General features: G+C 40.1%; 1 protein-coding gene across 1 annotated transcript; it reads right to left on the bottom strand.

Moving 5' to 3' along the window:
* Positions 1-4,643: 4,643 nt before the first annotated feature.
* Positions 4,644-63,183, bottom strand: VWC2 (von Willebrand factor C domain containing 2). Its single transcript, XM_051610013.1, has 4 exons — positions 63,150-63,183; positions 61,780-62,561; positions 52,882-53,011; positions 4,644-5,131 (listed from the first exon to the last, which is right to left on the bottom strand). The coding sequence occupies exons 2-4, from the start codon at positions 62,491-62,493 to the stop codon at positions 4,980-4,982; spliced, it is 996 nt and encodes a 331-aa protein (XP_051465973.1). The 5' UTR covers positions 62,494-62,561; positions 63,150-63,183; the 3' UTR covers positions 4,644-4,979.
* Positions 63,184-126,193: the final 63,010 nt, after the last annotated feature.

The following is a 126,193-nucleotide window of genomic DNA, read 5'->3' as shown; positions in this document are numbered from 1 at the left end:
GTAAGACTGTTGAAAATTACGGATTGGCTCAGTGCATTCCTTGTCATTCATAAAAAGCCTTATTCAAGTTGGTATCCAGTAGCAGAATCCTGTTTAAAATCCTATTTGTTTTGTATTTGCAGATCATGCCCTGTGCAAATTGCAAAGTTTTTCATAAATATTACTGAGTTTATACTCTTTCCCCCCTTAGCTCTTTTTCCTATTTAGTTCACATATCAAAATGAGCCAGATGTGAAGACTATTTTTAGCTCTTTGTTGTATCTGGAAAATGGGGTTTGTAGGTGTTTGTTTTTTCAACCACACGTATGGACTAAAGGTTTAAATATGTATGTCTTTGGGAACTGTATTCTGAAAAAAAAGAATAAAAAATACTGTGCTACATCTAAGAAGTAATTTTGCAGTATATTATCTCAAGATACTATACTATAAGCATCCTACTAATATATTGTTTATGTGACAGAGCGTGAAGCTTCAAATGCATTATATTTTCATGTGAAGGACACAAAAAATGAAAACAGTACATTTGAAAGTAACTAGTAAGACTATGATTTGCCTTTCTGGTTTGAAGGAACTACAGTAGCTTTTATAAGCATTATTAGGATTCTAGAGAGTGGCACTGTTTATTGCTCAAACACTAGTATAAACAGCATAACTAGCAGAATTTGTAGAATAGCTCTTTTTATCAAATGCTGTTTGGAAAAAATAGCTGGGAAAGAGCATGTTTTAGCAGTTAAGAAATTATATCTAACTGTAATCCATACAATGACTAAAGGCTACCTATTCCTTATTTTCATCTGGCAATTAGACATGAACAGACTAATGAGTTGTTACGTTAGGCTGAAGTACTGCACATCCATATGTAATCTCTATAATTTCCCACTCAAAACTGCACTAAATTAGTTAGCATTAGGTTGAGTTATTAAGGGCTAAAGAGTAGTATCCAGTATTCTTTGTGAAGCTACAGACTTTGTTACTTCCCCCCCCAGTACCAAGTTATGTCAGCACACGGAACTTCCTTTAGCATAGATCTTTAGCATAGCTAGCAAAATAACTGGAGAATTACCTTCTGAAATGAATGCATCTTTTTAAGCCAACAGCAATATAGATTAAGCAGCATTTTTACTTTTTTTTTTAGATTTACCTTCCTGTTGCACATCAGAACCAGTTCTGGTTGACAGACCATTTCATCAATTAAAGGCTTTCTTAGAATTGTATCAAGACTTTGAGGGAGAATAATAAAACTGATGTAGTTTTCACTGAGATATGATATACACTAGAATATTGACTTCCTTTACCATGCATGCATTTATGGATTTTAACAAAAAAATGTACAGATAGGTGAAATGCACTTAAACTCATAAAGTTTGCACACTCTTTAAGACCTACTGGAAAAAGCAGAGTAAGTGATTATAAAACTTTGTCTTTAATTCTGCTGACTGTGAACAAAAGCATTTTACAGGTGTTTTTGTGAAAGATCTTTCCCATTCAGTGGTTGCAGTCAAGTCAGATGCTTCATTCTAGGTGCAATCTGTGGAAGAAATCCTGATGTCAGTTAACAGTATTAACCTGGGCTTCTGAATTACCCTTGGTTTATGCTGGCTTAACCAAGCAATGCATACATGCTGTATATATATCCAAATATACGTCTCTTGTTTCTAAGCTACTTTAGATTTATTCTCATGTATGGTTGGAGCCAGAAGAAATAAATTTCTTTGCATATAAAACCAGGGAAAAAAGTTTTCCTTCTTTATTCCCCAAAATAATGACATGTTAATCTTGTTTTCATTTCCTTATGTTACATCTCCTATGTTTTTTACTGTTTTTCCACATTGTGAGAAATGAGAATTGCATTCCTATTTCCACCATTTTTTATAAATTCACCTCTTCACCATGAGGTAAAATCTGTGCACACAGAAACACTCAGCACACTCCACATTTACAGATGGTCCTGCAGTTTGTTCAAAATCCTCAGCACTGCTCTATATCCTGCTGGAACTGGAGTGCTTATTGGTTTATGTGATATTTTTCCCTTTTTGTCAGAGAAACATGAAACATGGTAACTTCTTGATTTCTGCTAAATTGACAAGATTACTGATGAAGGTGAGTGCCAAACTCAACACAGATGATACATACTGAACAAGACTAACTTGCTTTTCCATTCTTATATATTCTGCCTATTGTTTTCAATAATAGCTTTAACTACGCTGCATATTTCTTAAAAGCAGTGATCTTTTTAAAAGCAGGAAACTGTTTAGTGTTACTGAAATAACACTATTAGCTAACAGGCCCAAGTGAACCTAACATGAACAACATAACAAATATGTCTTGTAAGTTGAGAGCTGATAGTTTTTAAACATCAACTTTTGTGCTGCTAATTGTGTCAGTGTTTTCCTATTACTAATTCATTAATATTCCATATCAGAATTTCCATACAGCCTCAAGAGGTAAACAGTAACAACCTTTGGCTTCTCTGTAACTGCTTAATTGACATACGAGTTTGGAGTTTTCCTGTATTTGTCTTAAAAGCATATAAAATGAATGAGGCACTTATTACATATGGGCAATTGGAAAACCACTCTGGGTTGTGTTTATTTTTGCTCTGATATGGGAGTTGTTTAATGTGACATTACAAAGGACTGAAAATTTACATTTTTCAGTGTGGTTGAACATAAGCATTTTTTAAGAGGAAAGGGGATTCTGGGAAGGAGCGTGTGTCTTCCCAAAGCTGAGTAAGTTATAAACTTTCTGAAGTAGTACTTACTTTTATAAAAAAGTGATAAAAAATGTGTATTCTTGGACAGCCAGAAAATTAGTTTGTGATATTTAGTTCAATGGTGTCTCTTAAGTTTCTGTTTTGTTTTCAATGCAGCAGGAATAGAGGGCAGAAGCTGCATTTTTGCAGACAGAAAACACATGGTAACACAGGCTGTGAAGAAATTTCCTTGCCTGATAAGGGGAATAAATGGAGCATTCAGTTGGATTGCTTTAGATTCTTAAATAATATGTGCCTTTCAAAGCCTCCTATGTATTATGATCATCATAGTTTAAAGTTACCATCTAAAGTAACATAAAATACTTTACAATCATGACAGAATATATTACACCTTAAAAGAACAAAAGAGATTGTTTTCCAAAGAGAGGGAACCTTTCATCCTAGATTTTTCTTTCCTATCTGTATTAAAAACTAATCCAATGTAATTTAAAACTGGCTTTCAGTTTTACACCTCTGAAGATCTAGTCCAATACCTTGCTAAATGAAGGTTCAGTGACAGCAGGCTGCTCAGCACCATGTCCAGTTGGATTTTGACCATCCTGAAGGATTGAGACTTTATACCATCTCTGCACAACATCCTCCAGTATTCAATCACTGTTATTGTATGGGTGTTTTTTTTGTTTCTGGTTTTTTTTTAATCTTCAACTAGAAATTCCTGTACTTGAGTTTGTGCCCAGATACATTTCTCATTTACTTTTCATACACTATTCTTTGAAAATGTCCCTATGAAATACCCATATGACATTCTAGCTATGTCTTTCTTTTTTTGAACATTCTTACTGTAACTCTCAGCTCCTCTGTCTCGTATCTCATATTATGCCTTTTTCTCCTCTTCCTTTTTAAATCTCCTGTAAATATTTAAGTGAATACCAGCACTTCCAACTGCATTCCATAATGGCTATTTTTTAACTTCAGATTTTTAATTTCCACATTTGCGTTTTCCACTCCTATAAAGAGAAAGGAAGGTTTCTGTTTTAAGCCGCTGTCTGTGTGAAGTGACATCATCCAGCAGGTGGTAAATATCGGCTCCTCGACTCCATTGTGGAAGTTGGTAACCAAGTTACAGCATGGGAGTAAGTAGCAAAGGGTAGGTAGAAATGTAATCAGTAGTCTTCTGATTTTAGATACTGATTCATTATGTCTTCCCTCTAGCAAAAGCTTAAGGGTAAGCTAACGTTTAAGCATCTTCTTGAGCTGTTGCCTCAGGTGGTATTCAAAGCAGATGTAGTGTAGGAGTCAGTTGGTGATAAACTAAACCAAACCCAAAATGCCTTTAAGCAAGGGCTGTTGGTGGCTGAAAGCAGGGAGATGTGATTCACCACACACAGTCAGGGTCAGCTTCTGTCCTTTGATGGATTCAAAGAGCTTTCTCCTCAACACTGAGTGTCACAGACCCCTTACAGACTGCCAGAAAGAACCAGTATTAGAACGGAATATTAGGAACTGATTTTGTATGATTAAATTTTTATAACAACAGCTGTAAGAGACCAGTTTGGTACTACCCACTGCTCCAAGTTATCTCGAGTGTTGAGCAGTAGATATGCACCAGCAGAACCCAGAGAAGGAGCTGACCCAACTCTACACTGCCGCAATATTCATAAACCAGCACAGCTTCTCTGAAAGCGTATTTTACTCCATTTCTTTCAAAAGGAAGAATATAAAAGTTTTGTCACATCTTGAAATATTTTGTCTGTCCTGGCCCACTGAAGTGAAAATAAGAAAAAAAAAGAAGGAACAAGAACAGAAAAAATACAAAACCAGGAAAACAACCCAACCCCAAAATGCCTAAGAAAACTCTTATATGATGAAACTAGAACAGAAATGTAATGTTTTAGCCATAGTGCATGTACAAAATGGGACAGGCAATGACAGAGTAGTTTAATCTGTACTGTCTATATAAAACATTTATTTTAAGCTCTATAATGGTATTATAGAAATACATAGAATATTTTATAGAGTGTATTTTAGTGTACTCACTGTGAAAATAACACATTTATTAAGACAGGTATTTGTATGTCCAAATGTTTTAAATATATGCACTTCTCTGCCTTGCATTACCACGTTACTTTGAAAAACAAAATACCAATATTTTATTCTTTGCTCCTCACCAAATCTTCTCATTCAGATTTCCCTGGGTCATCTATGGTGCTCACTGCTGTGAGATATTTTATAAAAAACACGAAAAGTACTTTGATTTGTAGATTTCCTATATTTGTTTGCATTCATGTCTAGTGCACATAGCTTGCCGTTCAATTCTCCAAGTGCCTTCTTCGTAAGTACAGTGACATATAGTGCATTCATCAGTTTTCACCTCCCGGCCTGCTGGGATGACAGTCGTTTCTGCAAAGCAGTTTGGGCCTGAAAAAAAAAAAAAGAAAAGGTTGGTTATGTGATACCCACAGCACTCTGTCATTTGGCACAGCTCAGTGTTAGTCTCAAGGATGGAAAACCTAACGCGAAGTGAGCAAGCACCGGGCACATGAACCAAACGTGAGCATGGTGCACGAGGCACAGAAGCAGCCAAGAGAGCAAGGACCCTGCCCTCTGATGTGGCTGGCTGTTTCCAGTGCGGGCTGTCCTGCTTTCCACAGGGGAAGGCACAATAAATCCTTTCTGCAAAACATGGAACTGTGACGATGCAGATGAGTACAGGTTTAAGCTAGAGAGAAAGCTGGCTATTGACAGTGCAAAAGTGCAACTCTAAGCTACTGGAGAGACGATTATAAATGTTATTACTTTTTCTTCATTAGAAACAGACATTGCATATGGTGTAGTAATCAAAGTATCAGATTAGTTGATTTTCCTTTTAATGGAAAAATATTTCTTTTCCAGTAGAACAGAATAGCTCAAGCCTCTTCTAAATGAAGACGCTTTTTGTGGATAAAATGAAATATTCCATCTTAAGAAAGTCAGCAAGTCTACAATCACCCCTTTCATAGTACACTGAAATAACTCCATTTCCAAGAATGAGGCAGGAGAATGACCCTCCAGCACGATATTCACAAGACAAATCCAGTTCTTTCAAAAGGTGGTACCATTTCGTCTCTCTGCTGCAGAGGGCTGAGTGCTGTATTACCCACAGTTCTGGTAAAGAAGAAATATATTTCTATCTTGAAAATCCCCACACACTTCTACAGCAGCACTAAACCCTACCAATCATCTCCCATCTATGCACTGTCATGTCCTCACAGAACCTTTCCCTGCCATTCACTGAGCACACACAACAGCTGCTCAGGCAGAGCCTGAACGCTCAGCCACTATCCATCGGGGTAAAATGTGCAGCATATATTGAGCTGATACAGCTGAAACTCTTGAAGGAATATGGGTGGGCAACAAGGTTATCAACTGCCAACCTGTTGGCCATGCAAGTAAATAAATCACAGGTGAGATTCAGTCTTACATTTCCAGGCATCTACTGTAACACGTAAGGAAGCAGTATGGCTGCTTCTTTTAAGGCAACAAATTATTTTTTTTTCAGTGCACTGTCTGAAAACCAAAGGTGGGTGCAAGGTGCACATTTTAAAACATAAACCAAATAGTTTACAAATCACTTTAAATAGTTATCTATTCGGATCAGGTTATGTGTCTGTGTACTGACACAGAAGTCTGAGAATTAGTTGCTAAATTGACAATAATAAAGGCCTATCCACATAAAAAAGGAATGAAGAGGACTGGAATACTTGCAGAAATTTGCTTCACCGTATCATACCCATTTATTCTCTGAATATTTAAGCCAGTATGTTTTTTTAGAACTGTTGACAAAGATCTCTAACGTGGCTTTTTCCTCTGTTCTGGGTGGCTTCTGGCCCATTCAAGGCTTTGGACACAGAATGAATATCAAAATCCAACATATATCATGAAGTTACCTGCTTTAGTAAGTTAACGCTGTTGTGCATTTGTGTCCACAGCCCCCCTTCAGTCTGTCCATGCAAAATACCCACAGGGTTAGGAGACACAGGAAGGAGGACTTCAGGGTAGAAGGCATGCTTCTGGGCCCCACCATACACTGGGATGTAGCCCAGCTTTTAGCCAAGATAAAAACCTGTTATTAACTATGCAGTCCATGGCAGAACTTCAGAAGATTTCAACTCTGATACACATAATTCTAATTACGTTTTGGTTAAGTACAGTATTCTTCTTGCACCTAACAAACTTTCATTGCAAGATGGGTTCACCCACGAATTAGATAGAAATACCTGAGTGTTTTGCATGTACAGTATAAAGAGTTAAAATATTAAAAGCAGAATCTACTTTCCATGGAGAATTTGCATGAAACCTACAAGACCACTTGAAATTTAAACACTACATAAAAGGCATAAAAGGAACATAAGTGATGTCAATCCCCTGTGCAGGATTTATTTCATTCTGGGAAAGAAAGTATTACAGGCTATACTTGGTTATGAAAACCATCCAGGGAATGAAGTAAAAACAGAGCAACATACATAATACAATTCACTAGGCTTCAGAACGTAAATACCTCCATTCACAATTAGCATCACCTTAATGCCAGGCATGACGCCTCTTTCTTACATCAGAAAGTTACTAAACATTATGTTTAATAAAACATAATAAAACAAGTTAGCCTTACATTGTTAAACTATTTAATATGGGGGAAAGTCATTGCTTTGGTAAATCTACAAAAAAGCAATAACCATCTACTTGAGAAAGGAACCCTACAAAAATAAATGACAGCAACAAAGTACATTATTGAGCAAACTAGATTTTTTTTAGTATTATGTTATTTTTCTATAGAAAATGGCCTGTTTTCTGGTTCTGCATTTGCCCCCATCATCATTACTGTAACTGTAAATCCTATATAGTACTTAGACTTGCAATAGTCAACTGGCATCCATGCCTCATCTTTTTCTTTGCAATATTGCATGTGCACAATATTGTGGTTAATGATACAGACAAGGCTGAACTGACTGTATTACTGCAACACCTTGCACATGTCAGTATAATATAGTGTCCAAACACAGGAAAATAATTACACTTTTACATTTTCTCCAAACCCTCAAACTTCTTCTAGGGAAAAAAGTACCCTGAGCTCCACCCCAAACCTCATTCAATTCAGAAGCTGTATGAGCTAGTCCTGGCTCTTGATGTCCTGTGGCTCCCTTCCCACCAAGCAGGCAATGCTCACAAAGGCTGGTGTTAAAGACTCAAGAGTGCCATTTTCTCACTCTCCCTTACCAGAGGGAGGCAGAAGCACGTATCTCCTACACATTCAGAGTGGATAAGCTGTCCTGAAGGCATGGCATTTACTGAAACTACTGCTTTACTTAAAGCTAGGCAGTTTATATTGGCTTAGCAAGATTTTCAGCTTCCCATCACAAAGGGTGAGACGTTTTTGAGTTTTTAAGAAATCTGAAAAATTACCTGACTTAGCACACAAAAACAATTTCAGAGTAAATCAGGGCTGTTCCAACTCCAAAGTGGTGAGCTTTCTGACTAGATGTGGCTGTACCAGGAACAGTGAATCTCTTCTTGGTCTTCATAGCAGGCTGCCTACTTTCTGACCTCTCACTCTAACACCACCACTCTGCCAACTTCAGCACACAGTACTCATTCAGCACAGCAGTGGCTTGTTTGAGCTAATATGATCTGTGGTATAAACCCCCTGGGCCCCATCCCCAACTGTATACACTTGTAGAGCTCTAAGGAAGCCATCAGTGCTGCACATCTTCACAGTAGATGAAGATCTTGGAATATCACTCTTAAACCTGGTAGAAAATTCAATATGACATATTGTACTAATTCTGAGTGCAGCCTGAAATCTACCATGACATCATTTGTTTTCCTAAAGTATATATGAGCACTGTCAGACTCCGCCTGAGCCACACCCTGCAGGAATCAGCAGAGATTTCTCTTCTAGGGCTAAGGCACAGTTGCTGCCATCTCAGTGATGTCTTGAAGCAACGAGTTCAGTGCAAATGCTCATTTCTCACACTGAGCACCAGATTGGAATGCAGAGCTTGGCTTCCCCGTATCCAAAAGAGTGAATCCTATCTTCCAAAAGCAACATTTACACTGGGATCTAAGGAACTAGGAAATAATATTTGTTGGTTAATTCATTGAGTTTGTAATGGGATCCTTGTCTCTCAAGTGCTTAAAAACTAAAAAAAAAAATAAAAAATATTACTGGGACAAATGCTGCTATTGTGATTTTTTTCAAAGTCCTCATGCTGTTGTGAGAAGCTGTCTTACTTCCATGTTATACTTCAGTGTCGACAAATGCAACCATCTAATTAAAATGCAAATTTTGTTCTCTCCGAAGAAAACAGCTGATACCAATTATCAGCAGAGAATGGCCAAGCCACTCACCTACAGAAGCAAAAGCACCTGTAAGCTTGACAGCCTCTCAGAGGCTCTCTGAAGCTTCTCCTCCTCCTCCTCTTCTTCCACAAAACCACGGCTGTAAACTACAGAGTTGTGCCCATTTCCTCTGCAGCTTGTCCCTGCTTTTCCATGGGCATGTGTTCTGATCAGTTAAATAAACAAGACACAGCAGTTTGGCAAATCATGTTTTAATCAACTGTTTTCATCATGTGTTAAACCAATTTATGGTCAAAGAAATGTGTTCAACTGCTAGTTAACGTGTTTGCCTGGAGATTAAGTCATGGCAAATTCTGACCAGTTAGAACTCCAGTGACAACCTCTGTCAAATAACGCTTTGACATAAGACTGCTTTGGGCTCTGGTTTGTACTGAACTCCCTAATAGCTGCCCTTTTAATAGCTCCTTGCAGCAGTCTAACAGGTCACTTCCAAGGTAGCTGATGGCAGTCCCATCTACAGCGGCAGTTTTATGGCATTCATCAGTGTGATATTAGAGCACTTTATAAATTACATAAACTCAACATTTAGCTTAGCCACTGACCCCCTCCCCCCTTTTTTTAATTTACTTTTTTTTTTTCCCCCTTCCAAATTTCATGGAGAAATTCCCAACAGTTAAAACATGAAAAGACAGATCCTGCACTTTATTCTGGAAGTCTTAAGAGATGCGACATTGCACAAGAAATAGTTGTGCTGGGTGGGATCAGAGGTCCACTTGCAACTGCAGCAGTCAAAAGGAGATGCATGGGAAGTATATGGGGGACAGAGCAAGGACATGCACCCAGATTCTAGAACTTTCTGAATCGGAGACTTTGCAAATGGCTCCTGTGTTATGAGTTAACAAATGGAGTTAACAGATTTTTTTATGGTTAAGATCTCCAACGTTCTGCCGAACCCATATAAACAGCATTTGGTGACAAGGTGGGATGCAGGGTAGAACAGTTTTCTGCGGTTGTCTGATGCTTTCCACCTGCTACTTAGACTTGGTATCCCCAAATCCTCATTGTGGAAGAGGCAGTAACAACCACCCCCCTCTGCTCTGTCATTCATGAGCCTACAGACCTGTATCATGCTTCCTTTTCCTCCCATCACCTCACCTGCAGCCTGAGGAGGCTGGTTCTGCACCTCCATTGTCCCTGCTAACCTCCCCAGACCTCTCCCAGTTCTGCTACCTCCTTTCTGGGCTGTGGGCTGTGAGGACCAGGCCTGCACACAATATGTAAGTTGTAGAAGCACCATGGACTTGAACAGTAGCAGACTGATATATTCCCTGCTGTGTTTCCAATCTCCCTCCTGCTTCCTGACATTTGCCTTTCCATTGTGACCACTGATGAAAAAGTTTAGATGACATTTTCATGACACTCTGAATTTTATAACAGATAAAAATCTTCTAGAAACATGTTTCATTGCACTCAACTCATATCTGCTGCTGCCTTTCTGCATTACAGAAAAGTTTCACTTTCCAGCAAAGCTACTGGACAGTCTTCAATGCAAAGTAATTTCAGGAACATGCCAGGGAAAGTGAAGCCTCCTCTCACACCTTCCTCATTTTTCTTCTTTATGACATTTCGGTATTTCCTCCAGGATCCATCGCAGATGCCAGAGAGACTCATGAAACACTGAGCTGGAAGAAGAGATGCTGGCACCCTCCATGCCTGCATTTCAAGCTGTCTGCTGCTGCAGATGACTTGGGATGCCACAGCACAAAACCAAGTACTGTTCTCCACCCCAGCTGGAAGGTACGTGGAAGCTAGGACAGCCAAGGACCAAACCACTGATCAGGGGTGGCTGTGCCTGCCTGCCAGCATGCTGGGATGCGAAGTCCCTTATGTGCCTGCTGGGATATTTGAGATGGGTTTGAAACATGCTAACACAGTATGGTGAGACAAAATAAGGCTGCTCTGCCCCTTAGCACCACAACAGCAGGCAAGACTTTTGAGATGCAGGCATTAGCTCCCTCATCCCGCTCAAATCTAATCGCTTCCTCCAGAGACAGTATCGGTACCTACTTTGTGCCCTTCCAATCTCTGATCTCTTCTAAAGGGTCTGTATCTCCCTGAAGATTTTGTTTCCCTCTCATGCGGATATATATATAATATATCTATCTCCTGTGAAACGTCAACTCGGAAGATAAAGCACAAAAAGCAGCTGGCAAAAGTGGTCTGTGACTAGGATGACAGCAGACTCATATTCTCCTAAAAAAGAAAGTTCATCACCCCTGCTGCTGTCACGATTCTGACTGCTCCCAGTCCACTTCTACTCGCCTCAGTACCCTTGGATGCTACTGAACCAAGGAGTTTTCAATTACAGAAGAAGGATTCAGGTACACCCAATTTTAAGAGCAATTTGGGACCCTGAAGAACCATGTGCTCTTTCTGTGGTTTATCAATGCCTTAAGATATTTGCAGCCAGAGAACCATGTCAAATATTCTATCAGACTTCCAGTAAATGTGTATATATATATATATGACAGGGAGAAGAGAAATAAAACTATTTATCCATTTTTTTATTTTACCTTGCTGCTAGAAGTAAAAAAAAAGGCAGCAGGTGCAATGTGCTGCCTTTCATGAAAGAAGTGTTTTCTTCATGCTAGATAGACCTGGGTGCTTTTAAGAATAATAAACCCTCTCCTTCTGTTAGGGTCATGTTTTGTTAGATGCACAGGGAATGGACAGATGGGAATAAAATCTCCCAAGGGCAAAACAATTAAAAATAACATTTTCCCACCTAATTTAGAAGGATGGGTATAGCAGCATCTGCTGTGAGTCGACAGACAGAAGAAAGCTCCATGGAGTTCTGTAACTAAATGGGATGATCACTACTGTGACAAAGTGGGTATCAAAGCTCTGGCAGTTACTGCAGTCTAAGTGTGCCTGTGTGTATGCATGTGTGTGTGCATGTGCTTTAATCTGGGTGATAAAACATGCTATAATCTTGGATTTTAATAATCTGCTTATGAGACTCACAAGCTCTGTTTATGATTACGTTCTGGCGCTTTGCTTTTTAATTTACCACGTATGACAGCACTATTGAGTAATGTTTAGTTTCAGAAATTGGACAAGTGTGCAAAAATCCCACAGAACAGAAAGCCAATGTGGCCACTGGACTGATTCTTTTCACCATCGCTTCTTGCCAATTCTGATTCTCCATCACTTTGCACTTTGTGGTGGCATTTGCATCCCTGGAATGACAATGTCAAATGCCATGGAAACCATGGCTGCACAGTTACTTTTGCACAGATAGAAATTGCTTGCAGGAAGGGAACAGTCCATAATCGTGATGCTGCTCCCTTGGATTTTCATGTGTATTCAGAAAGCAGAATTTCAGATACCTGCTTTTTGTGTACCGAACAAAACAAAGCAAAGGAACATCGAACACTACACAATCCAATACCACACGAACCAAACAGAAAGCCTCGGAGCATAAAAGGGCCCAATTAAATAGGAGGCTTGAGTGTCATAAAAATAAACTACATCAAACAAATTCCTTTATCAGAGAAAATACAGAAAGACTTGAATACACTATTTAAAATGAATTTCAAAAGTCCTATGACTTGTAAAGGGATAATGTGTTCCACCCAGAAGCGGCACCAATTAGACATGAGCTGAACATTGTGTGCATCTTACAGAAAATTGTATAAACACTTAGAAGCCAGCAAGCCGTGCATCACTTTTGTGCTCAGCTTTCTTGCAGCTCAGTCACCACCCAGATGATTTAGAAATCAGAGACACCGGGCTTGAACACATAGGGAAAATTCACATCAGAGGCCTCAGGCAACAGAAGGGCCCAGGGGCTGGTGCTGCCCACCTGCAGCCCAGCTCACCACCTGCCCTGCCTGCTGGCACCAGGCCTGTGTTCTCCCCAGATCCCTGGTTCCCCCCTTGCACCACCGAGGCCAGACAAGGGAGCCAGCCTGGGCTAAAGCTGGCCTGGAACAGAGGAGGGAGGGTTCAGTGTGGGAGGTGCCCTGTGGTGCTGCATCCCGCGTGGAATTGGGGTCACACAGCAAACACATCAGTTAGTTGCTCAGAAACTACTTCTGAAGCCCAGAGAGGGTGGTCACGACTAAGAAAACAAACTGATGCTTTGTTAAACTTCCCCTTGGTTACAGAAACTGCAGAAGCACTGGCAGGCACTGAGGGGACAGAGAGACTGACACAGTGGTGGGACGCTGTGTGGGCTGCAGTGGGTGACCTGCTGCCTGCACCAGCACTCACAGCATGGTGGCTTAAAAGCTCTGCTGCTGAGGTTAACAGGGATAATCTTTCCCTTTCTAAAGTTGTCTGTTCATCCCACTGACCCTGCCAGACTTGGTGGGGTTACTGGGGGCTTGGTGAAGGGCCTGCTAGGCACTAACTCATCTTCTTTGCACTGGGAAATGTCAGCTTACTCTTCAGACTAAGCAAGCCGTGCAAAATGCCTTTGCTGAAAGATCTTCAATAAGTTATCCTAAAAACTATTATGCAAATATAAATAGACCCACATTTTCAAAAGCATGCACTAGGAGCTGGTAATTTAACGCATCAGAGACCTGCTGCCAACAGTGGAACTAAAAGCACACTTTAATTAGCCAAAACATCCCAGGACTGGTGGGCTGTAGAATCTATCAGGCAGGTTAGTTAGGTCACTGGTAACTAAGGCAGTAATGCACGGGACTGTGTATCTCCTGAAACACATACTAAATGCAGGATGCTAACGAAGGAAGAGATTGTGAGAATTATGGAAAAATCCCTAAAGACTTCAACTAAATTGAAAGCTAAATTGGTACCAAAGTATGGTATAATGCTGCTCTGGCAATGAAGCGGAATCTACATCAGTTTATTTTTCCAATCACTATAAAACATTGGGTAGTGAGAACACAGTATGCAAGGACGGTCAGTGGCTACTTACTGCTGTAAAGAAATAATCAATCAAACAAACAAAAGATTATCAATCAAGCATCAGCCATTTTTTCACCCCATTTTAGAAAAAATACGCTGAATACTGTTAAATCAGGGGTTATCTTCCTTACTGAGAATGATTTACATCAAAGTACTGAATTCAATTCAATTCCAGAAAGACTGTTACAGCAGACAGTGACAAGTCTCCCAATTAAATAATCCCCTTACAAAATCAGGTATTTTAGAAGGGCTCAGTTTGGCTTTTTCATTGTTATTTTGGGCTTTGTCATCATAATCAAGGCTTTGGGGTGGGGTTTTTTTGCTTTTAGTTATGACCTTCAGGGCTAGCCTATGCAGACAAGACTTTTAGGCCCTCATCCAAATTCACTGGAGATGGTTTGCTCTGGTTGTAGTTGTATGGATGTACCTAATAGGTCTCTCTCCAGGTAATCTGCTGCTGAAGTGATACACACTATCCTAGAAAAAGGCATCTTCACCAGAGGAGCAGTGGTTTGAGGTCTCAGAAACCCATGTAACCCTCTCATACAGACAAGCTGTGAGCAACATTGTCAGCTGCAGAAAAGCTGAACTGTTCTGCAGAAATAGAAGTGGTCCGTCACATCTGAACTGCTCAGCTTCACACTGGGAGACCAGTCCTGCAGCAGTTTCTGGACTGTGTCTGCGATGCTGTGCTTAATTTATCATTTTTTTTGAATTACATGACAAAAAGTAAGAACCAAGACAAGACCAATCCCAGTGCAATTGTTATTTAAAACATAGAAGTTCCACAAAGGACTTTCTTTAATATATACTGATGGTTGAACACTTTCTCTCCCCGTCCTACCTTGCTTTTAGAATGTTTTCCAAAATCTGTCTCCGAAAAATAGATAAAAACTCTTTATTACAAGGATAGAAGTGACAGGGATCTGTGATGAAAAATGCATTATAGTTGTTGGAACGTCATATATCACTACAAAATATAATGAATTCTACCAATATCCTTTGCTGTGCATTCTTAGCTTCATTGACTGAAATAGAGCTGTACTTCTAAAAAGCAGGTGTAGTGCATGGAATGGAAACTGAAGAACCTGTTTACTAGCCAGTCCTAATTAATGACTACTATCTTTAGGTGTCCAAATTTATGAAATACACTGTTGTAATTGCTGGTTATTTTAACATGATACTAATGGTACGTGAATATACCTGTGAATAGCAGAGATGTTAAATTTTCCTAAGAAAAAATTCTTTATCAACTTTAAGATGCACCTAAGTTACTTTGCAACTGAGAAAAATCACAGTATTTTTATGAGGAAAAGAAAGCTTATGCTTTGCTCTCCATGCTGCTGAATCAATAATTCTACCTTTTCTTCCCCTTTAATGATTTTCCCCTGGTGGTCATGAAACACAGCACTGAGACATCTTGTTTTGGAAAGACTGTATTTTGTACTCGTTCAGCAAGCCAAAGGAAAAATACCAGAAAAATGCTTCTGTGAGGGCACACTCTTCCTGCCCCTGGTACCTTTGAGCAGCTCTGCTCCCACAGCTGGCCAGAATACCACCTGGGGTAATTCTGGCTTTGCTCCCTTCTCCAGCACACTCCTCCCAGATAGTCCCCAGTAAATCACTTGGCACCCACTTTTGCTACCTAAATGTGAACCATCTGGTCCAAGCCAGCCATCTGCAGCCCCCATGTATGGGGGAGAAGGAAGAGGCGCCTCCAGGGGCCAAGCCATGGCACCTCCTTCAGCCAGGTCCTGCCACAACAGTTCCCAAGACTGGTCTGCACATTGGCCCTTCACCTGCAAGCAGATGCCCTCCCTGTGTTCCAGCCCAATTTTTCACATGGGCTCAAAACACTTTCTTACCTTAGTGGTGTCCTGCACACAATAAAGAATAAGATCCTAAAATAGCATAGCAATTTGGACCATAGAAATACCTAGGATAGGAAGGGGGCACTAAATAATATTTATTATTCTGTTGATCAGAAGCAGTAAACAGCTCAGAGCTACAAATTTAACATTCCAGTCCTTACGAGATCTCACATACTCAAATTAGGACCATATCTAAAGACAGCTGTTTAGAAATGCAATAGCTACTAATTAAATCTAAATATAAGTTGCAACATGGAAATAGACCACTGACTACCAGAAGTTTTGTTTGTTTGATTGATTATTTCTTTACAGCAGTAAGCAGCTACTCTCGCTGCCTTTTGCATCACTCTTAAACAACTCATGAATCAACAAATGGCTAAAGAGATGTTCTGAGGTAGGAAGAGTGGGGAACCAGAAAACAGAAGGGTGATTCATTGCACAGGCAAAAGAGTAGGAAGCCACTGGTGTTGGAAGAAAGCAAATCAGTGGGATTGCAAGCACAAAGGAAAAAGGCAGGAAAGCAGGCAAAGTGACTGGTAAAATTATTTTAAGGGATCATCTCCTTGTGGAGCTGGAAAAATACATGATTTGTAGTGAGAGACATGAATTATGAAAGACATAGGATCCAGTTTTGTTAAATGCAAAGATTGTCTCTGTGAGTTATACAAACCCTTTCATCTCAAAGAAGTGCAGCAGCACAGAAATTAAATTGCATGTCACTCAGAGAGGCAGACATAAAATGATATGCACTACTCAAAAGAAATCTTCCACACAGTATCACTCAACTTCTTAATTTCTGGTGTCTCAATCCAGCGCTTATTTTCCCTTTTTTTGCAAAGTTAAGACCACTGCAGATATTGCAGCACTCTTCTCCTGTGCTGTTATGGTGCACTCTCCTTCTTTCCATTACACAGGTGTTTGAACTTGGAAAGATCACAGCAAAGGAGTCAATCTCCTTAGAGTATCCAGGTTTGTATGTTCATGACTATACTGGGTGTACTGGGTTTGCAGGGGTGGCTTCTGTGAGATATAAGAAGCTCCCTCCACGTCTGATAGAGCCAATGCCAGCTGGCTCCAAGATGGACCTGCTGCTGGTCAAGGCCAAGCCCCTCACCAACGGTGGTAGTGCCTCTGGGATAATGTATTTAAGAAGGGGAAAAAGAACCTGAGCAACAATCTACAGCTGGAAAGAGGAGTGAGAATATGTGAGAGAAACAACTCTGCAGATATCAAGGTCAGCACAGAAGGAAGGGGAAGAGATGTTCCAGGTACCAGAGCAGAGATTTCCTTGCAGCCCATGCTGAAGACCATGGTGAGGCAGAATGTCCCCCTGCAGCTCATGGAGGTCCACAGTGAAGCAGCTATCTACCTGCAGCTTGTGGTGGACCCCACACCAGAGCAGATGGTTGCCCAAAGAAGGCTGTGACCCGTGTACCTTATCTCAACCCATGAGCATTTAGATATATTATCTCTTCCCTGTCCAGCTGAGGAGGGGAGTGTTAGAGTGGCTTTGGGGGGTACCTGAAGTCCATCCAGGGTCAACCCACCACAATATGTCAATTGGGTCAACCTCTAGTGAAAGAAACCTAGGGTGACGACGATAAACTGAATGTTTCCTTCTACTTTCTCACTGCATCTTTTTAAGAGGTAACCATGGATCTAGTTTGCCTATTTAGCTATCAACTGTAACATCAGAGGGCGGACTGTTTTGGGTAGGAAGATGCAACAGTTCATCCCAGTCAGACAGCTGGACCCAGACACACCTTCAAAAGACATCAGAGCTCATTTAGAACCTGCTGGTTTTAGCCAGCACAAGATCACAATCTAAGCAGCCAAACTTCATATAATGGAGGTTGCAAAGATGTCTCCTTGTCTAAGAAGACACAAGACATTCCCAGTCAGCAGCTGAACTACTGAAGCTCCTGTTCACAGGAGTAGCCATCAAGCTGCAGCAAAGATGCTCTGGGAAAAGTAAGAAATCAGATCAGGCCTTTTATTAAAGTAACAGTCCAGAAAACTCTGTCCTGGCAAAAAAACCTCAAATTGGCTTCCAGGCAATGGCTCCCAAGATGGCACTGGGAAGCTAGGCTGCTTTCTAGATATTTCCTTTTTTATTTTTTTTTCCCCAACACATCCGGCTCAGGAACAGTTACTGAGGCATGAAAGCTCATCTTTGTACTTACAGTAATAGAATTATTGTAAACCTATTCTTAAATATTTCCACACATTACATGTTTCTTCTTGCAAAATTATCTCCAAAGGCAAGTATTATGGTAATAAAAATTCTGGGAGAAAAACAGCTGGTGCTTTTATGCTTATCTAAAAGCTATGTTTGTTTTCTCCTAGGCAAAACCAGAGCCTTAGGAAAATGCAAATGATTCTCACGACACTCTGAACTGATTTTCATAAAACTCAGATTAGTGCACTAGAAAAAGAGTAGTAAATAAAACAAAGGTGGTAAAACTAAAATTTACATTTTACTTCTCTAATGAAGTTATTACTCCAAAATGTCCTACAAACAACAATTAAGCACTTGATTTATTATTACAATGTTACCTACTCCATTTCTCTTTGGGGTGTTCTTCTACTCTATTGCAATAAAACTGATCACTGCTCACCTGCAGCACACATTGCATAAGGATAAGGAAGACCCGGGAAGCTGATGCGGAATAGAAGTTACTAGTTTACAAAAACCCTCTGCAAGACAAAACTGAATTAAAAGGAGAAGCTCTTAATTACAGAGTGGATCCAAGTGTTGTAAAGTAAGCGGGATTCAGAGACACGGAAAGGGAACGTTTCCTGAAGAAGTAACTTTGTCCTAGCGAAGGAGGAATATCAGCCCAAGAGACAGAATCAGCCAGCTCCTCTGGCTTGTTCCCTTTTGCAACATGTGGCTTATTCCTGTCTTGCTGAGGGGCATAACTTGGAAATATCCCCTTTGCACTTGGAAGCACAGTATGTACTTGTAAAGTCTAGAACCACTAATGGTTTAATAATTTCTTTTGTTATTATTTTTTTCCAGTATGTGTGTAATTTATGCATCTTACTTTGAAATACATTTATGAATGTGCATAAGAAATGAGTTCTGTAAGGAATTCTTGTGGAACGAAAGCTTTGGATATGTTTTCAGGAAATGATGGAGAAGTGGTTAGGAGAGAAGGAGTTTTAAGAGGAGTCTCATTTCCACTAGAGACTGCATGATGACTGGAGGACAGAAGATCCAGTCTGCACAGCAAACAGCTGAAGAGTTATATGATATCTAAACTGTTTTCCTGCCCTTCTTATTTGTACCTTTTCTTGCTTCTTGAATTTGAAACTCTTCTGGGCCAAGGCTGTTTCTTGCAAATTTTTGGCCTGAGACCTTGCAAGTTAGAGCCCCAGTCCTCATTTGGAAATTAGTTGCAGTAAGTATGATCAACGTTTTTCTTTCTAAAGGACCATTTAGGGCTTTGCCTAACCAATCTCATTGAATAGTGAGGAAAAGTTAAAATGTAAATGGACTGGAATGTGTTAGAGATGAAGAAAACAAAGAACGGCCATGGTCAGAAAAATTTTCAGAATTCTAACATTAATAACACATACACACCCACACATGGTAACACCCAAAAATTAGCAAGATGGTTCGGCAGTGACTGGAGTTGCACACGTATCTATATCCACCTAACACCACAAAGCCACTCACTGTAGTGCTGTGGGGCTGGCAAATATTTCACCTTCTCCACTCTATAAACCTTGCTCATGTCCCCTTCTCTGTCATCTTTCCAAAAGTAGGAGTGGCAGCCTTTTCAATCTCATTTGCCAGCCCCATTGCCTCCAGCATGTTAGCTGCTTGTCCCTGTACCTTCTTCACATCTGTGACAGCCTTCTTCAGGAGCAGAGACCTGAACGGTGGGCAGGCCTCACATGTGGGTGCAGCAGTGGGGGAAAATAGCACCCTCTCTTATTCCCATTAGCCTTCTTGATTATAGACAGTACTTCTGAGTATGGCCAATATTTTGTTGGCTTTTTTGCCTGCCACCTCACATCGAGATGGTGATTTCAGAGGCCTTTCAGTGACTACTCCTGAGCCACAACCACCACTTCCCAGTCTAGCACTGAGGTACCGTCCAGATTATTTTCCCAAACACTCAACCTTGTGCATCATCTTTTTACCAGCTCCATTTTACCAGCTACTTTTGGAGATGTTTGCCACTGGCACAGCATTCGACTACCCAAAAGAGCTTTGTACCATCCAGAACTGTGGATACCAACTGCACGCTCCCTGTCACCAGTTTACTGATGAAAATGTTTATTCCCCCAGGAATCAACACAAGAGCACCTTGGTCCCCATGCTCCTTGCTTTTTGCTTTATTGGACTTTGTTTCCATGAATGTATCTACACATCATTCAAATCCACACCAGCTCCTGACAGCCCGGGGAACCCACAGCAATGACTTTCAGAGATGCACTCTGCCTTGTATGGAAAAGCACCTATGTCCCTTGGCTTGCTTTGAGCTCTCACCTAACAATTTATTTGAGACAGACTAGTTACTTCAATGAGAGAGACAGCAGAGGTATTACTCAGAGGATGAACAGCTGACGTTCTCCATAATATGGATTTTATCCTTTCCAATGTCTTCCAGCCAAGGCGTTCAAACCATATCATGGGACTTACATGCTGTATGATTAGCCAGAGGTATATGAATTTGTATTTTCAGGATCTGTTCACCTTTTAATGCAGAAGAATAGTAATGATTTTTTATACATTTTCCCCCTTGGATTTTGGGAAAGGAAAAATCACCTAAATCCTTCAGATGAAAGGGACAGCTTTTCTTAAAATTGCACTAATTTCTAACAACCACCAAATACATTCTTGCTATCTAAAGTGTATGTAGAAATAATGTTTCCAGTATTATTATTTTACAGGCTAACAAAGGATCGTTTTATTTCTAAATTGCAATCACAACACAGAATAATTTTTAAGGGAAGCCTTCACCATAATGCTGTGAATAAGACCACTTAAATGATTTAAAATAGACTAAAGCACTTTGGAATGGAAACTTTTATATAGAATTTGTATCATTCTGGGTAAATTACATAAAGGAATAAAATATATGAAAGAGTCTTTTCCCTCAAGCATGAGTGTCAGTTGATTTCTACTGTATTAGGAACACTGCTTCAGGTAAAAACATCCCAGAAGCAAGGCAAAATAATTCAGTTGCAAAGATGAGATTCTCTGAGGGAATCATATGTGAACAGAAGCTACAGCTCTTAAAAATGCCTGCAATAAAAAATACAGTTAAACACATCTCCATTTTTGGCTGGTGCTGCAAACACCAGAACTCTCAAAGGGTACTGGGGCTGAGTGAAAAATACCCTAATCATAGTTAAATAACCAGATCAATAAATTTACATTTCAAATTTTTAAGCTTTATTGGCATGCTATTTCCCTTGGGCACAAAAGTCTTAGCAAATATAACAACTCTACACCTGTAATTACAAGACTTATATTTTAGCTAATTATGCCATATTTATTCATGTTAAATAAACCTGTATTGACAAGTAATGACAGAATGCAGATAATGACAAGCAGAAAGGAGTAAGCTCTTAAAATAGGATAAAAATGTGAGATATAATGAAAAGCAGAAAGAAAAATTTTGCTTTTAATCCCTTCGGCACTTCTCCTCAGCCTTCACTTCTTCTCAAAGTGGAGCTTTCAAAAGCCCCACTCAGTCACGTATTTTTCCCAATAACTAATCTATCACAAGTTCTTCCTACACATGAAATTGCTTTTAAAAGACTATTTCTAACACAGGCTTCTGGTCAAAAGCCTGATTCCACTTCCAGGCTGTTAAAAAGTGAGAAAAAACACTGAAGGAGAAGGCTAGACTGCCTAGTCATGTTTGACCACATTCAACTCCGATTACAGACAGACTTCCTATGGCTCAATTCCTTATTTGTTTGCTTTCTATTAAAACACTTTAAGAAAAGCTTCCACCCCCACCAGATTTATTTTTGCCCTTAAGATGCTCCTCTGCCCTGTGTTCAGTTTTCAGATATGAGTTTTGTGAAAAGATTGCAGGAAGCTTGTGCAGGGTATTCATCTGTACAGACGTAGGAGAACAGAGAATCCTGGCCACATGGCAAAAGAGGAGGAATGGGGATGGTGAAAGAAACTGTGGAGAAATAAGAGTGAGGAAAGCAAGCAAGGGTCCCATGCACAAGTGTGCGAGCCTTGTGCATGGGACACCAGGGTCAAGGCATTGGAAAGATTTCAAAAGAGCTCATGTAATATAAACCACACTTAAGAGCATCCTTTTTTCCTCCAGCTATCAGGGCATGAGCAATTCACATCTAAACGAGTTTTCTCAAATCTGCCTCATTGCTAAGTCTACCTAAATTGAGGTCCCCACCAGCACCCTGGGCAAATTATTTTTCTTAGTACCTAATTCTCCTGCCTTCCACGTATACACAATAAATAACATCTTGTATGCAATTTCCCTATCTTTTAATACCTGTATTTTGCAAAATAAAATTGCTATAATAAAAAACCTCACATTGTTGTCCCATCCGTCTTTTGGTCTTCACCTCAAGCCCTTCTGTCTACTCCTACTCCACACAGATTTTCCTGAATTTTCCTTCTTGCCCTTAACCCCTCCTGACTTCTGAAACAGCTGTAGGGCCCTGTCTGTTGTGCAGTAACACACCCTCATGCTGCCTGTTCAAGTACAGACAGTAGACCTGACCAGAAAGGTCCACCATATCACTTCTTACATTGATTTCAGGAACACCACATCCTGGCAAGGGATTTGTGTTCTCAACGTGGATGCTGCAATTTTTATTAGAGGACTGATTCATTTGCATGAATTCACTTGCACATCTCCTGAAATCCTGCAGAACAGTGATAAACAGGCTAGTCCTGATGTCTTGCCTGCAACTAACATACCCAGCTATATTTAAGATAGACTTGAAAATACCACTGCCACTTAGGTACTTTCCAATGGCAACATGTAAGCATTAAAGTTTGTTGTTTTTTTTTCTTTCAGCACAAACCAAAGAGTCATATTAACATCTAACTTAAATCCAGGAAAAAAAAAATAATAGTATATGTTGTCTATTGTTTTTTCATGGAAGCTTTGGGTTCTTGGAATTTCCATGTTCCTAATACCGGCTAGACATTTGATAGGACTAGGGTAATACAGAGTTTCTTCACAGCATTTCTTCTTTTAATCATCAACATGGTTTTTTTTTAAGTCTTACCCAATACATGGAATATTGAATACCTAAAAAAAGTTGTTTTTTTTTCCCCCCATCCAATATGCTGTGTCACTTCACAGTTGCTGGTGCCCAGGCCCCTGTCTTTGAATTTTTGCCCTGTTGGTATTACAGTTTTTGAGAATGAATTGCTGTTTTAGGCACTAAAAGTTTGGTGACCATCCACATATTTGGTCATGTTTTTTGCTATCTTTGGATAGACTTTTCTGAACCATCCAAAGCCTGAAGATTCCCCACAGGTTTGTTAAAACCACACATGCAACTTCTAAACAAAAAAAAAGTCCGTGTTACCTTGCTGAAAACTGCTGTATTCATGCGCCTGTGCATACACTCATATAAACTAAAATATTAACTCAAAAAATGTTCAGCCAACTGAGGAGGCCTCCAATCTTCTCTCCCAGAAAGAACAACAGCAAGGAAACACAGTGAATAATTAGGAACATTTGGGCACTCTTAATCTATGATTTTAGTGTATTAAAAATATATTTATTTGGATGTTTCCTAATTCATGCTTGCAAAGTAACAGTACTTGCTATTAGACCAAGCGGACTGTAAAGCATCTCTCAGAGCAGTTTTGCATGAATTGCAGCCTGTGAACTTTTAAGGAGATGAATAGATACCTTCCATTTTTTAATAGAAACCCCTCACGTTTATTTTGGCATAGATTTAATGCATGTAAGGAAGGAGACTGTAGGATCTGTCAGAACACAAAGAACATTGGAGGATGAATTCAAGTAAGCACCAAGTTCACTCATCCAAATTTGGATGGAAAACCATCCTTCTATATGAAGGATCTTTCCTACGTGGAGCTGCAGGACAGAGCTGGGACTCGCTCTTTCCTTCCAGTATAACCAGGGGATGGGAAGGTTAATTCTTCTGATAATGGAACTAACTCCCTTTGATTATATTCCAAACTGCCATATACCACAGAGGTATTACAGAACTGCTGCAGAACTACCTAAAAGTGCGATAAGGATTGCTCCTGGGTGCAGGAATACATCAGAACATGGGTCGTGAGTTCTTAGGGCAGAGGAGCCTGGTTTCCTTCCCTGGTTTTGATTTGTAAAAGCTTTACAGAGCTGTTGTAGGATTCAGAAGTTTTTTTAACCAAAAAAAGACCAGGTTTTCAGGAAACTTCTATTTCAGAGTTTAAAGGAAGGTTTGCATAGCCAAATTTGCCCAAAGTAGCCAAACTTTTGCTTTTATTGTAGAAAGCAAGGCTGTGCAATCAGAGGAGCTAGGTATGTCAGCAAAATGCATTCACTTCCCTCCCCATTGGCTTTTATGGCCCATATGCTGGGCCAGGGACATCAGTTTCATGCCTCCAGTCTGCAAAACAGGAATGACCACTGTGGGTTGGAAGGGGCAGACTCAACCTAACTGTGTCCAGCCTGAGGGAGATAAACCTGCTAGATGCAAAGATGCCAACTGGTACAGGGGATATGTATTTCTGAACAGACACAGACACACAGCAAGGGACAGCAGGAAATGGTCCGATGTGGAGATCCTTGCTTTGTGTTATAAGGTAACTGAAGGAGAGCATTTGGATCAGACTTTGAAATGGATTTCAAAACACTTTGAAAACACTGTTGGAACATCTGAAATGGACTCACACAAGAGCCTGCACCTGACCCAGCTGAAAGCTCTTCAGAGACCCACTTGTGCCAAGGACATCCTCCAGTCTGTCCCCAGTGATCAGTGCCTGTGGAAGGGAAGAGCCAGACTGGGGCTTATGGCAGGCACCTTGCCAAGCACAGATAGAGGACTCTGAACTAAAAAATGGAAATGTGCGGGGCCCCCAGAAAACTCCCCCAGGGCAAAAGGGTAGCTGATGACAGAGAGACTAAACACAGACCAGCTTCTGCATCTCTCATATATTTCTGCATCTCTCATGTCTTTCTGCATGGCCCAGAAGAACAGCACAGAACAAGCGCTGGGCACCACTAGCCTGCAAAGCTGTCCTAGGCTCAGGATAAAGCTTTCAGATCCTTTGGATTATCCACAGAAACCAGAGAGGCTTGCAGGCTGACTAACCTCAGCTCTGCCCACAGCAGCTGCAGAGAAGATTTGCTAGGAATTCTTCTAGCATCTGCAGCTGACAGTTTTTATCTTGTATAGATCTGGGAAGTTCATCTCACTAATACCTATATATTTCAAGTTGGTACACTGCTGAAGCCTTGGTTTTAGCATTAGAATGATTTCCAGCAAAAACATGTAATTTTTTTTTTTTTTTTAATAACTTTGTGAAAAAATCTCTTCACTTCCCTCTCCCCATCAGAGCTTTACACTGCCTGTAGAAATTACATTAACTATCACTACCTTCTACAAACACAGACAGGAGCTCAGGAGTTAAGTAGTAATCACTCAGGATCTCATCACTGAACATGCTGGACTAGACTTGCATTTTTCTCAGTTTCTGCTCCCTTAGTAGGTGATGCAAATAGGCACAGGTACCAAATAATTCTAGCAGCTGACTCAAAAAAAAAAAAAAAAGGCTTTTGAAAAGATGTCTGTTTGAAGGATTAAAAGAGAAAGATTGTTTGAAAGATTAGAAGACAAACAGTAGGCGAGTCTGAAATAGTGTAATATCATTTAAACTGCTTAAGTCCAGGTATGGGCCGAGGACTTCTAAAACTTGAGGCAAGTTTTACTCAGCTAGAGGTGAATTAAACATTGCTTGAGATCATATTTAAAAAGTGCCTCAAGGACTGCTCTTGGCCACGAGAGTTTTTTTCTATCTTGCTCAAAACATGGAACTTGTCCAAAGGCTTTCAGGAAAATGCAGCCAGCGATCAGTTTGCTCCTCACACCGAGCAGGTACTCATGAGTTTACTCCTCAGTGTGACAGCTTGTGACTTCCCAAATCGCTGCTCTGTGCTGGATCATGCGCTCTGAACATAAATGCACAAAGAAGTTCACTGTGGCGGAAAAAAAAACTTCTACTGAAAGCCAGTGTCTCTCAGCCTCATACTCTTCTCCTGATGCCTGGGTACATGTCCTGCTACCACTGCACAAACTGATGAGAAACCAGAGAAAAGAAGAATCTGCCTGTGTCTGTGGCAAAAGACTCTCCTTACTGAACAGACTTTTCAGAGGGCAACAGATTCTTGTAACAAAAGCCTATAAAAGATACCTCATGTGAGAATGCAGTCCATCAGTTAGAAACCCTATTCTCTCATTTACTGGATAAAAAATCACTCTTCCTGGATGTGTTACTTTTGCAAAATCAGGTACTACTGGTTCGTTCATTAAGGGGCAATTCTGAATTCAATACTAGGAGCAAATTCCAGAAAAAAAAAATAAAAATACAGCAATAAGATACAGGGTTTGGTTCTGAACCACCAAAATCATTGGGAGCTATGACCAACTCACAGTCACAGTGGCAACAGTATTTAAAATACAGTATCAGGGGTACAGAAATCAACTGCAAACCATTTGTGCTACATGATGACAACCCTACACTTTCTGTGTGATAGCCACACACTTATTTCATGTCCTCACCTATCAGTCATGGAGAACGGAACAGTTATGGTCTGAGATGGAAAATCTAATTTGGGCAAGTTTCAGTAATCCAGCATAATTTTCTTTCTATCCAAGACTGACTGGCCACAAGGCTACCTTTTCAAGATGTTTGCCAAGAGAAAAGTCGAATGCCGTAGTGTCAATTTTGTCTGTACTTCTGTTATTACCAGTCCACAGTTTCTGTGCCATTTAAAACAAAAATATGCTTGAAATGAATCACATATTTATTCAGCAGCTACATTACCAACCATTTTTTCCAAACATGCAGGACGGTACAAGGCACACTATGGAAGACACAAGTTTCAGCTGGTGTCACCACAGGATGCATTTTCATGGAATATTCTTCACTAAGTTGCCAGATTTGCATGAAAAGTGCAATTCCAGCTCCTGGCAAAACCTTGAATTAAGGTGAAATACTACTGAATAAAGAAGCTGGTATCATCTTGGGAATTTACTCAGATATACCACATTTTTTTGGCTGTCAAAGCATTTGTTGAAGATTGCTGAGGGACGTGTTGTAACTGAACAATCCCAAAGGCAAGATGCAAACTGGGCAGATACTTGTATCTGGAAAGATCACTCAGGTACTGAGGCCTTTTTCTTGCAGTCCTTAAGCACTTTGGAAAAAATCCAACAAATGCTGCTCGAGGAGGTCCTGTTCAACTGTTGATTTATCTGTCAACTCTACCAGATGTTGCTGGTGATATGCTGACTACACAGAGTAGAAAAGCAAATATTCAGTAATTTCAAAAAGAGTGTCCCTGATAGCTATTTTCCTTTTCTTCAATCAATTAGTGCACTTGAAGACAAAGAAAACTGGATTATCTAAATATCTGGACAACTTCTTTGTGAGGAATGTACTACTTTTCATCTGTGTGAATGCACATAGTGTTTTCACTGTTTGCTTGCAAGAAATTTCAGGAATTCATATGCCATCTCTACATCCCTAAAAACACAATGACTGTGATCAACTAACAACACGGCTAGAAACTCTCTCTTGCCAAAACAAAACCCGATCCACTCTGTATTCACTCAGCATATAGAAGAAGGAAAGTATCAGCTGGAGGATAGCACCTGCAAAGCAAGCTTCTCCTACCAGGACCAAGATGTTATGAATGGATAGCTAATACTAAAAGGAAGACTGGAAATTCAGTGAATCCCAAAGTAGCCTGGAGCTTCTGAAAGAAGTTTGTACCCTTTCTTGCCAAATCAGTCACAGAATTATTTATTCCCCTCTGGTATTGCTGTCAGCCAGCCATATCTTTTTACATTTCAATAAAAATGTCTCCAGGTACATATTGATCATACACAAGAATGGTTTGATCACTCCTAGGCTACCAATGAGAGGTAGTCATCAAGGCCAAACCAGAACCTATGAACAGATAAAACCCAAAAAACAATCCAAAAGTTTGTCACTTCAAGCTTTAACAACAGTAGAAATCTCTGATTTCAGCTCAATGACTAAAACAGACGGGTGGATGATGCCTACCTGTTTAGAAGCATGGTCTGAAATGTTTTTACCATGGCAATCTTTCAGCATAATTTTCTGCTCAGGAAAGCTGAGAGAGAAAGCAATTAGTGCAATTACAGAGTATGTACCAGCGGATGTTACTAATGGGACTAAACTACAATCCTACCATTAGCTTGTTATAAGTAGATTATTTTATACAAAACTTACACCCTGTCCTTGTCAATGAGGTACTGAAATTACACCAAAACTCACTGCAGGATTGGGGGCTTCAAAATTAAGAATATGTGTATGCACACATATAACTGTATACTATGTGCATTGTATAGTACATTCTGATAGAATGTATTGTACATGTAATTATATATTATCCTATAAGTCTACATTTCAGAAAATGTAAAGAGAAAGACAACATTCTACTTAATATTCTAAATCAGTGCTAAAATAGATGCATATGATTTTAAAATTAAAATATAATAGGAAATAGAAGACTGCAAATGAAAATAACTTATTCTACATACTTGCCAAGCTCTGGGTTTGGCATACCATGCTTCTTTAGAAACAACTGAAATAGTTTCTAACACTAAAGCAGTGTACAAATTGTGGGGATACACACATGCTCTAGCTGCCCGCTAACCAGCCTGAGAACAAGATGACCACAGTCCACAGGAAGGATGTTCAGGCCACAAGCTCTGCATGGTTCTTCACTTTAGAGCCATTATTGCCAGAGAGCTGAGCTCTGTCAGCGTTCACCTGTCCATGAAACACACTGAGTACTTGGTCCTGGTAGCAGACAGCCCTGGTTCACCTGGCATGAAAACTCAGAGCAAAGGAAAGCAGAAGACTGACAAAGTCTTTGTGCTGCAAAATTAAATTTCAAGTTATAGGCTTCATCATGACTGGTTTGGTTTGTTTGCTTGTTCGTTTGGGGTTGTTTTTTTTTGTTTGGTTGGTTTGGTTGTTTTGTTTGGTTGTTTTTGGTTTGGGTTTTTTTTGTGTGTGGTTTGGGTTCGTTTGTTTTTTAGTTTTTGTTTTTCTTTTTGGTTTTTATTAGAAAATATTATGCTATGCTAAAAACATCAAGCAAGAGCTCAGCTTCCCTTACAAAATAAAATGAATGAGTGCACAAGCACCAACTTCTTTTTCCACGTAGCTAGCACAATCCTGTCTCACTCATACCGTGTCAGGTACCTCTGTTTAAACAGTGTTGTACTGGAGCAAAAACAAGTGCATGAGAAAACAACATTGGGATAATTTAGATTAACCAGTTCTTAGTTCTGGAGCCCTTTCTCTTGAACATTTGCCTAAAAGAGAAGCTGCAACTGTTTCAAGGAGCTGCAAGTCTACCTGGTTCAAAGCAGTTTCTTACAGATCTGACCGATGCTCAGGACTTTCTTGGGCTGTCAGGCAGCTCTGAGCAGCACTGGAGTTTGCTCCTTGCAATGAACAGAGCTGCTTTCTCATCAAAACTCAGAGACAAACTACTTCAGAGTATTATTACTCTTGGGCATGTGTGTATGGACAATTATTACAGAAAAGGTAACGATATACGTCATATCACCTGTCCAGAATCACAACCATCCCCGTAACACTGCTAACAAAGTCTGTGGTCATTTTACACTAATTATAAAACATATTATTTAATCCCCTCATCCCCTTCTAAGGAAGTAACCAGAAACTTTAATAATCAAATTAAAGAAAATAAAGCATGGTGCAACTGTGACAGCATCCCATACAGGAAAATACCAGTTTGTGGTTCCTTGCCTCTGAAAGATTGAAAACTATCCACTGACATTTAAATCACCTTAACCACAACCTTCATGCAGGATTTGAACGTAATAATGTCATTCAAAGAAAACTGCAAGAAATAATTACTTATGGGCTTCCAACTGTAATTAATGCTTCCTGTTGTAACAAGAATAGAGTATGATTAAAGTGTGCCTGGCTAATGGAGTTTCATATGGCTGCTTATTTCTTACAGTTACTTTTGCAAGTTGTAAAACAGAAATAATTAATTCAAATGCTTAAAAGATCGACATGATATGTTTACTACCAAGTCTTAAAAATAATTGGGTCATTATCATTAAAGCTCCATAACTGACTCCAACTTGAAAGTTCTTGTGATGATGGACATATGATGTATAAAATGAACATGTTTTTCATCATGTTTTTAATGCTATGTGATCTAAAACCAAGACATCAAAGACTGCACAATTTCTAACAGGATTTTTCAGTTTAATGACATCCAGTTTCCCATTGCACTTTCCCCTTTGTCCCACATCCTTCAACCTTCCCATTTATTATAAATTACATTCAACCTACAACAAAGACAGACATGCAATCCTAAAGCTACAGCTGGGGGCACGACTCATGCAGAGGCAGCCCCAATTCAGAGCAACCAGCACCACCTTGCTCAGAGGTCACTTCATTTTCTTTTCAAATAATCATTAGCTTCAAGGCAAAGGCAACTAAGTCAACATACTCTCTAATTACCAGTAATCCAAAGATAACTTCCAGAGACAACTAACAACTCCAGCAACACCAACTCTCTGCTGCCAGGTTTGTCCTGATTTCTATCGAGCTAAACAAAGTTGTCATCATCTGGTCTGACAGGACACCTGAGTACCACACTGACAAATACTGATATACAGGTGGTTTATAGATGATTCACTTCTACCCACACTGTGTGACGCTGGCTTCCTGGTCCCTGCAGCCACTCCTCGATTGGCACTGCTGGCCAGCTTGGCTACCCCTGGCACAGCACCAGCTCACACCTTCAGCTCCAGCCATACGTGCAAACATCCTCTGCAGTCTGGTGAGATTCCTCTTGGGTGTTAGTTTCTCTATTGCCAGTTCTTTCATGCTACATAAGCTGCTAGCTGTTTTGCTAGCCAGGACACCTGGAAGCCAGAAGAGGAGGTAACAGCAATACTTACGTGAAGAGCTGAAGTTGAGGCAGCTCCTGCCCTTGAAACCCACATCTTCATGAGTGAGCAGAAGCTTGAAAAGTGCGGAATCCTACAGACTAAAGATAAGTAATGAAGAGGCTTGAACGTCTTGGCGAACACTAGGCAGCACTGCAGGGAACCTGAAGCTTTGCTTGAAGGAAGGGTGCAGGGACATCTCTTCAGTTAAACCTTTCCAAGCTATCCATGTCATCTCAGCTTGGGAGACAGGATGCTGCCATCTCTCAAGGTGTAACACACTCCAGGTCTGCTGTTGACATGTAGCACAACAGCTTGGTAGACAGTTAAAACTCACAGGTGGCAGAGGTGAAAAAAAGACCTTCCAAATGGCTCAATATCTTGAACACCTTTAACATTAAGAAGTACTGAGTTACAGAGCAACTTCACACACAAGATGTTATGTGCCAGACTCAATGTCACCCTCTTCCTTCCCTCATTCTCCTTATGCTTGGACAATTATTTATTTAAGGCACAAGTTCTTCAGAGCAGGGGTTGTCTGCTTTTCCACTTCACAGAGGTCTTTCCATTATCCATAAACACAAAATAAAACAAAATAACACTTTTCGGTGAGTGTAATATATACAATACTCCAGGTAATTTCCTATTTTTTTTCTATGGTGAAAAGCAACTGTTGATGATTACTATGCGTAGAAACAGAGAACCTTGTCCTACATCAGAATCCTGCTGTAGTGCTGTTTTATTCTCTTGGTGTTTTCTCCTTTGTTTCTTTGTTGGTTTTGGGTTTGTTGGGTGGTTTTCAGTGTTTGTTTTTTTTGTTGTTGTTTTGTTTTGTTTTGTTTTTTTTCCCAGAGGTAAGTTTAAATAAAAAAATATTTAGAAAGCAGTCTATCCTCGTTTCATTCTGTTATCACTGCATGACCACAAACCATGCAACACAGCCAAATCAGTCTTGGTAACTCAAAGCTCTATTGTTGTATCTACACGTTTATATACAGGACAAAGAACTCCTTCCCTGCACGTGTGCTAAAAGAAATCTGCAAGACTGTTAAAATGGCAGTATGACTTCTCCCATACTGTACAACTGTAAACAGAAGAAGCTCGCAAGAAACATTTTTAAGTGTACACAAAACTCAACACCTGCACTATTTTGAAAACACTATAAATAGGGAATGACCCAAATCTAGCCTGGCTACAGTCCAAACCACTGAGTCAGAGGGCTGGGAATTAAAATTATACTAAATAAGAAAACAACCTGAGAGACACTTCACCTTCATTTGGATGTAAATCCTTATCTAAGAATACCTCTTATATTTATTTTTTTTTCAAGTAAACCAGGCAGCAATGTAATATTGGTGGCACTAATACACGATTGACTGACTACACATATTCTTAATAAACAGATTGGACAAAGTAGAAAGTTCCTGATTTACTTAAACATTTACACTTTCTTTGACACTTCATGAGAGCAATTAAAGAAAATGAAGTCATTATTTTTAATAAGCAAGCTTAATAAACTGTAATAAGCATGTTAATTAATAATAATTACTTTTAAAGGTGTCCTGAAGGTTCCTTGTTTCATACACTGACTAAGCTTGCAGATTAATGACTGGAACTATTCTCTAATTTTTTAGTACTTTCAAACTTCATTTTTGCACAGGATTATCAATATCCTGTACTGAGTTGTCCCATTCCTGAGTAATCATACTGATCAGATTTTTTCCCCTCCATACTGACATGCACTCTTCAGTGCTACCCAAATCCCCTGTTTTGGGTCTATCAAAGGTGGTGTGTTAGGGTGAGAAAACCATGTGTACATGATAGGCAAGTGATGATTTAGCAATTGACAGCTTGAAGGCACTGAGAACTGCATTTAGGAAAATAACAATGTACTTACAATAAATATGCAGTTAGACTTGTAAAGTTGTTAAAGCAGGGATTTACTTTTTACTCTTCATATAGTACTTACTACCCAATCTAGTCCTAGTTCCTGGACTTAGGGTCTTCAATGCTGTTGCCAACATAAAAAAAAACAACCATAGACCTAGCAAAAGCTGCTCTGAGACTGAAGTCTCTCTAAGCAAGAGACTTTTTTGACCACGTGGTTTGACAAAAGAGGCATTGAGAAGTCATGATACATTGTTTGATCTGGTGAAGAAATCTATGCTACAAATCTCTTTGAGATACTTATGCAAGCGAACATAAAACCATGCAAAGGCAGCTGGGAGGGAGTAACGTTATCCAAGCAGTGAATCCACTATTACTGCCAAAAACTTCACATGAGCTACAGGTGTCATCAGACAGATCAGAAATGCTCATTACATCACTTCCTATTTGAAACAGACATCATCTCCTTAAAATGAAAGAGGAATAAAAAGCAAATCATTCCCTAAACCTCAAATACTTTTTTTCCAGCCAACAACCACCTCTGATGATGTCAAACAGAACTGGGCATCATGGTCTTCCCTCAAACAACAGGCTGTAGAAATGCCATGGACTCATACTGGATGAGATGTCCTTGGGTCCCCATTCTCTGGGTTTCTCACGCTCGGGATGATTGCACTAGACACTGAAAATCTGAGAGTCCACAAAACACACCACACAGAATTTGGGTATGATGTTGAACTTAAAGGATACTTTACAAGTAGGGCTGGATCTTGCAGCTTCTCCTCTTTCCTCCACTCTTCTAAAGAAAACAAACACATTTCCCTGTGATTTTTGTGCTTGCAAGAGACAAAATGGTATTTTTACAACCAGCAGACCTGAAACCTTTTGCCAACAGCGAAAAACATCGTGTCTTTTTACCCAGGAAAAACAACTCAGAAGTTAAATCATCCAATCTTTCCCGAAGTTCCTCTGCTATTCACAATTAGTTCCAAGGTCATGAAAAATCTATTATGTCTAAAGGCAATAACAAATTAAAAAACAAACAAGCAACCCTATGAATTTTCAGCTAGTAGTTCTATTTCTTTAATACCCCAGTCACTCTACTGACTACAGATCTCTACCATTTTCCCTTTTTTCTTAACAAACATTTAGCTGTGCCAAGCCCCTGCTTTGTTTCATACATTTTGGATAAAATTCTTCTGCCAAAGCAACAGGACTGTGCTGTGATGAAAGTCACCGTAAAACACATATAAAATCTCACTAAGCTCATCAATAAAATGGCTGCTTAGCTCCTATCCTAGGAAGAAAGTTTTAAGATGCTGATGGATGACTTTGTTGAGGGTGATTAAAACAATCAAATAAATCTGGTGCTTGCAGGAGTGTAGAATGGATTCAGGGAAGACAGAGACACACACACACTGTGTGGTTTGCTACTGTGTGCCTTGCAGGGTTATAGCCAGTCAAGCAGACGCAGGCTCTGTGCAGAATATACAGCCACTACAGCTCTGCTTTCCATGCCTCACGGTCTCTAATTCTTCTCTTCCAAACCTTTTGACTTGACCCTTCAGCTAGATATATTCTTCTCCCCCAAACACAGACAAGATGAATATACATTCAACTGCAAGAAAGAGCACCCGTTGCCTACATGACTATGGGTACCTTTTCAGCATGCTATGGTCTAATTCTCCCTCTCCAATCTTCTTTGACTCCTTCTCCATCCTTTCTTTCTCTTCATTCCTCCTTCTCATTTTTTCCTCATTCCCATACCTTCCATCTCCTTTCCTTAAATTACTTAAGCGCTATTTGAACTAAGATGTTGGCAGAATTACAGGTCAGTTTAGATGATCGAGAAATATCTGCAATTATAATTGCTTACTGGACCAGGGTACCAGCTTGAATTTATCAGGCATCCAAAGGAGACCCATGAGGATGGTGAAGGGTCTGGAAGGGAAGACTTATGAGGAGCCGCTGAGGTCACTTGGATTATTCAGCTTGGAGGAGGCTGAGGGATGACCTCATTGCAGTCTATAGCTTCCTCACAAGAGGAAGAGATGGGGCAGATACTGATCTCTAATCCAACTAATGGATTAATTTGATAATCCACTATCCATCATATTTGAGAAGCAGTGGCAGTCCTGTGAAGATCTCACTGACTGGAAAAGAGGAAAGATAACCCCCATTTTCAAAAAGGGAATTAAAAAAGACCCAGGGAACTACAGTCCAGTCAGTCTCACTCCTGTGCCTGGCAAGATCATGGAGCAGATCCTCCTGAAGGCTTGCTAAGGAATGTGGAAAATGTGGAAATGTTTGGTGGCAACCAACATGGCTTCACCAAGGGGAAATCATGCCTAAATAATTAGGTGGCCTTTTACAATGAGGTCAGAGCATCAGTGGACAAGGGAAGAGCAACTGACATCATCTACCTGGACCTGTGCAAAGTATTTGACACTGACCTGCATGACATCCTAGCCTCAAAACTGGAAGGATATGGATTCAATTGATTGATCACTCAGTGTGTAAGGAATTGGCTGGATGGTGACACTAAGAAAGCAGTGATCAATGGCTCTCTGTCCAGATGGAGACCAGTGATGACTGACATTCCTCAAGAGTCAGTATTGGGACCAGTTCCACTTAACATCTTTGTCAGTGACATGGACAGTGGGATTGAGCGCACCCTCAGCAAGTTTGCTGACAACACCCAGCTATGTGGTGTGGTTGACATGCTGGAGGGAAGGGATGCCATCCAGAGGCACCGTGACAGCCTTGAGAGGTGGGCCCATGACAACCTCATGAAGTTGAACAAGGCCAAGTGCAAGGTCTTGCGCATGGGTTGGGGCAACCCCAAGCACAAATACAGGTTGGGTGGAGAATGGATTGAGAACAGCCTTGAGGAGGACCTGGGAGTGCTGGTCAATGAAAACCTCAACATGAGCCAGCAATGTGCACTCACAGCCCAGAAATCCAACTGTATCCTGGGCTGCATCAAAAGAAGCGTGGCCAACACGTCAAGGGAGGTGATCCTGCCACTCTAATTCACACTTGTGAGACCCCATCTGGAATCCCCTGTCCAGTTCTGAAGCCCTCAACACAGGAAGGACATAGAGCTCTTGGAGGAAGTCCAGAGGAGGGCCACAAAGATGATCCAAGGGCTGTAGCACCTCTCCTATGAAGACAGGCTGGGAGAGTTGGGGCTGTTCAGCCTGGAGAAGAGGAGGCTCCAAGGAGACCTTACAGTGGCTTTCCAGTATCTGAAGGGCCTACAGGAAAGATGGGGAGGGACTTTTTACTAGCATGTGTAATGATAGGATGAGAGGTAATGTTTTTAAACTGGAACAGGGTAGATTTAGGTTAGACATTAGAAGAAATTCTTTACTATGACGGTGGTGAGAGAGTGGAACATGTTGCCCAGGGAAGCTGTGGCTGAACCCCCCTTGAGGTGGTCAAGGCCAGGCTGGTTGGTGCTTTGAGCAACCTGGTCCAGTAGGAGGTGTCCGTGTCCATGCAGTGAGGCTGGAACTAGATGATCTTCAAGGTCCCTTCCAACACAAACCATTTTAGGATTCTATGATAATTGTTCTAGTGCATATAATATTTATCAGCGTTTGGCACGGCTCTGCACTGTGCCTCCACTAATAGGAAGTTGATACCAGTAGGAAAATGGCCAGTGACAGCATTCAAGTTGCAAACCTGATAGCTCACAGATCTACTTCAATCTTATCAGTGGTCTCAAAGCTCACAGAGAAAATACACGGACTGCACACTTGTTTCCAGTTACACAAAGAAAACTGGATTTTTATCAGTTTGACTGTCAACTTCTACAAAGCACTGTTTTATCAAGAGCCACTAATGAAAGGGCTTAGCAGCACATAAAGGAAATATATCTCTGACTGAATTCACAGATTTATCTAAAACATTTTCCAGCAAGAATTATATTACCTTCTTTTCAGAGCTGAAATAGGATTACAAAGCACTGAAACAGATGTTTTAAAATATATATCTGTGTTATTGCACGTGATCGAGCAGCTTCATTAATAATGATGTCTCTGAAGTTTTCAGTTTTGCACATAGTGTTGGTGACAGTTTGAATATACTGACTGTCTGTAATCTATATTAATTTTGGCTGGCATTTTGAATGGGTGCCCTAGGAAAGAATGGAAGGTTTTAACCCAAGAGTTAATACGTTCAATTCATTTTTGGTCTATGTCTTCTGTGTGCATGACCATGGATATGGTACCTGCTCCATCAGCTTTCTTCTCCAACATTCCTCCTGCACATTACAGAGGCACCACATGTGGCTGAACTGTGCTGGAGATGGTTGGGCTGACTACATACTGTGCTTATTGAGGTCTGTATAAAGACTTACAACAGACAATGCTAGCTGCATGATGCTGCAGCTTGAAGACCTAGAAGTCTTTCTGAAAAGTCCACCTAACATTTCAGTGGTAGCAGAAGAATGGAAGAAGCTTCTGAAAAATTGAAAAGAAGTGATGAATCACAGCTTTTAACTTTCCTCTGAGACCATTCAAAGCATGAGTCAAAATGCAGCAGAGCAGTAGAGGAAGCTCTCTCCATACTGTCAAAGATGAAAACTCGGGTCCTTTCCCAGAGCCACATCTAAGGCCAGTCTGGGCAATGCAGCAGCCAGCAGATACCTTTCCTTTCAGCTGAGGAGTCAGAGCTGAATAAATAACAGGCTAACCACATCATTTTTTGTGCACATGAACTGTAGGAAACTTGTGTGCCTCAAGCACAGTCACCAGATGGGATAATTAGGCTTAGACAGATCACTGACCTTCCTAACAAAAATACCCCAGAAATGGAAGCTGACTGAATAAATCTGTGTCATGTTATCAAACTCCCAAGCAATCCACAGAAATTCATCTATACTGACTTATCCAGCATCCTGTGCGTGCACCTCGTGAGGACTGAAATAACTGGGTTTTGGGTATTCTTAAGTATTTCTTAAATTTTCTTTATGGTAAACAGGCACTGAGGGTTCACTGCTGGGAACTGCTCAGCTGTCTTTCTATGAAAATTATGAAAGCACAACTATATAAATTTATGCTAAGCTAGTCTCTTTCTAATTATCACTGAGGCTGGTTTGTCACACTTAATTCAATTTTGGGGAAGTCAAGGCTTTGAGACAGCATTAAATGCAAATGTCAATTCACTTCCCATAAATGGAAGCCATGACACCCATTTAAAGAACACTAGTTTACCTGGTATTACAAAGGTAAATGTAATCAAATAATCTTATGTTTGAAAATAAGTCCATTATTGGAGACTTACAACGGCCACATGAAATATCGTGCTCTCACTGACATCAGGGAGGTTTCCTTCCTGTCCCCTTTCTCCTTCTTCAACATGTATCACAATGTTCAAACCCATAGTGATGAATAATCACAATCACATGAGGCTACTCTGTGATTTTCCAGGCATTGTCATGTCATAGAATTCTATTCCATGCCAATAAGCCCTAAACCAGAAAGGATTAGACACAGTGCTAATTATGGCTAAGTGCAACCTGCTATGAACAAAGCACACATGGCCACCGCAAAGACAAGCGACTCTGCAAGTTCACAGGCAGAAGATATTAGCAAATCCTCAAGATTCCTATCACTCCCATGGAGATTAGGACTGGCTCAGTGAGCTGCAGTGACTGGCAGCATCTATTTTATGTACTGCTGTGGCCTGGCATTCTCAGGCAGCCAAAAATTTAGCTTATCTAGTAGCTTTCTATGAGCACATACACAAACATTACATGAAACAACACAGACATGCAGCTCCACTTGGCTATGCAATGAATGTTCTTGCATGAACAGATCCATCCTGCTTTTTGAGACTTAAATCTATATATGTAATTTCCACAAGGAAGAATCTGGCATCAAAACCTAGTCCTTATTTTAACAAAACATACACATTCCAAAAATAAAAATAACATTAAACTCTCAGCAAGATCTGCCTTTTTCATACAGTTCTTCTTTGCCTGGGACATTCAAAGGTGATTGAAAGGTCCTACATGAAAGTTATTGGCAGGGCTTTGGTGAGGAACTTTTATGTCCCCAACTCCACACAGGATGCACTTATACACAAGGACACTATCTCCTATATATCCAGCTGCTAGGATGCAAAAAGCAGTAAATAACAACAGAACCATAACAGTATCTGTGTATCTAACTCTGCTCACAACCCCTGGCTGAAAATTGTTTCACAGCACTTCAACTGGAACTCTGCTAATGAACTAACCCACAAATTTAAAAAGGAACACAGATTTTTAATTATGAAACAGGCAAGCAAGCAGGGAGAGAAAACAATAGAAAACAGATCAAGTCATCTTGTCATTTATCTGGAGGTAAATGAGCAGTCACTCCATCAAGACGTGAGGGGTTACAAGAACACATGAAACAACCCAACTATATAAGCTCAGTATTTTACCCATTTCATGTAAGTCCCACCTGTGCCACAACCACCCACAGCCTGAATTTACAGACAATTCACTTCATGGTAAGGAGAGGTCTGGCCTTCAAATTACTTTAACTAGAGACAATAAGTGGGAATTTACCTTTTTATGGGGCTGCCCAGTTGGGAATGCATCTTCAGGTCACTCTTAATTACAGAGTTTGCTCTTGCATCTCCAATCCATAGCTACTCCAAACACAAGGAGCATGCAGCCAAGGAGGGACCTCCAACTCGTGTGTATTAGTTACAGTCAAGGATGAACTATGGGTGATGTACCAAGAACTGGACAAATTCTATTCTTGAATCCAAACTTCTGTTTTCACTTATTAAAAAGAGGAAAAGGCAACCAAAAGATGAGATATAAACACTACATTTTGCGCTTTGTAACTGTAACAAATGTATTACAGCATAGGCTAGACACAACTGCCTGCCTCTTCAGGAAGTTGACCAAAATGTCATCTTTCATCTCAGGGACTAAATACCAAGACAACCTCTTCTCCCCCAGTGCTCTCTAGCAAAAGTAGCCTTCCAGCTCTGGGTACAGTACTCCCACAGCTTTCCCTGAAAAATGAGGGTATGATGGTCTGTGCACCCAGAGGAGCAGGCCTTTCAACCGTGCATCCATTGCAATACAGTCCAGAGGGAAGGATCAGAATGTTGCAGCAAGTTGCTAACCACCTTGTCTCAAGAAAGTGGTAAGGAAGCTGCTACTCCTGTACACAGCCCGCCCTACTGTCTTTGCACGTAGAATCAGGGAATCTTAAAATGGTTTGGGTTGGAAGGGACCTGTAAAGATAATCTAATCCAAACCCCCTGCAGTGAGCAGGGACATCTTCAACTAGATCAGGTTGCTCAGTGCGACATCCAGCCTGACCTTGAATGTTTCCAGGGATGGGGCATCTACCACCTCTCTGGGCAACCTGTGCCAGTGTTTCACCAATCTCATTATAAAAAAGGTCTTCCTTATATCTAGTCTAAACCTGCCATCTTTTAGTTTAAAACCATTACCGCTTGTCCTATTGCAACAGGCCCTGCCATGGCCCACTGCAATGAAGCATTTTGAGAGTGAGTTTTAAGAGTGGGAAGTGCTTTCACTAATCATGGTGTCTGACAACCTCTGTAGCATGTGTACAAGTACCTATGTGTAGATACACACACAGGCATAAAGAATAGGCTGAGCCAGGAGGCTAGAAATCTGCCAGCTGGATCTCAAAGGGTGAGAACCACCTTTGGAGCTGATCTCAGCTTCGGGTAAATATGAATGGGTTTTATGTCATCTGAATCTACAAAGTTTTCTGCATTATCCAGATGTTGTAATCTGTGCATTTAATTTACACTAACATGCCTCGGGTCAGGGCAGATTTTCACTTTCTGCCAACTATTCATCTTGAATATTTGTCTCTGGTAGCAGTCCTCAAAACCAGAATTCTGAAAACTTCTGCTCTCCCCAAAATGTGCTTCAAGGACTGCAAAGGTTTCCAGACTGCTCCTCCACTTAGCTGCTACCACAGGGATTTTCATGGAAGCATCCTCTGGTGCACAGCTGCAGCCAGGTGACTGCACAGCCAGCAGCACAGCCAAGGGCCCCGAGGGAGTGTGCACCATAACAGACCTCAGAGCCAAAGCCTAATCAGTCATACCTAGGCACAAACACAAACCCACATATTTCAAGATAACTGACTTGACTCTCCAGTCATTTTGACTGGAAAGAATCAGCTGTCAGAACAAACTTAACTAAGAAAGTTGAAGATTAAACACTCAACTGATGTGAAATGAAGAAGTTCTCTCATCCTGACAAATACATCACCTGCCTGTAATGAAAACTGCACAACGGATAAAACTTCTCTGGTGAATGAGCTGCCAGCCAGAAAAACTGGGGAAGTGGTTATTTTTCAGCACCTCAGGCATATAAATGGTGCACTCATTGAACGTCTGCTTGCCAGCAAGTCAGGCAGCTTTTGGCGACACACCTGGATCTTGCTTCCCCCAGTGCTTGGATCTGACCCTTCTTTCATTTTGTAGCAGCTTACCCAATCACAGCCAAACACAACAGCCATGGGATAAGGTAAACATACCTTATATAAGCGCACTGAAATCAAAACCCAACCTGCATGTTTAATGTTTAGGCTACAAACTAGGTAATGAGACTTTCTCACATATTCCAGCTGTTACGTATGAGTGCTTAGGCATGTGCATGTATAATTAGATTTAAATATTTATGGAAAAAGAGAGAGAGAGACACTAAATAATAGATGTAGAATTGCCCCTAAGTTATCATAATCATTACCTGGCTTGGACTTCAGCATAAGCATGAATTGGTCTTACAATCAGTCACTCACGCTGGTGGCTGCCAAATCTCCATCTAATCCCTTCATTAGCAATATATCAGGTTAGCAAACTGCCATGGCAGGAAAAAATTATCTTTCCATTCTCTATCGCATTGACATAAAAAATAATTCCACAGACTGCTAGAATTTATTTGCTTCTGAGCCTTTTTTTTTTTTCTCAATTGGCCCTGCAGTAGATTGTATTAAACACACATGAACTACTGAGAGTCCTTTGATCTATCTCAAAGGTCTTAGCAGGGATAGCTATTACACAAGCCATTTTCAAATTACCCACCTTAAGGTCACATTTAAGTAAAGCTTGGTAGAATAGCTGAAAGCAGACCATAACAAAAAGCATCTTCATTGGGTCTCTTCTCCAGCATCTGCATGTACTAAGTAATATGCTGTTGTGCCCCAGCACACACCCCAATGATTATGCAATGGTTGTGTGAAAAAAGGATTGCTGCTGCTGCTTTAAAGATCTCTTAAGTAGGTCTGTCTTCTTGCCTTAACAAGAATGTACTTCCAGGATGGGTTTGGCTGGGCTAAAGTTAAGATAGCCTTACCATTTTTCTGCAAAGTGCTTTAAAAAGAGGCAGTTCAAAAAGGAAATTCTGAAGTGTGGATTGTAGGAAACATTACATTTCTGCTTATGTGAAAATAAACTCCTATAAGCAGGTTTCTGCTAGGCTCTATGTCATATCACCCCAAGCAGTTTCACCATAGCTAGGTTAAGGCATTTTATTCCTTTTATCAAAGATATGACATTTATTTTAATCCTAGGAAACTGTATAAGCACTGTCTTCTGCAATGTGTTCATGGGTTAATTACATGGTGCATTAAATACTTTATTATGCACAATGCCTTTTGATTTTCTTGCTTCTCCCCTGACTTTGTATTTTGAGTACAGAGAAGATTTGCATTGGCACTACTCCTCTCCTCCAGTACCACAATTTATCATGTGATTTTTAACTCGTGCTATTATTACTTGAGACCTGATCTATTCTCATGAGGGAATATTCAGCTTTCTTGCTGCCCTTCTCTGTACTTCTGCAACCTCTTCTTACCGAGCACTCAGTAAACAGAAAAGGTTACACAAATCAGGTGGGAGGAACCAGTCTTTAAATAATATTATACTTCTAATAAATGCAAGCTTTTTCTAATGAGGCCTGACAAATGTCTACATACAGCATTTCACATTGATATTTAACTAAAACCAGTAGGCAGAAATCTGAACAAGAGGTCATCACAATATCCAAGCAATTTCTTTCACTACCTGACATACGGGTTTGCTGAATTTCATTTACCATTGTGCTGTCTTGTTAATCAGCTTCAGAAGATATCATTAACAGCGACTATTCCTTCCTTCTCTTCTAGGTTTAATAGGACTCACTAACTGATGATACCCTTCTCTTTTCCAAGGGTGATAAACAGTGTGTGACTTGCTGCTTGCAAGTACTTCAAAGAAAGGTAGTCAGTAACCAGCATAAAACAGCAATGTGTTGCAATGTGAGAAGAAATGATGCAGCAGAAAAACACTCATCACCTGCAAGACTGTAAGATACGTTGGATTTATGTATGCAACTTCTTAATAGGTTCCTCATGCAAGGGCTGCTGGAAATAAGCAAACAGAGCTGAAGATTCAGCAAAAGAACTGGGCACTTAGATGAAAATAATGTTTTCCAGTAGGAAGTCATTCCTCTAATGAAAATACATCTAGCACCAGTGAAGGCAATAATAATAATAATAATAATAATAAAAAAAGGCATTCCACACATTTGAGGGTTCTCCTAAATGAAAATAGCAAGGTTGCCTATCAGCTTTGGAATGCTAATCATTATGGTAACTGAGCTGGTGAAGGTAAGGAATTACTTCAAAACTGTTATGTTCCTTTTTTTTTTAATCACTGCTGTACAGCTGAACATGCTCAAGGAAGCAAGATGGCATGGATAATTACCCCCATGGAAGCAATCCAAAGGTTCACCAAGTAAAAGCTGTTTCCAACTTAAAGACTGAGGCTTTAAATGAGGAAACTACTTTAGTCTCCAGCTGTTTAAGATGTTTGACCTGCTGGGCAAAGGTAATCATAAGGGACTTCATTCAGGATTCACATAGGACATGGAGTAGGGGAATTCCCCAGTGCCGTAGTTTGAAACAGTAAGACAGTACTTAGAGCAACATGAAAAACAGGCACTGCAGTTTTACAAATACTAATAAAAAATACCAGAGGCTTTTAGCCTCTCCCCTAAGAACCCATCTCTCTTCCTTCAGAACTCTTCGAGCACATGCAGAGGCCTGTAAGTCAGTCCCTGGTCAACCTGATGTTGGGAAAGGAAGCGAGTTCCCTGTTCAGCAGATCTGTGCTTCAAAAATGAGATCAAACAGGACTAGAAGGAAACTTCTGAGATTGCTGTCATGCTCTGGTAAGACCTAAGACACATCCCAAAGAATGAGGAGTTACAAGGAGTGAAGGTAGACCTCACGTTAGCAATCCTACACTGTGTTGAAAATTCAGCAAAGCACAAACCACAGAAGAGCAAAGTGTTAAGAAATGAAGTTTAATGAAAGCACCCAGTTCCCAGCTTCCATCAATCAGTAAGTCACCTGGATCAATTCACATCTTCCCTAATGCCTAAACCTTAACTTTCTGTGAAAAATAAGCAGAGAAAATGCCACTGCACTTAGAAGTAAAAGGAGATTTTGAATGTATCATTTATCATCAGAGGGGTTCACTGCCAATATACTAACATACTACAACATTTTAATATAAGCCTCCACCTCCCCTCAAAGCCAAGAAAACTCCTGGATGCCTCATGCAACATAATGAAATAGCAATGAAAAAAACCCCCAAACAAAACCCAAAAGGATATAAAGCAAACCACACAAGATATGTACCTTTCTTCATTGCTCCCTGTAATCACACTGAAAAACACTAATCAGTATGTAGTCCTATTACTGTAGCACTTTGCTAGTAAATAGTTCCTGTTTACAAACAGGATTATCTTCAAAGAACACAACTGAAAGCTCACATGGACAGTGGCAGTGGCTTATCTAACATCATGTAATGCGTCAACCTATGGCAACCCAATCTGGAGCAAGACTTTCAGAATCTAAGAGCTTGTAATTTAATCAAATAGTACCGTGTTCTACTGATAGGGAATATTATTTCAAGGATAGAGCATACAGTGAGATGCACACGAGTGTTTGAGGCCTTGGAATTGTACATGCACCCTACATCTTTGCCACAATTTCAATAAGTGATGTGTTAAAAATTAAAATAGACATCCATCAGCAGAATGGGGGGAAAAAATTGTTAATAATTTGGGAATATTTTCTCTAATGAACAGCATAAAGAGCAAGACTGGACATAGGAAAAAAACTTCCAACTCTCTTGAAGTTATTTGTTTAAACTTTCTTTGAACAGCAAACAAATGGAGGGGACAAACAAATGTGTGGAGGAGGAAGGGGGCACAATGTGATCTACAGGTTTTGGTTTATTTTTAATATCTTACCTATCTCCAAATATATGTGCAAATAAAACTGCAATATAAACTCAGAAAATTCTTATATGAAGAAATTCAAATACAAATCAACCAACCAAATACCCAAAGCAACCGGTGACTTCACTTCGAGGAGCACAGGTTAGCTGTTTCACTTGAAAACAAGCAAATCCCCAAATGCGTCTATGTAAAAGAGAAGCTGTCAGGGAAGACAAATCAAGCAACAGCGTATGTTTACTCCAACATCCTGGTGGATATTAGTACAAAGGCACTTTCCTGTCTGAACCAGAACCAGCATCCAGGACTACAGAGGATGGCAGATAGGTGAAACTGCCATGGTGAGCAGTGTAAGGTACATCAGACCTCTCTTTTTTCTTTTGTTGTTCCTTTTGTTTATTTTGGCTTTTGTTTTTGTGGTGTTTTTTTGTTGGGTTGTTTGGGTGTTGTTTGGGGGTTTTTGTCGTTTGTTTATTTTGTTTGTTTGGTGGTTGTTTTTTGTTTTGTTTTTTTTTAAACAAAACAAAACAAACAAAACCAACACATTAAAGTTGCCAGGAAAGTTGTTATTCTCTCTCCCTCCAAGGATTTCATAGTTTCTTTTTTTCTATCAGCACAAAGAGCATTTTCATCTTTTTGCTCCTGGACCTGAAGGAAAACAACTTTTAAGAACCCAAGAGCCACAACACGCTGGAGTTCTGACTCCACCACAAGAAGCTGGCAGCCTGGTTTTCACACTTCTCTGGGACTGTCACTGCTAAGCTACTGTTTAGGGCACATCATCATCAACTTTTGCTTCAACCCACAACAAAGTGACAAACCCTGCAAGCAGTTGCCATGAAAGTGACTGATACAGCAGAATTTAGCTGTGATATGAGTTAAACCTGCAGTATCAGCTCAGAGGAGAAAAACTGACTGCTGAAGAAATGCTTCTTAGGCTTGCTGTACCAGCCTGTAATGAGAAAATATTGCAAAGTGAGCTCTGCAAAGCTTATAGGTTACACTGCTTTTATGTTTTAATAGGCTCTTTTACATGCTCCTACTTAAGTACTACTTTAAATACTGAACACTAGTGTAACTTCTGATTTTCTCTGTGTCTGAGCAAAATGACTGGATGATAAACACCCAGGGACACACTTATAGCTGTCTTTTGACAGAAGAACCCCCAGCTGAAAGCACTGTGGCTTCTTGGAGAAAAATTTAAAAAATACATACACACAGTTTGTATATGCAAGAAATACATAAACACAATGTAAATAGATTTGTCCTGGCAACCGATTAAGGCCCAGCGTAACTGGATACTTTTGCCATATCTTCAGACAGATCCTTCTCATCCTCTGACAGCTTTCTACCATCAGGAAAAAACAATCATATACCCTGGAAGTTAGCATAACTTGCACACTAAATAAATACCCTTAGAGGAAATAACAACACCTATCACTACTTAGCCAGCTCAACATGAAAATACCAAGTCGACACTGGATCCCATGTACATCTACATGCATGTAGATGTATGTGAATTGCAAGCTGAAAGGTCCATGTGGTTTTGCCACAAGTTTTTGCTCAGCCCTGTTTGCAGTGGCAATCTATGCATATTTAAACAGGTTCTGATCTAAGTGAAAAAAAAAGGTTCAAGAAGAAAACCCTGTGATTTCTGCACAGGAGGCATATGTAGCTTGTGTAGCCATCAACATTCACAGAGTAGACAGGGAAAATGAGAGAGGTGAGCAGTGAGATGAAATGGGGTTAAAGGAACTCCCTAAATTAATATGACACTGAGTGAGCTTCCTCTCAACTTCATCAACAGCAGAATCCAACAAAATTACTGCAACTAGTTTACTGATGTCACCTTCCAGATTTGGAAGCCAAAAAGCAGCAAGTCTGCTGTTTCTTTGTTTTCAATAAACAGCTCCCAAAATGTCTGCTACAGTTTTTCAACCTACCTGCATATTCAATGGGCAATTTTGATGATATACAGCTGTTCATGCAACTTTAATGGTGTTTTTCCCCCTGAAACATTAATTCACCCTGAAACATTAATATTTCCTGGTTAAAAGTCCCATTATTATAAATAATTCTGTGAAATACAGTCTATAAAACAGGAAAATTGTGCAGAAGCACAAAAAGTGAGAAGCAACTCATGCACACAGAAACATGGAACAAATACCACCCTGCATACACAGGCATTCAAATGCCTGCACTAAACACATCAAAAGGGAACAAATCACATTGGCATGTAGAGTATGGATGAAACTGGGAGTAGTCTGAAATTACTTAATGTTCATTAGGTTATTCTTTTTTAATAAATTCCTTTTTAATATAAATTAAATACAGTCTCGATCTTCTAAACTAGACTTTACAATTATTTCATTATTCCTATATTCTACATCTAGAAGAGACCACAATGACCACCTGATTTGATACCTTTCAGAGAAGGGCCACGAAGATGACCCGAGGGCTGGAGCACCTCTCCTATGAGGGCAGACTGAGAGAGCTAGGGCTGTTTAGCCTGGAGAAGAGAAGGCTGCAGGGAGACGTTATAGCGGCCTTCCAGTATCTGAAGGAGCCTACAAGAAAGCTGGGGAGGGTCTTCATACAAGGGCATGTAGTGATAGGATGAGGGGGAATGGCTTTAAGATGAAAGAAGATAGATTTAGTTTAAGACATTAGGAAGAAATTCTTCACTTTGAGGGTGGTGAGACATTGGAACAATTTGCCCAGGGAAGTTGTGGAAGCCCCATCCCTGGAAGTGTTCAAGACCAGGCTGGACAGGGTTTTGAGCATCATAGTCTAGTGGAAGGTGTCCCTGCCCATGCAGTGGATTTGGAACTAGATGATCTTTAAGGTCCCTTCCATCTCAAACCAGTCTATGATGATTCTATGATTCTTATGTGGACTGAAAAACCAGCCTTGGGCTTTAAAACTTCTGGGTTTTCTTTGCTACATATAAGTTAGCTGCCAAAGCATGACTTAAAAACTTATTTAAAATTAAAACAGAAAGAGGGAGAAAGGACAATTAAACATACTGTTTATTTTAAATTTCACAGCAAGTAAATTCCTGATGTTTGCAGTAGTTCTAGCTTGACCTCTACCTGGACTTTCTTCATCTCTGAGATTGAGGCATACACAGTTGAAGGAATATCATATTTTATTTAAACACACCACAGAAGGACATGAAACTTTACAGGTCAAATTCTCCATGGTACTTGAGCAAAGCTGGGACTGTAGGGAAAAGCAAACAGCCAGCTTGCTGCCAAGGTGCAGCTTCCCTCTGTCCACCCAGAATAAACACTCTCAGCCTTGTTATGGCCAGACAGGTCCCTCAACCCAACAAACCTTCACTCTACCTGGATTTTAGAGGGATGACAGCTCACACAGGCTATGGTACTGCCTCGACCAGCACCATTTTTTAATAGATTCGAATCTGGGGATGAGACAAAGTCTCATTGTACCAACAGTTGCAGAAGGGGACAGCAGGTCTGTCAGCCTTTCTCAGGTTTTTGCCCCACTTAAGAGCTCCTTCACAGAGACGGAGGTCCCCACCTGCCATTTAGAGGCACTCTCAAGTCATCCCATGCCTAAACATTTTAATTGCACATAAAGGTACTAAAGCAAGTTTCAGTGAGTCAGCCTCACAGGATGGATATACAAAACTATCACCATTTACCCTCTTTGGCCACATCATGTTACACCTGCACTAGTGGCAACCATTTCAACCATATGATGCATATATTTCAGCCGTAACTACGAACTCAAACATGAAATGAGGTCCTTACTCATCCCACCTGAGACATCTGAAATCTACATCCACAGTAAAGTCTCCCTATTGCATGGCCAGTGAGCACAGACAAGACATGTCCTGTGGATGTTACAGCCCTGAGGACGCATATGATTCTCTGGGCATCAGCACTTTGTATTTTTGACTGTGCAGCTACGATCCTTCGTCGACACAAGTTCAGCTCTCCCTGCTGCAGACACAGAAGCAACACTGACGCACAGACAGATAAATATCAGAAAGGCACCAGGATCAGCTTCATCTTATCTGGGGCAATCTTTCAGCCATATAATGAAATAAAATTCTCTCAGGGACCTCGGAACAAAATGGTTTTTTGGTCTAGCAACCACGCCTCTTCCTGGAGACACCAGCAGGAGCAGGGCCACCCTGAACTCTGTCGACTGCTTCACAGCTGCAAGCTTCAGGCAAAGCAGCATTCAGCTGTGTACGCCTATTAGGGCTATAATACTAGAAAAAGAAGTGGAACAGACAACCAAGGTAATTTAATCTAGCAAGATAATTCACTTACAGTACTACCCACCACCCCCTCCTGCTGCCCCAAATGAATCAGAGACAAGTGCCCAGCTTTTTCCTAATGGAAAGGAAATTGTATGCCTATTATCTTTATCCTTCACTCCACAAACTGTAGAAATGTTTGTACCCGATTCTGTGCACACAGACAGCTTCCTCAGAAGGAGCTACGTTGCTAGTACTGTGAAGTAGGATGGAGAGCTGAATTGGGCACCTATTACTTAAGGCAACTCTCTCAAGTCAGATTTAACTTTCTGGATGTTTTTTCTTGTTGTTGCATTGGTTATCAGAAGCATGAAGCTCAACATGTCAAGCCACACAAGAAGAAAGACACTCCTCTATTGCCCTCTGTCCCCACCCTGGGGGCATGTATATAGGAGAAACACAAAACAGCTCCTTTCCCTGCAGTGACTTTAGACAAAAAGCAGGAAAATTCCCTCTACCCTGAGATTTTCCCAGTGAGATGTCACCTTTTATCCCTTCTGCAGACTACTTTTCAGAGCAAGTATTTAAAGTAGTCGCAGTCCCAGTCCACAAAGAAGAAAATAATATCTGAAGCTATGGAAGTACCTAGGCTCCTTGAAAGTCAGGACGTGATACAGATTATTAAAACCTACATACAAGATTGTTCTTCACTCTGCAGGTTTTCCATTCACTACTTCTTATATTCAAAGTAAGCCTGTACCTATATAAGTGTGCATTTGTGTAAGCCTGATGGACAGCAACCTACCCATTCCTCACCTGAAGGGTTGCCAGCACTTTTGTGGAATTGGGTTGGGAATGTCAGCTACACTCCCTCCTTCCCACAAGGGATAATGCACAGTGTCTCACACCTGCCAAGAGACTGAATTAATAATTCCTAATAATGGCAGGCTTGCACTAGATCTCCTCCATAATTCTTAATCTGACATTTGTATGAAATCTTATCAGTGATGGATGTAGTTGCTTAGCCCTGACCCTGCTGGCGCATCACCAGCAATCTGCAGGTGATTTCCCAGGCAAGCTAGGAAAGTGGTTGTCTGTTATGAAGTGCCAGGGAAGGGAGGGAAATCTGAGTTGGATTTTATGCATTTTTAGCACACAACTGTCAGTGAATGTAGAGAACTCAAACTTCTCCTCTGACCCCTTTCTTGCTTTAGCAAGGATGGGCTGCAGAGCATGACTGAATGCCTTTCAGAGCTCTCACTTTCTTGTCACTCAGGTCATCTGTCTGAGCTCCCTGCACATCACCTGAGCTGTTTTGAGCCACTAACAAGATATCATTGATGTTGTCACTAGAACAATCACCCCTGAAGCACAATATGACGATTGTTTCCCCAACTCACATTCACAGCACATTTGTTCCAGTTGGCTTGAAAATGAGAAGATGAGACAGACTAGGTTTTCCTGCTCAGTAGGTTTTTGCTCCAATCTAATTAAAACCATAAAGCAATTCACTCAAGTTCCTTGCAAACTGCACATGTCCCATGCTTTAAAATAAGCTCTGAAAGAAAACAGCCTGTTTTTTGTTGGTGGTGGTGCTTTGTTTTGCTTTGTTTTGTTTTGTTTTTTTTAAATACACTTCCGAGATGGATAAATTTCTTTGTGATACTATACCAAAACTGTTAAATCAGAAAGCTGAGCTTCTTCTGATCTGTCTTGGTTTTATTGTTATTGTTAAGGAATTTTTTTCATTGTCTAAGAGCTAACAAGGAAAGCCACTCTTGGCGCTCTGACATGCAGAGAAGTGACAGTACAGCTCACTGGAAACAGGCAGCTCTGGTCACCTTGGTCTAAAACTGGGTCAGGGACGCCAGCTTACAGTTATACCCAAGAAATATGCAGGGAACATTGGGAATTCAAATGCTGATGACAAGACCACTGCTTTCCTGCAGGCAGAATTCAGGTAGTTAAGCTCTAATGTTCTGAGAGAAGGCAGCCTCCTCACAACTAAGGCATTTTTTTATGCACAACTTTTTAAAAAGGCCCCAGTTCTGGGAAATGTCAGGGGATCTATGCAAACAGCCAAGCCATGCCCCACACTGCTGTACCACCTTAATCCAAACGCAAGTCACCGCTGGGAGATGGCAACTGCTGTGCATTATGGTGATGCTCGTGGCAGAACATGCCCGACGGAGAGTTGATCCAGATCCAAAAACTACACAGACACAACACTTTGTGCTTGTAAGTGTATCCCTGATACTGAAAACAGACCTTTTGCCTGCCAGAGTCACTCCAACCTCAGGAACTGCAGCTGAGCATGGTGTACACCAAAAGGTTGTGAGCACATTAGGAAGGCTCTTGCCATCAAACAGTTGCTGATGGATCCTCTGGACTGTCTAGGTATGAGACCATCAGCTCCTAAATTCAGCCTTTCTCAGGAACTATTCCTAAATGCCTGTCGTCATCTCCAAAAGCAGAGTGCCCTTAAGCTGTACAGCTGAGAAGAAACTCCTTCAGGGTTGTAACAACCAATTAAGGGATGTGAAGCAATTACTTTTATACCCACACAAATGAAACTCCTCCAATGCAATTAACTATCCCTTATCATCTACTGTTGAATTTACGGAAAGCATATGCTGTACACTCTTTCCTCCTCTAGCTTCTCCACAATTTTAATCAGTTTGTTTCAGCTAATGTAATGGAACCTACCTATTCTAGAGAAATAATACATGGCTGCAAATGACCTGAATATTTTTAAAAGTCTTTTTTTCTTTTAAAATGTAATTTCATTTGAGATTTTGCAGCTTTCATTTCTATTAATAAATTATCATTTCTTCTTTATAAGTGATGAGCTAGTGTATCATGTAATTTTTTCCTCTAAATAGACCAAGACTTTGATCTAATGCAAGCCCTTCCTGGGAGTAGAGAGACTTTCTGTCTAATTTAGTTATGAAAAATATTCAATTAAACTTGGGAGTTTAATTCATTTAGTTATGAAAATTAAATGAGCTCAATAAGGTACATTTGACTTGCCTCAGGAAAAAAAAAAATAAAAATCTCTTAAAGGGGAACAAATAAGAAGGGAGAACAAAAGTAAGTTTTACTGCTCATATTGAAAGGTGCATAACATAAAAAGCCTGAGTTCCGTTTTGTGTGCCTACATAAAACATATTCACAATGAATTCATGTGATATTTATATTTAGAAGCCACACAAATATCTGGTATTAACACCCTAACTGTCTTCTGCGTAACAAAATCCCTCTAGGTCATGGTTGAGTCCATCCCAGTCAGGGGAAGATCTGATTCCTTACACCAGGAAGACACCACCCACACACATATCTTCTCCATCTCTGCTTCGGGAAAAAGAAGATATCGGAATTCTGTTTCAAGACTGGAACAGAGTGACATGGATCTCTCCAACAGAGGCTCCCTCCTAGTTTTGCAGCCACCACTTACCATTTTTGCAGATTGGACAGCACTGGTCGGGCTCATACACCGGATCCACACACTCCGTCTGCGGACACGCCGAGACCGTGCACAGCACTTCACCATTGGCTTCACAGCGACACTTCTCGCAGGGAGAAACCTGGGAACACAAATCCAGTCATCTTTTAACTCTTTCACTCAATGCTCTGCTCAAGTGTACCATGCCTGCCTTCCCATCCACACTGTTCTTTCTTCCATTTTATTTCCTCCTCCCTTTAAAAAATGCTTTTTGTGGGCTGAACAATGCAGAGAGAAGCTGGGCTCCTGAAAAACTACAGAACTGCAGCAGAAATAAACACAGGTTCTGGTCTGAGCCTGCACACTAAATGGGAAAGTCAAAGGGATCTTGGGAACAAGAACATTTTAGACATTTAACTCAATTAAAGCAAAAATTTCCTTACCACATTTCTAATGAAATTCCAGCAAATTAAGTTAATAATTCAGATGAAATCTAGTTTTATTCTATTAGAGGTTCAAAATGTTATATAGCAAAAAACCATTGTATTTAATGAAGAAATTTTTTTCTAAATTAAATATGAAACTTCTTTTAATGGAAATCCTTCTAGCGATTTTTCAAGGTTTGAAAGCTTAGTAGTAGCAGGCAGTTACATTTTATTGCAAGTATTATTTTCAAAGTCAGAAAAAAAACCACCTTTGAATTCAGGTATTTCCCACAGGTTAATTGTATTCGGACCATTCTTGTAATACTTGTAACTTGCCAAAAAGAATTTGGAATTCAAAGAAAGGGGTGAAGCAAGATACAGGGCATCCTTTTTACTTACTGAAACGTTACTGGTTTGGAAAAAACTCTACAGAATAGGAGCACCATGAGATAATTACTTGAATGATCTACTTCAATGAAGTTAATTCCAAACAAAACACCATCAAGGCCCTGCTTAAGAAAAAACATACTTTCAAATGTCTGCATTTGCCAAATGCACAATTCCAGCTGTTCTCTTCAGCATTCCTGACCAGATGCTGAACCTGCATTGCTGACATCCTCTTACATAAGCAGCCAGAGATAAAGGGAAGCAAGGGTGGTAAAGAGCAATAAAGGGTATCCTATAAATTTCACTGCTGTACTGCAACAAACCACACTGGTATATCCATGCTCAGAGCACCTGATGATCATCAGCAACCTGATCTACTACGAGGTGTCCCTGCCCATGCAGGGGGGTGGAACTAGATGATCTTTAAGCTCCTTCCAATGCAAACCACTCTGTGAGCCTATGTAGGTATGTATCAGGCTACTGAGCAACTGACATCATCTACCTGGACCTGTGCAAAGTATTTGACACTGACCTGCATGACATCCTAGCCTCAAAACTGGAAGGATATGGATTCAATTGATTGATCACTCAGTGTGTAAGGAATTGGCTGGATGGTGACACTAAGAAAGCAGTCATCAATGGCTCTCTGTCCAGATGGAGACCAGTGATGACTGACATTCCTCAAGAGTCAGTATTGGGACCAGTTCCACTTAACATCTTTGTCAGTGACATGGACAGTGGGATTGAGCGCACCCTCAGCAAGTTTGCTGACAACACCCAGCTGTGTGGTGTGGTTGACATGCTGGAGGGAAGGGATGCCATCCAGAGGCACCGTGACAGCCTTGAGAGGTGGGCCCATGACAACCTCATGAAGTTGAACAAGGCCAAGTGCAAGGTCTTGCGCATGGGTTGGGGCAACCCCAAGCACAAATACAGGTTGGGTGGAGAATGGATTGAGAACAGCCTTGAGGAGGACCTGGGAGTGCTGGTCAATGAAAACCTCAACATGAACCAGCAATGTGCACCTGCGGCCCAGAAATCCAACCATATCCTGGGCTGCATCAAAAGAAGTGTGGCCAGCAGGTCAAGGGAGATGATTTTCCCCCTTGGAGTACTGTGTCCAGTTCTGAAGCCCTCAATGCAGGGAGGATGTGGACCTGTTGGAGCATGTCCAAAGTGCCACAAAGATGAAGACAGGCTGAGAGAGTTGGGGCTGTTCAGCCTGGAGAAGAGAAGCTCCAGAGAGACCTTACAGCCACCTTCAAGTACCTGAAGGGGGCCTACAGGAAAGCTGGGGAGGGGCTTTTTACCAGGGTGTGTAGTGATAGGACAAGGAATAATGGTTTTAAGCTGGAACAGGGTAGATTTAGGTTAGACGTTAGAAGAAATTCTTTACTGTAAGAGTGGTGAGACACTGGAACAGGTTGCCCAGGGAGACTGTGGATGCCCTTTCTTTCAAAGTGTTCAAGGCCAGGTTGGACAGGGATTTGAGCAACCTGGTCTAGTAGGAGGTGTCTGTGTCCATGCAAGGGGGTTGGAACTAAATGATTTTCAAGGTCCCTTCCAACCCAGACCATTCTAGGATTCTATGATTCTATGATCAGCAATCCTTCAAAGCTATCTGTGCAGACTCTAGGTCTAGTTAAGGATCAATTTTTATTGACCCTTTTTCATTCCAGATTGCAGTTCATGTGAAACAACCATGTGCTGCACTTCTCCAATGAAAGCAGAATAAACTCAAATCTAAAACAAATTATTCTTTGAGAAGAATCATCCAGACATCTAACTTGCACATCATCTGATTTCTTCTCCCCATTTCTTAGGCAGCTCATCACATTTTTCCTCAAATCCATTCTCTGCTTGCTTTTCTCTTTCACATCCTTCTCACCTCTAAGTTCAAACATGCTAATGCTTGCCCAGCACCATCTCCAACTAAATGCTCACCCATGCTTTGCTACCTCTTTTTCCCACCTGCCAGGGCTGTTATTTGCTTATGCACTCACATATCTTCTCTCCCCATCCCTGCTGCTTAGAAAGCCTTAATAGGGTCTCTTTCTGTGTTGCTTTCTGCTTTTATTGCTATTACTTCTTTCAGGCTTCCTTTGCCGGCTACTCACTTCTAGTTTTCTTCTTGCTTTACACTCTATACAGGATAACACCACACCATACATTTATAAAATGCTACAAGGAGGCTGATGGCCAAGTACTGCAGATTTTTATTACAAGATTTGGGACAAGAACTTTGTTCTTTAATTGTTTATTAAGTGCCAAGTCCACTTGCAACTCTAGAGTTATATCCAGAAACAATACTTACTAGGTTATGAAAACTTGCTTTTTATGGATAACTGATTATCTTTTTTAATTAGTCTTACTTGATGAATGCTACTAGAACACCATTCCAAGGATCACACTCAACAAGGCAAACCTTTAGCTTTCAATTGGTTTCAACATTTTTTGCCATCTCTTGATGTACTGGGTTTGCATGGCAAGGTTTTGGTAGCAAGGGGCTACAGGGGTGGTTTCTGTGAGAAAATGTTAGAAGCTTTCCCTATGTCCGACAGAGCCAATGCCACCTGGCTCAAAGACAGACCCACTGTTGGCTAAGGTAATGTCCATTAGCGATGGTGGTAGCACCTCTGGAATAACATAGCTAATGAGGGGGAAAAAAACTGCACACAACCTGCAGCTGGAGAGAGGAGTGAGAATACGTTAGAGGAATAACTCTGCAGACACCAAGACCAGTGCAGAAGAAGTGGCAGGAAATGCTCCAGGTGCCAGAGCAGAGATTCCCCTGCAGCCCCTGTTGAAGACCACGGTGAGGCAGGCTGTACCACTGCAGCCCATTCATGGAGGAGCAGATATCCACCTGCAGCCTGTGGAGAACCCCACAACAGAGCAGATGGATGCCCAAAGAAGGCTGCGACACCATGGGAAGCCCATGCTTGAGCAGGTTCCTGGCAGGACCTATAACCCTGTGTAGAGAGGGCCCACACTGGAGCAGCTTTGCTGGCAGGATTTGTGACCCTGCAAGGGACCCACGCTGGAGGAATCTGTTCCTAAAGGACTGTGCCCCATGGAAAGGACACATGCTGGAACAGTTTGTGAAGAACTGCAGCCAGTGGGAAGGATTAATGTTGGAGATGTTCATAAAGGACTGTCTCCCATGGGAAGAACCCCATGCTGGAGCAAGAGAAGGGTGTAAGGAGTCCTCCCCCTGAGGAGGAAGGAGCAGCAGAAACACTGTGTGATGAACTGACCACAAACGGTATTCCCCATCCCTTGTACTGCTGGTGGGGAGGAGGTAGAGAAATTGGGGGTGAAGTTAAGCTGGGGAAAAAAGCAGGGGTGAGGGAAAGGTGGTTTTAAGATTTGGTTTTACATCTCATTATCCAACTTTGATTTATCGGTAATAAATTAAACCTTCCCTGAATCAAGTCTGTTTTGCCCATGACAGAAATTGCTGCGTGATCTCTCGCTCTCCTTAATTCATGAGCCTTTCATTACATTTTCTCTCCCCTGTCCAGCTTAGGAGGGGAGTGATGGAGTGGCTTTGGGGGTACCTGTCATCCCGCTAGGTCAACCCACCACACTTGAAAAAGATGCAAATTTGCCAGTGATCACAGTTCAACAAGACCAGTAACTACAACAACATGTATTCCCCCTCCCAGGACTCCACTTAGTAGCTGTGCCATTCAGTATTAGAAGTGATGAAAAACTAGAGTATCTGATGATAATCAGGAACAAGACAGCACACAGATGGTATTCTTAAAATCTCTCATCTCTAAAATTTAAATACATTCTAATTAAGTAGGTTGTTTACTAGAATTTCAGATTTGACAGAAGCCTAAAATCTCTAGAACAAGTAGCCATTTAATAAAGCATTGAAAATACTATTGAATGAGCAACAAAACTGATCTAGTCTTTATCTAATAATGATGTTTCAGAATAATGCATTTCCATTCTATACAGTACATACACTTGAAGACGACATCTTTCATAAACACAGTATACTGTTAATGTGATACTGCAGTCACAAATACCCTTCCTGTGTAACTAAAGAACATGGGATTTCAGGGGAATAACTATACTACACCTCTAAGAAGTATTACTGTCGATACAACCCACCAACATGAGTAATGGTGGCAGAGTTAAGGAAGGTCTCCATGTGCTTATTTCTACAAAGTTCTTTTCAGGCACTTACATGAACCTCTGTCACCACAGTGGCTGCTGAAATGATATTAGTGTCAACCTTTAGCTGTTATCTTTGGACTAAACAGTACCGTATTGCTTTTTATCTGTCATCAGGATGCAGCAAGAACTGCAGAAAAACCCCATTTCTTTCTACATCTTAAGAGCAGCTTAATACTTGGAGACATTATTATCACTAGAGACACAATAACACAGTGCATATATGTAACAACAGCTAAAAATTCAGAATGAAAAAGACACATTTGGTCCTTCATTTCCTCTCTTCTATAACGCAAGTGCATTCCGGGCAGTGCAGTTCCTTGTGGCAGCAAATGCAATGAGCATCCCACATGTTCATGTGGGAAAAGACCTGCCCAGCAGCAGTCATGCTTCATGCATCTGACATAACCAGGATGGACTGGAAATAATACAACCTATCTACCTCTCTCTGAAGACTAAAGATACCATGCCTCTGTGGTCTGCGGATGAAGCCAGTAAGTCTACAGCAGCCATAGTTCTGCCTATGCAAAAACTGTGGGAAGACAACAAGAGGAACAGAAGTCTTAAGTATTCATCAGGCAGCCATAAAACCTGTAGATAATAAGAGTACAGATGGCAAAAATCCCCACCTTGTTTAGAATTGTTTAAAGGGAAGTTTATGAGCAGATGTATAAATGGATTTGCAGACCTAAAAACCACACCACTGTGTAAACAGGTAGATTTCCCACTATTGGGGCATGAAGAAAACTGTAGCGTAGTAAACACAGGAGGTGTATCCAGCAACTTAATGTAAATTGTCGTAATTAAGAAGGGACAAAACATTTGCATGCATTGAAGTTCCAGTCCAAAATAACTCAAGCCTTCCTCCTTTCCACATGCCAAACTTTAATTAAACATGAAACAACCCAAAACCAAACCAAAAACAGACCAACAAAAAATCTGTACTAAAAAACCATATAATCTACATTTGGTTCCTTCAGCCTTGACAACACTTAAGTTAAAATACAAATCTTAATCCCAAACTGATCTGATATTGTGCTGGAATCTTTATTAATATTTCCTTGCCACTTGCACAGCTCAGGAGAACATGAATGGGGTCAGATTGAGAAGAATACACATATCTGTTTTGTTTTTACTTATCTATGTCTTCAAAATACCACAGATGTTTAAAAAAACATTTGGGTTTGTTGACTTTCAGATTTCCAAGCTATTCAAAAATAAACATAAATTTTGGTAGGATAGAAATCCAAACAAAACATGCAAAGCAGTAACTTTCAAAAAATGTAGGTCTTTACTAAATCATATTACACTCCTGAAGAGAATGCACGGTCCTTGTAAGGCTTCACATTGTTGTATTACTTTACTGTATATTTACTGTATTACTTTATAAGTCAGCCTGTATTTTCAAATCTTGCTGTAAGACTGAAAAACACCTAGTGGAGCTCAGCAACTTCCAGTTCCAGTGCAGGATTTTATCCTCGTTGCATTTCACCAACTAAGACTTCTGCTCCCAGTTACACTTGAATGGATGCTGTGATCCCTCTGCCATCCTGCCTCATGATACCCTCAGGACAGTAGAGTGGTGTTGCTGGAAACAGAAACAGCTTTATGAGACCTCATCCTGTGTTCATTTTTGTGTAGACATCCATGTCTTTTGAAAACAGAAGAACACATGCATATATAAACATAGGTGAAGCCCGCAGGAAGGACTGTGAATCGAAGAAGAAATGCATCAAACCTCCCATTCCCTGACACACTCAGCTTCTGAGTTAGCACTGGCTCTGGTCAGGGCAATTTTTTGTCATACCAAGCCATTTATTAATTTCATATAAGCAAACTGCCAAACTTGCATGCATATTTACACATCTATGTATAAACGTTTGTACAGATAATGTCACTTAAAAGTTAGATATGAGGTCACCTTTTTCTTCCACTGGTAGTCTTTGCCACAAATAGTAGGTGCAGACACAGAGAAAAAACATATCACTATCCATTTATAACTCCTTCCCTAACCCTAAGCAAGAGATAGCATATTAGTAACCTCTCTAAGACCATCAACTTTAAACTTGAAAAATGACCTTTGAAATCATGTGCAATGACTTGCATTTGCAATTGCTTTCACTGAGTAGCAGCAATCTGACTATCTGTACCACTCCTTGATGGACATCTCCACTGACTGCAGTGGCACGGGCAAACAGCTGCATTTACACCTTTCTGCTCACAATATTGGAACCAACATTGAAACTCTAATGAAAATGAATAAACACGTTGCAGTTCCACTGCCTAACTTGGTAACTTTCCTTGCCCACCTGGAGCAGGCTTCCCTTCTCACTCATGTTTCCAAAGCTGTCTAACACAAAGCAGGAAAGGAACTGATGTTTCACAAGAGGAAAGTTTCAGCACAAGGGCTAACGGCTCAATGGGGTTAAAAAGAAAGCTGAAAGTCAAAGTCTTTTCAAAACATTTCTGTAAATGTCACCATTCCGAATTCTCTTTTTACCAAGACTGTCAGCCACGTTCCAATGTAACCAGGGGCCCTATGCTTTCATCCTCTTCTTACCACACTAAGGTACTTCAGGCTTGCTTTACAGTCATCAATACACCACCAATATATAAAAACACAGAAATGCAACTCATCAAAAGAGCGTGGGGGAACAAGCCTTTTAAACTTCGATACAGAGACCTACAGAGACTCTGTGCAGAAGCATCTGTTTTGGCCAGCCCTCAGAATGAACTTCTCTGAAAAAGGAAGATCTTGAGGGTGACATGGAAACAGGGAGAATGATATGATGCTTCCTGCCACACTATGAAAATCACTAGTGATTTACACATTACTGCCTGAAAGAGAGCAAGAGGAAACACTCTGATTTACTCCAGAGAGAGTAACTCTGCTTCTTACTTTATTTGTCTATTTTTCATTAAGTTGAAGAATGTGAAAATACATTATGCACTAAGTTATATTTCCAAGAAGACACAAATACCATAGACAACCAATGTGGCAACTGATTTACAGCCTTCACAAATACATTTTTTTTTTCTTCATCTTGAGAGGAGCACCAGCTGTCAGCATCCTGAACTGGACTTGTACTCCCTCAAGACATTCAACTCAAAAATCTCAAGTGTGTTCAGAAATGGGTTTTGAATCAGTTCTATACCTAAGAGTCATTTGCAAGCAAATTCTTAGAGCCTACTCACAGATCTCAGCCACAATAAAATCTACAGAGAAAAAGGCAAGGTAAGCAACCAGGGAATTGGTGTTAACTCCAAAACTGTTCAGTGCACTGTAGTAAGTTGCATTTTCAATGATAATGACCTTGCACAGTGGTACTAAAAATGCTCTCCTCTAAAATGATTTCCCTAAACCTAAAGCTTTTCAAGTCCATTGTTTAGGTATCACTGTAATTCAGACTGCAAACCATGCTATTATTAACAGAAAGGCCCACAGTCATTCTCAGAAAGCAAACATTATGCAACCGTGGCAGCACAGTTTAAACAGAAAAAGGTATCATCACAGACTGGTTACTAGAAATAGAAGTCAGCCCACAAAACCCTGCTGGATCCCTGCAAGGTGTAAGTTTCACAGTTAACAGTTAACTAAGGAAGTAAATATAAGTCTGGAAATTCTCATAAAGTCCGTATCACCACCCAAGTAGCATCCCTTCAAATAACATTTTTTACTGTAAATACCAAAGGAATTAGTGAAGATCAGTCCCCTCATTTGAAAATGTTATAGTATCATAGAGCAAGAAAGGTCATGTTTAAGGGGAATATTTTACAATTAAAGTATTAACGCAGAAATGAAAAGGGGAGGGGGAGACCCAGAACGCCCTATGAGAAAGCACTTGAGGAATATAACACCCCTTTAGATGACAGGAGGTCTCACAAAATTACTTTTGGCTTCAGCCCTTACCATGAACTCCTCTAGGGTCTGGTAGGTTTTCCCTCGAAACTCACAGTAGTTCTTCCTCTCCTTGCACTGCGGGCAGCACTGCGTGGTGTCCACATGGACGCAGCGAGGGTGGAGCCTGGGGCACTCGGGCTGGATGCAGAGCGGGCCCTCCTCGGTGCAGAGGCAGGGGCAGGCAGAGGGGCCCGGCGCAAACTTCTCCCCGATGGCATAGACGAAGCCGCTCTCGTCCACGCAGCCTTTCCCACGGTAATCCGGGTAGGCGTACTCCTCTGGAGGCTCGGGAGTGACGCTCGGAACAGCTTCTGGAAGATCCAGATCTTCAGCCACCTGAGGTTCCTCGGGAGCGGCATCCCTTTGCTCTTGGACTTGGATGCTCCCAGATTTACTGCTCGTCCCCTGGCTGTTCCAAGCCTGCTTTTGCTTAGTCCAAGACTCCTTGTTTGAGTAGTTCCTGTTACCTTTGCTCTTCCAGTCCCTGCTGCCCTCCTCCCTCCCGCTCCTGCCGATCTCACTCATTTTCCCTGGGCTTGTCTGGCTATCCCTTGTAGATGTGTGATCCCTCTTTTCCTGGCTTGCTTTTATCTCCTGTTTGTCTTGAGCCTTGGCCAGTTTTTGTACAGGTATGGTAGAGCTACAGAGGGCAACCATGAGGCAGCAGGTTACGAGAAGAGAACTAGAGAGAGCTCCAATTGCCATTGCAGTAGAACTGGGCATCACCTACTGCATCCCACAGGGGACACTGCGCTCACATCGGAGGGAAGCGTTTCACAGATCCACAGTCCCTAGGAAGAGAAGGATTAGGAACACTTCAGCTTCTGCACTTCTTCCCCCCCCCCCCCCCTCCCCCACCGATCCAACATCTCAAACAATATGCAACCTGTCTGGGCAGTTCATGCAAAAGGCAAACAACAGCCTGGTGCTGCATCCCTCCTCCTCCCCCGCTCTGCCAGGTCTTATAAATAGCAGGGCTCTGGACACGGACCGGGCACCTCTGGCTCCCCGAGAGCACCACACAGAACTCGGGGGAGCTGGGATTTACGAAGGCAGGTGCACGAAGAAAACAGAACACTTGGTTATTTCTCCTGTCAAATGACAACACGTGAAGGGGACGGACGCATGCCGAATTACACGGAGCTGCCCTAAACACAGCAGACCCAAGAACAGCAATCAGCCAATTGAGTCCTATCCGCTGACTGCATGCACAGTGATTTCATTAACCTCTTCTTCAGTCTGAAGAGTGCCGTCGTTTCGATATTTTGGTTCGTTTGCTAATACCTACCAGTGAGCACATTTCTGCTAACAACAAGCACATTTCAGCAAGCAGAGCCAAACTACCTGTCTTGCGAACTACCTAAGCAAGCACACATCACCTCTTTCTCCCCGTGCTTTAAAGGCAGAGTCGCTAAGTTTCCGCAGCAGAGGCTCATTTAACCCGCATGCTCCAGGAGTTCGGCAACACTCCCGGCTCCCGTCCTCAAAACATTGCACGCGAAATCGGAAAAAAAAACCCAAGCCACAATACGTACACGACTCCGGCCGCGACAAGCCCAGGCGCTCCAGCCTCCCGGCACGGCCCCACCTCCGCGGTACCGCTCCTCAAAGCCATTTAAAAGCCTCCCCCCTCGGCCCGCCCGCCTCCCCCGGCCCTCACCGGCGGCGGCCCCGCAGGGCAGCGCGCTCCGCCCGGCCGCCGCAGGGGAGCCCGGCCGCCCCCTGCCCAAAGTTTCCGGCGGCCCGGGCAGCGCCGGTGGGGTGGGTGGGAAGGAGAGAAAGCGGCACCAGCTCCCCAGCCCGGCAGCCTCCGCCGTGCCCGGCCCAGCGCTCCCTACCTGCCCTGGCGCCGGGCTCAGCCCCGCCGCCGGTGAGGGGCGGCGAGCCTCGCCCCCCGCCCGGCTCCCATGGCGGGGCCGCGGGCGGGCGGCCGGCGTCGGCTTGTTGCTGCCCGCTCGCCGCCACCTCCGCCGACCCGCAAAGCCTGCAGCGCAGCGGCCAGCCGGTCCGGCCCCACCGATCCGGCCCCTTCGCCGCGGGGACGGGCTCCGCCGCGGCCCCCGTTTCTCTCACATGGCGGCCGTGCGCCCCCGTTCCCGGGGGCGGCGGCGACGGGGTAGGACGGGGCGCTGCCTCCCGCAGCCGTCGGGCCGGGCGCGGGGAGGGGAGTCACTCCCCGCCGAGGGGCGGCAGCGCTCGGTGCGGCCGCGCAGCGCCCCTCCCCGACGGCGGGGGTGGGGGCAAACCCGCTCGCCCTGCGGGGCCGCCGGGGAAGGGGGGGCGAGAGGGAGCATGGTGGGCTCGTTTGGGGCCAGCCCCGCACACCCACGGTGGAAACTTTGTTGTTGTTTTTTTTGGAGGGCGTCAGGGTGTCGTTTCGGGGCGTGAGCTGCGCACCCGCGCGAAGGCTGCGGCTGGATGCGGCGGGGATGGGCGCGCATCCCGCCCTGGCGCCGCGGCGGTCCCCGCCGGAGCGGAGCGAGGGTGGCCGGCGGGCACAGCCCCGCGCACCTGCGGGGCCCGGCTGCAGCTCCGCGCTGAGGCGGCCCCGGGCGGCAGGGGGGGGGTGTGCGGGGGGAAATGGTTAATCGGGGCAGCGCTGGCCGCGCCCGTCTGTCCACACTGCAGCAGCATCTGATGATTCCGGTTTAGCTCTCTCCTGGCAGCCTCTTCTAGCAACCAATACGATTTGCTAGTATAAATGTTTGCTTATAGTTTTGAATGGCTGATGGACACTTCTGTACTTCAGTGTAATTGCATTTTTCTCCTTTATGCTTCCTGATAAAGAAAATGGGCAGAGCGATCTGTGACAAAGATGATGGCTGAAACCCCACATGGTCAGACTGTTGGGACAGAAATGCAAAAGAAAAGCTAGAGTGATCTTTAAGTGTATTGCATTTGTTTTGGAGCTGAGCAAGGGCTTGGAACCCCCAAGGTTATGTATTTGTTTATGTTTAAGCCGCATTAGATGACATACCGGCATAATCTTCCATGAGTTTTGTTTTACAGATGTTCCAGGACAGTCCCAGCTGTACTAACTCTTGCTGCAGTAGCTCTTTGCCAGCCTACTGTGCCCTACTCCTGGCTAGGGCTGAATTTCCCGAAGTACTTGGCCCTATAACTGAAGTTTTTAGGCTAGGTGAAATTTTCTTTTATGAAAAAAGTAAAAATTTTAAAAAAATACTGAAAGGTAGCACTGCAATATGCGTGCTCAGAAGAGCAGTGAAAATCTACTGGATACCAACGTTTCACTGTAAGTACCTTTGTAAGTGTCTGCACTTGTGAAAACCCAGACATTTAAACTCTTCTCCAGAATGCAGGTGCTACACTCCCTTGGCTGCTGGATTCCCACTATAAACATCTGTGAGTCCTGTCTAGTTTACAAAATTGTTTCTATTAACACCATCTCTTACCTCTCCGTCAGATGCTCACTAGCTAAATAGTTCAATCTTCTGAAACTTTAAAATGCAAGGCTAATGTTTTGAAGGATACTAAGAAATAAAATGGTTCCACAGGTTACACTAGTAAAATGGAATTCCATGGGGTTACTATAGGGTTTCTACACTAAATCTTCCAGAGTCAAACTAGACCTTTCTCATTACCTAACTAATAATTATAAAGAAGTATTTGTCTTCAAACTATCATCTCATGATCACTGAATAAATAATTATATCTTTGATTTTTCTAAAAACAGTAGTTTTATGCCTTATACATCCTAAACTCTGACATGGGGTGAGCAACCACATCATGAATTCTACAACAACCATATCACTAATTCTACAACAACCACCTGTAGGGCCATCCTTACTTTGTATCTGCAAGCATATAAGCTTTGCTGTCAAGCAGCAGCTAGTTGTGGCTACAGGAAGGCAGAAGGAAAGAGGAGACTCGGGAAGGCAGTGGTACTTAGGCGATAAGAGAGAGAAGCCAGTTTATAGGTCTGACATTTTCACATGTTCCCAGGTGAAACTTTGGTGCAAAATCTGAGATCTTCAGCATCCAGGACTCTGTAGGAGCTCTGCCTCTTCCAGATGTAATTACATGGCACAGATCAGCTAGGACCAAAGGTTCAAGGTAACTGCTGTGTAACAAGAACAGCAAAGCCTCAGAGCACTTTCATAGCAACAAACTGCAGCAGCTCATCTTAGCCTTCTTGGCACAAAACTGGCAAACACCATTGTTTCTTTTTCTAAGAGATTTCTTGTTGGCCTTCAGCTTCTGTTTATTCAGATTTATAGACAGATTAAGTGACGAATGGTACCTGACATTAGGACCCTTACAGAACTGACACCTCACTGTTTCATGACTGTGATAGTATCAACTTGCAATATATTATAGTCCAAAGTGGTCAAACAGCAGGTATGTAGGAAATGTCTGGTGTAACATAAAAAGCCCTGGAAACTGAAGTAATTCTGTTTATTCACAGAATAGGTATGGTATAGAAGCACTCATCTAGGTTTCCCCGCTCTGCTTTCCCCCGAGGCAACAATAGCAAGGAAAACTGTGTCTCTGGGTGAGAATCCAGTTCTGCATCTCCGTTCAAGACACTTCCCCTTGTCTGCGTGATGAGAACTTTGTGTTAGCTAAGTCAGAGCTGTGGTGCACAAAACTGTCTACACTGGTTTTAGCTTAATTTTACTAGGAAGCTTTAGAGTGTAAAAAAGGAACTCGGAAGCTGAAATAAAAATGGTGCTGACAATGACTGACTTAAGTTAAACTGGTGTGATGACCATTAGACCAAGATCAAGACAGTGAGAATAAACATCCACGCTGAAGATAGTTGACTACTAGTCAACAAATATAGATTAAACATCTACTCAATGAAATTTTGAAAAATAGATTTTGTGAGTAGCCTTGATGTAAATGATGGAGACCCAAATGTAGGCTGTATCTTTTACCAAGTTAAAATTGATTATCTGCCTGGTTAGTAACAATATAAAGCCAAAACTTCATTTTTATGCAGAAACTTCATCTGCACATCTAAGAGTACTGAAGACAACCTTTTAGCCTAGTATAAGGATAAAGTGAGGATATGCACATACCCCAGCCTAAGCATGCAGCCTCCACACACCAGGGAATCACCTAACACACATACCTTCATATAATCTCATGCAAGGAGCGTGCCCCATCTTTCCTATTTTAATCAAATATGTATCCCCTACAGTCCCCTGTCTTCATTGAGAAGACAAGGAGAAAAAAAGAGAAAGCTCCATGAGAGTCTGAGGAGCTGGGCAGGGCAGGTGGGGGGCAGAAGAGGACCTCCAGTGTTATTGTAGATCTGGGGGGCTGTTTAGAAGATCTCACACAATGGCCAGGTTGGTTTTGGTGTCAGGGTGTCTGCTGAGCTCTCGGTGAGAACAGAGAACGATCAGGGGCACCTCCTGGCATCAGGAGGTGTGCACTGCATGTGCCCAGCTCAGCAGCTCTGAAACTCCAGAAATTGAAAGGGGAGAAAATGTCCCCGAAAAGTGACTCCTCTGGGAAAATGAATAGTTGTGCCTTTTTATTTTGTTTTGTTTCATTATTCCTGCTGAAAGGAAGAGAGTTGCTATATGAAAGGTATTTTTTATTGTGGTCCTAAAATGGCAGTTGTTCAGGCAGGTTCACATCATAGCTTTCAAAAGGTAGCAATTTGTGCAATAGTATTAGGCCAGCTGTATCAAATAAGACCTTCAAATAGCAGTCAGTCTGAAGGCAGAAAGAGATGAAGCTAAGGTACATATTACTCTAACAAACCATGTGTATTTGAAAGGCTCGATTATAAATGAACAGTCTAAAAATTCTTAAAAAAAAAAAAAGTTAACTTCCATAACTATTTTTAAACTAGGTTAGCTTTTATCTTTTCATTTTTTCTTCTATTTTCTTTATGCCACTTTTCAAAGGATACTGAATGCATGCTGCTTCAGATCTTTCTTTTTTTCACTAGTCTGATGTCTTCTTTAGTCGCCCAATAAGTAGTTATTGAAAAAGTATTATGCAAGCTGTAGCTACAATCTTGTCTTCATTAGTTGTTTTTAAATTATTCAGTTTATCCCAGATAATGATATATCATTAATTTTTTCTGCTTTATGGGTGTGAAAACAAAACTTTAAAACCCTTCTGTCATTTAGAGTTCAGGCTTTTCAGTGTAAAGACTCTCTCTACACTTCTGTAAATAACAATTTGCATGCTAGGAAATAAACAATGATTTTTTTTTTATACTAAACTTTGCTGACTACTTGTAATAAACCAAAATAATCTCTGTAGACCAGTGGGAGATTTAAACTTTAGAAGCCATAAGTTTATGAAACACTTAATAAAGGAGATTTTTGCTGCTACTGGTTTATGTTCTAGGAACTCCCCCTTTAGCTTGTAATTTCTCTCATTATTAAGCAAAATGTAAATGTAAGGAAAATTAAATACTTTATATTTTTTAATTTTAAGTATCCTAATTAAGTGTATTAATAATGAGGCTTGTTCCAAAATGTGAGAAAGAAAACTGGATTTCCTTAAAACAGCTCAGAATAGATCTCTTTCTCTGATGAGACCAATTTCTCTGCCCTGTAAGCCCTGAGGAGATTGTAATGCATATATTCCACCTCAGTAACAGTTCCTGTCTAGGTCCATGAAAGACAGAGGGAAATACATGCTGCCTTTTTGTATACAAGATGTCTACAATTTCAGCACTTTGCATCACTTTTCTGTTCTTACATGCCTGTTGTCTCTGTAATGGAGGTTTTGCCAATAAAAACTTCTAAAGAGTGTCGTTACCATCTTAACCACAATAGTTAGATAATATTAAAAACTGCAAAGTGAAACCCTCGGAGAGTGAGGAGGATTCAATTCAGGACCTTTGTGTATGGCTTCATTATAAAGAGAAAATAATTATCTATTCAAAGTGCAGCATTTTGTGCTTGTAATTATAGGATATGAGAGTGATTATAAATGGACTTTTATGCACCTATTTTCACAGTTTCAGTAGCCAGGAGAAACTGGATGTTAATCATGGCTCACAAGGTTTTTGATATTTTTGCCTTTTTACTTGAAAAGAGGTAACAAAATGTTTTTGCACGGACATGCACAAAATAACACTAAACATTTAAATACGTCATCTTCCTTATGAATGTAGTCTTAACACTGTATTTTGTTCTTCCCTTTTGGAAAACCAAACGATGCACTACTAACATTTTTAGGTTTTACATTGTCATTGTGTTGCAAAAGTGAGTGAAATATTTAATGAACTTGTGTTTAGCTCTGTTCAGATGGAATGTGAAACACAGATCAGTATTAACTTTTCCCTTTATTATTTATAATTGTAGTATTGTTTTATTGATAATATTTAAGGTTCTATAGATATATTTGTGATTGCAGTACATTTCAAGCAGTTCCCTGTCCTTCTTGAACTGAGGGGCCCAGAACTGGGCACAATATTCCAGATGCAGCCTCACCAAGGCAGAATAGACAGGGAGGAGAACCTCCCTTGACCTACTAACCACACCCTTTCTAATGCACTCCAGACAAGATATTGTTATTATTCAAATGTATTTATTGTATTGTTGGTAATTACAAAGTCCTCTCTCACAAAGACAAGCCCTTTAAATTTTTTCTAAGTGTCTTCTACAGTTTTTGCATCATCAAGCCTGTAAAATCCTTCATATCACAACTGAACCTTTTTCTTTTCTGTTTTGTTTTCATTTTTGTTTTCATTTTTGTTGGAAAAGCTGATGAATATATTTTGAAACTAGGTTTGCCAAGGAAAGAATTTGAAAGTTAAGGACTTCATAGTATGTGTGCAAAACTCTGCATTCTTTTCATGGTTTATAGAATTAGAGTGTAACCACCAGACATCTGATCCTGTAATATAGCTGTTCCTTGACTCAGAAAACCATTATGTCTCTTAGGAGATATTCTCCAAAACCTACTGAGCATAAACTCCTAGATATGAACCCTTCAGTGATAAGCTTTCCAGAACACATCTTCAAGCTTCTCCTATTCATTGCCCTCCTTTTCTTTTATTGTTAATTTCCATTTGGTAAGAATTACAGATTTTACAATGACGCTTCACACATAATATGTACGCTTCTTATCCTGCAGCCCTTCTTCTTTTTTGAACCTGCTGGCTAAGTTCAACCAAACTTGATGAAGCAATTGAGTTCTTAAAGCTTCAGAAAAAGAGGTGGATTGGTAGAGAAGAGCAACCTTGTACTGGTTGTACTGTGGCCTCATCCCTCCTTACATTGCAGCAGCTCGACATGAGACAGTACCCATAGAAATGCACAGGCTACCCTAGACATGTAGAACTTTCACCTTCTGGGATGGTAGAGTTAACTGATTTAAAGACATCAATCTGTAAGAAAATTCTGCTAATTCTGGTGTTCGAATTCTTTTGATTTGGCATCATTACCCTTCCCTGCATTCCTGTAGAAGTCCGTGTCCCTTAGCAAGTGCCTCTGATACAGTACCAGGTAAGCAATGGATTATTTTGTTGCTCTTTTTACATTACAGGCTCAGTGAGGCCTTTAAATTTATTCATATGCAGTTAATAATGTCATAGTTTTAAAACTGGACAAATTATGATTTGTAACATATTGAAATTTTCATGAATTGCAGATCCCACGTGTTCTGTCTTTAGATCTAATTACTGGAGATTATTACATTCAGGACTTTGTGCAATCACAGAAGCTGGTGATACAGTTTCCTCTCTAATGAAAAAGGTTACATGGCTTAGAAAACACGATTGAAGCTACAGACAATCTTCAAGCTAGAACTTGAATCAGGAAACAGACTACTAGAAGAATATTTTTTCTGTGTTTGCATACAGGACCTAGACACCCCAGATGCAACTGTGTGCCCCATATTTAGGCACTGCACGAATGCTTAAGAAAATGGCTAATGTCTCTAGAACTAGTCTTGCTAGTCTCCAGGGACCAGGAGAGAAGGAAAGGGAGAGCAGAAACAAGTTGCCTGAAATCATACAGCCCATCAGTAACTGAGCTAGAAGTTAATGTAAAACTTCTGGTTCTCTCTTATCTTCACTTCTCAATGTACCATTTACTGGTCCATGTTGACTTTAATTCTTAGAAAGATATTGAGTGGTTTTTTTTTTTTTGCAAAAAGCTTGGTACCTTGTTTGATTGTTACCACCAGGCCTTGACATACTGATGTCCTTACAACCATGGCAGGGTGCTCAAGCACCATGGTACAAAGTCTAACATGACAGAATAGAGGTGTTCTGTAATTGTGATAACGAATGCAGGTTGGTCATGCTGGTTGAATGTACTTTGTTGGAAGAAAATACCAGGGAGCAATGCAATCTCCCTGACTACCCACATTACTGCCTGAGAGTTACTGCAGGCAGAGCCTGGTAAATAATTGACTTTTTGGATTAACTTGCAAGATCCATGAAGAAAGTGACAGCTTAGATGCTCACAAAAACTCACCTGTGACACTAGTGAGAGTATATCAGGGATCTAACACCACCAAGATCTACAAGTTTCCTCCCTCTCCTGCCTGAGGACATTTAACTGCGTAGTCCTACCTTCTCTAACCACCAGAATACTGGCAATTGGTTTCTTACTTGATACAATTCTGCATTATACACACAAAACATTTTGTTGGAGAAGAGACTGGGACTCAGTCATCACCACTGTCAAGGCAGAACAACTCCAGCAGGAAAATGTAAGTGAATCTTATCTAATCCTGGTCTACAGCTCTGCTCAGAGCTTAGAAACAGATGGGATTCTAGACATGTTTTCTTTCAATAGTTCCCTGAACTCTAACCCTAACCAGAAAATATTCCATAAACATGACCCCAATACATTTTCATGTAACCAGGGCCTTGTGCTCTAAGGTGCCAGTTCCTACTTCTACAAAGCCTATTCGGCTTGTTTTTAGAATGGAGGTCACAGACCAAGAACTGCTAAGAACTCTGGAAAATAAATAATTAAATAAATGCAGCTTGCTGTAGAGGTGAAATGGTAGTTTGAGACATACAGGGATATTAAACCAAATCAGCCATAAATTAGCATTAACTTGGTAATCCTCAGAGTGTCAAACTCTTACCTACAAAGGTTTTCAAAATACATTCTTCCTTCCCCCATTATTAAAATTAATGTGGCTTTAACATGATTACCAACTCCTAAAGCAGAGTCAGGCTGCTGAACCACTGTGGTAATTTCACAGAGAGCTTACCTCAGCTTCTGCCTAAGAACAGCAATAGAGACTAAGAAAAGGAAGATCAATACATCTGGTACCTTCAAGGCTCAGGAAGCCCTTCCACCATCCCAACTATCCAAGCAAATAACTACACTAACAACAAGCCAGTTTGTCAAAGGGCCTCAGCCTACTGGGCACTAAACTACTTGGAAAAATGTAGCAATTAGTAGCACAGTGGAAACAAATAAATGTCCATGAGTTCTGAAGTTTTAGCCTTTAGCATGCCTTAAAAACACTGCCCAGTTCTTAACCACAGCACAGCCCACATCTCTGTTTTCTCCAAAATAGCTATCAGCTGGGAAAGCAATCTAGGTGATGACATTGAAATGAGCTTTGTTTCTCTAGCTGTTTGATTTCGGAAACCTAGGCAATTACAATTCTTTTTTCCTGATAGATTCAAGAACAAGTATTTATTTGCACATTTACCATTTTCATGGACTATTGGGAATGAATTCTAGAACTTTTATTCGAGAAATTACTTTTTGTTTTACAGTGGTAACTTCTATACAAGGATCATTCCAAGAACTGGGAACCTGTAATTCCCTAGCACAAAAGCTATCATGCTATTCACTTTTTCATGGCTGATATTCTGTTGGGAGTTTCATTTTCCTCCTGTATCTGTTGGAAAGCAATCACTTTTCATTGTGGGTTTGGTGGGGTTTTTTTGTGCTTGTTTTGTTTTGTTTTAATTTTAATTTTTGTTTGGTTTTGTTTTGGTTGGTTGTTTTTGGTTTTGTTTGTTTTTTGGTTTGGTTTGGTTTTTTTTAATTCGGAGAAAAACAACTGATACGAGTTGTAGCTACAATAGTAGATGCCCTTGCCACTACTCCATCAAACACTGGCTGAGGCCTTTGGAGAGATCCTTACATAGCAGCTTGCAACCACTCTTAGCAGTCACATTTCTCTCTGTAAATTAGATTTATTTTAAAAGTCTTATTTTATCCTGGGGCTGAATTTCTGTTCCAGTAAATTCTGATCTACAGAGACATCTACTTCCCATTGAAGTTGATCAGAGCTGCAGGTGACCAGTTCCTCTATAGCTCAGACCCCTAGGCTGGATTTCTCCCAGAGTACGAATAAGTTAATAATAAGAGCTAGCTATCTTTGGCTAAAAGCCTCGTGGAAAACACTTTTGTGCTTTTCACAGAAGTGAGGTGCTTGATTAAGGCACAGACTCCCAGGTCTCTTTCTTAAAGGTTTTTACCTGAATTCTATTTTGAAGCTTTTTTTTTTTTTTTTTTTTTTTTTTCTGGAGACACCTTAAGTAGGGAGTGAACATGGAAGAACAGGCTCTCAGAACTTTTTTACTTTTTTAATTAAACAGAATTGAATGAGATAAAGGGGAAAAAAACCCCCTCCTTCCTTCTACAATACTTTTTTCTCAGTTGGGGTTTATTTTTCTTTAGAAAAATAGAGAGTATAACTGCTTTTGGAGAAAGAAAATATCAAGCACACCTAAGGTTTTAAACAAGCAGCTTCTGCTTCTGCTGTTTAACAAATCCATGGTGAATTGTATATGGAAAAATATTCCCTGAAAAAGAGGCAAAAATCCAGTATTAGTTCACTGGATCTGTATCTAGGCTCTTGCTTTGGTACTAGGGCATTTAGATAGGTTGACTCAGGCTTTTTATAGAAGCAAGATTTAATGAAAGTATGTTCATGGCTTCCTTTACTGCCTTAGTTCATATGTTTGGTTTACACTTTTGGTGTCATACATTGCTTTTCAGAGTCTGCATTGCACAGATCACAGCTGTGATTCCATTTCTCTGCTCTTTTGTGCGGTGGTGCTCAGATTACACAAGAAAAAACAACTATTTTGATATGTACTTGATATTAATTTGCCAGGAAGTTGGATGCAAATTAATAACATTTTGTCATTATTCTTAGCAACTCGAGATTGCCAAACACACCGTAGGATAAAAGAAGCTGCATGCATATATATGTTACTCTTTTCACTTGCCAGCTGGCAGCTAGACAACCAAGACCTCTTGAACGATTAGAAATGTTTTATTATTTGGTTGTTGAGTCATGGCAAATGGGTCCCACAATTCTTCACCTTAAACACAGGTTTCAGTAGGTGATTCAGGAAGAAACCTGCTTTAGGTGATCCATGAAGTTCTTGTTCAAAGGAGAGAATTTTAGGGTTGTGCCAGTGTGAGTAGCCCTCAGTCCCTGGGGTTAATTGATACAATTGCTGAAAAGGGCTGTCAAAGCCAAACAGCCAATTATATCAAGGCTGTAGAAGCCTGATGACAAGCCTCGGATCAAATATCTCAGCACAGATATATGCAATATTTTGGAAGCTGCATTGATGCTGTATCAAGGACGGAAAGAATTATTAATACAGGCACAGCTGGAGTGTTTTGTCCAACTTACTGGGACATCGCAACTTAGATTTTTCATTCTTAGAATAGAACCAGCATAAAGAAATGCATTATTTTAGCTCTAATCATCTGTCACAATCCGATATTTGGATGTGTGGCAATTTTTTATGATGTTGCCAGGACAAAACAAAGATAGTACAGTATTGGGTGCACAAGTAGGCCCTGGGGCTGGTGTGTGGTCTTATGAGAGATGGGGCACAACCCCCTTGCTTTCTAACACACTGCAGTGGGAGGCTGGTGTGGCTGGATTCTGCCTTCCCTCTCCTGGGATAAGCTGCTCAGCAGCTGCACCCTTTGTTGTCCTGCAAGATCTGTGAAAAGGTTTAAAGGTAATCCCAAACAGTGAAATTAAGGTGCAAATGAGGTCATATGTCATGTGCACAACAAATTTATTGAAGTTACACAGCAAAGTCTCTAGAGTGGACAGAAAAGGGAGTAAAACAGAGACAGAGAAGAAAGGAAAAAAGAAAAGCAGAAATATGGATAATAGCAAGGCTAGTTACCACCACAGTCCAGTGAAAAAAAACCAACAAACACAACCAAACCAAAATAATCCTCTTCCTTCCTCTGATCTTCTCCCTCCCTCAGAAAATAAAACCTCACTGGAATGGAAAAAAAATATGTCTGAACTCTGCCTGTGGAATTGCTCTGGCAATGCAGCAAGTGGCCTGCCTGGGAGAAAGGCAAAGAAGGGAGATAAGGCAGAGCACCAGAAGGCAGGTTTTGGTGGAAGGGCTGGGCTGGAACTTCAGCATCATCACACTGTGTTAGAAAAAGCCTTGGATTTCTGACAGATACATAAATTCATAGAAAAGTATCATTAGGAATTTTACTGAACTAGCCCAATCTTCTAGTTTACTGTCTCTATTTAGAGTTTTTGAGATTATTACACTATGAAAAGTAGAGTATGAAACGATGTGTCCAGAAAGGATAAAATATCTGAGAGAGACTTCAGTAATGTTTCTGGATCACTGACATATAAGTAAAGTGGTTTCCCATTCTTCTAAGAAGGAGAAAACTGGATTGTGATTAAATTAAATAATTCCTATTGAATTGTCTTTAGTGGTGAAGGGCTGAATGACAACCCAGAATACATTATTTTCATTCCAGAAAGTCAGTTGCTTCAGTAAAACTCTCTGTAGCGTATCTTTACATTGTGCAGCCCTGCATCTATGATTTATAGGCCTCACCTTCTTTCTACAAATCAAGGATTATTTACATAAGCAAGGAGAAAGAAATACATTAATTGAACATCACCCAATGGGGCTGACTTACTAGTAAGGGCATAAACATGAAGATTTCCTGTGTCCTATGCATTTGCCCCAATACACAAGTAACAGTTATTCTAGTGTTACCTGAATACCTCCTGATGAAAATATGTTACAATGAGGAATAAATCATACCTCACAATTTTCTTAAAATTAACAAAAAAGAGTCCATGGAAATATAGAATCATAGAACATACTGGGTTGGAAGTGACCTATAAAGGTCATCTAGTCCAAACCCCCTACAATAAGCAGGGGAATATGGCAAATAATGGAGTAAATTGCAGTTTTCCATAAAACTTCAGAAAGAAGTGCTGAAAAATTAAACTAATATGGTACAGGAGAAAGATCTTCTTATGTACAGAAAACTAGCTAAAAAGCAGGAAACAATGCAGACAGGAGTGGCACCATTCCCAGGGCCAGTTCTCTCTCCTTTTTTATTTTTTGTGTTTATTTTTTTTTCCCTCAAGAAAACAGGAGAGAGCTGGAGAAGGGGTAAAAGAAGTAGTGACCAAGTTTCATGTAATGTGACAATCAACATTAAAACAAAGGGCAAACAGCTGACTCAACATCAGGTATATTATTACTTAGGAAAGACACCACCGGTAGGTATTTGAAATCTACCATGCAAAACTAACTGGCAGTCATAAAGAAAAACGTAATCTGTTAAATAACTATGAAACTATATGAGGAAGGAGTTAGGGGAACAATTTTTTTTCAGCATTTCTTGTGCTATAAGAAGTAGGGGTACCCAACAATAAGAAAACAAGTATAAAGTAAATCAAACCCGCTGATTTTTAACATAACACATACTTAAGTTGTGTCATTTATTTTAACAATATTCTCTTTAAAGAGCAGTTAAGAAACCACGAGACTAAAGTCAAAAACTATTAAGTAGAATGGTCCAGATGCAACCTCTGGTTCAGGATTTTTCTCAGCTGCAGACTGCCAAGAGCAAGAGTCAACACCATGAAAACTTTATTCCATTTTGGCCTGTTTTTACATTTTATTTCTCTAGCCATCTGCTATGAGCTACTGTAAGAGACAGAAAAACAAGACTAGAAATGGACCTCTGGCAGTTCTCTTATGTAAATCTGCCTTGTGTTTTTTGGAGTTTACATGTAGCCTGTCATTTGCTGTACATGTTTATTTTGAAATTTTGTTTGTTAACATAATTTCTTTAATTTTCACAAATTCAGTGCAACTGGCTGACAGTTTATTTTAAAAGGAAAAAACAACAACACAGTCAACAATCAGTTGCTACTAACTATTTTCTTCTCACAACTTTGTACTTAGGGATTTTACTCAGGTTCCTATTACAGAATGATAGCTCTAGACCATTGTTCTCTAAAAGGACAACAGCAACTTATATTAAATAGTTTTAATTCTCTCTAACTATTCCCAGTTCTCCAACACATTTTCTGAGATCTTAGAAAATACCATTTATTTTCTTATTGATTTTTTCTTTACTATAAAACAAAGCATTGATTTTCCTCCATCTGTCTTGTGTTTCTAATGGTACTTAAATTAACATGGATCATTTGTATGCCACCTTACTAGAACTAATGCATCCTTCTTGTCAGACCAACATCACCAATAATAGAATGTAGGACCCTCCACTTAATCAGCAACCTGATAAATGGTGAGCCAGCTGACAAGAGCAAGGATTGGCTTCAGTCTTCCTCTATGCCCTTGGGCAAGTCTCTTAATCTAGACAACCCTTCAATTCTACACCTACAGAATAGGGAAACTGTTTATTTATCCCATACATGTTTGAGGATTATAATGACTCATTAATGAATGATACATGTGCTCAAATTCCTCTTGCAGAGGCACAACATGATCCCATTATTTACATTCAGAAGAATGAAAATATCACAGTTGCACTGGCCCAGCCTCTCTCATTGCTGCAGTAATCAATACATTTTTGAATCTGTAATACTTATCCTCTCATGCTGAAAAGTCTTCTACTTTGTAGGTGCTATTCAACATCACTGAATAAAATTTGTTTTTACAGAATAAACAGAACTCGTAAACTCTCTTGAAAAGAAATTGCTACCTCTTATTTTGCTTCCTATGAGTTTCTTTCAGCTTCCTTGCTCTGTAATGGCTGCTAAATAGACCAATATTACCACTATGCCTTGCAAAAATGTTAGATATACTTATGTTGTGCCTTTGTGCCTAGTATTTCTGTGACTCCCCAATAGAAAGTTCCACATAACTAGCATTTATTAATTTGCTCTGTTTTCTTTACCTCTTGGAGAACCTTGGGCATTTTGAAGGGGTTTTTTTATTTGGTTGTTGTGTTGAGTTTTTTTAGTTAATTTCAGTTTTGGCCTGTATTTTTTTTTTCTTTCATATAAAGTGATGCAGATGCATCCAGATGCAGAGCAGGCCAAAACAACACAAACATGAAGGGGTTTTGAAACTGTTATAAAGACTACCCATTTCTCAGGGATTTGGCAGTAAAGTAAGGACCTTTTTATATCTCAGGACAGGGTTCCACAAACTAAAAATTCAAAATTGAGTGCTGGAAGAAGTGTTCAAAAAAATCAAAGTGCTGTTTCGGTCAATATGAGCCTTGAAAAATGAAAACATCTGCACAGCTGGATTTGCCTCCAGCCAGAGCTTAGATTCGTAAAAAAGACCCAGTGCTGTAAGATTCATTCATTCAGTACAAGTCAAAACCACATAGTAAGTGCACGAAGAAATAGAATCTGTTGACGATGGCTCCTTTAAAAAGACTAGTTTTCTTGCTGGAGGAAGACAGGTGTAGAACTACACGGTCTAGTAATAACAGCACTTGGAAATACATCAGCAAACAGGATCTCTGTCAAGCACCACTGGCCCGAAACAGTTCCTGAGCAAAATGCCAGGACCAGATTTTACAGACCAGCTTCCAATAAGTAACATACTTGAAACTGTTTGTTCCTAAATGTTTCTAGAGCTGCATTTTCCTTTTGCTTATGATGTCAAATACTCCTACGGCCAATGTTTGTAAGCTTAGGGGTGAGAAAAGAATGTTATTCCTGTGGACAAGATATGAAGATAATAAAATGTTCCAAGTGATAGACAAAAGCTTGTTAATATTATTATTTTATTAAATTCTGTATCAGTTCAGAAAGGAAAGTATTTCAATGAGACTGAATGTAATGAAGAAAACCAAATTTAGAAGAGATCCATGTTAGAGTAGACTGATCCATTCATGCAGAGTTGCCATACAGATCATGTTGTACATCCAGGTAGTAACTGATTTGTACTCTTCAGAGACAATTTTGCCAGTAAAATTGAGCATTAAAAGAAATGAGCACCACACAGTAGAAAATACAGTGCAAGTGAATAATTCATGCGTCTCAGAATCTGCAGTCGGCTGTGGAATGGCTCCTGAGCCTGAAATATGTTCTTAAAAAACTGAAGTTTTTGATGCTGCACTCAGATTGACAGTCAACACTTTATTTTTTCCCAAGTAATTATAACAAGTTTAGATCTTATAAGTTACAAGTACTTATTAAATGGCTAATGAAAAAATGCAGGCTATAACTGAAGGAATCTCCAAATACACAGGCTACAGCTTAAAAAAAAAGTAGTTACCTTTCTTCCATGTGCCCTACAGCATTGGCTCTCAAAGTCACATGAAACCCTTTAGCAGCTGTGTCCATTACACACAAAGACATTTAGCTTTCAGGCAAGTGTTCCAGAGAGATGTGCGATCTTCAGGGCTACTTGCATGTACAAGGGAGCTGGCAGCGTGTAATGGAATTCTTCTCAGGATGACAACCATTCAGTTGTAAAACTATTTATTTATTGAATCGCATAAGGCTGATACTGAGCTGGGAACTTCTACAGACCTCTTAATTTTTCAAGCATGGATTGAATCCCAGGAAAAAAAAAATATATATTTATATTGCTAAACTTGTGAAACAGGTTGGTGATTTCTCTCCTGGAAATTAAATTCCCATAGTGTTTAAAGCACCATGCACATAAACCATTGCTGACATTACTGGCATCCTTAATTATAGTACTGGTAAAGACAGTAGGGATCCAACTGGCACCAAGAACTGAACAACCTTCACATTTTGTCAGCCTCAGCTTCATCCAGGCAGTAGTACAGGGGTGAGCAGCGTAGCAGCATGTTGTTCTGCTATGCAGATTAAGAAGATTTTTCCATATTAGTCTGAAATGTTGCACCAAGACTAAATGCCTATCCCTTTAATTAAAGGCAAGCTGTATATGACAGCTTTGTTAATGGGCCATGAAGCACCTCTTACAAGTGGCTCTGGCTGCTGTGCATAAGCCTTAGGTTTCCAAATGTTTGTAGCTGCATAGAAAGCAGCTGTGTTGATGGAAATCTCTCAGCTGAAAAACAGTGAAACTGTTTGAAAATATACCACCTTCTGCCTGTGATGGAAGAAGAAATAATATAGGATGCTACAGATCTTTAACTCTTAACAACAGCAAATAAACCACATCTCAGGATAGTGTATAACCTTGCTAGATAGCTGGGGGGGAGGGGGAGGGAATGTGGAATATTAAAATTACAGAGGAAAAATGCAGATGAGTAAAGTGATGTTCCACACATCAGAAGCTTACCTAAGGAAGTCTCAGTCCTGGGAATGGAAACAGTTCAGGCTAAATTATATCCTCTGATCTCTCCCAAGCAAAAGGAGTTTTCCCTCTTCATACTATGGGTAAACAACACACAGGCACAACTTCAGTCTGGTTAAAGTAGAAAGCAGTCAATTCGTTTAAAAAGGATGAAGTCCATTTGGAACAAACTTCACAAGCTAAAGTGAGAGAATGATGTATGATGTAGCAGACAGAAAGGATCAGATTTAAGTGGTAGAGCTTTGTAATAAAAGTGCAGAAGCCAGCAGCTGTGAAGCCAGCCTGTGAAAAGGGAAAGGATCAACACTTTTTCATCTGGGAAAAAAAAAAAAAAAAAGTTACATAACACACTGCAGCAGGTTTTATTCCCACCCCGCCTTTCCTGGCCAGAAGATCCCGATGAGGAAAAGAAACCAACAATTATAGCAAACTTCATCCTGCTCTCCACAGGTAGGCAAATAGCAGGGCTCTGAAACTGAGATCAGGTCATTAAAATAGGGCATAAATACATGTGTGTTTCAGTCTGCCTTGGAGGCCATGTAAATTAGACATCTCTGATAATGTTTGAACTCTGGTCATGTCCCTGGGGTTGTCCCATGTAGTACAGACTCACCCTAAGACTCTGTATAATCTTTGATACCCATCTGTCAGGTCCTACACTTATCATTTCCATGTTTAATCTTGCATGAAGTACTCAAACGGCAATTTCATGCCTGCCTTCTGCTGCGCATAGTCAGAGGAGTTCCCCTGTTGCTATTGCCAGGGACTTTTGAACATCTTCATACTTTTTCTTTACTTTGATTTTGCACAAAGGGGCCAGAGCAAAGCTGCAGATTATCATGGAAGCTCTAACAGAATGGTGTCTCCTTGAATTATGTGGAGTGCATGTATTTGCATTAATGCACAGTATAAAAGGCACACGTTTTGCTCTGTGAATGTGTTTGTGAAATCAAGTAACTTCCATCTGAATGACAAACTCTATCCCAAAGAAAGTGCTCAGAATAATCCTTTACATGAAAGGAAACAAAAGTGCACCATGTAAAAAGCAACATATTTCAAGCTTGTTCATGTAAGGGACATCGGAAGAAGAGCGGACTTCTAGTACTCTGCTTTCACATCCAGCCAAAGCATTTCTGCTTTGATGGTAGTAAACAATTTCAAGGTACTTTTGAAATGTCTTTGATCTTGGTTTGTAGACCTCAGACCTACAGCTGTCTTTTCCAGCCTGGCTGGTGCTGGGAACTTGAATTCATTCATTTGCATTTTCAAGTATCCACTCTTGAAGTTCACTGGGTATAAACTGTGAAGATACAATGCATGGAACAAGTTATCAAGGCTAGATGCAGACTAGAACACTAGCTATTTTCCTCCCATACTGGGACCTCAGTTATTGAGCTTTAGTGTAATGACAACGCATTTTACAATACAGTACTTCCCATCTCTGATAGCCTTAGAAATTTCTGGGGAAATGCTCGTTTTCTTGGCATTTTTCATATGAGTCCATAGTCAGGGACTTCAGAAGAAAAACAGAAATTAAATAATTACTGAAGCTAACCCAATCAAACAAGAATTTTGTTCTCTCTTACAATTTTCAAACTTTCACTCTTTTAATACAGCAGGCAACAACAAGGCTAGTGATATTTAGTGGATGGCCTGATCTGTACCTATCATAGAAACCAGCAGAGCTACCCTTCTCTTCTGCAATGTATAGAGACACTATATAATACTCCGTTCTTCACTTAAGGTGCTAAAAATTCCAGCTAACAAGTTGGAAATCCCTAGACCTTCAATTGTTTGTCTGTACTTGTTGCATTCTCAAGTCTGAAAACACCACAGTTTCAGCCACTGGTGGGAAAGAGGTGGAAGAGAAAGTATTTCCTTATGTTAAAAAAAATTAATTGTGGCCTTTTTTTTTAGCAGCATCACAGATATATTGTGGCTTGAAGCCCAACACTCAAAAAGGTCAACATTTGGTTTTCTGCTGGAGACCATTGTTTTTTGTTTGAGAATTTAGTGATAGTGAGAATTTCTTGTTAACAATGCTCAAAAGATCAATACAAACACTTCTGCAGCACATTTCGGAAGCATATGGCTGCAGCTTCCAAAAAGATGATGACAGTTTTTAGTAGCCAAATCAGAGAGCTGTCTTCCCAAATGAAATCTCCAGCTCCTTCAGCTTTCTTTGAAGGTATTCTTCCTGTTCTAGACACATATGTGTGAGTGACTTGCCTCTGTTTTGTGCTGCTTTTCTCGTTACAGCTGACACAGCCCAAGATGAAGAGCTGGATTTTCTGAAGCCATATGCTCATTTCCTGAAAACTAGGTGAAATGGAAGGACTCAGGGATTGTGTGCATTAACCAAAACAATGTGGTTGTCCTCCCCGTGCCCAAACAAAACCCAAATAGCCCAGCACTTCAGGCTATATGAAGCATATGAGTTGGCACCAGAGTCTTGCTTGCCAAGAATTTTATGGATGCTGCTTAAAATAAAACTGGAAAAAAAAGCACAGCCGCAGCAGGCGAAGTCTTGCACACAGCCTGGCTGCACAATCTGCCGTAGAGGAGTATATACCCTGAAGAAATGCTTATACATGTATTCACTTTCAGGATTTTTCAGTTCATCTTCCTCTCTGAAATATAAATTAACCCTGTGCAATCTCATTATCTACAGAAAAGTTAATCTAGATTTACCTTTGCATCAAAAAACCACAAATTTGCCACTTGAAACCAGCAGAAATAGGGCAAAGGAGACCTTGCTTTGTGGGAAGTATCCTTACACTGATGTCTGGCCAAAGGTTTGTTAAACTGAAGCACTGACAACTTATTTTCCTTGTCAGCAGGGCTCTGAAGTCACTGAGGGAGAAACTGTTATTCCCGCTTTTTTTCTCTACTGGGCAGAGGGCAGAGAGGAAGCTGCACTTCCCTCATCAGGACTGCTCCTTGACGTAATTCACACAGGTTTTGGTACAGAGCACATCTCACTCTTCCTACGCTAATAGAGCAGTGTGACAGAGGCACAAATCTCTCCTCTCATACCACCATGGATCCCATTTCCTTTTCAAGGAATTCTTGTTAGTTATAATATATTTATTCTCTCTGTCATAGACTACAAAACCAAGTTGGATGGCCAGAGTCTTTGCAGCAGACCAGAGGAGTTGAAGGGTGCCAAGAACATCCTGGTGTGTTCTGGGGATAGGGGCTAGAGGAGCAGCCCAGCTGGGAGCATGCATAATGAATACATCCTTTTCTGCCCATGGGAAAATCCCTGCATTTAGTAAACAAAGAGCACCACGAGAAGCACTTTTTTGTCTTATATATATGTATATATATAAGGAAAAAAAAAAAAGCAAAAAAAAGCACAAAACATATTTACCTTTCCTTCACATGAATGTAAACTTGATCTGATCTTTGTGTTCTTTGGGCCAGAGAGAAGTCCTGCCCTCTCTGAAATGCAGCTCATTTGCCCAGGCTAAATTAGCTACGTTCTCGAAGTGCTGAAATGCTTTAGCCTTCATTTCCTCTTAACTGGAATATTCTCTCAGTTTTGGAAGACCAAATGCTATATTTTGCTCTTTTTTGTGCTTTCAGATTTAATATGCTCATGTTGTTTGAACTGAAAACACTGAGTCATTCCTGAATTTCCACAGTAAAAATCTGTACATTTATTAGAGTTATATATGTATATAAATATTATATATGTATATAAATATTATGCATGCATTAGATACATATATATCCCATTCTGAAGATCGTTAAAGATCCTTTTATTTATTCAGCCATACAAACTGTTCTTTCTCTAATGAGTGCATTTGTGTACACAAAAAACTTTTAATTAATACAAATGAATAAATATGTTCCAATTCCAAACCAACACAAAGCATTATTTTATTCAATACTAGCTATGCTTTAGCACTATTTATGTATGGATGTTGGTGTCTGTGTAATCTCTTTTTAGAAAACATTGACTGTGATCATACCTACACCCCAACAATTCCTGCCAGAACAGTGAGATAGGTGACATTTTAGGTGGTGAAAGTAAGTGCACTACAGTTGCATTTGTCCTCTGGCACTGTACGCTGAAGCAAATCTCTTTCAGGACTTCCTGGTCATGATTTCACTGAAATCCAAAAGTTTTTTGGAATTTCCTGTAGGGATAAGAGCTCTTCTGGTACTTCAGCTTGTTTTCTCAGAGTTTGCTAGAAATGACAAATAAAACATTTCTGCCTCAGCAGAGCTCCAAGTACACAGATATTTCTCCACTCTGTTCAGCAGTGTTTGACTCATGAGACATCATGTCTTATACTGTGAGCACAGGGTTCATTTAGCTGCCCCTGCCTTACGTCTCCTCTTTCCTGCCACAGATTCTCACACCTGCTCTTGAGGTCCCTAAGCAATCATGAAGTTACAGCTCTGTATCCAAGGGAGGAAGTTTCTCCTCGTGGGACTTCTACCCAGGAAGTGCAGCTAGCTGATATCTTTTAGCAATGGCTTCACATCTGACATCCTACACTGTAGCATGCCCCTCTGCAGAGGTGTGTAGCATGGGGCTGAGGGCTTAGGAAGGCCAAAGCTGAGACTTAAAAATGCTGATAGTTTAGCCAGTTCTGCCTGGTGACATCAGAGCAGAGATTGCTGGATCAAGGATTGCAAGCATTCAAAAGATGGAAAGGAAAGGGTTTGGTGCACAAATGTCTCGGAGGCTGTCTGGGGTGAGAAACAGAGAGCTATCAGTTGTATTTTTTATTTCTTCCTTTTGTGATTGCAATCTTATGGACAAATAGCTGATTCTGAGTAGCAGTTTTATGACACAGAAAAAGATACTGTTATTAATTAAGGCCACTGATCTAGCTCGTCTGCAAGAAACAGGTGAAAATTCATCATATGTTATATGTCATTACCTATGACAGTAGTCAGTAGTCATTAAATAGTCTCTAATTACTGATGACAGAAGCAACATAGAGGAGAAAAATATAGGATAAATGAAACAATAAGATATTAATTAAGGGCTATTGATATATTGATATAATTAATATCAAGGGATATTAATTATCAAGACCGTTAAGTGAAGAAGAAAAACTAGGTCTAATTGGTGACTCCAGTACTTAATTTATATCAGTAATCTGTTTAGAATCTCAGGAGCTTTATATATACACACCCAAAGAGAAACACACCACTCTGGACCAAAACAAATAGGTGATGGGTTGTTGCAGGGCTGCACTGGCACAAGCCTGTCAGGGCTGGATAGCTCTGATCTTTATGCACAAGCCTCAGCCACTGGGATATCCATCTTGGACGCTCTGAGCTGCATGTGCTCTTGTTCCATCATCCCACAGCTGTATATTCTCTTCACTGACACCCGCCTTTTCTCATCTTCTCTCTCGTTATTTCCCCTGACCTAGACACCTTTTTCTGTCCCCTCTGTTGTCATTCGTCCTGACCTGGAGTTGAGCAGCACTTCACCACACCAACGTTATTGCACAGTGGGACTCCTTCACTTAATCCTATGCTTCAAGGAATGAGAGAAGGAAAGAGATTTATTCAACCCATCCTGATGATGCTGCAGAACAGGGGAGAAAGCCAAGGTTTAAAGCAACAACTGTCATGGTCGACATGCCAGTCCAGAGCATCCATCTGTGACTGACCAGCTGCCACATGCCCTGAGAACATGTACACAAAGCCATGCTTCCCTACTTTTTGCTACCGTCTCTTTCACTTTTGTGTTTGTTTTGTCAAGTGCAAGAAAATTACCTTCTTTCTCGCAGCAATCAGCTTGAAAAGTCAGCAGAACAACTTTCTTTTGGCTTTATTTTATCACCTAAGAGACTATGTGGCAGCGTTTTTGGCCAAAGGGGCTTGTGTAGGCTTCAGTAGTTTGTCTTGCATAACTTCTCAGTCTCAGTTTCAGAATTTGTTGCAATTGGATAATGACTTTGTATTTCTTGTGTGTTGCACTTTAAATATTTCCCAAATTGAATGTGTGTTTTTTAGCACCTTCTAATGGAAAAAGTAAATTGAAAAATGTATACTCAGAGGCTCAGCCATGTTGATTAATATTGAAGAAAAAAAGGATTTCACAATGACAAAAGGCTTTAGCTCTCTGCATTTTGTTATTTCTTTGAAATTAGTTCCTTATTAGCTTCTAGAGTATCCAGGAATAATGTATTATGAAAGGTGCAGTCTTAACTTGCAGAAACACAATAAGTAGTTATATGAAAAACAAAACACATAATTTACCTGACACAACTTCATCAGCAATTAACTCCTTCTTCCCCCTTTGCAGTTTGGCTTTCAGTAAGTAAATGTCTCCTTGACATATAATTTCTCTCCTGCCTTTTCTGATGACGTCTGCTGACATGTCTCCATCAACAGGTGCACAGCTGCGCAGCTACTCAGGAAAGGATAGTTGCTCTACAAAGTTTACTGCATTAGTATAAAGGAGTTGCAAATCTATAGTATGACTTATCTGTTGGTAGGAGAGGTATGATTTCAAACACAGAGAGTTAGGTCCACAGGGAGTTACTGATAAAAGTGCATCCCACTGGCCTCTATCATTTCTCCAGGAGCCCAGCAATCTACTCTCAAAATCTCAAGTGCCTTCAGGCAAAACTGTCTTCAGCCCCTTGAAAAAAGGCTAGTTCACCTCTGATGATTTCATCTTTCTTTAGCAGCTGATCAGGGAAGACACTGGACATAGACACTGGAACAGGCTGCCCAGGGAGGTGGTTGATTCAACATCCCTGGATGTGTTTAAGGGTTGTTTGGATGTGGTGTTGGTGGATATGATTTAGGGGAGAACTTTGTAGAGCAAGGATGGTGGTTGGACTCGATGATCCCAAGGGTCTTTTCCAGTCTGAATAGTTCTATGATTCTATGATTTTATCATTCTATGAATGTTGGAACAAGAAGACAGTGGTACCCCATGTCATCACACAGAGGCACCAGCTCCATGCCAGTCTCCCTCAGTGACAGAAGAAAGAGGCTGGTGCACAGGAGGTGCTGCTGGCAGAACCTTTCCTGCCAAAAATGGGATCCTGGTTTTGTATACTTTGTATTTTCACTTCCCCTACCCAACTGGCATAAGAGGAATTCTGGGTAGAAATCTCAGGCAAATGAAGCTTTTTATTATTTTTGAGCTGAGCGTTTCCCTTTCCAGTAGCAAACAAAACAGTGATTTCCTTCTCTTAGGAGAGTCAGTTTATCTGGAGTTTTAGGTGAACAGCTCAAATAATTAAAGCAGCTCTGTGGTTCTTCCCTTGAATAACATCACACAGCAACAAGCCTTGCTTAGAGGCTTTTTTTTTCCCTTTTTTTTTTAATAAGCAAAGATAATATATAAAATGTGGGGAGGACTGATATAATTCTAAGCAACAGGGATTAATGTATCCTACTACTGAATCAATTCACAAAACCTTTTTTTTTTTTTTTTTCCTAGCAGGTGAATATTTGGTGCTTATGTGCTCCCCCTGGAGAATGCATTTTCTGGAAAATATGCTATGTTATTGAAATAAAATGGAAAGGATTTGCTAGATGCCCTGCTCCTCTCCAAGTGATGCCAGACCTCTCCTACTCTTGGAACCCCAGAAGGCCATGCCCAGGAGGCAGTGCCATGGCATGCAGGGAAGGTGGCATCTGCACAAAGCCAGATGCTAGTGGACATGAGCATCATCGCCCACCTGCAGAGATGCTGCCCTGTACAGTCTCATCACCACGTGTCCTACACTGAGCTCCTTCTCAATCAAACAGCATTAGGTGGTAAAGAAGTTGAAGGCCTGCAGTATTATTAATAGGAAGAACCCCACAGCATACTCAGAATAATTCCTCATGCCTATGGGAATGTTCTACGGCTAGCAGAGTTCAGAGACTGGGTTTGCTAGAAAAGTAGCCTTCTGGTAATACCACTAGAGTAGTCTTTATGCTTTGTAGCCAGAGTTAGATGGAAATAGAGATCCAGACACTTAGGATCCATTCCTGAAACTTTTATTTGGCTCCAATATAATTGTGGACTTTGCCTTTCCAAGTATTTTTGTATTGTCTGTAGCAAACTGATAAAATAGCTATAAAATCACAGAATCATAGAATCATAGGGGTTGGAAGGCACCTCGAAAGATCATCTAGTCCAACCCCCCTGCCAGAGCAGGATCACCCAGAGCACATCACACAGGAAGGCATCCAGGCAGGTTTTGAATGTCTCCAGCGAAGGAGACTCCACAACCTCTCTGGGCAGCCTGTTCCAGTGCTGTCACTCTCACAGTAAAGAAGTTTTTTCTGATACTTACATGGAACCTCCTATGCTCCAGTTTGCACCCAATGCCCCTTGTCCTATCACTGGACATCAATGAAAAAAGCCTGGCTCTGTCCTCCAGACACTCCCCCTTAACGTATTTGTAAACATTGATGAGGTTACCCCTCAGTCTTCTCCAAGCTAAAGAGGCCCAGCTCCCTCAGCCTTTCCTCATAAGGGAGATGTTCCACTCCCTTAATCATCTTTGTGGCTCTGCACTGGACTCTTTCAGGCAGTTCCCTGTCCTTCTGGAACTGAGGGGCCCAGAACTGGACACAATACTCCAGATGTGGCCTCAACAAGGCAGAATAGAGGGGGAGGATAACCTCCCTTGACCTACTAACTACACCCTTTCTAATGCACCCCAGGATGCCATTGGCCTTCTTGGCCTCAAGGGCACACTGCTGGCTCATGGTCATCCTCCTGTCCACCAGGACCCCCAAATCCCTTTCTCCTAAACAGTTCTCTAGCAGGTCAGCCCCCAGCCTCTACTGGTACATGGGGTTGTTCTTCCCCAGGTGCAAGACTCTACACTTGCCCTTGTTGAATTTCATCAGGTTTCTCCTCACTCAACTCTCCAGCCTGTCTAGGTCTCTCTGAATGGCAGCACAGCCTTCTGGTGTGTCAGCCACTCCTCCCAGCTTGGTGTCATCAGCAAACTTGCTGAGGGCACACTCTGTTCCCTCATCCAGGTCGTTGATGAAAATATTGAACAGCATATTTAAGTATATGCCTATCCTGCATGTGTCAAACAGGAGACCAGAACCACCCTAATCTGGTTTTAAGGTCAAAGGCTTTGTTAGAGTAGAGGTTGTTTGGTGCCAAGTTGGGCATCTCCCATAACGACATTTACAACTCTAGTGACAAGATTTCATCCAGAGTTAGGCTGCCTGGATTTCTATCCAGACAGATTTGTCTAATCCTACCCCTTATTCATCATAGAAGGATTAATTACTTATTTTATAGTAATTTTTACAACCAGGACAAAAGTTACAGTACATTATCACATTATGAATGAAGTTATTGACACAAGATTTAGGTGAGTTTGGTGTTAGTTGCTTATGTTACATCCCTTTTCCTGTTCATTGCAAAGAAACTATTTCTTGGTGTGTATGGTGTCTCAGAAAGACCCAGCTTCTGGTATATCTTAATTTTTATTCTTTCATAGTCTGGTGCTTTCTCCTCTTGTATACCTTACCCAAGACACTTTGTGCTACAGATATATTTCCTTCCTAGCCAGGCTGTTTTTCAGACTCTAATGTTTATGCATTTGGAGAGAGAGTGAATTCAAATAAGAAATAAAAATAACAATTTTGATAAAGCCTTAATAGAAAGCTGAGAGAATGTTAAACAAATGAGAGCCATTACAAATGAGTTATTAGTCTAGCAGCTGAAAAGCCAGTCAGCTAGGTTATGGGGGCCATTACTTTAAATACCTTCTTATTTAATTTTCCCAGTGACTGTTCATGTTAAAGCAGTAATAGAAATGGCAATAGGACTTGATTAATAAGACATCTGAGAGGGCAGAAGCTCACATTCAAGTCCCTATTTTTGAAGTATAAATTGCTTTTTCTTTTTGTTCCACATTTTGGATAAAAAAAAATATTCTGTAACATTTCCTGTAAATTGCAATTTTTATCCTCAGTTTAATGGAAACACTGAAATAAGGAGCCTACAGCTCTATCTTTTCTAAACTCTGTGTGTGAGAATTTGCATACTTTATTGTACATGGTTTTAACATTTAAGACAATGTTTTGGCCCAATATCAATATCAGTGCCAGCTGTGTAGAAGGGCCATAACCAATTTTTTCACTTTGGTAGTTTTGATAGAAAGTTGTTAATTTTAAAGGTCTGTGAAGATTGGAGATAAAAGACACTATATTTAAAGTAACTGTATTGTAAGCATTTGTCAAAAATCTGAGAATTCAGCATTTCATCAAGGTAGAATATGTCAGGAAAAAATACAACCATAATAATCTAGATAATAAAATAAACATGTTCCGACAAGAGGAATGCCCCATGGCATTTTATTTGTTAGAAATATCAGCTAGAGGATGACCCAGCTAAAGCATTTGCATACCTTCTGAGTACAAGTGACCTAAATGTTGTAGGACGATAATAGAAATATGCCTGGAAAGATACTTAGCATTTTTTACAGGATTTAACTGAGATATAAGCTTTTAACAGAGAAGTTTTCTTCATAAATACACTGTGTAATACTCACATACCAATATTATTGTATTTACTCCAATATTATGTCCTACATATATTATCTTCAAGGCCTTTAGCAGCTGCTGTTATTCCAAAACATACTGTTTTTCTCTGTGGGAATGCACTAATAGGATTTTCTTCTTCTAGCCTGAGAGTTGTGATCGTAGCACTGGTCATTTCAGGAAGCTGTGAATACACTTTATGCACTAAAATTAGATCTGTATCTATGTAAGTATCCGGGATGTACAAATAACCAAAACATACAATTTTATCACAAACTTCATTGGAAATTACTAACTATCTGAGGACACTGTCAAACTGAATGTATAAACATCTTCTATCAATACTTTTCATAGAAATTCAGGCCTGTGCTCTTCTGCTGACAGTTTCTATCAGCATAGAACCCTACTGAAGACATGGATGTACATCAAAATGAGATAAACATGTGCCAGCACATATAGTATTTATTAGGCACCTATATAACAAGCTCTTAATTGATCTCCTAACAAAAACTTTTATAGAGTTTGTGGGAGTGAACTGGGACATCCTGCTCTCTGGCTCAGTATGCAAGGCTTCTTTTAAATTTGATTTAATGAAGAGCTTCTTCTGTAGCTTCACAAATAACCTCTATTAAACATATTCTTTCTTGTGAATTCTTGCATAGTCTCGAGGCTGTCTTCTGTGCCTGAAGTTTTTGCTTTACAGTTCATGGCTCACATATTCCCTTGTGCTAGGATTATGCTGTTTCCATGATGAACAGAACTATTAATAGCTTGGTCCCTCGTGCTGTGCTTACTGGGCAACTTGTGAGCAGCCAGAAGAACTGCAGTGGTGTAGCACTACACGTCCTTCTGCTATGGCCTTTTACCATTTCTGTGCTACTCAACATAATTGATTACACTATGCAGAGCACATTTGCTATGCTCTTCCACATACCTGGTAGGGCCTCCTAAGAAAAGGCATGCTAACCTAAAGAAGACCTGTGGGAATTCAAAGCTTTGGTCCCACCTTCAGTCTCTGTACTTAGCTGTATCAAATTACTTCATTTACAAAAGAATTATATACTTTTTCTTGCCTGCTGCCAGGACTATTTCCAAGCACAGGCAGAACTGGCAGCATGCTCACAGGGGTAGCTTAACATCCAGGACCTTGTTATCTCCTTTGCTCAAGCATCCTGCAAAACCAGAAAGACTGCTGCTTTGCTCAGATAAGGGACAGAAGCAGAGCTGGGGAATGAAAGGGTACACCCCCACCTGGCGCATCCTGCCTAGCGCATCCTCCTCGTCCTCAGGTGACAGCTGAATCTGTCCTGCAACCAGGATCCTGTATTGCCTACCTGCCTGAAAACACCTGAGCATGGTCTGTGGCAGACTCCAGTCTCTCTGGGTCTTCCCTTTCTGTTGCATTGGCAATGGCTTTGCAGACCAGTGTAATTAACCTCTTCTTAATGATCTACAGGGAGTACCAGAGTATAGTGCCCTAACAGGCATTAATCTTGAGATAATTTTGCTCCAAAGCTGAAATTCAAGAGTAGGTCACTTGATAGAAAAACAGGTGATTTTTGAAGATGGGTACTGAGGAGTGCCCTTTTGCTCACTCTCACTAGGAGAGTTATCTTACAGCTGCAGTCTTCTTGCAGCACCTGCAGCTCCATAACAGATAATTTCATCAATCTGCTTCATAAAGTAGGGAAATAATATGGCAAAAGGCATTAAAGACTGTATAACCCTGGAGGTATGAAAGCAGGAGTAGAATGTGCAGACTGCCCTCCCTTGATGGGATATAATTGGCCTAAATTGGAGAGTGGGAAAAGTCAGGTTTTCTCATTATTGTGAGCTGATGCAATTGAAAGAATACAAATAATAGCTTCCTAGAGACTACTTCCAGAAGCATCTGAAGGACAAAAGCCCCTTAAAAAAAAAAACAAAACAAACCCAAATCCATTATGGCATTGAGGCTGAGGAAGCAGAAATGTAGATAGAAGAATTTTCCTTCAGACCTTTTAAGTCCTTCCCATGCTTATCTGTCCTCTCTGATCCCCTGCTTTGTCATGCATCCTCTCCATCCATTTTACTAGTAATTAATTAATTAATTTAGTGTGGAGAGGGGACGAAGCTTTCTGAAACTCAGGAAATGCTTAGCTGAGAAGTCCCAGGGAACAACACAGAAGAGCCTCTCTTTTCTAGGAAAGTATGCCTTGCATTGAAGAAGCCAGGTGTGTTCAACAGCCTCACTGACAATTTTTGTTTTTATCTTTTGCTTTAACAAAAGAGCCAGACAGGTTCCACTCTGCACAGTTGGCTTTGAAGCTGCAGCTTTTCATGCCTCCACACTGCTAAGGGATGCAGCAAGAGCACCTGAGCAGTAGCTTCTGATGAGAAAGGAGGAAACTCGAGCTTTTGCAGTTATCGTCAGGTTAAGAACTTGGCAAATAAAGTCCTTCTGTCTCACTCCAAAGCACCAGCTTCGATGAACATCAAGAGCTGAAAGGCAAGTCTTTGGGCCTTCCTCATGTGAACTACAGCATGTAGCCTGTGATTGCTTTAGTAGGAATAATAGTGCCAGAAAAGAGATTTTACAGTTCATCCTTCAGTGAATTCCAAGTCCTACGCTATCCACTAAGGCACAGGAAGAAATTGTTAATGCCAGGTCTCAATGCAGACAATAAATATTTTCTTGCTTTTCACTCACAAATGTGAGAAATGAGGCACCAGTGACTCTAACCAAACCAGACAGCTCTTTTAACTTATTTTGAATTAATCTCTCTCTCTCCTTCCCCTCCTCCTCATGTTAGGCTCTTTATAATGTTCAGTGTATAATAAATGTGATTAGCTTCAGAAAAAGAGCTGAGACTCCTCACTGAAAGATGAATATTCTGCACTTTGGGGAGAGAAAAGAAGCTTTCCTGGGGCTGAGGGGGAAGATTTCAGGGAGGTTTCAAGACTTAGTTTTTTTCCTGTTCTTATTCAAAGCTTTTCTATTCACAAGGGAAATATTCAATTAGGAAACCCCTATGGAGCAGAGGGGGCACCCAGCAGGAGAGGAGTCAAAATCTCTGCAATCAGCACTGATAAAGGGTTGTTGTTTCGACAAATGGGATAAAAATAAAGAGCATAAAAGGCTACCGCAGGAGGCCTGAAATGGACGCTGAGCACTCTCCTTGCTCAGTGAGGATGTATTTGCTATGTAAGTCATGCATGATTGTTAGGGGTGATATTCTCTGATTTGTCACTGCTTTTTATCTTATTAGCAGTTACTGTAGTTTAAAACGTGTTAAGCAGAGCAATGCTCTGTGCATGAAATGCTTTCAAGAGTTTGAATGCAGCATTTCGACTAATTTCACAGGCCTTCTGCGTGGAAAGAATGGTTTGGATGGTGGTGACAAACAGCTCTGTTCACTCTAGAAGACCATCCATACTAGTTGTAGGCTTTGTTCAGTCCACATTGATCAGTGTTTCATGTACCTCATCTTTATTTGTCAGATGCATCAGAGAACTACAGGGCATCATATCTGACATTTAACTCTACCCTCTACCATAATTCAGAGTGTGTAGTTTGGCCAACAGGTTGCCCAAAGCTATTTTCTATGGCCCACTGAAGCATGGTGACTGGAAAAGCAAACAACTGGAACGTTACAAGGTTACTCTGAACAAGATCAACACTTCACAGCCTCAGCCCTGCAACACGCAAACCTAGCACCATCTGCCACAGAAATCATACATGCCCTAAGAGTTGTTATAAGCCAACCCAGATGAACATTGTATAAGCACAAAAAGCAATGGAGAAAAGCCAGGAGGGTGGATGTAGTGAGTTACATATGAGACACTTGCAGCTATTAGCATGCTGAAATAAATTGGATTAATTGCTCAGCCAGAAGTTTGCAGAAGCTGTATGGATAATTAAATAAAATGTGGACCCATCTTTATCCAAGTTTTCTAAGAAGGCCACACACTTCTAACTGGGCATCAGAGTATCTTACATCTACATTTCTTGTGTCAGTTGGCTTGTGCTGTGATGTCTGATAAACCTGTTCAGCTTTCATTTTTGTGTTTTTGGTTTTTTTTATCTGTAACGCAGGATTAAAATACTTGATACCATCCCATGAAGCATAGGATGGATGTTTACACCTCAGGATGGAGACAATTATGAATTCACTTTGTGAGCCAATTTAGAACTGAAACAAATTCATGTGGACTTACTATGCCCAGTAACACCAGAGTAATATCATGTACAATCAAAGACTGTCTTAATCAGCAGAATCTAATTGTTTGGAAAATAGTGGATTTTTCCAGTCAATGCAAATACCTTTTAAAACTACTCACATGCATTTTAATGCTAAAGAAGTTGGAAACACATTGATACTAGTCTACTTAGCACAGTGTGATACAATATTAATTACAAAGTGATCAAAACCAATCATACAGATATAATCTACTAAGGAGATAAAAGCCCTGAAAAGCAGTAAGAGATTAGCAGCTCTGCTATATGTGGAGTATGATGCTGACAAAAGCCAGCTAATTATTGCAGTTATGCTTCAATAATTTATAAAGCAAGCCATTTCCCCAAAAGATCTATAGATCTTTTTTGACTCCTCATGGGGAAGAATAAACGTATCAGAAATAAAGTGCCTAGATCCTCCACAAAGACTTTCAAATGCACAGTTTATGCAGATCTCCAGTCCTTTGAGATAGATTAACTGAAAATGTACATGGCTGTTTGAACGAGCATCCTGAATTTTGGGAAATGTCTCTGAGCTCAGAAAGGATGTCTGTGGAAAGCAGAGAATCTTATGCCTCCCAAAATTTATTTTCCCAATTCACTTCTAGGCCAGAAACAAAAACAGGAAAAAAAAATAATCCTGTAGTACAAATATGGCTTGAAATTTTCAGAACTATTTAGTGTTTAAATATCTGGATATAAAATTTTAACTTTCCAGAAAGTCCTAGCCACATGTGCCTGAAAACTTCTGTCCTTATATGGTACCTCCAGTTATTCGTAAAAAATTACTAGTTTTTTTTTTTTTCCCCACAGTCTGAGGTTTTGTTTGCCTCAAAATGAAAATCTGTTTTTTATAAAAATTTAGCAGTAAAGTTTGCTTTTTTTTTTTTTTTTTTTCCCTTCCTGCTTTAAATTCTTACTGTTTTCTGTCTCCTCCTTTCAAATTAGCTTGTGGGTTGCCTATTCTCTTAGTCTTGTAAGTTTTTACAGGGCATGTTTGTACTATGTATTCTATTGGAGCAGGGGCAAGGCCAGCTGAAAAAATAATTAGAAAGCATGAACACAAACCCATTGACAGTTCAGGAAAGAACTAAAGGAAATCACAAACCAGTTTGAAGGGTAGCACATAGATAAGCCAGTCAACAAAATCTCAAGGCTTTAATATGATTGCACAATTTCATTTCATGCTAATCAGTCATCTTTGCTATCTTGGAATGCAGTTACCAGTTCCTCTCTCTGCCTCAGCTTCTAGGATAATATTGAAACAATTCAGGTTTTGCACCTGTGAAATCTGTGTGCAGGCATTTAGGTGAAGACAGTTTGGGATATGAATGTGTTATAAAACCCCAAGAGAAAAAGGCATTAAATTTCAACAATGTTTTTAACAAAGTTGCTTCCAGGCTCTACCTGATGCCAAATCAGGCTTTTTCTCTGCCGTGCAGCTTGTGCACAGCTGGCTGACAACTCTGTGTGCATACAATGATCCAAAGAGGTGTCAGGGGTGCCAGGAATGAGCGTTCGCATCATTTTCTGTGTGTAGTTAAGGCCCCCTTGCAGTGACGTGGTTTGTCGTAGTGCTCCCCCCTTCTCCCCACCTCTGTATTCTGGTGGGATAAGGAAAGGGCTCTCTGCCAGGTTTACACTTCTCTTCACCCTAGAGGCATCATTACATCCTGGTCAACACTGGAAAAAGATTTATTAGCTTTGGATGAAGAAACTTTCTTCAAAACCAAGGCTGAAGTTTTCACTGGGTTTATTGAAAAAATTCCACCACTTTGGGCACAAATAATTTTTGAGCCTCATTTGAAGAGCAGTTTCAAATCCCTCCTTTCCAGCTAAAACCTCCTTTAGGAGGTAGGCATCTTTTCATTCTCTAATGGAAGCCTTGTCTTCCTTTTGCACAGAAGGAGTAAGAAGTAAATGTCCTCTTCCAGTTGTCAGAGGTAAGAAGTTACAAGAAAGAACAACAACTTTTTAGCCTCTGTTCTAAACTACTATATTTGCATAATAGAAAATAAGAATTTAATTGTAAGTGCTTTTTAATGCAAAATGAAGATGACAAAGGGGTTGGAGCATCTCTCTTATGAGGAAAGACTGAAAAAGGTGGGACTCTAGCCTGGAGATGAAAAGGCTGAGGGGAGACCTTATCAATGTATACAAGTGTCTAAAGGGTGGATGCAAGGAAGATGGAGACAGGCTCTTCTCAGCAGTCCCCACTGTCAGAATGAGGGGCAACAGGTACAAGCTGGAACACAGGAAGTTCCATTTAAACATAAGAAAAAACTTCTTTACAGTAAGACTGACAGGACACTGGAACAGGCTGCCCAGGGAGGCTGTGGAGTCTCAATCTCTGGAGATATTAAAAACCAGCCTAGATGCAGTCCTGTGTAAAGTGCTCTAGGTTATCCTACTTCAGTGGGAGAATTGGACTAGATGATCTCTAGAGGTTGCTTCCAATTCTCACAATTCTGTGATTCTGTGAACCTAAAATGATGTACGTGATTGGTTGCTCAAAGAATGCAAGAGACAAAAAAATGTGAAGATTGCTCTGAGGAAGAGTATAAACTAATAAAATATGTGTGATGGGTTCCAGAATTGATGGTAGCAAACAAGATATAGCCATGAAACCAGAAAGCCTGAAAATTCAAAGTTGTTAGCAAATGCAGCAATACATCCTATTAGTAGCAGAATTCACTAGGAGAAGGTTATGGAAAGCACCCTCAGGTGAAATGAACATTCACAGATCTCCCTTTTTTCAGCTCTGCTACAGCTTTCTTTTGATAATTTATTCCCACCCAGTCTCCAGCACGTTGTGCCCAGTCATCCATACAAACATAAGGCAAACAAAAACCTATAATAAATTAATCAAGCCATTTCTCCTGTCTCCAAGGAAGAAGAAAGGGGAGTAGTTGTTATCTCTATTTCAAACAGTTGGGTGACAGCCACGTAAGTATTTTAAGGGAAAATAAGCAGAAGGAAGCTTCATTAAAGGAATGAAAATCTACTGAAATGCATGAGTGCAGGCCAGGACTTTGACTGCATATTAAGTACAGTTTTGTTTGAAGTTTACTATAAGCAACCTTTGCTTCACCTAGCACAGGTGTGCTTATATATTGCTTCTCTTTTGTTCTGTCATATTTAACTGTCTCCTTTCTACTGGGCAGCACTGATAGCATTGATGTTCCACCAATGAACGAGGGTAAGCTGCTGGTCTCTAAGGGTGCCATACCATCTTATACTCTGAAAACCAGCCTAGCAAAACACAAAATGCAGTTAACACAAATACAAAATAAGCAATGGGGTTTTCTGGCCATTATCACACTGCAAAAAAAAACCCAAACACCAAGCCAACCCCAAAAAATAAACAAACAAAAACAAACAAACAAACAATCCCCACCCAAACAAACCTGTGAGAAAGGCAGTTATAAAATACCCCAAATAATATTTGCCTCAAATGTTCAACTGAGCAAATTTTTCAATAAGAGAACAATTGTGATCAGGGTTGTGTCTTCACCTGGTTCTCAGGCAAGCGAAAGCTGGCTGTTTTATCACTGCAGCCTGCTCAGCCCCTGCAGAGGGAGCAGGAACACCTCATTATCAGAGATGGGAGATTTGCAAGAGGGAATCTTGGGTGAGAGGTACCAAATTAGAGGTCTATTCTCTCCCTCCATCATCAGAAAGTGAGAACAAACCCAAGGATTTCAACTGCAGGCAATATCTTCTGAATAAGAAGCACCTAAACATGGATTTTATTGCAATGTTTTCTTTAGGAAACTCATGTAAAAGCCACAGTTGGCAGCCAGTCCTGCCTGTGCAGTAATTGTAGAATCAAGGCCAGAAGCCCCAGGGGCCTGACAGTCAAGGACTTTCAAAAATCCTACTGTTTCAACATAATATAGGATTTTTGCAACTTTTGCTTTGATGAATTTCCAAAGAAAAAATCCCCTATTGTTTTTCTGTTGTTCTTGATTTTTTCTGGTTTTTTTGTTTGTTTGTTTGTTTGGATTTTCTGTTTGTTTATTTGTTTGTTGGTTTGGTTTTTTGTTTTTTTCCAGAGGGCATGTTTTAGAAATATAAATTAATTTTAAATAATTCAGTTACTCCTACTGCTGTGCAATTCACCTTAAACTCCCTGTTTCTATGCCGGGAGCTATGCTCTAGGCAAGAGAAAACTCCTAATTAGTTGGACAGTTTTGCTCTTTAATTATAGAAGATCTTTGGCTAGAATGACATTTTCAAGTAACAAGGAGAGGCTTATTAAAGAAAGATAACAAAAAACCCCACAAAAGCCAAAAGCCTGAAATCTTCATGTATTCCTTGTAGTGATATAATGCAACCCATTATGATAGTGTTAGAGCCGGTTTAAAGTCTGGGGGGTGGGAGGGAGAACAGATAACATGGCATATTGGAGAACGTGAGAAGCACAGCTACTGTCAATACTGATTTTTCTAATCTCAGAGCTCAATGTTTATCCTAAGAACTGTTCTCAGTTTGCTTAATGCCCTTGCAGGTTTGGCCAAATCCTTAACAAACAGAATTAGAGATCTGTGGAAACAGGATGGTGACAAACGTATTTTATATGTCAGTCCTGATCTTTTGCTTCTCACGCAAGGGTGCTTGCATTTCCCAGGAAGATTCCCTGCTGGCTTACACTCTCCATCTGTCCAACTAGCTTTCGGGCATCCTTCTCTCCTTTTTTTTCCCCTCCTCTTTAACTCCCAGTGGCCTGCCATTGTCCATTCTGCTCCACCTGTCTTTGCAGTGCCCTGCCTACTGTCACTTGCCTCATATCAGACACGTTCCGTGTTCCTTCCCCACAGTTTGTTTTGCAGGACAGCAGCGCTGCACTCTAAAAAAGGGTTTGCTCCTTTTGGAACACAGATGTAGCAAGTGCTCCCAACCACAGCTTGGCACTGGCAGCATCACAGTCAGCTTTCTGCTTAAAACTGAAGTTAGCACTGAAGAGGGAATCTTGTCCTATGAAACAATGATGTATTGTCTTCAGAATGAGTCAGCTCTACTGGAAATGCTGGGTCCGGATTGCAGCTTGCAGTGGTAACTCCCCAGAGGTTAACTGTGTGCTGCTGGGAAGATGGCAGCAGCTCGTGGCTCTGGAGGAGGTTTTTCTGGCAGCAGCAGCAGCATGCACATGCACACAGGTGTGATGTGGAAGCTTGTAAGCCACAGCAGGCTTGGCACCAGCTCTGACACCAGTTTTCGTGCCACTTTAAGCAATGGTTATTAGAAAAGGAGCAGGGTGCATGGAACACATATCTCAGAAAAGATGATACAAGTGCAAAAATACCTGAGCTGAAAGAATCATCAAGCTCAGTCACCAAAAAAAGAAGAGCATATTCTGCCACAAACATGTTCACGTAAGGAAACAAATATTCCACTCACTGAATTAAGTAGAATATAATTGAATATTGCTAGATTCTATTAGTTTTGGGGAACTATGAGGAATGAAGCTCATAAACAAGAGGGGTAATTTAGTGATTTGGAGAAAGTATCACTGGAATGAAAATAAATTGTTAAAACAGAAAATACTTCAGGTTCACCCACTGCATATGTTTTGCACAATGAAGAAGAGTCTTTAACTCCATAAACGATGTTCCAGAATGGTATTAAAATATCCTTTAGTATTCAAATATACAAGAAAAACATTAGCAAATAAAATGTAGAAGGGTAGACAATCAATAAGACAGCCAAACTCTGTAGATAAGGAGGTTTGTTGTTACATTTTGTTTGTTTGTTTGTTTTCGGTTTTTTTGTGGTTTGTTTTTTTTTTTTTCCTATTGAATTAAATGGGGGCTTGAAGTGCCCACACCACAAAGAACCTGACTTACAGGAGTAACTGAATTCCTGTTCAGGTCATGAGGTCAGAGCAAGTCAGACTGCTTGATCACTACCATGCCATGAGAGCAAAAGTTGTGCAAATGAAAGAGTATGACACAGGACAAATGCTACCACAAATGTCAAGTGTTCAACATAGGCACACAGAACTGAAGGCTGCATTGCAACATGTAGTCACAACTCTGAAGGCAGCGTTAAAGTGGCCATGCAGACCTGGGTTTACTACCTGCAGAAGTTAAGTAACTTCTTACTATGTACCATTCTGTACAAGTTCATGGGAACCAGACCTCTAAATGGGTTCAGAAACCTGTTACATTCAGCCCAGCTGCTCTGAGCATCATGCTGTTGCATCTGCTGCCAACACACTCCTGGAAGGTGTCTGCTTACCTGAAGGCTCTGACCAGGATGATGTTAATTATGTCTTCTGCCTAGGGGATGCACTCACCCCATACTGTCCCTTGGGGTTTTGCTTACAATCTCAGTTGTTCTGATATTTCTTAAATTTCTCTAAATCAAAGACTGTCATCACATCAGAGAGTGTCTCTAACTTCCCTTCCCCACAGATGCATTCTTTTTCTCATCGACAAACTTTTCACACAAGACCTTGTGCACTCATCCTGCTAATCACTTGTTGACTTTGTCATCTGTACCAGGGGACTGTGCTGATCCCCAAATACATCACTCTGCTGACATTAAGCATGGCTGGAATTTTGCCCAGCTACATGTTATGAATCCTTTACTGCTTTTTTTGGCACAGTGTATGCTACAAGCTGATTATATTAAACACAGTCATGCACCGAGCGAGTAGAGTAGAGGTAGCAGTTCTCCAGAGGCTGCCTACAGAGCCTTCAGCTGAGCATTAAGGTCCAAGAGTAAATAATAATTGGTTCAAAATAATTAATGTAACAAAACTGTGTTGTTACAGGTACAGTTTCATATCTGTACCAGCATCATGTAATGGATCAGGAATTTTTCTAGCACAGTGATGAACACACAGTCCCCAGATCAATTCACCTGTATTTTCTTCTGGTGTAAAGTTTTTATTTTAAAGGAAAAGCTTAAAAAGTTTCTACTGAATTATTAAGAAATTAACACGGAAATAACTAAGTTTAAATAGAATCAAGCAAAGCTGGTATCATACATAAAATTAGAAATGTAACCAAAGAAGTTGTCTTCTTACCCTCATCTTAGCTCAGGAACATTGGGTGTTCTTATCCTTAGTGGTAGGTTATGAATGCAGATTTTTCAATTGAGATTTTGTTGTTTTTAAACTTAAGAGATTCTTCTTAGCAGAGACTAGGAAAAAGAACAGGGAATGGGATAAAATGGATATAAAAGATAGTAAGAGGCATGTGCAAGAGAAGGGGAGGAAGAGGATAGCTTTTCTGCTCTTAGGGCCAAATCAGTTCTTGCTGGTACAGCTCCTTAGGGATTACAACTGAATCAACTTATTTGCTGCTTATTTTGGAGTCAGCTTTTGTCAAACTGCAGTGCTGCTTTCCTCTGTTGCTGTTCTCCATAAAAATCCTCACATTTCTCTTCCTTGGAGAGATGCTTTTGGAAAACCATGACTCAGCCAAAATGCTTTAGAAAATCACAAACTAAAGACCTTTTGACTAAACATATTCCAGTTAGCACATTTTAAAATATTCAGGGAAAGATCACTTCAGTCTTGGAATCAGAGAATCACAAAAGCTGGAAGGGGCTGCTGGGGATTATCCAGTCTAACCTCCTTCTCAAAGCAGGCAAGTTGCTCAAACTTACATCCAGCTGGGTCTGAGTACCTCCAAGGAGGTAGATTCCATGACCTCTTTCTCAGCAACCTATGCCAGGCCTTAACCACCTTCATGGTAAGTGAATTTTTCCTCCTTATATTGAGTCAGAATGTCCCACTTTCCAGCTGGTACTCATTTCCTCCTTTCCCTGTGCACCTCTGAGTCTGGCTCCATCTTTCTTACCTCCACCCAGCAGGTAGCTGCAGACAGACATAAAGACTCCCCATATCCACTTCTCCAGGCTGAACAAACCCAGCTCCCTCAGCAAGCCCCCATACATCCTGGGCTCCTCCAGCCCCCTCCTCAGCCCTCCACTGGTCACCCTTCCCAAACTTACTGGAAATGCAGAATGGGTATAGTCAACCAGGCACAATCTCAGAAGTGTCAAATGGAGGGGGAATAATCAGCCTTCTTGACCTGCTTGTTAAGACTGACTACACTTGAGGTAATACAGTCCAGGTGTAATAGTTGACTTGCTTCTCTGTAAGGGCATGCTTCTCACCCAGGCTTACTGTCTTGTCTACCAAGACGTAAAGGTCATTTTCTGCAAAGCTGCTTTGTATCTGTTGAGCCCTTGGTCTGTCCTACTGCGTGGGGTCTTCCCCAAAGGCAGGGCTTCAGATTTACCTTTATTAAATTTTGACAGCTTCTTGTGAGCTCATTTTTTGAGCTTATGGAGGATCCTTTAAATATCAGTCTTGCCTCCAGTGTATTAAACTCAGCTCCTCCTCCCCATCCCCATATGCCCTCCTCCCCCAATTTTTCTGTCATTCAAAGACTTGCAAAATTGCTCTTGCAATTAATAAAGATATTAAACAGTATTGATCCCTAAGGGATGCCACTTGTAACAGGGTGTCAGTAGAATTTTGTGACACTGATGGACACCCTTTGGTGCTGACAGTTCAGCCAGTTTTCCCACTCACCTTATTTTGCACTTATCCACACAAAATTAATTGTTTTGACTATAGGGACACTACAGAAGACCATGACCTTGCTAAAGTCAAGGTATGCAATATGTACTGTTTCCCTTAGTCACAGAGACCCTCACCTCATGGCAGAAGGCAATGACTTCCCCTCACTGAATCTATGTTAATAATTTGCAACAAACCTTTTTTTAATCTAGCTAAAAACGGCTTTGAGAAGTGTTTGTCTGTGACCTTCTGAGGAACTGAGGTGAGGCTGACCTGTACCTTCTTGTTCTTCATCTCCAAATGGTCATAGCAGTTGTTTTCTTTCCGTCCTTGGGAACTTCCCTGATTGCCATGACTTCCGAAAGGTGACAGGCAGCAGCCTTTTGATGACATTGTCCACCTCACATAGGTGCATGCCACCTTCCCTGTGTGTTCATGCAATGTTCATCTATTGTTTCTGGGCAGCCTGCCCCTGTTTTCACCTTCTGTGTACTTCTATTTTGCATATGAGTTCAGCAAGGAGTTCCATATTTCAAACACAATAGCTTCTTGTAGAGAAAGGATGAGTTAACCCCATACAAAAGATATTAATTTAGTCTCATAAAGCATGACAGAAGCACTCATACATTTCTCATGAAGTTGAAGGTACTACAGTTCTATTTATAGGACTGAAGAGAAATCAATGTTTCTTAACTGCTGGAAGAGTAAGTAGTCTTTGAGATTTGAGATTCAACTCTTGCCATGGATGTCTTGTTGCAGAAAGACTGTATACTGATTTTGTGTATCACATGAGTTTGTGTATCATATGAGTTTATGTATCATATTTAGACCTGGGTTCACAGCGTTATACTACTTTTAAGGAGTCTGGCTTCCTTTAAAATATTCTTTCAGCTTTCTGTGCTTTGCTTCAGGCTCCCTGCAAGAATTTGATCAGTGCATTACAGATCTGCTAATGATCTTCATCTAGCTTATGGAGACCCAAACCAAGAAGAGGCAGAGATGGTTCACTGGAAGTCACACAGTGGTGGAGCACAAGACAACAGGCAGAAGAGTGAATCTCTTGCTTATAAAACATCAGAAAAAACATTGTGATCTGGAATCATTCATGTGAAAGAGCTGAGCAGACCACAGAACACCAAAATAAGATCATTCTGTTGGCAGCCTAAGATGTGCCCAAAATGTAGAAGGAGATCTATTTGACTGCATTGCAGTTTTGAAATAATTTATAATAAGAGAGTTTTCTATTAGAAGCTACTGAACTTGGATCATGAAGCACATGCAGGAAAGAAAGGAAAATGAAAGGAGGAAAAGAAACATTCACACTAAAGAGATTTTATGTATTTTTTGTTCCTTGTTGGCAGCCATGAAGGGCAAGAACCTACAGCAGCATATCAAGGTGAGTCATGAGAATGCCAACTCAGTTTTCCTTCTGTCTTTTGCAAACAACGTATGGAGGTAGAGCTTACTTACAGAAATATCATTCACTTTTAGAAAACAGGAGAAAGTCTCATGAGTTCATGAAGCCTGTGAGTTTACAGACACTAATGAGATTAAATCAACATTCCCATTCAGATTCTCTTTTTATTTCCTTTGGCTGAATAAGACTGGTCTCTTTATTGCTTTCCCTGTGCTCTGCAGTTCTGTAAAGGCCATGTGAGACCAGTCTTGTTTGCAAGGATATAAACCTGTGGATGAGGTCAAGTGCAGAGAAGTGCAATGTATTTATTTCATTATTCCCTGAAATACAGATGGGGTTGATTCTGTTTTACCTGAAATATTTTAGCACTGCTCGTGTAAAACACAGAGAGAGACTTAAGGAAAATCATAACTTGCAGTAAGGAGTTAATCAACTGTAATAATAACTATAAGATGAGAATTATGTGCATCAGTTTAAGACTTCACATTTACCATTAATGAGAAGTAAAATTACATATTGAAACATTCATCTCTTCATTTCACGGAATCATGGAATCATGGAATTGTCAGAGTTGAAAGGGACCTCTAGTGATCATCTAGTCCAACTGCCCCACTAAAGCAGTACTCCTTAGAACACGTTACTCAGGAATGCATCCTGGTGGGTCTTGACTGTCTCCAGAGAAGGAGACTCCACAACCTCCCTGGGCAGCCTGTTGTAGTACTCTGTCACCCTCCTAGTAAATAAGTTTTTTCTCATATTTAAATGGAACTTCCTATGTTCCAGCTTGTGTCCATTGCCCCTCATCCTGTCACTGGGAACTACTGAAAAGAGTCTGGCTCCATCCACCCTGCATCCACCCTTCAGATACTTATATACATTAATAAGGTCTCCCCTCAGCCTTATCTTCTCCAGACTGAAAAGTCAGCTCTCTCATCCTTTCTTCATAAGGGAGATGCTGCAATCCCCCAATCAGCTTTGTCACTGTCTGTTGGACTCTCTCTACTAGTTCCCTGTCTCTCTTAAACTGGGGACCCCAGAGCTGGATGCGGGACTCCAGCTGTGGCCTCATCATGGCAGAGTAAAGGGGGAGAATGACCTCTCTCAACCTACTGGCCACACTCTTCTTTATGCAACACAGGATTCCATTGGCCTTTTTGACTGCAAGGTCACATTGTTGGCTTGTGGGTAGTTTACTGTCTACCAGGACTCCCAGATCCTTGTCCTCAGAACTGCTTTCCAGCAGGTCCATCCCTAACTTATATGGGTGCATGGGGCTCTTCCTCCCCAGGTGCAGGACCCTACACTTGCCCTTGTTGAACCTCATTAGGTTCTTCTCTGCCCAGCTCTCCAGCCTGTCCAGGTCATGCTGGATGGCAGTACAGCCTTCTGAAGTGTCATCCACCTCTCCCAGTTCGGTATCATCAGTGAACTTCTTGAGGATACACTCTGTCCCCTTGTCTAGGTCATTGACGAATATGTTGAACAAGACCAGACCAAGTGTTGACCTCTGGGGGACACCATCGGTTACAGGCCTCCAACTTGACTCTGCTCCATTGATTGCAACCGAGTTCTGTCACACAGCTATCTCTCCACCCATCTCACTGTCCACTCATCTAGCTCACACTTCCTCAGTTTCCTAATGAGGATGTTATGGGAGACTGTGTCAAAAGCCCTGCTGAAGTCCAGGTAGATGACATCTGCTCCTCTTCCCTCATCCAGCCAACCAGTTATGACATCACAGAAAGCTAGTAGATTGGTCAAGCATGATTTACCCTCCATTAAGGAGCCAGTGTTCCTTACATGTTCTCCTATTTCACTGTTAAATTTCACCCATATATGTAATCATGTATCCCTGTAACACAGTATTGCCAATACTTTGCAATGAGTTTATAAGACCTCAGGACTCAGGCTTGCCTTACTGGAAGTTTTCTTGATCTGCCTGCAACTTCCTTTTACTTGCTTTAGCACTGGCAACAATTCTCCCTACTGAGCAGGTGTCTATGGTTAATTTGTTTTACTTTTGTTGTTTTTTTTTTCTAAGTTACAGCCATAGTTTTATATAGATAGCAGTAACAAGCAGTTTTTCTATGCAGAACGTGTTATTTACTGCTCTGCAGTGAAATTCCCTTGCCTAGTTTACATCTTTTCCAGGTGATTGTTTCATAATGCATGTATCCTTGGGATATTTTGTTAACAGCAACATCTGCTATGAAGGCGTTTAAAAAGCCTTGGTTCTCTGGAAATGAAATCTCTATCACAGAAATGTTGAGGGGATGGGATTTTTTATTGTTGAAATAAGTGAATTTTAATTATAATTGTATATTCCGGCTATAATAATGAAGCAAGATACCCAATTCAGAACCCTGGATGTTCATACAGAGGCTCTATTAAATTCCTTAACTCTGAGAACATTTACACAAGAGCATGGTTTTCTGTTAAATTAACATAGATCATGTTCACAGGCTGGAACTAAGTGGATAATTCTTTCCCATGCTTGCACCACCCCTATTTGTACAGAGCAATTTAATAACTGTATTCAAAAAGTGAAAGCAAATGGTACATGTAATCAGTATGGGCCCAAATCAAGGTTCAGCTATGGGCACTTAAACCTATTTCTCCATCAGTAGAATTTTAAATGAGGGGTGCATGTGGAAGTGCATTCTGTTCTGAGCCCTTGTCTCAATAGCATCATCAATGAAACAGCAATTACTGTCTTGTAATCACTACATTTCTAAAGGTTCATTCCATATGGTCGATACAAGACCTCTCCATCTCTCCAGCTTCATTCACACTCTAAGGCATTTCATAAGAGTACATTTCAGAAGATCACTTCTATCGAACATGAGGTGCCTTTCTGCAGATAATGTCAGAACCAAACTGCCAGCTCAGATTGCTCAGACCAGTGACAGGATCACAAAATTATCACTGTTAACAGGTACATCAAAGGTAGAACATCTAAGATCATATGCTGCTTCTGCATAGCAGATCTTACTGGCTTGTGCAGAATCAGTAATAAAAGCCTACTGAGAGCAGCACACAACATACTGGAACAGATCAGCATTTTTATGTTAGCTATCACTAAGCATTGTAATGTCAGCAAGAGTGAGCTGGGATACATTGGCACAGCGAAAAACTATGTGCATTTCACCCTTCCTCATCATACCTAAAATTTAGCTTAAGCAAATTCTTACTGACAGCACCTCCACTATAAGCACAGCCACAAGTATATTCTTCCTACAAGACTTAAAAGAAATGTTTGGTTGGAATATGGGGCACAGAAACCCACAGATTTACTTCAGTGAATCAGAATATGTTGTGCTGACATCAGCTACTGTTCTAAGTTAATGCCTCTTCTTAAACATAGATTAAATACTGACTACAACACGTAGCGTGTGCAATCCATATTGAGTCTTCATTATGTTGTTTGTGTTTTAGAACATGCCTATCAAACGTTGTTTATGTGTTTTCACCCATGCATCATAAACCATAAATAATTCAAAACCAGGAATATTACTGGAAAAAATTATCTTACCAGGGGTTTTGATGGGTAGCAAACAGATGTTTTTCTTTGTTCTTGTAAATCACCAAGGTAAAAGATAAAAGGAGCTTTTTCAAATGTATGGAACAGTACATTTTTATAAGACTTCTGCAGGGGCTTTGAAATTACATTTTTCTAAAGTCAGGGGATCAAAACAATAAAAAATTGGAGAAAGGAAAGGGTTTAGAATACATACACACATTCATTCACACTGCATGTAAAACAACCCCAACTAAACAAAACTCCAAAATATTTGTCAAAGGAAGATGCTTGTAATTTGTAAAGGATTTGGTTCTGAAATTCCATTCTGCTCATTTGAGAAGAAAAAGCACAGTGGGCAGAGACAATGTTATCTCAAACTAGAGCCTTAGGACACAGAAATTTCATTGTTTCTTGAAGATTCACAATAATGTCAGTTGTGCTTCTGTAGACCTTCCTTCTTCAGAACTGTTAAATTTTATATTCAGTTTACCATGAAACAAAACTGGCACAGTCAGAAATTACTTAAATTCAGGACAATTATGTAGAGCACTGTCTAGGTTACAAGCTAAACAAGCCTACAGGTTTGGGGAATATAGCGTGTTACATCAAGTTTTCCATTTTATGTTTCCACAACAGATATTGCTCCTTGGCTGGGTGCTGTTTGTTTTCATGTTTAAAAGGGTAAGTACAGACAAGCTTAGTCACATCTCTGAGGCAGAGGAATAGATGCATAACACAGTGCAGGCTATGGAAACAGAGGGCTAAATACTGACTTTCAGTGGTTCAGGTTTGGATCTGGCACAGGCTAAGTGCCCGAAGGAGCAGTGACAGCCATCATGTCCTGCAGCTGCTTCTCCATGTTCCCATGTGTTAGGGCCGCCACACAGCAGACTTGTTAGGAAACCACTGCTCATCCTGAACAAGCTTCCCCTGTCCTTCCTAATGCCTCTCCACTTCCCCCTTAGTGTTCACATTGTGCCATTTTAATCAGTTGGAGCTGGGGCCACATGAACATTAGCTCCAGCATAAAGACAAGAGTAGAAATTACCTTTTCAGCAGTAGCACAAGTGTATGGCAGATTAAACTGACTGTGGGATTTAAGTAAATTCTTTAGATACTTTCCAATTATTTGTAATGGCTTAATAAATATTTAATCCTCAATGAAAAAAACACTATAGCAAGGCCTGTCGTAGGGTAGTAAGCAGCACTCTGCCAACTAACATTCCTACTTATACATTTTTAAAATAGAATCTTATTAATTTAAAAACCAAAATCACATTGAATTCAGAACCCCTTCTAGTTATATAGCCTGATACCAGAGAATTTATAAAGCAGCCTTTTTCTGTGCAGTTACCAATGGAAAAATACAGGGCATATATGCATTCTGTTACTGCCTGTGCTGCTGTTTTTCTTTTTCTACCTCCTTCTGACCACTTATAATGTTCATACCTGAAAGGGTCCTATAGGAAGGCTGGGGAAAACCTGTTCACAAGGGCATGTAATGATAGGACAAGGGGTAATGGTTTCAAGCTAGAGAAGGGGAGATTTAAGTTGGACATTAGGGTGGTGGATCACTGGAATGGGTTGCCTAGAGAGGTGGTGGAGGCCCCATCCCTGAAGACATTCAAGGTCAGGTTTGATGGTGCTCTGAGCAATTTGTTCTAGTGTAAGATTTCACTGCTTGTTGTAGGGGGGTCGAACTAGATGACCTTTATAGATCCCTTCCGACCCAGCACATTCTATGGTTCTATGATTCTATATTACAGGTTATCTGTAAAGTAACAAAACCAAACCCTATCAATATTATATTAGGACAACAAATGAGAACCTGCCAAATCAAGACAAAACTCAGCAATTAGATCCAAGCCAACGTGGTAAAACATACTCAGCTGAAAGAGAAATTCCAAAGGAGATGCAGTCAATAAAAGGAACAAATCATACCAAACACAGCTCATGTAATATGACTCTTACATTGGTACAGCACCAACAGAGTTCAATCATAAATGTTCAGCCATAGGACTATAAACACTTCTAAAAAGTTTGCTAAGTAGTAACTTATTGAGCCCAGAAAAAAATTATTTCCTTATTTTGAATTTGTAGAAAGTCTCTCACAGACTTGTGGACAGTGAAATACCTCCCACCTGGCAGGCAGGATCATGAGCTAACCCGGAGTTTACTTTAAACCAAGGAAAAATATAAAATAATAAAATAAAGAGAAAATATCTAGCCCCTCTAAAAAGAACAGTTATACACATACAGATCAGGAGGACATTCCTTGCTACCTTCAGTACTAGCTTCAGTGTAGCAGATACAAAGTAAACACTCAGGGAAAAGATTCTCATCAGACTCACTCCAGACACATCAGCGTGCCAAAATCCTCAAACCATGCCAGGGAAAAATTAATCTTTTTCCAAAACATCTAAGTATCTACATCAAGACACAAATAGTTATCAGTAGTTGGAGACAAGAACCAGTTGGGATTGTTTGGTTCTGAGAAGAGGAGGCTGAGCGGGGACCTCATTGCTCTTTATAACTCTTTATAACTACCTGAAAGGAGGTTGTAGTGGGGCAGGCACTGGCCTCTTCTCCCAAGTAAATGCTGATTAGAAATTAGCAAACCTCAGTAGGTTACTTGTAGCCTTGTATTTTGTATATTGCAAGCCGAAATTCTGGGTCATAATAATTAACCTTAAATGAAGAAACTGTTGGCTGTAGAAATACAGATATTTTTAAAAAACATTACTCAGGTGGTTGCTTAGTAGTGAGAAGTTGCATGGGTGGCCTAGTAGAATTCAAGGCACTACTTCATAACGGGACCCTAAAAGCCGATAAGAGTTCCTCTTCAAGTGTGACTCTCAGTATTATATGAAAACAGTCACTGACAGAAGTGTATATGACCTACAATAGCAAGAGGATTAGCATATACACAAGCCTTTAATATATTTCCTTTTGAGCACCATCCATCCCAATCACTTTCAGATAAGGTAGATTTTTATTAAAAATTTTCAAGGGGTTTACATTGTTTCTTTGTTCTAAACTGCTAACCTCATAAGCTGCAAACCATTTACATTTTACTCAGAAAGCTACTAAGTGAAGGTTCTGTCTGAATATTTGCATGCATTTTAATTAGTTTGTTTTAAGGGTTGTTGTTTTTTTTCATTTGTTAGAAAAAAACAGTAAGTACTGGAATAGTTTGAACCTTTGGCAAGCTACAAGGACTATAAGTTTTTAAGATCTCTCTAGGGGGTGGAGGTGCTGCATCCTTTACATTATTTAGTCAGTGTACCAGAATTATTATTTTTTCTTCTAATCATTTAATGATTAAAAGTAGTGATGCTTTTTTGTTGAGAGGGGCTGAGCATATTAGTATCTGTTCCATAGCTTAGGAAAACATTATTTACTATTTGCATGTCACACCGTGTGTCTGCCTCATTATTTCAGTAGCACACAAATGACCAAAGAAGCACCAAGCATTGTAAATGTTTCACTGTAAAGTAGCACAATGACTGCAATCACATTGAAAATTCTTTTTGATCTGAAGAATGGCAGTGAGAATGTGCTCTATTACGACAGTATAGGATGCATTTTGATCTCACTAGAGAGAAACATAATTTAGAAAGCTTGTAAAAAAGGAAAAGTACTGACCTACTGACGTAAATGGAAACACTACTATTGATTTAATCAAAATTGAAGTGGACCCTCTTTACTCATTATCAGTTGGCAGCAGATATTCTTGTTTGCATCGAATACTACTGCAAATCACAAGTACTTTCAGTGGGATCTGTGCCTGGCAAGATCATGAAGCAGGTCCTCCTGGGAAGTATGCTAAGGCACATGGAAAATAAGGAGGTTATTGGTGACAGCCAACATAGCTTCACCAAGGGTAGGTCATGCCTGACAAATTTGGTGGCCTTTTATGACAGGGCTACAGCACTGGTGAATCAGAGAAGAGCAACTGACATCATCTACCTAGACTTATGCAAAGCATTAGACACCATCCCGCACAACATCCTTGCCTCTAAATTGTATAGATATATATGGACCACTTGGTGGACAAGGAATTGGCTGGCTGGTTGCAAAGAGTTACGGTCAACAGCTTGATGTACAAATGGAGATCAGTGACAAGTGGTGTTCCCCAGGAGTTGGCTCTGGGACCAACAATGTTTAACATATTTGTTGATGATATGGACAGTGGGAATGAGCAAGTTTGTTGATGACACCAAGCTGTGTGGTGCAGTCAAAATGCTGGAGGGAAAGGATGCTATCCAGAGGGACCTTGGCAAGCTTGACAGGCAGGCCCTTGCAAACCACAGGAAGTTCAATAAGGCCAAGTGCAAGGTCCTGCACAGGGGTTGGGGAAACCGCAAGCACCATTTGGGCAGAGAATGGATTGAAAACAGACCTGAGGAAAACAACTAGGGGGTGTTGGTTGATAAGAAGCTCAATGTAAGCTGGCAATGTGTGCTTGCAGCCCAGAAAACTGCAAGGGAGGTGATTGTCCCCCTCTACTCTGCTCTGGTGAGACCACACTTGGAATACTGTGTAAAGCTCTGGAGGCCTCATCACAGTAAAGACATAGAGCTGTTAGAAAGGGTCCAGAGGAGGGCCACAAAGATGATCTGAGGGCTGAAGCACCTCTTCTATGAAGACAGGCTGAGAGAGTTGGGGTTGTTCAGCCTGGAGAAGAGAAGACTCCAGGGAGTCTTTATAGCTGCCATCCAGTACCTGAAAGGAGCCTACAGGAAATCTGGGGAGGGACTTTTTACCAGGGTGTGTAGTGAAAGGACAAGGGGTAATGGATTAAAACTAGAAGAAGGTAGATTTAAGTCAGGTGTTAGGAAGAAATTCTTCACTATGAAGGTAGTGAAATACTGGAACAGGTTGCCTGGGGATGTTGTGGAAGCCCCTTCCCTGGAAGTGTTCAAGGCCAGGTTGGGTGGGGCTTTGAGCAAGCTGGTCTAGTGGGAGATGTCCCAGACTCTAGTGGGAGATGTCCCCATGCAGGAGAGTTGGAACTAGATGACCTTTAAGGTCCCTTCCAACCCAACCCACTCTATGGTTTTATGATTCTAACTGTATAAGACTATTTAAGTTGTGCTTTAATGTACTTAACACTAGTAAAGTTGTCAGGATCATCTTGATCATTTGATCAAAGGCTGCATATATTTGGGGACATTTATAGAAGTTCTGGAAGAGATAAGTCTTCATGCTATTTTGATCCCGGTGACAGAAATTTAGGACTTCTACTTCCTAGAACTTTTCAGACACTAATTAATAAAATGCTTTTTCATCCTCCCTCAAAGAAGCAGACAAGAACTCTTTGTTTCCTAGATGGAAGTGGAAACAGAGCAAAAGAAGGCCATAACTTTTTACTTGCATAAGGTGATTAAAAGTATGCTAAGTGATAGCTTTCTACTGGAAACTGCAAATTCTACAAATCACCTTGCAAGCAGAGGGACCACTCTTTTAATGAACAATGTAGTATCAAAGAAGGTGCATATCTTAGTGGTTGCTGTAAAGGGCAGCGCTGTAAAGGCATAACCTTTCCTAGTTAATCTGATGATTACATTAGGGAAAAAACAGTTGTTTCAGTGTTTTACTAGCAGCTTTTGAGAGTAGTGGAGATAAATCTCATGGCTAGTTATGCCACATCATCCGTAACTTCCAGGTACCAACTGATAACTTGTTCGTTTTTGCATGCTCTCCTTATATACTGTGATTCAGTGGGGCAAGAAGCTCTTCAGTATCAGCCTGGGTGTGATGTCCAATAAAAATCTACTTCCTGTCTACCTCTAGGATCCTGCATTTTTTTTCTCCAGCTACAGGTAAGAATACTCTTGTTGTTTTTAAATTACACTCAAACAGCACACTGAAAATCTGAAGCAGATGAAAAATTGGAGGCTGCTCTGGAAAAAAATTAATATGTAACTGAGCCACATGGCACAGTTCTGGATCAGAGGATAGGTCAGGACACAATATGTTGTGTTATCTTTGCAGATGATATTTGACAAGATAATAAGCAATACCCAGAGACTATAACAAGCGGAAGGAGATGTGCCTGCATGTGCTTGTGTTTTTGTGTGTGTGTATGTATACATGTTTTGCATCTATGTATCTCCTACTATCTCACTAAAGATGTCTCAAATGTTTGGCTTGCTTATATTATTTTTTCTTCATGACTATTATGTCTAAAACCTTGCATCCACTATTCTATCTTCCGACCAAAAGTAATCCATCCGACTTTTTAAAACAAGAAGTATTTTCAAAATAAATTCTTCCTTCAGTGTTGTTTTTCTCAGGCAGCTTTCTAAAACAGTTGTTCCTGGAAAACAACCAGAGCTATAATTAATATACAAGAAATGCCCCAAGGCACTTTCTTATTTTTCTTCACTGCAAACAAAGCATTCTGTTGGGGGAAAATGTTCATGTATCTAGAATCTGAATAGAATGTGTGACAACATGAGGAGATTAATTTGGGCTAGATAAATTTAGATACATAAGAAACATAAAACAAAAAATGAAAGACATTTTTTAAATTTTCTTTTTGAATATTCTGAAAAACTCTACATTTCAATTTATTATTTGGAAACCATTCTACTGCATTTACGGAGAAAATGTGCTGGTAGGTTTCTATGGGATATTTCTCACATTATGTAAAATTTATAATAATATTTTTAAAAGGACTATTTACACACAGAAATAATGAGAAATGGTAAAACATTGCAAAATAATTTTTTTTGGAAAAAACAATCGTGTATTTTTACCAGGAATGACTACAACAGAGCAGAGACAGCATTTTCACAATCCAGTGACAAATCTGAAGTACTAAAGTGTAGCTGATATTTTATGGGAACATTCTGAAATACTTCAGTAATCAGTTACAGAAAAATCTGCTTTAAAATATTTCTATATTTGGAAATATTTCTCCAAAATATCTTAAAATAATAAAATTCTAAATCTGATTCTGAAAGTCATATTCCTATATCAGTTCAAAAGTCCATTTAAAATCAGAATTCCATCAGCAATGACTTTGCTTAATAACCTACTAAGTTTCTTTCCTCAGTTATCTTTTGAGAATAAGTTGAACAAGCAATTGTATTTTCATATAGTTAATACTCACCTCAGACAATTAATATGTATTTATACGTACTGGAACTCAATTAAAAAAAGATGCTGTGCAAACCCACAGTGTCTGATGATCTCTTCACCAGATACCACATAATACATGGTGGGCAGAAACAAATATTCAATATATAAGAATTTTGGAATAAATTTCATCTTACTTGCACACAAAACCCACTTCTCCTCACATGGGACTACAGGATGTATTAAATACACATGTATATATCTTTAATCTCTCTCTCTCTAAATACCTTTGGACTCTAACCTCTCTTTCTTAGAATGAGGGTTGTCAAACACAGGAATGGGTTACCTGGAGAGATTGCGGAGTCTCCATCTGTGGGGATATTTAAAACATAAATGGATATGGTCCTGGGAAACCTGTTTTAGCTGACCCTGCTTGAGCACATGACTTGACTGATGATTTCCAAAGGTTCCTTTGATCTAAACTATTTTGTCATTCTCTGTCATATGTATTGAAATAGGTAGCTTGTATGATCCAACTTCTCAAATTACTCAATCTTGAACTCATGACGTCCTTCATAAAATATTTTTCTGTATGCCATACACCTAATAATTTTCATTGTTCATTTCTGAATGCTCTCTGCTTCTTCATCTGTTTCAGGATCAAATCTGAAGAGAATGTTCCATTGATTTCCAATGTGATACTCATGTATTTTATATCCTGTTCATTATCGATCCTACCAAATTTGCTTTCTTTAATTGCTGCTGTGAAGTGCAGAGTTCTCTTCAACCTGAGCTGTCTGCAATGATAATAATTTATTTTTTTCTCTGAATCTTTACATATATCTACCTTGAAGCAATTTACATAGAAAGATGACTTAAATAGCAGGTTTGACAATTTGTAGGTTTCAAATTAGAAAGGAAAAAAGTTAAATCATTTGCCATCACGTTGGTAGCACATCTCTAAAGCATGTCAGGATCTTTTATTTTAAACTAAATGTCTGCATTTTTTTCTTATTGCTTTCATCAAAAATCAGTTCAAATCTTAGAAATATTTTATTAAAGTATGACTTTATGTTGATCATGCTTTATCTTGATGTTCTTGTTCTCAAACAGGCATAAATCCATGGATCTCAGTTAATTTCAGGAGGTCTACAGCTGTCTGATTTGATTGTCTACTTAGAGGACAGGGACAGGAGAGATTCTGGTTAACAAAACTTTGATGCTGAGAAAAGCTGTCATGACAGAACTGAAAAATGCTTCTTGATTCCTCAAAGGTGACATTCTTGACATCCCTTAAAGTGCCAACAGAAGTTTCACATACTAATTGAGAGCAACATGACTGTAGAGTTGGAAAATATCTTTGCAGTGAAATTATACAGCAAGTTATTATAGTATAAGATTCAGTTTTGAACTCTTCCACTTGTACAAGAGTTGCTTTGTGGATGTGACAGATGCCTCTGTCTTCTTTGCTGAAATTGCTACTCAGGGCCTGTATTGAAGACTAATTACCTCTGAAACTATACCAGGCAGGAGGAATATATGCAAATTGATGCCAAAAAGAGTATAAGCACCTCTGTGTATGCATTGGCTCTAATGGTGAAATAATGGAATCTTAGAATATAATTTATTTTGCAGAACCCTTGATGCCTAATGGACTGATTCTGCTCCAAAGCCAAGTGCAAAATAGTCCATTAAAAGCAGCATATACAATCCCTCTGAAAAGACAGAATTCCACTGTAAATCTTAAGGTCTTTTCTGTTTCGGAAAAAAGCTATATTTCTTTTATTAAACCATTCCTAACATCAGTAAAGTGGTCTGAAGACCTTCCACAAAACAATAAAACTTAATTCGCTTTTGTTGAGATTCAACAAAGGGTTGAACTAAGAAGCACAGAGTTGACCCTCTTACTCAGCACATAATCTCCAGCTAGTAAGGATAATGTGGATGCTAAAAGTTTACAGAAGTTTGGAGTGATTGAACTATATAATAGAAAATTCTATTGAGGGTTATTAAACAGACAGTTATGATATCTAGCTGAAGAAATCCTTAAGTACAAATTTCTGAAAGTAAGAAATATCACTGCTTATTTGTACAGGGCCAGTAATTTATCTTAGATATCTTCTATTGACCATAGAAATACAAACCAACAAACTTGAAAACCAAAAGTCCCCAAACCAACTTGATGCAGTCATAACAAGCTTTCATTTCAGATAGTTACTATGCACATTATAACAATTAATTTAAAAAGTATATGATGAAAAGTATTTTACATGTTATCGGGATTTTTTGAATGGTAACAGTAACTGTCTAATTTATTCTGTGAGCAGAATATTATTTCTAACAGTGGAAAAACTTCTGCATAAAAGTCAGAAGATATAATTTTTGAAAGCTTATCTTGAGCTGCATGTTACCTACATCATGTTGTTGGAAATTTAACTTGCTAAATTAACAGAATGTGAAAGAGTTTATTTATTATTTTTTTTAATATCATAGGAAAAAAAGGAACTTAGAAGGGATTTATATTGCACGTGAGGAATTTAACAAAAAAAATGAGAAGGAAGAGCCAATGTATTTGTACTAATCAGGGAGGCACTGGACTTAACTAACTCGTAAAGAGCATTTGCAGTTTTCAGTGAGGGACTTTCAAGTTTGTAATACACTTGACTGAATCTTGCTGGATTTTGTGCTTCAAATATTTTATGAACAGTCCACTGAGGTGTGAAAATACAAGCTCTTACTGCATGAGGAAAGATGTTTTTCTCAGGAGTACAGCTGAACTAAAAATAAATTGCTATTAGTTCCACATGAAACATACTACTCCATACAACAGGGCCAAATTTATTCCTAGGTAATAAGTCCTATCAATGTTCCTTCTTATCAGCTGCGGCAAGCCTGTATCATGAGTATAGTTTATAAAAGAAACCACAAAAACTTTGACCTCCTTCTGTCAGATACACTTTGAGGAACAATTTTGTGAAAGACAGTACACAATAATAAGTAACTAAAAAATCAGGAAATATACTATTCATATCTTTGTTGTTTCAAATTTGCAACTTACTTTGAGGACTGATCATCTTATGAGGCATACCTTCATAATTATGATTATTTATGTTTTTACAGAATTGCTTTCCAGGCTCTCTGAAGTATAGCACTATGTCTAAAGAATACTCATACCAAATGATCTGCCTTTATGTCAATGAAGGTTTTTATGGCTTGTTAATTAATCCATGATATTAACTAATCCATGTAAGGCACGTAATTTCAGTATTTTCTATTTTTAGTAGAGAAAGCAATACAGGGGTTTATGTCAAATTGTGAAAACCAGCAAAAGCTGAAGCTCTATGTTTTCTGTTCCACATTTCAAATCTTATTGTGAAATATCTGGATCTGTTTAAGGAATAGAACTAAGCAAACTTACATGTATTTCTGAAGAACTAGATACTGTGGACATCAAATCACTTTCCATCTAGTCTTGCCAGCAGCAGGTCATCTGGTTCAATGAACTGATTTTCAAAAGCAAAGTACATTTTGCTGAGTAAAGATAATGCTTCTGTGACTTCAGATAAGTGACAAATTGGAAACTAACACAGTTCTCTTTTGTCTCAATTAGAGCTCAGAGAGCTTGGAGGGAGCCCAGATGAAGCCCAAAGCATTCTGAGCAGCTTTATCTGTTTTTCTGGGATTTTTTTTAGAGTATCTCTGGAGCTGGTACCAACAGATATGATAGGAGGTCAATACTTTCCATCATTACTCTTCTTTCAGTTGCTTGTAACTTTATCATAATGTAACTGCTTAATTTTAATTTTTCAGGTTGGGTCTTTATCTTTTTTTCTCAGCCCCAGAAAAGCTTGACCAAAAACTGGTTTGTTTTCCCTGAATCTAGGGATATGATTCTGGAAATTTTAGTCTTTTTTTTCTGAATAAGTCCTGAAATTACAATATTGATTATATTTAACATGCCTCAATTCCTCCCTGACTTGCAGACAGTGTGTGCACAAGTCCAAGCCATTCAAATACTGAGGCTACATTTATCTTAATTTTCCAGCACTGATATATAGTGAAGCCATCAGGTAGAAAGTCCGAAGTCTGAAACACAGAAGTTCTGTGGTCAGTCAGGGTCTATGGACATCACTACAAAACTTAGGTTTGATGAAAACAGAAAAAAAAATAATATTGTTGTTGGTGAATATAGAAAAGAATTTGTACCTCACTCTGGATTGACTGGAAATACTTAAAATCATGCCAGCATGCAGAAACAAGCTCTAAAGGCTGAAACTGTCTCTGTTCCTTGATGATGTACTATCCAAATAACACACGATGTCACTCAGCAGGATTATTTTTTTTTTTTCTCCTAGCTTTCTGCACTAACATCCCATTGAGATGGGGAAACAAAGACTTAACGAGTCTGAGACTTTTCTGTTTTATTTTTTGAAGGACCTGAAAAAACCTTTTAAAGAATGTTATGGCTCCCATCAGTGAGCAAAGCCTCAGGGTCCTGCCACAGGACAAAGGCATGTACCATGCACTCATGTGTGTACATTTTGGATACAGGCACAGGAACACCCAGGCAGCTGTACTGGCTCTGCCTCCTCCAACTACCTTCAGATTGAGCTGCTCCTGCATCCTGGCTGCAATGAACTTTGAAACCTATAAATACATCGACAGGAGGCAAATACAAAACATTAATAATAACCAAATAGCCATCAGGAATCCACAACTACACTCTGAGATTACTCGTGGTACTCTTCTCTGTGAATGAGAAATAAAATGAAAGAAACCCTTTCAAACTGTGAAGTCTGCAGTTCCAGACAACCTACCTCCAAAATAGTGTGATCACATGCCCAGAAAAAAATTCCTAGAAGCTGCCAGTCAGAAAATTGAAGAGAAGTGAGTAGAAACTGTATAGTGATGGCAAGGACAGGATGAACACAGAAGTATCCATTTGCTACGGCCAAGACAGTTTTTACTCTAGATATTCTTTGTTCTATCAATAGTCTTGTTCCAATTCTCTCCTTCAAGGTCTCTTGTCCTGAGCTGAAGACACTTAATCTTTTTCGCCCTTTTTTCTCCAGTCTCAGCTGAAAGTCAGAACACAAGCAATCAAGTATGACATTTAAGTTACACTTGCAGAACACATTTTTTTCACTCTGTACATCTTAAATACCTTTCCCAAACCCCAATACAGTTCTTGTCTGATTGACTTCTATGAGTGAAAAGAGTTGAGGTTTATGAAACCTGAAGTGCCTGCAACCAGTGATGTCCCAACCCAGCTGAAGCTGGAGAGTAGTATATCATACAGTTACTGACATAAATAACAATAATAAAATAGTAGCATAACCATATTTTTAAATGTTTCTTTTGAAGAATACAAAAGCATGCCTAGTGATACATCCCATAGTAAAAATTTATATTGAAAGAACTAATACAGCAAACCCCATATGTCCTCGTGTCATTACTTTTTTTTCAGCGGTCTCCTTTGCTACAGGTCTACTGCAAAGGAGCTTCATTAATTTATCTCCATCAAGAATCAGACCCGTGCATCCCTCCTTTCTACTTGGTTTCATCTCACAGCCTCAAGATTCCAATTGCATGTCTAATTCTTTCACTGAATTTAAAGTTCCTTTTTCACCCATTGAGAGTCACTTCTAGAAGAATTTCACCTGTTTAGTTGACATTAAAAGAAAATAGACATTGATTTGTTTTTGAGTATTCACAGCATTTTTTCCCTAGCTGACACTTTGTAAGGTTTGTATGCATAAATGCCACACACACTGAGAAGATAAAAGGATTTACAAAGTTTTGTTTTCTGTTTATTTTGAGTGTAATTGAAAAAGCACTGACAAATTGTATTATTTCATTTTAGCAGAGGACATGGCTGTCTCTTGATCAAGTGGTGCTCTGAGGCCTATGGAAATGTACTGGTTTAGAACAAAAAAGTCTACAAAAAATAAAACCTAAATCTGTCTCAACATTGCAAGATGACAACCAGCTAAGGAGAGATAAATAAATAAATCATATTCAATTTTGCAAGCTACCACAATAACAAGAAGAAAAACATTTATGCAACCAAATCAGCTAACGGATTTGCATGAAGCAAGTGATAAAATGTCTTCTACATAGGTTTGAGGTGATGGTGATTTAACTGGGTCACAGCCATATCATGATGTGGTGGCTTTTAAGTGGTCTACTTCAGACTCAATTGGAGCCACAATGACGTGTTTGTTTCTATTTATGTAAAAGTGTTATAGGATATACATGCAGAAGACATGCTATGCAAGCCTCAAGGCACAATTTCTGTTGAGATATTCACTGACTCTTTTTCTACTAGTTTCACAATCAGATCAATGATAAGAGATTTATGTCCTTATAATCAAAACTTCATTCATTAGCAGCTCTTTTCGTGTCCCAATGATACATTTTTTATAACTCAGTAACTACTGAAAAGGAGAGATTATTGTCACTTTTAGTCATCAGATAGCCTGACAGGCAGCAGACTTGAGGGCCTAAATCTATATTCAGGTATGCTTCTGATGCTGAGAGCAGAACTTGACCTTTTCAAAGTGTATGTGTGTGGCTTTCTTTGTCTGCTCTTAGTTTAAAACTGAGGAAGGAGCAGCATACTGAACACTTGCCAAGAGTCTGGTATCATTTTGGATACATAGAGAAGGTGGCCATATTTAAGAATTACAAAATTAGGATGATGTGTGGATTACCAAATAGATTGACTGGACTGCATGCACTAATTCTATACCAGTGGCTTACTATGAAACTATGCCAGCACTAGGACAGTTTCAAGCAAATATTTCTACAAAGCATAGTCAGCATAGCCATGTGTGTGGCTAGCACATGCATTAAAGAAAAAGGTCAGATTTTAGGTTTATAACAGGATGAATCCAAGAGATCTACAGATCATAGTTGGGATTCAAGTAAAATGGATATATATTGATTTGAACAAGCACGATTTATTATCTGTCTCATCTACTTATGTACTGGTGGACTGTTAAATAATAAACAGTCAACATCCTTGTTTGGTTGTTTGGGTTTTTTTTGTTTTCATATTTAATTACCTCGGACCTTTCAACAACTTCATTGGAATATGAGACCTTTCCTTATGTTAATCAGATTTAGTAAGGACCTATTATTAAAACATTTTCCTAATCTGGAGAAAATCCCATTGAAGGGTCCCTTTTCTAAATTCAGAAGAATCCAGATCACTCATTTAGATTCCCAGTTGGCTTTATTTTTCCTTTTCATTATCTGCATTGTGTTGAGCAGTGCACTGTTTAAAACGTGTGTTGTCTTCTTTCTGGTCAGCACACATTATACTATAACGGCAATATGGCAAAATAAATCTTCCCTTCTGTCAGCTTCTAAGAGGGTGGTTCAAGTGTTTATAAATCAATACTACAAACTGATCATCAGTACATAATTTAAAATTCTAATTCAAATCCAGATGGTAGATCAGATAATATTGTAACTAAAAATGCTGTCTACTTTTACTGTGACAGTAGCTCAGAAAATCTCTCCATTTACTTTTGGATCTATTGTCCTTTAAGTACTCTAAATTATAAGGAAGTATTTTATAATTCAGCAGCAGAGTTTAGGTTTCTTTAAAGAATGGAGGAAACTTAAAGACATGTCTGTTCTTTGGAAATATCTGAACAGAAAAAAAACAATTGCTGAATAGGCATCATAAGGTGCTTTATCGAAAACCTTCATTGGTAGTTAGGCCACAAATATTCTTATTTTTTCTGCCTCTCTCTCTCTCAGAAACCATTATTATTTCATAGCCAGTTTACATTTGGACTAGACCTCCTAAGTGCTGATCTGAACCCACTTAACAGCTTTATGAGAGACATTCTAGATTACTGATAGTATAAATGACACCAGACTCTATACCAGACTGGGGTTTTGAAATGGCAATCAGGCTATCCCTGAAAGTACTTGAGGCCCTTAGGTATAAAGTAGCTGTGTTATATCTTATATCTATGGAAGGCATTAATAAAGGTGGGATGTGTATAATCACTGCACAATTTTTTACAGGCCTGCTTTGCATGATAAGAAATTCTGTGCAAGAACACGCTTGATAACCAAACCTTAAATTAAATTCTGAGCATGTGGGGTAAAGTGCAATCAGTTCTGAATTCCCTTAACTTTTCTGCTCCATTATTTTGCAGTTGCTGTAACCACACACACCTACCCGTGCTCTGCTTCCTCTGCCTTTTCTTGGGGAAGTGTCACAGTGGGACTATTTCACTGGAGTTGAAAGAGTTTAAAAATACAATAATATCTTAGGTCTTGAGATATATTGGATCTAGAATTTTCCAGTTAACCTGTGGGTTGCACAAAACCCCTACAATTTAGGCCCCCTGAGAAATGCATTATTCAAGTGACATAGCCCTTCAAGAAATGTTGCAAGGCTTAATTAATTAGTGATTATAAACTGCTCATGGTCTTGAGACAAAGAGTGCTGTATAATTCCTTGAATTTCCTATTGTGTTTATTGGTAATATCTCCGTTTTTCCTTCTCTCTTATGGGAGAGGAAACAAAAAATGATTATTCCAGACTTGAATTTTTGACAATGAAGATGGGAGATTTCTTTGTTCCTTTTTCATTTCCTCCTATCTAACGCTGAATTTAAATATTTTTTTTTCTTCACTAAAAGCACAGGAAGGATTTGATTGCTGATAGCTTACACACAGCAGCTTTTCTTGACTCAGCTGAGTTGCTTACCAACAGTGGAAAGTTAATACCCTAAAGTAGGCTGTCAAGAGTGCAGCTGGTATCACACCTGCTTACAGAACAACCATTGCAGCTGAAAAAGCAGAGATATGTCTCCATCACAAGTCTGTAAATTATGAATGCACTCCAGCATTTTGACTGACCTGAGTTCAGGTGTGCAAGGGCATAAGAAGCAGAGGAGTTGGAAGCTGTTTTTATTGTGGTTTTGTGGGTTTTTTTGACATGGAGATCGTAGTTCACTTGTTTCTAAGGAAAGTTAAGTTTTGTTCACTTCAAAAAGAATAAAAAGCACAGAATGTTTTTAGATAATTTAATTTTTAAAAAATCCAAACAAGTCCAAATAACACTTTAAAGGAGTTTCATAACTAAAGACATCAACTTAATTAAAATCTATCTGATTTATAACCTTTTTATAGTTATTTTCCATCTAAAATTCAACATTGTGTTCCTTCACTGTAAGTCAGGCCCTCCAACAGAAGAAAAAGAAAAGAAGAATCACTTCTTTAACTAAAAAACGAGGGTGTTCCTTGCCGGAAAGCAAGCATCCCTGTTTGTTTGTACTGAACAATGTATTCCATTACAGCTTTGTGATGTATATACTGTTTACCTGCTTCTTCCTATGGTCCAAACTGGTTTGAGAAAACTTCAAGAAAGGGATAGTATCTTGAAGCACTTTTCTCCCTATTAATGAACCTTAGCCTTCTCTGTAACGTGATTAATTCTACTTGCTTAAAGTAAAAATTAAAAGTGGATTTTTTTCCCCAAAGGTTTAGTGCATGAACTACTTAATTATTGCAGGATACTGTGGACAGTAATATTTTATGGTTTCAAAGCGAGCAGTCAAATTAATGAAAAAAAAAAAGTCCACTGAAGACTATTAAATATAAAGATACCACCTTTGGCTCAAATATGAGCTGCATATTGTTGGAGATTGGAAGAATATCAGCATGTAGTTTACCTAATCTTATCATCTTCCCTAAGTGTATGACCTTAGGTGCTGTCAGATGCAGGCTGATGGGAGAGAGGAAATTTCAACTGGACTGGATATAGTTGTTCTTCTGCCCTTATGGGTAATCCATGCAGGGTCCATATAGATGGTTCCATTGCTACAGGAGAGAAAAGAGTCTAGTGGTCAGTGCTATTTAGAAGATCTATTTCAAAAAAACATTTCAACACAAAGTTTACACTACCTGATCTGCCCGTCCCTAGCTTAACTCAATCACAGTTATTCCTGAAACGGCACCTGACCCCTCACTACTTTACTTGTTTAAGAGGAATATGACATCAATTTAATTGGCTGGGCTCCACTCTGCATAACTGTGCCACAGCTTGAAGTGCATGTAAAATAACAGTATTTCATTGTTAGTTCCCAGACAAGTTACACTCCAAGTACGGAAGAAGGAAATTTTACATCAATGTGCCTTTTAGTTGCCTTTATTTCCTCAAATGACTGATCAAGGAAAACGTCATTTTGTTTTAAATGTGGATTTTGATGAACCATATCCTCAAACCAAAGGAAACAAAAATCATAGGCCTATAAATTTCTCTCCCTCTGGCTTTGTATTGCTCTGGGACTACTAAGTCTTGTAGTATCCAAATTGTCAAAGTGATTGTATGGAAAGTAACATTTAAAACCCCTTAAGTAGTTGTAAATCAAAGCTGTCCCATAATTTACACAACACTTATTGTTAAAAATCATATTTCTATAGCGTCTTTCAACCCAAATTATCTCATAGCATTTTATAAACTGGATTTATTTGCGTCAGCAGTGAGATTCAGCCATCTCTGAGAGGTTAAGAAGCTGACAAAACAGCAACCTCAGCTATCACAGGGACAAACTAGCATATTGGATTAGAGGTTGAGGTAAATTCCCTCATGAAAGCACCTTTCACATAATTTTCATCCTCTGAGAAACTGTTTTTTCCGTACCTTGGCTTCATGACTTTCTTCTTGCCTTATA

The sequence above is a fragment of the Apus apus genome, chromosome 2 (assembly GCF_020740795.1).
Source record: "Apus apus isolate bApuApu2 chromosome 2, bApuApu2.pri.cur, whole genome shotgun sequence".
Classification (NCBI taxonomy): Eukaryota; Metazoa; Chordata; class Aves; order Apodiformes; family Apodidae; genus Apus; species Apus apus.
The sequence above is the reverse complement of the archived record's forward strand: the minus strand, read 5'-3'. Positions and strand labels throughout refer to the sequence as shown.

Coding starts and splice junctions, on each gene's coding strand:
- VWC2 (XM_051610013.1), bottom strand. CDS start 62,493: ATGCCCAGTTCTACTGCAATGGCAATTGGAGCTCTCTCTAGTTCTCTT. Junction 53,012..61,779: donor AGACCCTAGAGGAGTTCATG/GTAAGGGCTGAA, acceptor TTGTGTTCCCAG/GTTTCTCCCTGCGAGAAGTG. Junction 5,132..52,881: donor CTGTCCAATCTGCAAAAATG/GTAAGTGGTGGC, acceptor TTTTTTTTTCAG/GCCCAAACTGCTTTGCAGAA.